This window comes from Elgaria multicarinata, chromosome 5, assembly GCF_023053635.1.
Source record: "Elgaria multicarinata webbii isolate HBS135686 ecotype San Diego chromosome 5, rElgMul1.1.pri, whole genome shotgun sequence".
NCBI classification, from domain to species: Eukaryota; Metazoa; Chordata; class Lepidosauria; order Squamata; family Anguidae; genus Elgaria; species Elgaria multicarinata.
The window spans coordinates 124471029-124578407 of record NC_086175.1 but is presented as its reverse complement, the minus strand read 5'-3'; the positions used below and the strand labels follow the sequence as shown (position 1 = coordinate 124578407).

The window sequence follows — 107379 nt, the reverse complement described above, 5'->3', positions numbered from 1 at the left end:
TTTAAGTCTGTTTCCTTTACTCAGGAGTAAATCCCATTGATTTCAATTGCATTTACATCCAAGTCATAGTAAAATCAAATGCATGCTTACCTTTGAGTAAAACCCATAAACCGAAAGAGACTTACTTCTGAGTAAACACATGTAGAACTGACTTTTAATAGTCTGGTCACTCAGAAGTTGTTTTTAGAAGTCTAAAACAGCAAACTGGAAAGAAGTGCTCTGCAATCCTAGGCTTACTTCTGAAATTTTATGCAAATCGAGTTGTAGAAAAATATGTAAAAATAAAGAAGCACTGGCCTAAAACTCACATTTCCCCCATAGGCTGAAGAATGAAAATGTGCATTTGGGGGAGTGATTTGCACATTTTAAAGTGGATTTGTTCATTTTGGGGGTGATTTGTGAATTTTCACATATGTGAATTTGTGCAAATTTGAAAAACGAGATTCTGTCTGTTAATGAGCAGACGATGGAACAAAAGGCACCTGACAATCCACTAAATGCAGATGGAACGGATTACACAAAATCCATACATCCCTATTTGCGCGCACACACATGTATGTATCTCTGACGTGTCTCTCATCCAAAAACACAATGAACTTCCCAGCTACCAGAAGATCCTCTCCTAACCATTAATAGGGGTGTGTACAGACCCCCCGCTCCACCCCGCGGGCCGATCCGAAAATTTCAGATCGGCCCGCTCCACTCCGCCCATACTCCGCTCCTCTTTGCCGCGGAGCTCCGGCTCCGAATCGGAGCTCCGCAGTGGAGGGGAGTGGCGCCAGGTAAGGCCCTCCTCTCCCTTACCTGCAGAGACCAAGGGGGAGGGGGCCTTACCTGCATCCGTCCGCGGTCCCTCGGCTTCTTCAATTGAGCCCGTGGCTCAACCAGGAAGTCTGGGCCGCAAGTGCAGCCTAGACTTCCTGGTTGAGCCGCGGGCTCAATTGAAGAAGCCGAGGGAGCGCGGACGCAGGTAAGGGAGAGGAGGGGGGGGTTACCAGGCCCTGCCACTGTCGCCGCATGGGCGACAGCGACAGCGGCAGGGCTCGGTAAACCCCACTTACCTTTCTGGCAGAGCTCTGGATCGATGCGAAGGATCCGCCTTCACCTCGATCCTCTTCGCCATGCTCCGCTGGCCCCCCAATCCTCTTCACCTCCGCCTTAAGGGTAGGCAAAGCCCCCCGCTCTGCTCCTGCTTCTCCGGTTCGAGGAGAAGCGGAGCACATCCCTAACCATTAACTCCCATTGATGAAATATTAACTGACAGTCTGAACTATTAGCCAGCAATTTGCCTAATCAGTGATGTGGATTTTCCAGAAACATTTTCTCTCACATACTTGTTGAGGGTAATTACCTGGGAGTGGTGGGAACCATTGCAACTTTACGGCCAAGGTTTCCTGATATTGTATTTGCATTTTGCATACATTCACTTTTGATTTGTAACTCTGCAGGGAGGTGAAGCCTGAAATAAAATGGCAGTGGGTGGGGGTGTTATCTGGCCAGGGTTGGGGGAGAGTGGGGAGGGGAGAAGGGCTTCTACCCCAGAGTTGGGCAATGAAGGGGGAAGAATAATTGGGCAGTTCTTCACAATGGCTAGCTGCCTTGTCCTATCCCCTTTCTGCTGCCTTAAGGTGGGACTCTCAAAGATGGAGCTCCTTTCTTCAAAGAGCACCTATTCATCCTAACTGCCAGCTTCGGCTGAGGGGAAAAGAGGCCCAGAGCCAAAGCTTGGGGATTGGAGACCTGCTTGTCACCTTCTCAGGCAAAGTTCATTACAAACGGAAATGATACGCAGTTACATAAACGGAGGGTAAAGGAAACACTGAGTTAAGCCAGGTCTTATATCAAGTGTTCGTATTTCATCAAGTGAGCCTGAGGGCGTCAGCCACAGCTTGAGGTGAAAATTCCCAGGTAAATTGTGAGAAACGTAGCTTTCCGAGTGCCGTTGCCATTGTCCAACCAGGCAAATATGGGTAGGCTGTTTGTTTGCCCCCATGAACTGGGGGCTTATTGGAGCCACTCTGTAATCATTGGGTGTCAGGTGACAATTGTTTAAATTAGTTTAACTGTGAAAATGTGGAGTAGAAAACAGGCCAGGGGTAGTCATTACAGCCTACGCAGCAATTTCTGTTTTCAGAGTAGATGTGACAAACAGAATGCGTAACATTTATGCACTGCATGTCTACAAAACAAATTCACCCACATTATTTCATTTGCTGTTGCTCTTTGCTTCAGGAGCTGTTCCCCCACCCCCTTGAAATGGAAGACAGGGTTGACTGAAGATTTTTCAGACACAACATTTCAGTTTTCATAAACAGCGACAACATGGACAAATGTTGGCCCTGATTCACCTCTTGTGCTTACGTGGAGCCCTCTTTTACAAGCAGCTAAATCCATGGAGGAGGGGCAGCTAGATCCAACTGAACATTAGGTCACCCCCAATTACAGCTCTTTGGACAGGGAAATGTGCATTCCTGGCACCTAGAATGGAAAGAGGACCCTCACATGCAGCACCTAATTGGTTCCTTAGCCAAGTAGATTTTTTTTTTAGTTATTGCATTTATATTCCACCTTTTTTCCTTTAAGGAACCCAAGGTGGCATACATAATCCTCCTTCTCTCCATTTTATCCACACAACAACCACCCTGTGAGGTAGGTTGGGCTGAGAGTTTGTGACTGGCCCAAAGTCACCCAGTGGGTTTCCATGGCTGAGTGGGGACTAGAACCCGGATCTCCTAACTCCCAGTCCAACACTCTAACCACTACACCACACTGGCTCTTGAAATACACATATCAATGTCTGCTTCTTGGTGTGTGTTGCGCCTAGCTGGATGGGCATTGGGAACACATCAGTCATCCACACCCCCATTGCAGCAGAACCAAAATTTCAGGTTCTTTACTTGACCAGATTCAAACTTGCAATAGATTCACACACAATACATACACCCCACAACACACATACACTTCTTTTGGCGCATTCAGAATATTGGCATCAGGCAAAACACGGGTTTCAGAGTCTAACTGAAGAGCAAGGTGTGACTTGCATTCCAGATTCTAGAAGCATCATAGAATCATAAAATAGCAGAGTTGGAAGGGGCCTATAAGGCCATCGAGTCCATCACCCTGCTCAATGCAGGAATCCACCCTAAAGCATCCCTGACAGATGGTTGTCAATGGCCATTAAGCAAACATCTTTAGCTATCAGGTTATATGATCATTTTTGCACTTTGCTGAACAGCACAGAATGAATCTGAGAGCATGTGAATATCACAGTGCCAAGCGTCTCTGCTCAAACAGATCATAGGGTACCACTTAAGAATAGGATGCTTCAGCATCCTATAAAAATACAGCAGGAGGTTTCACTCCCCAACAATGAGAAATCTTCTCTCTCTCTCTCTCTCTCTCTCTCTCTCTCTCTCTCTCTCACACACACACACACACACACACACACACACAGAGAGAGAGAGAGAGAGAGAGAGAGAGAGAGAGAGAGAGAGAGAGAGTTATACAACATCCACAGCATAATTTAAAGCTCCATTCCCGCAACCACAATCACTGTTTCAGCTAGTGCAAAAAGTAACAAAAGCAAGCAACAGAAGGTAATTGCTTTCCATGGCTAGGGATGTCAGGGATGCTTTAGGGTGGATTTAAAATAAGAGCAGCAGATGGGACATGCCTACACAATTTGTCCTGGGAGGAAAAAGAAGGTGTGTTGATGACATTTCAGATGGGCGTAAATCACTATTTTCTTCACAATATTTTCTGACAAATGGGTGTTAGGAGAGAAATAGCAAGTGTCACTTTACGGGGGTGGGGGGCAGGTGTTGTCGCTCTCCCTTGCATAGCTTAATGTTAGTCAGACTGCCAAATTACACATGGCTCAGGAGTTATGATTTGGTCCTCCAGTGTAGTGACGATATATATTTTTTACAGTCTTAACCGCAGCTTAACCATTTCCTTCTTTTCCCTTATTGGAATCACTCCCCACCATGAAAAGCTTCGCTTAGCCTTAGAGTGGGAAAAGACTTGTGTGATACATCGGAAATGTGGGTGCAACTCAACTAGCTTCAAAAGGAAAACAAAGAGAATACATAGAGGACCTCCAAGCTTCCTAGACTGCCCTCTGACCTTCCTTCTACTGCTAGACTGGTACACTTATGGTTGCTGAGCTCACTTTTTACTTCCTACTTCTTCATGCTCTTGCCTCTCAGAGAGGAGACACCTCTCTGTGTCTCCCTCCATCCTGGGCAGAATCTACACTACTACTTTGAAATGGTTTATAACAGTAGTGACTACTACTGGGGTCCAGGACACACTGCATATACAGTTTTCAAACCGTTTTCAAAGTGTCATATCCTGCTTGGTGTAGATCTGGGTTGGGGGCCCTCCTATCTAACATGTACTTCCTTCAATAAAATGCAAGCTTGCTTATTCAGGGTGATCACATGAAAAGGAGGACAGGGCTCCTGTATCTTTAACAGTTGCAAAGAAAAGGAAATTTCAGCAGGTGTTGTTTGTATATATGGGAAACCTGGTGAAATTTCCGCTTCATCACAATAGTTAAAGCTGCAGGTGCCCTGCCCTCTTTTAACTCTGGTCACTCTAGTATAGCTCCTGCAGCTTTAACTGTTGTGATGAAGAGGGAATTTCACCAGGTTCTCCATACATACAAATGACACCTGCTGAAATTCCCTTTTCTATGCAAGTGTTAAAGATACAGCAGCCCTGTCCTTTTCATAGGGTCACCCTAGCTTATTCCTTTAACGCAGGGGCTGTCTATAAACATGGAAAGCCCTGTGGTGGTTGCAGATCTGCCCTGCATCAGTTATACGATGGAGCTGCAGCTCCATAGCTACTGCGGGGTTTTCCCACAAAGCTGTGCACTGAAAAAGCCAGGGACTTACCCTGACTCTTTAAAATGGTAGCAATGGCAGTACAGTTCTTCCACCATCTGGTGTCACTCTGGGGTGGTCTCTGGTAGAATCATAGAATCATAGAATCATAGAATAGCAGAGTTGGAAGGGGCCTACAAGGCCATCGAGTCCAACCCCCTGCTCAATGCAGGAATCCACCCTAAAGCATCCCTGACAGATGGTTGTCCAGCTGCCTCTTGAATGCCCCCAGTGTGGGAGAGCCCACAACCTCCCTAGGTAGCTGATTCCACCGTCGCACTGCTCTAACAGTCAGGAAGTTTTTCCTGATGTCCAGCCGGAATCTGGCTTCCTTTAACTTGAGCCCGTTATTCCGTGTCCTGCACTCTGGGAGGATCGAGAAGAGATCCTGGCCCTCCTCTGTGTGACAACCTTTTAAGTATTTGAAGAGTGCTATCATGTCTCCCCTCAATCTTCACTTCTCCAGGCTAAACATGCCCAGTTCTTTCAGTCTCTCTTCATAGGGCTTTGTTTCTAGACCTCTGATCATCCTCGTTGCCCTCTTCTGAACACGCTCCAGCTTGTCTGCGTCCTTCTTGAATTGTGGAGCCCAGAACTGGACGCAATACTCTAGATGAGGCCTAACCAGGGCCGAATAGAGAGGAACCAGTACCTCACGTGATTTGGAAGCTATACTTCTATTAATGCAGCCCAAAATAGCATTTGCCTTTCTTGCAGCCATATTGCACTGTTGGCTCATATTCAGCTTGTGATCTACAACAATTCCAAGATCTTTCTCATTTGTAGTATTGCTGAGCCAAGTGTCCCCCATCTTGTAACTGTGCATTTGGTTTCTATTCCCTAAATGTAGAACTTGGCATTTATCCCTATTAAATTTCATTCTGTTGTTTTTGTAAATTTCATTCTGTTGTAAAAGCAATTGGTTGCCTTTTATCTGGAAGTGGGAGGGGCGGCTCCAGTAACTGTATGGCCACTAGAAAACCCGCACTTCCTGCTCGGTGTTGGGATTATCTGACGCAACCCGGGGAAAGGAAAACTGCGGGGTTTTGGAGAGGGGTGGGGCCAACCTGGTGCTGTAAAGACAGTAGGGTGACCATATGAAAAGGAGGACGGGGCTCCTATATCTTTAATGGTTGAATAGAAAAGGGAATTTCAGCAAGTGTCATTTGTATGCATAAAGCACCTGGTGAAATTCCCTCTTCACCACAACAGTTAAAACTGCAGGAGCCCTGCCCTCTGTTGTATTTGGTCAAAAGGGCAGGGCTCCTGCAGCTTTGACTGTTGTGATGAAGACGGAATTTCACCAGATGGTGCAGGCATACAAATGACACCTGCTGAAATTCCGTTTTCCATACAACTATTAAAGATACAGGAGCCCTGTCCTCCATATGGTCACCTTAGAAGACAGCCCACCAAGAGGCTCCAGTGCGATTCATCCAGGGTAAAGCATGCTCCTTCAGCCTGGATTCCACACCACACAGCCTCATCAGATTCCTCCTATTCTGCTGAGATGAAGGCAACCCCCACCCACCCAAGCACTTTCAAAAGGTGGAATGGAAAAGCACTTTGGACATTGTCAAGAGCACCCTTCTCCAACCTGGTGCCCTTTAGATGTGATGGAATGATGAGAGCTGTAGAAAACATCTAGAAAACAACACCAGGTTAGGAAAGCCTGCTCAAGGGTCTCTTTTCCTTAGAGTGCTCCAGCTGCACTGGTTAGTGGTGTATTTCACTTTGAACAGATTCAAAGTGCTGTTCTTGACCTTCTCCCATATCAGCCTGCCTGCACTTTCAGATTAGAGGTCCTTCTCCTTTGCTCACCCATGACAGCAATTAGGCGGTTGATCACATAACAGTATTATTATTATTATTATTATTATTATTATTATTATTATTATTATTTATATAGCACCATCAATGTACATGGTGCTAAAACATGGTTTTAAATGGATAGTTATTGTTATGCTTTTGATTTTTTGATTTTTTTTTGTATATTTGTTTTTAATGTTCATTGTTTTTAAACTTTGTAAACCACCCACAGAGTTTCGGCTATGGGGCGGCATTTAAATGAAAATAAATAAATAATCACATATAAGAGGACCTCTGTGATGGCCCCACACCTTTAGAACAAGCTCCCATCAGAGGTCCACCATGCTCTTATGCATGGTGTAGAGAATGTGAATAAGGAGACATTTTTCTCCTTCTCCCATAATACTAGAATCCGGAATCATCTCATGAAGCTGATTGGTGGGAGACACAAGACAAATGAGAAGGAAGGACTTCTTTACATATTCCATAGTTAAACTACGGAATTCGTTACCACAAGATGTGTTGCCACCAATTTGGATGGCTTTAACAGGAGGTTGGATAAATTTCTGGAGGAGAAGGCTATCAATGGCTACTAGTCCTGATGGCTATGTGCTACCTCCAGCATCATAGGCAGTAAGCCGATATATGCTGGGGAACATGGGTGGGAGGGTGCTGTTGCATCATGCCCTGCATGTGAGTTCCTGGTCAACAGCTGGTTGTGCACTGTGTTAACTGAATGCTGGATTAGATGGGCCCTTAGTCTGATCCAGCTGAGCTCTTCTTAAGTTTTTATTGCGGCTTTTAAGAAGCCCTTGAAAACATTATTTCACCCTGTCCTTCTCTTGACATGACTATTTGTCCTTGCTGTTTTTGCCATTGTTCCTCTTGCTGGTTTCATTGTTGGCTTTATTGTTGTATTTTATTGCTCTTTTATTGTGTTTACATTTTTACTGCTCTTAATATTTTAACTGTTTATGCATGTTCTTGCTGTAAGCCACCTTGGGACAGTGTCTGCCCTCAAAAGGCAGCCAAGAAATGTTTTGAACAAAATTAGGGGTGACCATATGAAGAGGAGGACAGGGCTCCAGTATCTTTAACAGTTGCATAGAAAAGGGAATTTCAGCAGGTGTCCTTTGTATATATGGAGAACCTGGTGAAATCCCCTCTTCATCACCAGAGTTAAAGCTGCAGGAGCTATACTCGAGTGACTGGTTTTAAAAGAGAGCAGGGCACCTGCAGCTTTAACTATTGTGATGAAGAGGAAATTTTCCCAGGTTCTTCATATATACAAACGACACCTGCTGAAATTCCCTTTTCAATACACCTGTTAAAGATACAGGAGCCCTGCCCTCCTGTTCATAGGGTCACCCTAAACAAAATTAATCAATTAAAAAAAACGCACTAGAGATGTTTCACGCTCCGCCACAAGATGATGATAATTTGAAAGAAGCCTTACCTTGCAGGGGTGAAGTCTTAGACACCAAGGCAAATTGCAACTCTCCAATTCAACTCTCCTCCCATCCCCGGGACCTGTTGCTTTCTTTGTAACCTTTTGGCCATTCTCTGCTGCTGCTTGTTTGTGATCAGCTGGGTCCTGGGAGGGGTGGGGGAGGAAACCGAGCCCGGTGCCGTCAGGGGACGTCCAGTGCCCACACATGGGCGAGCGCCTGGCCTGGAGCGCCCCTCCAGTAACCTCAGCTCAACTCTCTCTCCCCTTTCTCTTCATATATGAGAGAGAGAGAGAGAGAGAATCCCAGGAGGAGGAGAGATGGGTGGGTCCCCTGGGCGGGCCAAGAGGGTTGCAGCCCGTTTGGCTGCCGAGCGAACCTGCCTGCACTTGGGAAGACTCGCCATGAGCAGGAGGAAGGTGACCCTCTGCAGCTGGCCGGGCCTGGCTGCTCTCCTGGCGCTTTTCCTGCTGGGGATCTTGGTGGGTGAGTAGTCCGCGAGGCTCTTCTCTCGTTCTTTGGGGAAAGGGGTTCCGGTGGGGCGGGGGAAGCAGTCTCCAGCGGGACCCCTGACCAAGCGAGGGACTGAGCTGGAAAATAAGAAGGGTGGCTTGAATCAGCCTCTAACCCCAACCTCGCCTCAATCAAACAAGCCAGTGAGGGCTGGGGGTGATGGGAATTGTAGTCCAGTACACCGGGATGGGGGGGGCGTCGGGTTAGGGGGCGAGGGGGAAGGCTGGCTTAATTGGTTCCCAATCGGAGCTGGGGGATGATGGAAATGGTAATAAGTCGCATCTGGAGGGCGACGTTTAGGGGGCGAAGGCTGCCTTAATGTGCTACAAATCAGAGCTGAGGTGTGTAGGGATGATAGGAGTTGTAGTCCGACCCACCTCGAGGGCGCTTGGTGCTGGTGATGCGGGGTGGGGCAGGAGGGCGCTGCCTTAATTCGTTGCAAATCCGAACTGGCGTGTGCACGTGTGTGTTTCTTTTGCGGCTCCCCGGAGGCCTGGAATTCAGAACTTTGTCTCTAGTGGTTCAGCCCTCACTCATGAGGGACGTGGGCTTGGAGCCGGGAGGGGGGGGGGGAACCCGCCCTATATTTGCTCAAATTCTTGCCTTCCTCAAGCGGAGCCCTGGTGCAACAGCTCCTCCAGGTGAGCCTCGGCTTCAGCAAAGTCTCACCCACTAATTAATGAACTCAGTTCTGGGAATGCCTGTCCTGATGTAGCCAAAACGGCACCACCCAAACACAAGAAGATGTAGGAGCCGGGGAACAGTGGTGCAGCGAAGGCTGGAACTTGGGGCCAAAATCTGACTCTCTCCCCACCACCCAATAACTTCCATCTGGACTGATGCTGGTTATCGCAAAATCCTTTTCTCTATTTTAATTTCTTAAATATTGTAAGGTAGTCTCCAGCCAGAAGCATGTTTTATTCTTATTTTTCCACTATTCAGATACGTTATCCTTTTCTACAACAGTATGGCGCTTCCTCCCAAGTCAATGCGCTTTAGCATCAATAGGTGCAAACTCCATTTTATTCCTAGGTAGTAATGATGAAGTCCTGATCTAAGTGAGTTTAAAATGTGAAACTACATATGATCAGGGTCTCTCTCTCTCTTTGCTGTAGCATGGACAAGCTGGAGCGTGTTCAGAGGAGGGCAACCAGGATGATCAGGGGTCTGGAAACAAAGCCCTATGAAGAGAGACTGAAAGAACTGGGCATGTTTAGCCTGGAGAAGAGAAGATTGAGGGGAGACATGATAGATCTTCAAATACTTAAAAGGTTGTCACACAGAGGAGGGCCAGGATCTCTTCTCGATCCTCCCAGAGTGCAGGACATGGAATAACGGGCTCAAGTTAAAGGAAGCCAGATTCCAGCTGGACCTCAGGAAAAACTTCCTGACTGTTAGAGCAGTACGACAATGGAATCAGTTACCTAGGGAGGTTGTGGCCTCTCCCACACTAGAGGCCTTCAAGAGGCAGCTGGATAACCATCTGTCAGGGATGCTTTAGGGTGGATTCCTGCATTGAGTTGGACTCGATGGCCTTGTAGGCCCCTTCTAACTCTGCTATTCTATGATTCTTTATCAGGAATTCAGAAGCAGCTGTAAAGCATTGAATCACCCTTGATGGTATGTGGGAAGGCAAGAGAAATGTTAGCTGTGTGTTTCACAAGTGAAGAAATGCTTATTATTATTATTACCCGCCTTTTCCTCATGAAATGGACAGAAAGGAAGACGCTAGACCATGAAGTTCAGGGCCTTAAATGACCAAGCAGCTCTACTTCAGGAGGACCTGAAGATTTCCAGAAGTACAATGGAACTTTGAGGGTAGAAATCCTAGCGGGAGAAAACCCCCCCCCCCATAAAACAACCCAGTGAGGACTGAGTATGCTTGTTGGCCACATAGTGGGGGAGGGGTGAAATGGAGGATCTTGGAAAAAGCAATGGCTGACTGGAATCCTGAACAGGAGTACTCCATACTGCAACATTTTGTTGCAGGCCCTTCATGTCCGATAGAAAATGAATTCGGTCCTAGCCCTCCAGTCCCATTCATTAAGCTGAGTTCCACCCACTGGTCCCTTACTCCCCTTCAGTAAGTAGGGTTTGTGTGATCCCTTTGAAAGGGGAGGGGGTGTCAGGGGCTGAAGCCAGCCTAGGCACCAAATCTTTCTGCTTTGGAGGTACTTTTTATTAGCTTCCGATGTTTTGTTGCAGTTCATTTCCACTTTGAGCATCACAGAGTAGAATACTGTTTAGGGAGTTGGACTAGGACAGGTGAGACCCAGGTTCAAATTACCATTCAGCCAGAAACAACCTACAGGGTTGTTGTGAGGATGAACTAGCAAGTGGGATCGCATGCATGCTGCTCTGAACTTCATGGAAGAAGGGTGGGTAATGATGTCAGGAGAGCGATGACAGCTCAGTTTGGGCTCCGATTCTATCGGCGCTCACGACAGGGGTCGATTAATAGAGGCAGTGATGGGAAAGACCTCGGCCGGAACCCCTGGAGAGCTGCCACCCATCAGAGCAGACAATACTGAACTAGATAATACCCTGTCCTGAAATGAATCCGTTTCATTTGTTCAACACATTTTCTTTTATTGGGGGTGGAGGGAATAGTAGACGCGAGGGTTTTATACATCACAGCTATAAGCAGGCAAACCTCTGCTGAAACCTAACGTTACGTAATGCTTCTGATTCACGAACATGCTTGTTCCCGCCCCCCCCCCTCCTGTTCACAAATACACAAAGGGAGCAATTTGGAAATGTTTTTGCTGTATTGCTTACGGAGAACAAAAGAGGTGATAAAAAGGGAGGTGGTAACCTTTTATTCCCGAGCAGCGGCTCAGAGACAGCATGTTACGCCAGTTCTTCAGCTTCCACAATAACGCTTTTCAGGCACAGTTCAAACTCCTGGTTTTGTTTTATGCTGCTAAAGGGCTTTCTGTCGAAGGCAGGCCAGTATGCATGCCCTGACTCACAAAGCGAGGGCACCACCGGTGTAGCACAGCTGCCCGGGGTGGGTGGGGGGAGTTTGATGAACAACCCTGACTACCTGTATCTGCAAAAAAATCTCACTGTGTGTGTTTGTGTCAAGAACTAGATAAGAGTGCATGGCTGGCTGGCTGTTCTTGGCCCGAGAAGCAATGTGGTATAAGGGTTAGAGCAGGGGAAGGCAATCTGGTGTTTTCCATATATTTGAGACTGCAGCTCTCATCACCCCAACCATTGGTCATGCTGGCTGAGGCAGATGGGATTTATAGTCCATGACATCTGGAGGGTATCAGGATGGGGGAAGGCAGCCCTAGCTCAGGAGTGGGCTGAGAGTAGATCTCCGGATGTTTTGGACTTTTAACGCCCAGCATCCGTGACCATGGTGGCATTGGCATGTGGAAGCTGAAGTCCAAAACATCTGGAGTTCTACCTTCTGACTTCCCTTGCTCTATTTCAGAAGTTTTATACTGAGGTTCTTTTTGTATAGACTGGTGACTTTCAGGCCAGCAGTAGAATGCCTTAGGAGATGTTCTGACACTGAGGGGTGTGTGTAATTCCATTCTTTCCTCCCATTGCTCCCCCCTCAGGTTTTCCTTTTGTCACCCCCAAGAATATATCAGTGTTCTGTGTCTACTCATTGAATTATTTTTGAGCATTATCCTCCATTTGGGGTTTTCCTACATGGGCCCAATCCCAGCTACATTAAAATATTGGATTTCTCCATTGATTTCTATGGGCAACTCTTAGTTCCATCCATCGGGATATTTTAAAATAGATTCCCAAAGTGAATCAGGAAATTACTTATCCAGGCAATAAGGTCATTCTGTCTGTCCTTTTTAGCTCTATGGCTAGGTTTGCACGACACATTAAGCCTTGGTGGGAAGCATCTGGGAGTGACCCACAAAGGGTTAGTGTGTCATGTGGGGGTGTTTTTTTCCACCTATGAGGGGTTAAGTGCTCCCATTAAGCCACCCTTGTAACCCATGCTACGGAGAAGGGTTCACATGCTCCAAGATGGCTTACTATGTTATCTAGTGAGCACACGTGGATTACAGAGATGTTCCACAGAGATGCATCTCTGCTCGACAGATTACCTAGGGAGGTTGTGGGCTCTCCCACTCTAGAGGCATTCAAGAGGCAGCCGGACAACCATTTGTCAGGGATGCTTTAGGGTGGATTCCTGCATTGAGCAGGGGGTTGGACTCGATGGCCTTGTAGGCCCCTTCCAACTATGCTATTCTATGATTCTTTGGCCTGCAGTCAGCCAAATAAAAGCCAGTGTTGCTGCCAGGAATCCTTTTCTGCTGCAGAGACTGCTGGGATGCAAGGCTTCTGGTCCTTGAGGACTCCAGCAGGGGGCGTGCCTCGGGATTGGTGAGTTAACCACACTGCGTGGCGTGGTTGCCCAGTCGTGTATCAGGAGGTCTGTTCTCTCTGTAACCATCTCCACAGAGTGGCGATGTCCTGGAATTTTAGCTGGTTCTTTTACTATGCCCATGGGTATAGGAAAATGGCCTATCATCCTTAGCTATAGTTCATAAAGTTCATAGCTTCCTGTTCCTTTAAACCTTGTTTTTAATGCTGCAATTGCTTTTAGAATTAAGTTGATGCTGAAACTATGTGACAAAATAGGCGTTGTCCACCCCGGCAGTCAGAGGGTGGAGGATGTCTGCAAGGAAAGATAACCAAGAAAATAACAGATAGAGATGTTTTGCTGTAACTGTGGTATCTTCTAGTCAGAGAAGCGCTCATACTCTGTACATGCCTAAATGCTTGGCTTCTTATTGGCTGTTGCATTTTCAGAACTGTATTATGATTGGTGGGAAAGTTCTGCCATGGTATCTAAGGAGAACTGACCCTATGTTGACATTTCCTGAAATTATTGGGCAGTTTCCTCAGACTGCCACCTTGCAGCGCTGCTCATAATAAACTTATCTAAGGAGAGAGAAATTGTGTCTTGAGAGTTTGTGACCACCACTCAGCGAACACAGGAACCTGAGGTTTTGGGTTCCACCACAGCGACCAAACCACTGTGGGGTTCCATGTTGTCCGAATACGCCCCCTGGGCCTCTTCCTCCCTCCTCCTTGCCCAACCACTCCAGTTGTCAGAGGTTTTACTTCCCTCTTTATCTCTCTTAGTCGGTTAACATTGGGCTTGACATGGAGTTATCATTGGGCTGTATGTAAGCATCTCTTGCTTTAGAATTCTTTGTCCCTCAGCAAGCCTAAGTCTGCTGATACTTCGCTCTTGTGCATAGATGGTGCAGTTTTGACTACATTCATGGACGTGTGGGAAAACCTGCATCAGTATTGGAACGAATGCTGCTGTAGCAGTTTTCAACCTCAGCTTGGTGTGTCTTTATTGTTCTGTTTACAGCAGATAGGCGTGGTTGACAGGTGAGGCCATATGCAATGCTGGGTGATGAGTGAGTGAATGAACCCCTGATCGTTTTGCTGATCTCAGTAGACCCCTATAACACTGTTGTGCAAATGGATATGGGGCTCAGAACTGACTGTTGTTGCTGTGACATGCAGGTTGGTGTGTGAAATCAGTCGATAAATCGACCGGCCAAGCTCCTGTCTTTCAAAATGCAAGAAGGCAACTTCTCACAGAAATGAAAGCCGAAAACATCCGGGAATTTCTGCGGTAAGTTTGTCGCTTTTTCCAACAACAAACTGTTTGAGATGGTAAAACCAAAAGCAAACTGAAAGGAGCTCTAGAAGGAGCTCTCCAAACAAGCAATATTATTAGACTACCAGAAGGAGAGAAGAGGCAATCTGGACAGAATTAAGCCCCAGTTTTTGTCTATTTTGAGGGGTTACAATCCAGATGTTGCATTGGATCTAAACTTAGGGTACTTCCAATCCAGATGATACTTTTATTGTGCAATCAAACTGCCTCATTTATGGTATTTTGTGGTTGGATCTAGACAATGTGGTCTTCAACATGTAGCCTTCCCATGTTTACCCACTGCTTCTTCCTTTCTTTGTTTTCCCTACCAGGAAAACAAATCTGTTAATGAAGAAAGAAAAAAAAAAGGCTGCACAATGCCTTTTGCTTATTAGTGATAACAGCACCCATGGTCATATCTAAAGTAGACCCATTGAAATTGACATGACTTCAGTTAGTCGAGACTGTCTAAGTCCCATTGATTTCAATATGTCTGTTTTAAAGAGGCCTAAGTCTGGATTCAACCCATTATATGCATGATTCCTTCAAACACTACATAGACAAGAAAGAGATCTTGGGGTTGTGGTGGACAACTCTATGAAAATGTCCACCCAGTGTGTAGCTGCTGAAAAGAAGGCAAACTCCATGTTAGGCATGATAAAAGGAACTGAGAATAAAACTTCCACTTATCATACTACCTTTATACAAATCTGTGGTGTGACCACACTTAGAATACTGTGTACAGTTCTGGTCACCACACCTAAAAAAGGATATTTTAGAGCTGGGGGTGGGGGGAAGTGCAGAAAAGAGCAACTAAAATGATTAAGGGGCTGGAGCATCTCCCCTATGAAGGAAGGTTACAACAACTAGGATTGTTTAGCTTGGGGAAAAACGAGGCTAAGGGGAGACATGATAGAGGTGTACAAAATTATGCATAGAATGGAGAATGTGGATAGGGAGACATTTTTTCCCCTCTCTCATAATACTAGACCCTGGGGTCATCCCATGAAGCTGATTCATGGACAGATCAAAGGAAGGACTTCTTCACACAACGCAGTGTTAAACTGTGGAATTCGCTACCACGAGATGTGGTGATGGCCACCAATTTGGATGGCTTTAAAAGTGGGTTGGATAAATTCCTGGAGGAGAAGGCTCTCCATGGCTACTAGTCCTGATGGCTACGTGCTACCTCCAGTTTCAGAGGCAGAAAGCCTATGTACATCAGTTGCTGGGGAACATGGGTGGGAGGTTCTGTTGTACTCCTATCCTGCTTGTAGATTTCCCATCAACAGCTGTTTGGCCACTGTATGGACAGAGTGCTGGGCTAGATGGACCTTTGATCTGATCCAGCATGGCTCTTCTTATGTTCGTATAGATGATAGAATTTTGCAGATTAAGAGCACTGTGTAAACAACAACAGGAGACTGCAGGCACTACTGACTGATTAACTATCCGTATTGCTTCGAATGGTATTGACTGAAAGCAGTGATTAATCATTGAGCCTCTGAGTCTTCATGGGGCTGAGCAGCCACGTGCCCCAAGACATTCTGAGCCAACTTTCTATTCTCCCCACCCACAGTCCTTAATGACCCACAATACTGATCAGTTCACATACTTGAGAACCACCAACCATTTCATTTAAAGTTTAACCCAGTTGACAGCCCAGTCTAGATGCACTTCAAAGGACATAGGGGGCGGGGGAGTGGTTGATGTTACAACTTACCATATACCTGGCTGTTCTGTTTAATTAATTCAGGGAGCACTTAATGAATCTTGCTTCATTTCAGATTAGGGCAACTCAATTAATTTGTTCTTGTACAAAGCAGTACTCCCTTACAGAACTGTAGCAATATATTGCCCAATTAAAAATTCTTTCTTTCGTTTTACTGGAACAATTGTATACCTGTCAAATCAGGGATGGGGGAACATGTGGCCCTCCAGATGTTTTTCAACAACAGCTTCCAGGATGCTTCCAACGGCAACCAGGATGATCAGGGGTCTGGAAACAAAGCCCTATGAAGAGGGACTGAAAGAACTTGGCATGTTTAGCCTGGAGAAGAGAAGATTGAGGGGAGACATGATAGCACTCTTCAAATACTTAAAAGGTTGTCACACAGAGGAGGCCAGGATCTCTTCCTGTTCCTCCCAGAGTGCAGGACACGGAATAATGGGCTCAAGTTAAAGGAAGCCAGATTCCAGCTGGACATCAGGGAAAACTTCTGACTGTTAGAGCAGTACGACAATGGAATCAGTTGCCTGGTGAGGTTGTGGCCTCTCCCACACTAGAGGCCTTCAAGAGGCAGGTGGACAACCATCTGTCAGGGATGCTTTAGGGTGGATTCCTGCATTGAGCAGGGGGTTGGACTCGATGGCCTTGTAGGCCCCTTCCAACTCTGCTATTCTATGATTCTATGATCCCCTCACCTTCCCTCCCCAGCTGTGGTCACGCCTGAAATACCCACAAACACACCCCCCATACTCCTGGCAATTAAGCTTGGCACCAATGGGCACTCCACACTCTGAGAAATAGATCCACGGTCACGAGAATAAACTCGGGGTAAGGGGCCCCATTGGCCCATGCCTAGGAACGACACTGTTCCCGATCACAGAGGAGGATGGCTTCAGTGTGCCCCTCCGCAGTGACAGGATAACTATAGGACAGCATAAGAACATCAGAAGAGCCCTGCTGGATCAGACCAAGGGTCCATCTAGTCCAGCACTCCGCTCACACAGTGGCCAACCAGCCGTCGACCAGGGACCAACAAAGCAGGACATGGTGCAACAGCACCCTCCCACCCATGTTCCCCAGCAACTGGTGTATTATAGACTTTCTGCCTCTGATACTGGAGGACTCCAGTCTGGCTCCAAATGGGTTGGACTACAACTCCCGCCATCCCCAGTCAGCATGGCCATCAGCATAAGGCTACTTATTTATAATTTCAAAGTGGGATGGATTTTCTTAAATCCTCCTTTTTAAAACATACCCACCCACCTACCTGAGATGAGCTTAAAACAGTTTAAGAAAAAGGCAGCTGCTTTTGCATCACTTAAAAAGAGGAGCAAGGCGGGGGGTACAGATTTGTACAAAATTTGCACATGCTAATTTATGTGTATAAATGCACGTTTAAGGGGCACAATCCTGTGCATGTTTTGACAAAAAAAAAAGCAGCCCTGCACCTCCCTGAGGCATGCTGGGAGTTGTAGGACTTTTTTTCTGCCTGTACATGCTCAGCTGTACTCTTTCTGTGGTCGTCCCAGCTCTTTCACCAAGCTCCCACACGTGGCAGGAACAGAACAGAATCTCCACCTGGCAAGACAAATACAAGCACAGTGGAAGGAGTTTGGCTTGGATACAGCGAAGCTGGTTCATTATGACGTCCTACTTTCCTACCCGAATCAAAGCGCCCCCAACTATGTCGCTGTCACCGATGAACAGGGGAATGAGGTAAAGAGGGCAGAATGTTCTCTCTGTGGGCCTGAAGAAAAGAGAGGGCACAGGGGAAAGAATTGTGTTCAAAACATCGTTGAGCCTGAGCTATGATAGATCTCGAAATCAAACCTGAAAGCCAATTAGACTTGAATGGCCGCTCTGTTAGACAATGTGGATGCAGGCGACCATCTCGTCAGCCTTTTGTAAGGCTGGAAGCGGAAGCCGCTGGCTTCGTAGGGTGAATTCAGGTGACCAATGAACCAAAGGGCTAAAGTGGTGGATCTGTTCGGGAAATAGATACCACACTTTCGTTAGTGTGGTGTGAAATTGGAGCAAATTGGGGGTGGAAAACTTGGCCTGTTGGTGAACTGGGCCTGTCTGTATTGGGTTTTGATGCTCCTAAGGACCTGGAATGGATGGCACAAAGTCCTGTACAGACATGCGTGTGTGTAAAAATGGGGAGGTGCAAAGCCATTAAAGTTATTTTCCCCTCCGCTTTCCCAACTCCCCACCGCCAAAAAAAAAAAAAAACCCTAGCTGTACATCTTAGGTTGGGGGTGGTGAGCTATAGGCCCATAGGCCAAACTTGGCCCACCTAGACCTCAAATCCAGCCCTCTGCACTTCCTCAGGTGGCCATGCCTCCTTCCACTGGCCCAACCCTTTTCTCCGGACTTCTGAACAATGTGTGTTTCCTAGGTTTTGCACATTTGTTTCCCATTCTAAATCGTGGGAATACCATGCCTAAGGCTTAGTTTCCTGGCCATAAGAACTTTAAGCTAATATACACTGGTATTTGGGACATTTCTGATAGTTTTGGCCTCGCTTCTTTTGCCTTTGGGTCCACTCCCCACTGTAATGTGCCCTCCTTTTGCCCCAAAGCTTCTTTGAATAAAATTGGGCTGTCTTAGTCATAAAATATCAGGAATATAATCCAGCCAGAATTAAATCCATGACAAGACAATTCTATATATGTCTGCTTAGAAGTAAGTCCCATTGCATTCAATTAAACTTGCATCCAGGCAGGATCTACGCTACTGCTTTATAATGGTTTATAATGGTTTTGACAACTGTTTGGGCCCAGGACAAATTATATATACCATTTTATATCCTGCTTGGTGTAGATCTGGCTCCAATCTTGGAAATAAGTCCCAATGAACTCAGTGGGCTTTACTTTTGAATAGACATATATGGGAATGCATTGTAAATCTGTGAGTTTAATGTGCTGAATTACTTCTGGATTGTGGCCTTTTTTTTAAAAAAAAAAAAGACACCCATGTATTTTAAAGTTGAATTTCTAAACCAAAACCTGAACCTGTTTGAAATTGCAGTTTTATTATTATTATTATTATTATTATTATTATTATTATTATTATTATTATTATTATTTATTACATTTATATACTGCCCAATAGCTGAAGCTCTCTGGGCTGTTTACAATGGTTAAAAACAGTGAACATTAAAAACAAAAATACAAAATTTAAAACCATAAAAAGCATAAATACAAACAGGCAATATCCATTCAAAGCCTGCCAACTTTATGAATGTATGTGAAATGTCACTTCAGCTCTCTAACTGTGTTTCGGATTTCTTTTCTTGTGAATAGATTTTCAACACATCAGTCTTTGAGCCCCCTCCTCCGGGATATGAAAATGTCTCAGGGGTGCTGCCACCTTATAATGCTTTTTCAGCACAAGGCGTGCCGATGGTAAGGACTGGAGGAATCCTGCTATTAAAGGGCAATGTGTGGAAAGGAGTATAGTAACTGCTGAGTGTTGGATCAGACCGAAGGTCTGTGTAGGCCAGTGCTCAGTCTCTGACAGTGGAAAGCTGATTCCTGTGGAAAGTTTACCAGTGAGGCAAGGCAGTGATGTCCATCTTGATATTTATCTGGAGTATCTCCACGTTCTGCCTTTGGACAGGGAGGTTCCATATGGGCGAAGGTTGCTTTTTCCCATATATACCCTACCCAAACCTTAAAAATTTCCTCAGAGGGCTTACCCCCTTTGAATGAAGTGGACTACCAGGGAGAGGGCCTTTTCAGTAGTGACCCCCAGTTCTAATACAGCCTTCTCAGAGAATTTTACCAGCTACTTTCCCACTGGTCTTTTGTTACCAGGCAAAGACCCATTTTTTTTTTCTCATCGGACCTTTTAAATAACCTATGTAGTCTGGACCTCTCAGTTTTAAAATCTCTGTGTTTAGTTTATGGGTTGCTTTGAGTCTTGATTTGTTGTCAAATTTTAGGTTGTGTTTCATTTTTCGGTTATGTGTTTTATTTCGTATTTAAATGTTTTATTTGTTTCTTGACTTGATGTTATGAGGCTACATACAAATGCCATCCAGAAAGAAAGCTTCTCATAAATGGGTTAATTCTTTCTTAAAACCATCTAAGCTAGTGTCCGTCACAACATCCATGAATTCCACAGGTTAACACTGTGTGACAAAGGACTTTTTTGTCCATCCCAATTCTACTGCCAGTCCAGCAGAATTACTCTTTTGTTCAGTCTGCCATGAACGTTAGATATACTAGTCTAGAGCCCATACAACAGGGGCGCAGAACCTCAGTTCTTGGGGCCAAATCTGGCCTGCTTTGGGTTCTAATCCAGCCTTTCGGAGTTTTCCAGATGGCCACACCTCCTTATCATGGCCCCACCCCCTTTCCCCTGACTACTGATGGCTTGGTAGTTTCCCAGCTTTGGGGCAGTTCTTTTTCCCCATTCAAAAGGTTGAAATTCTTCTCCTAAGGCTTAGTTATTAGTAGTAAGAGATTTAAGATAAAACCTGCTGGCATTTTTGGTATTTTGGCCCTGAGAGCTCCCCAAAAGGGAATTTGGGCCTTGGGCTGAAAGAGGACCAATACTCCTGCAATACAGACAACCTCAGTACCATTTCTCTTAATTCTATTTCAATGTTCACCTGGCAGTGTTAGTTGTGATTGTAGCAGTATGCACCCAGTCTTTGTATATTTGGGAATGGAATGATCCTTAATGTACTTGAGAAAGCATCTTCTTCCTTATCAACCTGCCCAATCACTGAGGTCATCAGAAGGGATGGTCCTGGAGGTTCCGCATGGCCCAATGGGACTCCGCCAGGAGTCTTCAGTGTGGTGGCCCCCTTCCTGTGGAACTCCCTGCCTCTGGAAGTCAGGCAAGCACCAACATTGTGTTGTTTTCAGGGCCTGGTGAAGCCATCTTTATTTCAACAAGCGTTCCTTGATTGACCAGCTATGTTTTTGATTGGTATTTAGTTTAACAAAAACACAACACCATATAATAGGGTGTTTTATTCCTTTCATCGTTCACCACTATGGAATCTATTTAAATGTGGAACAGTACATACATGTTGTAAAGAAAATAAATAATGTAAATTTGATTTAATTTGCTTTTGTAAGCATTGGCTGCTTGTGATAATGAAATTCTCTTTCTGCCCTAATCAATCATTTATTTTTAAATATTTATTTATTAATAGAGCTAACAAAATTTTATAGTGCCCTTCAGCATCAGTTTCCAGGGTGGTTTACATAGTTACAATTAAAATAATAACCTGTAACAGTAGAAAAATAAACAGCATTACGAAGCTAACAAAACGACAGCCATTAAAAGCAGAATAAAAGTGAAATCAGAAAACTTTTTTTAAAGGCTTGGAGGATAAAAAGGGGTTTCACTCAGCACTAAAAAGAAAATAGAATGGGTGCCAGGTGACTCTTCTTGAGGAGAGAGTTCCAAGCTGAAAATCCCCTCTCCCCAGTCACCGTTAGAGGACAGCATCAGCAGATGACCCCAGCCTGCTGGAAGGCTGATGTGGGGTGAGGAATGTTTCAAGCCATGTAGGGTTGTATCGGTAAGCAGCATCTGGAATTGAGCTTGGCAATAAACTAAGCACCAGTGGATTCCTTTCTATTCTAGTGAGACTTATTCCCATGACTGACCCCAGTCAATACTCCCAATATCACTCCCTCCAATACTGAACTCAAGTGTTGTGTGCCAGCAACTATGTTAACAAAAAGGGGGCAATAATAGACAAGGTGTATGATCAGCGGAAGGTCTAGGTGTGTTTTTTAAAGCCCCACTAACCCCTCCACCCCACCCCAGCCCATGAAAACTGAGCATGCTCAGTAGCCATAGAACATTGGGAATTAGTTGAAGGAAAAAATGGAAAATGAATGGAGTATCTTGAAAGAGGGTATGGCTGGCTAGCTAAAACCCTGAACACAAATACTGCTACGAGGTGAAGACACAATGCAACATTTTATTGCAGGTTCCACTTGCTCTGTACTTATTGCAGTTTCCTGGCCATCTTCAAGGGCAGCCCCATGTGTGATGCACTACAGTAGTCTAAACGGGTGCTTACTGCTGCATTCCGTCTCAAGTTCAAGTGTTTTGATAAAGTGTAGATGTTTTAAACACTGTTGCTCGGCACTAGCATAGCAGCGTTAAGAGATCGTTAGCGTTTATTGTAACACCAAATGCACTGTTTGTTTCTGTAAAAGGCAGATCTGGTGTATGCCAATTATGGCCGCACCGAAGACTTTTTCAAACTGGAGCGGGAGATGAGAATCAACTGTACAGGAAAGATTGTCATCGCCCGTTACGGGAAAATATTTAGAGGAAACAAAGTAAGTTGTTTGCATTCTCTCTCTCTCCCTCCCTCCCTCCAACACCTCTCCATCTTTCCAGGTACTCCATTTCAGGTTTTAGTAAGTGGGTATGGAAATAATATATAGGCCAGGCCTGACATGCAGTAGAATGAAATAAACATGTTGGTAAATGCCTGGATTTTGTAGAATGGATTTGTGCCATTGGAAACTGGTGGCCCTGATTTCAGTAGGGCAGTGAATCCATTCTGGGTTTCAGTCAGAACCTGCCAGAACTCTAAAGGAGCCATTTGAAGTGTGGAACCCTATCCCTGAAATGGGTTCAGCACCTTGTATAGCTCCTTTAGAGTTCTGACTGAAACCCAGGGTGGATGCACAGCCCCACTGAAATCAGAGCCACCAGCCTTGACTGGATTGTACCACTTCAGATTGCAGATGATGATGATGATGATTTATATTCTGCCCTATTGCTGAACGTCTCTGGGCGGTTTACAAAAGTTAAAAACTGAACATTAAAAACAAATATACCAAATTTAAAACAGTCAAAAGCATAAAATATAAACAAAAACAGACAATATCCGTTTAAAGATGGGGAATTTCACTTTTGAATCCTCGTAATGAGTATAAACTAGCATAGTTGGGATTGGGTTGGGCCAGAACCTTTATCCCTGATGTTATAGTATTTTGTAACCTGGAAGGACTTCATTTTTAAAAAAAATGCTGGGGAACATTCAGATTTGTGACATATACAGCCCTAGAGCCTGTGATGGTAGATTCCACTATATCACTGAATAATTTTACCAGCTTATTCTACAGTATGTGTAGAGAAGGGGAGATTCAGATCAAGGTTGAAAGGCTTGTTCTTGGAAGATCTAACTATTAAGAGAGACATCCTAGGATCCATGGGTGAGGGTCCCAGGGTCCATGGCTCGGAAACCCCCTTTTGAGGTCAGAGACAGCACTCCGACCTCAGAAGGGGAGTTGGAGATCCACCCCGCAACCTCTCGCAGATGGCATGGAGAGAACTGCAATGGCTGCCTCTCCAAGGTCATAAGATAGGCCTTGGGGAGGGGAGAAGAGGGCATTCCAGTGGGCGGGGGAAAGAGGAGGCCAGAGGGGCCAGGATACGATTTATCCTGAGTCTCTTCCAGCCTCATTCTCTCCCCTTCCAAAGCACCCTTGCTAGATGAGCTGAAAAGGCTAAGGGACTGACATGCAGGTGGCCCTATTAAATTCGCCACAACAGGAACACCAGATCCTACTACTCATTCTAGGGCTGTGGCGATGCACGTTTTGAAAACCACTTCTTAATGTTTGACTGCTCTGTAGGTTAAAAATGCCATGTTAGCTGGAGCTAAAGGGATTATCCTTTACTCAGACCCTGCGGATTACTGTGCACTGGGAGTCAACCCTTACCCAGATGGGTGGAACCTTCCTGGGGCAGGAGTTCAGCGTGGGAATGTGTTAAACCTCAACGGTGCAGGAGATCCCTTGACTCCAGGGTATCCAGCCAAAGGTGAGCAGCGATAGCCCAGTGCGGTGCCATCTTGTGCCCGTTTACTAGGAAGTAGATCCTCTTGCATTCAGTGGGACTTGCTCCCAAGTCAGTGTGCATAGCATTGCAACCTACAAAGGAGAAGCTACCTTGTTGCATCAGAATCGCTCAGTTTTGGGGCCCATTGTGTTTATTTATTTATTCATTTATTTACAATTTTTATTTACCGCTCCCCATTGAAAATTTCGGAGCGGTGTACAAGATAAAATAAAATAAAAACCAGAATAAAACACTTAAATAGATTTTAAAAGAAGCAAAATTTACAGTGAACTGTGGCTGGTCATTAAGGAAAGGCTTCCTGGAATAATGGCATTTTCAGGAGGCGCCAAAAGGAATACAAAGTTGGCGCCTGCCTGACCTCCAGAGGCAGGGAATTCCATAGGAGGGGGGCCACCACGCTGAAGGCTCTTCCCCTGGTGGACTCCAATTGGAGGATGGGTCTATGTGGAACCACCAGGAGCAGGCCCTCGGATGACCTCAGTGACAGGGCTGGTTGGTAGGGGAGAAGGCGCTCTCTCAGGTATAGGAGATTTGGGGGAAGCCTTGGTGTGGGTACACCACATGTCCCTCCTTGGTACTCTTTAGCTTGCTGCATGCAGAAAGCAGGGATGGTATCAAGGGTTGGGCATGGTTGGGCATGGGCTGAGGGCCTGTACCACAGCAGGGGCCCACTGACGAGACCCCCCTGGAGTTGCTTCTCCTCTTCACCACTGCGACCTGCTTGTTCATCTTCCGCTTGCTGTGGCCCAGACAATGGTTGAGGTGAGAATGAGGAAGAGTAGATGCATTGTCTACTTGCTCATTGACTCTCTGCCAGGCGAGCAAGCAAGCAGTAGCAATGATGGGGAGGAGGAATAATAGCAGCTGGTGACAATTGCGGTGAGATGGTAGGTTCACTGAGGAACAGGGCCTGGTGAGGTGTCTTGCCCAAACGTCCCCCAAAACCTAGAGCCAACACTGCCTGACCGGGAGAGCACACCTTCCAGGTCTGGATTTCAGTGCAGTTTCCTTGGTCCTGACACCCAAAATAATTCAGTGAAATGGTGGGAACAAGCTTTCCAACTGTCCCAATTGTGAATAAAAAAAAGTAATAAAAGGGTCAAAATAGGTTATTAGTTTATTACGGTCACAAGACCAACAAAGTAGAATAGCACTGTGAATACAATGATATAAAAGCAGTTACAGTAAAAATTAAAAAAAGTAAAATTGAATAAGCAGATTAAAAACAAATGCACATGTCCCACTCATAGAAATACAAGATTTAGCAAGTAAATACATATTTAGCCATTTCACAACTTTATCCCCTTGATCTGCCCCGTGCGATGTGATTGAGTTTGCATAGGACCTGTCCAGGGGTCCAAGTGCCCACTGTTCCTCTCATCTCTCAGTGTGCTGTGACGGTCTTGCCTGGCTGTGAAGGTAGCACGCCAAGCTGCCCTTGGTGTCTTGGTCTAGCTGCCCTTTCTAACATCCCACAATGCCCCAGAGTGACACTAGGTCAAGGGTATTGTGGGAAATTAAAAGTATGGGTGGATCTAGACGCCTAGTGCTGTTGGGACTGCCTAGCCAGAAAGAAATAGAGAACGAAAGGGGAGGCAGACTAGGGAAGGCATCAGTGGGCCATGCCAAGACGTTGGAGCACTGGCACCAGCCCAGTAATGCCGGCTGCTGGCGCTGGCCCTGGACTGCATATAAATAACATCCTGGTTCTCTCCTACTCTTCTTGATTTCTCAGAATACACCTTCAGGTATGAGGCTAGTGATGGAGTAGGGATTCCCAAAATCCCAGTTCATCCCATTGGTTACCATGATGCTGAAATACTATTACGGTACGTACCTTGAACTGACTTCCAGCCTAACCAACCTCCCAGGGTTGTTGTGAGGACACAACTCGGAAGGAGGCATGCTTAATGTATGCTACCTTAAGCTCACTGAGCTGTTTTGAGTCCCTTTGGGTCTAACTCTTTAAAAGCAATTTCTTCTTCTGCAAGTCTTGAAGTTCCTTCAAGCCTGCCGAATTCCTTTTTCTTGTGTGCAGGTGGTACCATTTTGGCTACATAAGCAATGGCACTCTCGTGCCTGATCATCAGAAATAATGGGAATGTTATTTAATGACAAGCTGATGATCCACCCTGAATTTACTGATAGTTCAATCTTGGATCCCTCCCAAACTAATGATTTGGGAAGTACTGCGTTGAAGAGACGCTGGCTGTTACTTCAAGTTGGTCTCACAGATGTGGTTTGCCTTTATTTTCCTGCCACAGATTCATGGGCGGTGCTGCGGCTCCGGACGAGACTTGGAAGGGACATCTCAACGTGTCCTATAACGTCGGGCCTGGGTTTTCAGGTGCCCACGCCACGAGGTCAGTCTGAGCACTTCTGCCATGCTGGTGCCACTCCAGGATTCCACCATTTTTGTCTGTCTCTTCTGCCAAGACTCTCGTTCACGCACTGGTTATCTCTCGGTTGGACTACTGCAACCTTCTTCTCTCTGGCCTTCCTTCGTCTCACATCAGTCCGCTGGTCTCTGTCCACCACTCTGCTGCCAAGATCATCTTCTTGGCCCGCCGCTCTGACCATGTCACTCCACTTCTGAAATCCCTTCATTGGCTTCCAATTCACTCCAGAATCCAATATAAACTTCTCCTGTTGACCTTCAAAGCTTTTCACGGTCTAGCTCCTGCCTATCTCTCCTCTCTCATCTCACACTATTGCCCCGCTCGTGCTCTCCGCTCCTCTGATGCCATGCTTCTCGCCTGCCCAAGGGCCTCTACTTCCCTTACTCGGCTTCGTCCTTTTTCTTCTGCTGCCCCTTACGCCTGGAACGCTCTTCCAGAACACTTGAGAACTACCAACTCAATCACAGCTTTTAAAACTCAGCTAAAAACTTTTCTTTTCCCTATAGCTTTTAAATATTGAGTTTGTTCTGACTCTATACTGTTAGCTTCCCCCTACCCAGTGCCTGTTTACCCTACCCCGTGCCTGTTTGCATTCTCTTTCCCTCCTTATTGTTTACTACAACTTTATTAGATTGTAAGCCTATGCGGCAGGGTCTTGCTATTTACTGTGTAATCTGTACAGCACCATGTACATTGATGGTGCTATATAAATAAATAATAATAATAAATTGCCGTCATTTTCTGGAAGGGGTTCCGTGTCCTTCGTGTATCATACTGGCTAAACTACAGATCAAGAAGACCTTCATTAGTTAATATTCTCCTATAGTTGGCCTAACTGCTCTTTCACTGAAGAGCTTTCTTTCTTTTTCCTTCAGGAAAGTCAGAATGCACATCCACACAGTCAATCAAGTTACGCGAATATATAATGTTATTGGAACCATCACAGGAGTTGTGGAACCTGGTGAGTATTGGGTTTCATGATCACTGAGTTTAAGGAGTTCCTAATGTGAAAATGCAATAAGTCTAGATAACATTGTGGACCAGGGGTAGGCAACCTGGAACTCTCCAGATATTTTGGACTTCAACCCATATGAACATAAGTAGAGTCATGCTGGATCAGACAAATGGTCCATCTAGTCCAGCAGTCTGTTCACACAGTGGCCAACCAGCTATCGGCCGGGGATGAACAAGCAGGACATGAGTGCAAAAGCACTCTCCTGCCCATGTTCCCCAGCAACTGGTATATATAGGCTTACAGCCTCGGATACTGGAGGTAGCAATCTACCCAATTCCTTTTTAAAGCCATCCAAATTGGTGGCCGTTGTTGCATCTTGTGATAGCGAATTCCATAGTTTAGCTATGTGCTGTGTGAAGAAGCCCTTCCTTTGATCTGCCCTGAATCTCCCACCTGTCAGCTTCATAGGATGACTCACTTGTGTTCTAGTATTTTGAGAGAGGGAGGAAAATGTCTCCCTATCCACATTCTCCACACCAGGCATAATTTTGTACACCTCTATCAGGTCTCCCCTTAGCCTCCTTTTTTCCCAAGCTAATAAGTGTGAGCTGTTATAAGCTTCCTTCATTGGGGAGATACTCCAGTCCAGCCTTCCTCAACCTGGGGTGCTCCAGATGTGTTGGACTGCATCTCCCAGAATGCCCCAGCCAGAGCTGGCTGGGGCATTCTGGGAGTTGTAGTCCAAAACATCTGGAGTGCCCCAGGTTGAGGAAGGCTGCTCCAGTCCCTTGATCATTTTAGTTGCCCTTTTCTGCACTTTTTCCAGCTCTACAATATCCTTTTTTAGGAGCACTGCCCTGAACTGTACACAGTATTCTAAGCGTGCCCGCACCATAGATTTGTATAAAGGCAGTATGAGACTGGCACTTTTATTCTCAATTCCTTTTCTAATGTTCCTAACATGGAGTTTGCCTTCTTTAAGCGGCCACACACTGGATTGACATTTTCATCAAGCTTTCCATCACAGCCCCAAAATCTGTTTCTTGGTCCCTGGTCATTGGCCATGTTGGGAGTTGTAGTTGAAAACATCTGGAAGAATGGATTTTTGGGTCTTTTTTTCTGTGGAAAAAAAAATTATGTAGTTCTCCCCTTCATCCCTAGCGCCTTGAAACATTTTCAGATCTGAATCAGGGAAGAAATGTCTTCCCAGTATACAGGGCCGGTGCCAGGCTTTTTTGCGCCCTAGGCAAGGTGAGCTGCTTTCACCCCCCCCACACCGTATCCCCCCCCCACACACACACGCTCCACGAAGCCCGCTCATCCCGGGGCCAGGTATGGGGCTTACCGTTGGCAGGCGGGTGGCTGCCAGCGCCCCGATCCGGCCCGAGGCGAGCGAGCTGGGCAGCAGGAGCGCTACGCGTGGCGCCCGACTCCTCTGGCCGCCCGGACGCGGCGGCGGAGTTTCATTGAGGGGCGTCGAGGCGGGCTGCTGCCCTTCGCCTCTGTCCTCTGGGTTGGAGCGGCAAGCGGGAGGCAGGCCACATGGCTGGGTGGAGGGAAGGGAGGGCGGCAGGGGGGAGGGGAGGAGGGGGCAATCACGCCGGGCGAAGGAGCCGCCGGCGCCGAGCAGGTAAGGCGGACTTTCACCCCTCTCCACCAGGCGGCTCCACGTGCTGATGTCCGGCGCACGCTGGAACTCAGAACGTGGAGCCGCCCGCCCCCGCCCCCCAGTGTCCCAGGTTGGCCTCAGCTGCTGGGCGGGCGCCCGGCTGAAGCCAAGCCAGGGACGCTGGGGAGCAGGGCGAACGGCGCACCCGGAAGCTGCCCTCACTTGGCCAGAGCGGCTCTGGGAGTGGGAGGGCGACTTCCGGGGGCGCCGAACTTGGTGCTCTAGGCGGTGGCCTAGGTGGCCTTAATGGAAGCACCGGCCCTGCCAGTATATTCTGAGTTCAATCTGATTCATTCAAACTCTCTCCCCACCCTCTTCCCTGTAGATCGGTATGTCATTTTCGGAGGCCATAGAGACTCCTGGGTGTTTGGTGGTATCGATCCAACCACAGGAGCAGCTGTGCTTCAAACTGTTGCTCAGAGTTTTGGCAGCATGGTGATGAAAGGTAACGGAGCCACGCAAATGAAACAGAAAATGCAAAGCCCATTGGGGGAGAGACAGTGAGAGCTCAGACTTTCTAGCTGGGCTTCACAAGAATGTGCATTACATACAGAAGCCCATATTCAGTATGGTTGTGCACCACCTCAGGCCGAATCCACGAAACCGAGGCGAGGTGGGCTGATTCGGCCTGCCTCGCCTCGGTTCTGAGTTAGTTCCGAGTCCACCCGAGGCCAAAGCAGATTGGTACCAAAGCTTCAGGCCGCTTTGGAGCAGTGCTGGGCCCTCCCTCCTGGGAAAGCCATCACAAGGCCAGCTGTGAGTCCATTGGACTCACCCCTCTCTCCCTGCTTACCTGCCACTGCTGCCATTGCCGCCGCCACCCTGAAACGGGTGTCCTCCTGAGAGCCAGGCAGCAATTTCAAGATGTCACGGGGTCTCTGTATTTTGTATATCTATGGCCGCAAACTATGGCGGCCATGAACTGCCGTACTTTGCAGCCATAGATGTACTAAAACAGAGCCCCTGCGATGCCTTGAAATCGCGCCTTGGCTCTCAGGAGGACGCTGCATTCCCTGGTCATGGTGGCGATGCGGTGGCAGGCGAGCGGGTAAGTCCCGGTGGCAGCTTCTCTGGGTTGGGGCAGCAAAGGGGTGGTGAGATGGGGAGCAGGAAGTCGGGAATCCAATGGACTCCTGGCCAGCCTTGCTCCCAGCTTTCCTGGGTGCCGGCTGTGAGGCTGGCACTCAGGGACCCGCACAGCCTAGTTGCCTCAGCCCCCCTGAATCTCTCCTCAGCTTTGGCAGCAAGGCAAGGCAGGCAACCCCCAAAGCACCCTGAGTTGAACTGGGGCCATTTTGGGGGCTCTGAAATGGCTTCCGAGGTGAATCGGGGACCATGCACAGCCCTAATATTCAGAGGTGTGTGGGTTTAGCAGTGAACTGTCTCTACAATGATATGTACTGGTGTGTAACAGGACTTTGGTGATGAATAGATAACTAACACTACCAGCATTTATGCTTCTCACCTTTTGGGGATAGATGGGGTGGGGGCGGGCGGTCAGCATCCAAATCATCTCCCCCATCAACTTTCCCCAGCAGAGAAAGGGAATCAGATCTGTTGAAGGGTTAGTGATTCCTAATTCAATGTCAGGAACTGCTGTATATTGACTTGATTTGTACAATCATATCAACAAGCCTTTTCCCTGTGCATACAGCCCCTTTGCTCCCCCCCTTCAAGCAAGCCATGATTTAACCAGGAAGGTTTTAATTAACCATGATTAAACCAGGAAGGCTCTAAGTAATGTTAGTTTCCCTGTTTCGTACTGAATCGAAGAACTGTGGCTACCAACTTTGGAACAAACCAGGATTTCACACCAACTTCAAACCATGGTTTAATATCATGGCTTGTTCCAAAACTGGTAACCATAGTTTCCTGGGTTGGATGAAATGGGAAATTATGATTAATTAGGGGCTTCCTAGTTTGATTGCTCACATCCCAAAGAGTGAACGGGACGAAGGGGGCATATGCTTGTTTATTTGAGAGATGATTGTTTGAACATGCCTCAGTCATTAGAACAGGGGTGGGCAATGTCAGAAGCCAATTTCTCCCCACAAAGGAACCCACCAAGGCCTCCTCCGCCTCCGGAATCCCCAGGGCTGCACCCCTCTTTGCTGAATTTTCAGGAAGCTAAAATTGTTGTTGAAATTTGGTAGCAAAAAAGCTGTGTTTTCTCATTAAAACAAGGCCACTAGGCAGACTGGTGTTGCATTGGTTGCACTGGCTATGGATATGTTTTCAGGTCCAGTTATTACAATGAAATCCTATGTACATCTACTCAGAAGCATCCCTTTGAGTTCAATGGGATTTGTTCCTCAAAACCAACCAGAGCCCACTGTATCTGAGAGCATGCAAAGAACTGTGCTGAATCAGACCAAAGGTCTATCTAGTCCAGCATTACTTCTGATAATGGAGGTGGCATATAGCCATCAGGACTAGTAGCCATTGATAGCCTTCTCCTCCAGGAGTTGATGCAACCCCCTTTTAAAAGCCATCCAAAGTGGTGGCCATCACTACATCTTATGGCAGTGAATTCCATAGTTTGTGCACTGTGTGAAGAAGTCCTTCCTTTGATCTGTCCTGAGTTTCCCACCAGTCAGCTTAATGGAATGATCCCGGGTTCTAGCGTTCTGCAAGAGGGAGAAAAATCTCTCCCTATCCACTTTCTCCACACCATGCTTTGTACACCTCTATCATGTCTCCCCTGACCCGCCTTTTACCCCCAAGGTAAACGATCCCAGACATTGTAACTTTTCTTCAGAGATCAGTTGCTCTATCATTTCCGAGGGTAGGCACTGAAATGGTCCTGGTAGCCTTATAAAGGATTGTTTCCCTTTCATGTTTAAATAACTCAAGTTGCAATCCTGGGCCCACTTGCCCGGCAGTAAGGCCCATTGAACTCAGTGGGACTTACTTGTGAATAGACACATAGCGGCTTCCACTGTCAATCATCCAGAGAGAAAATAAAACATTTTCTGCATAACTTTCTGCAGGTTGGAGGCCGAGGAGAACTATCATTTTTGCCAGCTGGGATGCAGAAGAATTTGGCTTATTAGGTTCCACTGAATGGGCAGAGGTAAGCGACTGAGCCTATATAGTAGGCGTGCAGAACCTCAGGCCCAGGGTCCCAATCTGGCCCTATGATGATCCCCAAATGCCCACACCTCCTTAAGCCACGCCCCCTTCTCCCTGATCACCTATTGGTAGTTTTTTGTTCCCCGTTCTAAAGGGCTGACATGCCTCTCCAAAGGCTTAGTGACTGGCAGTAAGAGCCTGAAGCTTTTTTAGCCCCACCCCTTTTTCTTTGGCCCTGCCCCTTTGTCTCTGGGCCTCGCCCACCACTGGAATGCTCAGAGGATGGCAACAAGGGAGAGGGCCTTTTCAGTGGTGGCCCCTCAATTATGGAATGAACTCCCGGATGAGGCTCGCCTGGCACCAACATTGTTATCTTTTTGGCGCCAGGTCAAGCCTTTTCTCTTCTCCCAGGCCTTTAACAGCATATGTTGAGTTTTTAACTGACTCACAGTAGATGGATATTGTATGTAATCTGTTTTTATGCTTTTTATGGTTTAAAATTTTGTATACTTGTTTTTAACGTTCCATGTTTTAATCTTTGTAAACTGCCCAGAGAGCTTTGGCTATGGGGCAGTATATAAATGATAATGATGATGATGATGATGATAATAATAATAGGTCTGGTGGCTTACACTAGCAGACCATATTGGGAGATGCCAGCAGAGAAAAACAAAAGGGAAGCCTGTGGTGTCTTAAAGGTTTCTTTGGTAAAAATAGATGCAGACGCATATCACATAACACGGTCCCAGATATATGAATGCAGTTGGTCTTCTGTTTCATCGGCTGGGCATTTCGTTAATGGAGGCAACCTAGTTATTTATATATTTATTATTTTTCTGTACTGTCCAATTGCCGAAGTTCTATTGTCATCAACTTGGTAATGCTTGTATCTCCTTGCAATTTCAGGAGAATGCCAAAACCCTGCAGGCCAGGGCTGTGGCTTACATCAACACGGATTCTTCTATAGAAGGTGAATGTCCTTTTGCCATGTTCCAAACAGTTGCAAGCTAGACTTCAGGTTTCAATTTGACCTTCGGCGTGCCCCCACCCACCCCCCGCTCCTGATGCTCAGGCAGTTCAAATGAAACATCCATCCCCTCTCTTTGCTCACGTTACAAAACGACTTGTGCAGGCCTGTTGGCATCCCTCACCTACTCACCTGTGGCAATTAAGAGTTGCCCCTAGGTGAGCAGGTAGTGAAGCTTTTGTAAACTGAACGAGAATGGGTTCACCTTTTTTCCCCCCAACATGTTAGTATGACATAGGATGCTTCTTGACTGTGCTTTTATGGTTTGTGGAGGATTATAGGGGTCCGAATGTCTACTACTCATGACCCTCCCATGTTTTCTTATATACAGCTTCGTCCCTCTTTTCCCTTAAGGCAGAAATTCCATTAAGGAGGAAAAGATGGAACCACTATCCAGTGCCTTCAGATTGGTAGCACTAGGAACCTTCTGTCTGGCTGCAGGCTTATGCTGGTATGCATGGATAGGCAGACAACTCAAAACTGGGTGGGGTGAACTGTGGAGTGGATGAAGGGGGGATCCCCTAAATTCAGGTGCAGGAACCTTACGTGAGCAGAGTGCTTCCTCTCATGGAAAGTCACTTTCTCTCACTGAAGGTGGATCCTGGATCCAACCTTATTTATTTATTTATTTATTTATTTATTTATTTATTTATTACATTTCTATACCGCCCAATAGCCGGAGCTCTCTGGGCAGTTCACACCTCTTGATTGTGTGCCTGTATTACCCAGCAGTGCCTGCAATTTCTAAATTTCTTTTCTTTTTTTTGCCCATGGGGTGCATTTACATAGTCTGATAGGAATAGACCGTAAATTTCACTGTCTTTCTGTTCAGAAGAACGCTGTCAACAGTCACATGTATTGACTTGCCTTGAGATTTTCCACAAATTTCCCAGTCATGGAAAAATAGTGAAGGGAATGGGGGGGGGAGGGGGAGGGGAGGAACGACGACTCAAAATTCAACTTCAGTATTCTCCAAAGTCAGGGAGGAGATAATACCTGTTCCTGCAGAGATATTCTGCCTCCAGGCTAAGTTGGCAGGAGAGCAGCCGGTGTGAGGTATGTCATTGCATTTAATAGCTCTGAAAAAGCCAGGTTTTCGCTTGCTGTTGCGTGTCTGTTCCTGACATGCCCTTCAGGGGAGGCTAATCTGGAGTCCTGTTGCTGTAGCATGAGATAATATGGCAACACCTTTGCTTTCAAAGACATCCAGGTGGGAGTGGGCCATTTTCTAGACCAGCATTCCCCAACCTGGATCCCTTCAGCTGTTGTTGCCCACCGTTCCCAAGGCAAGAATCAGAAACATGATTTACCAGGAATAAGTACCAGACATAAGCAGTGTCAGGTGGAGCAGTGTCGGCTCCAGGTTTTGGTAGCCCCCTGGGCCTGACACCCTCAATGGATCCCTCCTTCAGTGAGCCTGCCTTCTCATCGCCATGGTCACCAGCTGCTATTGCTCTTCCTCTTCTTTCTCCGTATTGCTACCACTTGCTTGCCTGGAAACAAAGCCCTGTTAAGAGAGACTGAAAGAACTGGGCCTGTTTAGCCTGGAGAAGAGAAGACTGAGGGGTGACATGACAGCACTCTTTAAATACTTGTACCACACAGAGGAGGGCCAGGATCTCTTCTCGACCCTCCCAGAGTGCAGGACATGGAATAACGGGCTCAAGTTACAGGAAGCCAGATTCCAGCTGGGCACCAGGAAAAACGTCCTGACTGTTAGAGCAGTACGACAATGGAACCAGTGACCTAGGGAGGTTGTGGCCTCTCCCACCCTAGAGGCCTTCAAGAGGCAGCTGGACAAGCATCTGTCAGGGATGCTTTAAGGTGGATTCCTGCACTGAGCAGGGGGTTGGACTCAATGGCTTTATAGCCCCCTTCCAACTCTACTATTCTATGATTCTATGAGCCAGGGAGCAAAGTAGGCTGTAGCATTGTTGTTGTTGTTGTTATTTATCAGAATAGCGTAGGTGGGATTTAGAGCTCCTCCTTCTCACCACATTTGTTCTCTGGGCCAGAGGAGGAGGCAGGTGAACAAGCAGGTTGCTCCAGGAAAGAAGAAGAGCAAATCCAGGGCACTCAGTCCCTACTGGGTGTGGGTGGGCCCTTGGCACGATGAAGGGGTATATATGGAACATGTCACGTACCTCAACTAGGGATGCTGTGAGCATCCGACGGAGTCTGTGATGGCATCCGGCCCTCACCGACCCAGTCGGATCTGCTTGCCCCAAGGGTGGACCTGCTCCCGAGCGCATGTGAGCCCCTTGCAAGTGCTTGGCAAATGCCCGCCCTGGCTTCCGGCATTGCACCCTCCCCCCTCACCCACTTGTGTTAATGGCGGCCATCGTTAGCGCAGCAAGGGGAAATGTGCACATTCCGGAAGGTTCCGGAAATGGCGCTCCCTCCTCTCCCCCCCCCCCGTGACAATGGGTGGCGCTTAAAGGCCCTATTAAAGCAAGGGGAGAGTTTATCCTTGCATTCATGGGGCCTTTAAGGCCCCCGTTGGAGCAGGATGGGGAGGGAGCGCCATTTCCAGAGCCTCTGGACAGTCTGTATTTCCCCCTTACGTGTTAATGGTGGCCGCCCGGGCCCTCCCCAGTGCCCCCTTCCTGGGTGGAGCAGGGCCTTTTCCTGCCTTAGGACCAGCAGAGTCCAGCTCTTCCGTCTTCACTCTTGGCTTCATCTCAGGGAGAAAGGGGTGGAGATGGTGGAAGGGGTGTGGCCAGCTGGGTAACCCCAGAGAGCCGAATTTGGCCCCTGAGCTTGAGGTTTCCAAACCCTGGAATAGACGCTACTGGGTTCAAAGGGCAAATAGCAGTGGAAGCTGGTGGCTCCAATGCCAGTGAGGCGGTGAATCTGCTCCAGGTTCCAATCAGAATCGGTCAGAATGCTAAAGGAGTTGTCCAAGGTGCAGAGCTTGGGTAGCTCCTTTAGAGTTCTGACTGAAACCTGGAGCGGATTCATCACCCCACTGACATTGGAGCCACCAGCCTCCACTGTCAAATCGTCTGACCTGGTAGGAGGCTTCCCGTGACTTCCTTGTAAATTGACGTGTGTTAACACTTAAAAGAGAGGCCCTTTATTACTAAGAGAAAGCAAATCCTTACCTGTGTTTTGATTTTCAGGCAACCACACCTTAAGAGTTGACTGCACGCCGCTCCTCAATCAACTGGTATATAATCTGACAAAAGAGGTACAAGTAGTCAAGTTTAATCTGGCTCCTCTTCTTCTTCTTCTTCCTCCTCCTCCTGCTCTTCCTCTTCTTCCTCCTGGCCTTCCCTTGCCCCCACGGGTTTGGTGATTCCTTTCAAGTGCAGAGAAAAGCTCCTTGAAGATGTCAGCTTTTAATTCCAACTTCTAGACCCTATGATTGCAAAGGTAGGTGCGAGCGTTGGTCTTGCCTCTGTGAGCGACTGCATGTTGAGGATCCTCCTAGAACAGCCTTCCTCAACCTGGGGCGCTCCAGATGTGTTGGACTGCATCTCCCAGAACGCCCCAGCCAGCTGGCTGGGGCATTCTGGGAGATGCAGTCCAACACATCTGGAGCGTCCCAGGTTGAGGAAGGCTGTCCTAGAATCTTATTTATTTACTTATTTATTACATTTCTATACCGCCCAATAGCCGGAGCTCTCTGGGCGGTTCATGAAAATTAAAACCATTCAAGGTATAAAAACAACAGTATAAAACCATAATATAAAATACAATATAAAAGCTCAACCAGATCAAAACAGCAGCAATGCAAAATTACAAATTTAAAACACCGAGTTAAAATTTATTTATAGACTGTTAAAATGTTGGGAGAATAAAACGGTCTTCACCTGGTGTCTAAAGGCATATAATGTAGGTGCCAAGTGAACCTCCTTAGGGAGCTCATTCCACAGCCGGGGTGCCACAGCAGAGAAGGCCCTCTTCCTGGTAGCCACCTGCCTCACTTTCATTAGTTGCTGGTGGCTGCTAAGGTGCGCTACAAGGTCTTGTTGACCATGTATAAAGCCCTGCATTGCTTGGGTCCTGGATACCTGAGCACTCGCCTTTCTCCTGTGTCCCACCATTGGCGAAAGCAAGGAAAACCTCGTAGGGGAGTAAAAAATAGCCAAAGGCGAGGGTGGAACCAAGTAATCTTCTACAATAATATTATTAGTAAAAGTTTTATTAAAGTGCCAGGTGCCTACGCGTTTCGAACGCGGTTGCGTTCTTCCTCAAGGCTTTATAACGTTAGTGCAGTTGTCTGCAGAAGTTGCTAGGCTAGCATGACACAGGAAGAAGTTAGCTATATATCTCTTTTCCCTATATATCTCACTTCTTCCTGTATCATGCTAGCCTAGCAGCTTCTGCAGACAACTGCACTAACATTATAAAGCCCTGAGGAAGAACGCAACCGCGTTCGAAACGCGTAGGCACCTGGCACTTTAATAAAACTTTTACTAATAATATTATTGTAGAAGATTACTCGGTTCCACCCTTGCCTTTGGCTATTTTTTCTCACCATTGGCAGACTCGCTCTCAGGAGCAGGGTGCCCTGATGGTCCCCCGCTACAAATTGGAATGTGTGGGGGGCCAGGGCTTTTTCAGTGGCTGGCCCCCGGTTATGGAACAATGTGCCACTGGAGATTAGACAGGCTCCCACTTTCAACTGCTTCAAACGCCTTTGTAAGGTGTTTTTATTTCCGCAAGAGTTTGGGGAGGGGGTGGTTTAAATTGGGTTGAGGGCTTTTAATCGTTTGAGGGTGAGGGTTTTTAATGGAATTGTCTTAATGTGGGTTGAGGGTTTTAATGGAATTGTTTTAGATGTTATTGTAAAGTGCATCGATGCCAGAAATGGTGAGGTGGCGCTATAAAAATGCTTTAAATAAATAAATAATAAATAATAAAAGCCGTTATTTTCCCTCACTAGATCCCAAGTCCCGATGAAGGGTACGGAAGCAAATCTCTCTATGAGAGCTGGCTTGAGAAGGACCCCTCCCCAGAAAGTAAGCATCTGCCCAGGTAGGATCTCGTTGTGTCTAGTACGTACACGCATGACTCTGACATTTGATCATTTGCATATGTAGGATTGACAGAAGAAAGGGGGAGAAACAGGTTCTCAGGATGCTTAAAATACTTTATTTCAAAGCCCGATGCGTTTCGGCCTGTGTTCTGGGTTTGCTGATATGGATCAACACAGCTGTCTGCATTTTTGGACTCTCCTGGGGGGCGTGGCTATTGTGACCGTCATGATGAGCGCCTGCATTTCAAAATCTACTCCTACACCACTGAATACAGCCCCTCTTGCATTTTATCTGTCTGACAGATCTCGCAAGCGTTATGCACGGAGCCCGTTTCAGCCCTAATCCAAGCAGTCTTCATGCTTGCAAAGGAAAACGCCTTCATCCTTAACCCTGTGCTCCGAAGTTTTTCAGCTATGGCATTGCAGGAGGTCTGACTGTGGCATCTTTTTATTCCCCCTCTGGGCAGGATAAACAAACTTGGATCTGGCAGTGATTTTGAAGCCTATTTCCAGCGGTTGGGGATTGTGTCGGGCAGAGCACGGTACACTAAGAATAGGGTAAGCTGACCAGCTTGTCTGAAAGTTGACACCACCATTTGTGGGCTTATTTTTGGAGCTCTAGGAATACTCCATGGAAATGGGGGTTTGTCAAGGTTCCTTCCATGTCCTGGACCCCCGAGCGACTCCTTAAGGATAGATTGTAAGCCTATGCGGCAGGGTCTTGCTATTTACTGTTTTACTCTGTACAGCACCATGTACACTGATGGTGCTATATAAATAAATAAATTAATAATAATAATAATAATAATAATAATAATAATAATAATAATATCTTACCTCCTTAAGAGTCCCGCCTTCCTTCTTTTTACCTCCCCCTTCCCAATAATGTAGGGTTTAGGCTGTAGACATGGGGTGAGTGAAACTCCGGACACTTGTGTCTTAACACAGCAGTTTACTAGAAAATTAAATCAACCAAATTAAAAATAAAGGTATTTATTCAATAGAGCTGAGTGATACAAAGGGATTAAAAGAAAATAAAAGTTGCAAAAATGCAAATTCTTTTACCCTAGCTGCACTTATTTCGCCAGACTGCTCTTTCCTCCTGCTCTGATCCATTCTAGCTCTCTCTCCTGTCTTTTTATACCCAGTTTTCCCAAAACAGAAAATACTGTTTCAGCCCTGAAGAAATGAAATTTAACTGGAGAAATGAACATTAACCAGGGAAATGAATCTTAACCTGAGAAATGAAACGACTCCTCTCAGGGACACCCCCTCCCAACAGAAAAACTCCAGGCCTCTAAGGACCAAACTAGACATGCCTTTGGTCACATAATTTGCCAGCTTCTTTCTGAAATCACCGGCATGGGACAGCACAAACTAGGTTGGGGGTGTGGCATGGGGTAATGGGAGCTTTAACCCTTTGCCCCTTCCTTGCTTCCTGACTGGAATCACATATACACTAGGGCTGTGCACGGACCCCTGGAACCGCTTCGTGGCCTGATCTGCAACTTTTGGATCGCACCGATCCACCCTTCCCCTGCTCCACTCCACGGAGCGAGATCCAGAGGGGTGGATCGACATTTTGCCCCCCCCCAATTCTTACTTACTTGCCTGCACAGTGGGCGGCAGAGGCAGGTAAGTGGGGAAGGGGGGCAAAATGTAGGCCGAATAAGCCCCCCTCCCCTGGCTCTGCCGTCCACCTCTGCACGGACTGTGCCGGCAGATCCAGGTAAGCCCCCCTCCCCCCCCCACTTACCTGCCTCCATCACCGGCTTCAATTGACGCCGCAGGCTCAAACCGGAAGACCAGTTGAAGCTGGTGACGCCAGGTAAGCCCCCCCTCCCCCCCCCCCCGCTTAACTGCGCCCGGAGCTCTGGATCGAGGCGAACCGCTTTGCCTCGATCTGCAGCTCCCCCGATCCGCCTCCGCCTTTAGCAGAGGCGAATTGGGTCGCTCCGCTCCGGATTCGCCTATCCGAGCGGAGCACAGCCCTAATATAAACCCCGCCACCACCATGGCTTATGTTTTGAGGGGAGGTTCTGCTGAGTAGGAATCTGAACACAGAAGGAGAAGTTGCAGATGAGATGGTAAAGTCTTGAGGGAGAAGAATGGAATGTACCACTTCGGACTGCAGGTAAGGGGATCTCATTTTTCTCATATTGCCCTACATTAATAATGATGATGATGATGATGCAGCCCTCTTTGCAAGTAGAAAACTAGCTCACTGTGGAACAGATTCAGAGCATGTATCTTTCTCCCTCTGTGCTAGATCGTATTTTATTTTAACTTGTAGGATGATTTTTTTTCTTTTCTTTTTTAAATGTGTGGGAATATTAAAAATGGTATCCCACACTTGCCATCTGAAGCAATACAATCTGTTTCATCTCCTCAACTTTCTACCACCTCATTTTGCTGCAGATGTAGACCGAACTTTAGAAGCCCTGGTTCAAGAGGAAGCTGAATAGTACAATTAACACAGTAAAGAAAATTACAAGATATAAAATGCTAACAGAATCCACAATCATACTGAATGGGATAATCCCTCCCAAATAAATTACATAAAGTGATAGGGAATATGCTAGTAGCAGTGCATATATTAGGAGCAAAAAAATTGGAAACAACAATTATTCCATTGACAGAGAACTGGATAAGGGGTCTGTGGCATAGAATACTGATGTACAAAATCTTTGAGTTCGTAGGAGCCTCCAAGGTCATCTAGTCCAACCCACTGCTGACACAGCGAATCCACTACTACAGCAAAATAACTCCTCGTATGAAATGTTGACAAGGATGTGGAACTAAACACAATGGCTGCTTGGAATTCTGGGATAGGAAGAAAGGCGCCAGGGCTTTGTGTAGCAACTGATGGGCCTTCCAGCATCACATGACTTCCTAGGCCAGGAGGATCTTGGGTTGTTGTGGCCAACTCCTGGCTGCAACGGCCTGGGGTTTCCTCCTCCAACCAGCAGCTCAAGTAGCTCAGGAACCTGATCCAAAAGGCTTCTTAACCCATGGCCATAAGGGAGACAACAATTTGCATAGTTGGCAGAACTCACAGCTCTTGGCTTTTCCAGAATTTGGTGAGGATTTTTTTTTAAAAAAACAACAACATTTTAGTACAGAAGAGATGCAACACTGAGTATAGTCATAGTTTCCACCTTTCCTGCCTGATGCAAGTGCTGAAGCCGTTTGACCCCATTTCTTTGATCTCCCCAACAGAAAGCAGACAAATTCAGTAACTATCCCGTTTACCACACCACGTACGAGACCTTTGAATTGGTTGAGCGGTTTTACGACCCTGCTTTCAGGAAACAGCTTGCCGTGGCCCAGCTGCGGGCCGCCTTGGTCTATGAACTGGCTGACGCCCCGGTGCTTCCACTCCATTGTCAAGATTACGCGGAAGCTTTAAAGACCTACGCCGACGGGATCTACGCCTTGGCCAAGGAACACAAAGCACAACTCGAGATGTACGGGGTATCCTTTGGTGAGCGTAACTCGAATGACCTTTTAAATCCATATCATTTTGCTTCATATTGGGGATGCTTAGAAGGTAGATCTTACTTATGGCATTTTTATGGCATTTTTAATCCCACCCTTTGGGCAAAAATGTTCTCCAGGTGGCTTACAAAGGTAAGGAATACGTCTTTGCCCGCAGGCCTTCAATCTAAAAGTCATGATGCAAAAGGAAAGGGGATTGGGAGGGAGGAGGAAAAAAGCAGATTCAGGCACTAGATATTTAGTTGCAGAGGTCCAGCAGGTCATGGGTACAGTGAAAGGGCTGCTGGTTCCTTTTCCAGTGACAGTTGATAGAGGGTCTCCCAGCTGGAGCTGTATCCAGGCATGATGCTTCTGTCTTGATCTACTAATAGATCTGCGGATGATTTGTAGTAGATTGGAAAGGATTTCAGACTCTCAGTTATAATAACAGGAGCAATCAAATGACTCTTCCTCCACCTCTGTCAGCCTCCAGGATGTCTCCCATGCCTTCCCCCAGTAATCTCACTTTTAAATCCCCCCCCCCCCGAGATAATGCAGTATTTAAAACTAGCTTGACTTGGGCAGAGAACATCTGTGCGCTAGTATTTTATCGTTCAGTATCATACCTTTCTGTCTTTTCCATGGGAGCCCAGAAAAGCTGAGCCCGAGGCCAACTGGGAGTCCATTGGACTCCCCCACTTCCCAGCTACTCCTCACTGCTCCCTCCCAGCTGCAGACATGGGCTCTGTCTAAAGAAGCCCATAGTGAATGTGGAAAGACCTGAGGAAAAGAAACCTGGTAAGGGTTCAGGATTTCCCCCCTTTCAAATAGAGACACCCTAGGTCTTAAGCAGAGAGGGTTTTTTTTCTTTCTATCACCAGCCCTGCCCGGTCTTTTTAAAAGCTGGAGATGCCCGTGATTGAGCCGGCAACCTTTTCTATGTAAAGTGTGGCCTGTGACATGCTGTTTCTTGTTCAGCTACTGACAGTGTAACTCTGTATTTACAGATCCTCTCTTTTCTGCTGTGACTAATTTCACAGAAGCAGGGGCTGATTTTCATGACAGACTGCTGCAGCTTGATGAGAATAAGTAAGTTTTACACACACACACCCAAAAAAAAGTGAAATAAAATCAGTTTCGGGCACAGGATGCTTTTTTATTTGTTCAGGATTATTATTATTTTAAAGGGACTCTTTATTTTTAAGAAATGTACATTGTATTGTTCTGTGTCATTGCTATATAAATGTCTCATGATGAACAACAGGGATATTTATTTACAACAGAGGTGTTCAACTTCTTTCAATTCCTCTGCCTGAGACCCAGAGAGTCATGGCAAGTCAGGGTGGGCAAAGGTTGGGGAACCTTTTTCAGTCCAAAAGCTGATTAATACCGTATTTCTTCTATTGTAAGACACCATCGATTGTAAGATGCACACTAATTTCAGTACCACCAACAGAAAAAAAAACCCTAAGACACACCTGCGATTCTAAGAGGCACCCCATTTTTAGAGATGTTTATACGGGAAAAAAGTGTGTCTTAGAATCGAAGAAATAGGGTAAGTAGTAATCAGCTAAGGCTGCAATCAAAGAATCATAGAATAGCAGAGTTGGAAGGGGCCTAACAAGGCCATCGAGTCCAACCCCCAGCTCAATGCAGGAATCCACCCTAAAGCATCCCCGACAGATGGTTGTCCAGCTGCCCCTTGAAGGCCTCTAGGGTGGGAGAGGTCACAACCTCACCAGGCAACTGATTCCATTGTTGTACTGCTCTAACTGTCAGGAAGTTTTTCCTGATGTCCAGCTGGAATCTGGCTTCCTTTAACTTGAGCCCGTTATTCCGTGTCCTGCACTCTGGGAGGATCGAGAAGAGATCCTGGCCCTCCTCTGTGTGACAACCTTTTAAGTATTTGAATAGTATCCTATTCCCACTTCCCTGGGAACTCAATGGGACATGTGTCTGAGTAAACATGCATAGGATGGCAATATGAAAAGCTAAAAACAAATCAGAAAAGGGGAGTTTGGTGATAAAGACCAAGAACAGCCTTCCCCAGCCCTCCAGATCTGTTGGACTACATTTCCTATTGTGCCCCAGCCAGTGTGGTAAACATGCCGTTCTCGTGTCCAGAGGTATTTGATGTCTTTCCCTTGTCTCCACATCTTCCAGCCCCATTGCCGTGCGGAGCATGAATGATCAGCTGATGCTTCTGGAAAGAGCTTTCATTGACCCTCTTGGTTTGCCGGGCAGGCCGTTTTACAGGTAAGCCATCATGGTACAAGGAGGCTTTGTTTGCACAGCACAGGGAAGTGGCTCTTAAACCCTCTCTGAACAGCATAAAGACCCAGTGTGAGGGGACAAACAAATGGTTTAAAGCCACCAGCTCCCCCCTCCGCTGACATCCAGAGGTCACGTCTTTTTTCACTCCCAAGAAAAGTCGTTGGCTTCATCAGGAGAGAGGCCAGTGGTAGGACCAGTGGGCAGTTTCTAAACAATTGCATTCTCCATGAAAAGTACCAGGGAAGATGCAATGTGAAACCATGGTTTTGAGGTGTTTTGCAAACCATGGTTATGACGGAACCTGGTTAGCACTGGGGAAGATGTAATGTAAAACCATGGTTAATGCCAATAAGGGGAAAGAGAAATAATTCATTACAAGAGTGTAGAAAGTGGGAAAGAGTAAATATTCCTGAGCCTCCTACTCCTGATTTGAAAAAAAAACATGGTTTACCATGATCCAGCGTTACATCTGCATCAGAACTTACCATCTCTATGCTCTTACAACCCTGTTCAGACAACACGCTATGCCACGGTTAGGGCACTAATCCTTTTGCAGCAAATGATTAGTGAGTGTGTTTAAACGGTAGCTATGTGACCACCATGGTTAGGAAGGGTTCACACAACATGTGAAGCCATAATGTTTAGCTCAAAATGCTTAACCACCATAGTTTAGTGTGTCATCCGAACAGGGTCAATGTAATCCATTTAAGTAAAGTGATCGTTCCAGTTGCTACCACTTGAACGAAGCACCATCACGCGTTTCAATACACTTTCGGACAGACTTCTCCAAAGTGGCTGCCCTCCAGATATTTTGGATCCCCAGCCAGCATGGCCAATGGTCAGGAATGTTGGGAGTTGTAGTCCAAAAGATCTGGAGGGCACCAGGTTGGGGGTGGCTGCTTTAGGAGCACCCAACCCCAATGGAGTCATCTTTCTCCACCTTGCCTTCAAAATGCCTTCACCAACACTGCAGCCCTGGTGGCCCAAGGCACCCAACTCTCCCCATGCTGCCAGCCTCAATGTCTTTGCAAGCTAAGCTTTGCAAGTCTGCTTCTACCACCCATTCCCCCCCTCCCTCCCCCACCACCTTTGGCTGCAAATGTTGGCAAACAGCCAATCCCACGTTTATTGCCACTCGTGCTACTAATTCTAAATGGTAGGGCTGTGCTCCGCTTCGCTTCAGAGTGTAGAAGCAATAGCAAGGTGGCCTGATTCGCCTCCGACAAAGGCGGAGACGAAGCGGGTCGGGGGGCTGCGGATCGAGGTGAAGAGGATCGAGACCAAGTGGATCCTTCACCTCGATCCGGAGCTCCAAAAAAAAAGGTAAGTGGGGGCTTACCTGGCGCTGCCACAGTCCGTGAGGTGATGGCGGCAGAGCCAGGTAAGGGGGCAGAGGGGAGGGGGGCTTACCTGCCTCTGTCGCGGTCCGGCGGTGGCTTCAACTGCTGAGGCTAAGGCTCAAACCGGAAGACCAGGCCGCAACCATGGCCTGCCCCTTCCGCTTTGAGCCTCGGCCTCAGGTGAAGCTGCTGCCATAACTTCACGGATGCAGGAAAGGGGGGAGGAGGGAGGGGGCCTTACCTTGTGCCGCTGCAGAGCTCCGATTCGGATCTGCTGCGGAGCGGACCATAGGTGGATTGAAGCGGGGCGGAGCCGACCCAATCCGGAATTTGGGGATTGGGTGCGGATCGGATCGCGGGGTGTGTGTGTGTCCATGCACAGCCCTACTAAACGTTGCTGAGGGCCCTCCTCAGTGGTTGAGCACCTGCTTCGCAGCCTGACGCTCCCAGCTCCCATCACAGGTATGCTCTTTCTGCAAGAACTTGCTGCTTTGTTTCTTTTAACCCATGCTCCCCTTGCGCCGTAGGCACGTCATCTTTGCCCCAAGCAGTCGCAACAAGTACGCGGGAGTGTCCTTCCCCGGGATCTACGACGCCTTGTTCGATATCGACAGCAGGACGGACCAACGCAAAGCTTGGGAGGAAGTGAAGAGGCAGGTCTCCATTGCAGCCTTCACGGTGCAGGCCGCTGCGGGGACGCTAAAGGCTGCCATCTAGGACAGCAGGAGCAGGAACGAGCAGAGCGTTTGCATCACATGGCCGTGAAGACAAAAAATAAATAAATTACCCCTGCAGGGAGGTTGATCAACAGCAGCACCATGATGACACTATATCCCAGGGGCCTTCAGAACTGAGGACCCGAAAGGCCCATCGTGGCTGCCTGGAAGGGATGGGAGGTTGCAGCCCTTCTCCACTACTCAAATTCTGCTTTCCTCCTTTCTAGCCTTTAGCTTCAGCTTTCTTGAATACTCATCAATATCTCTCCTTCGACCCTCTGCCAAGTTGGAGTAATGAAGCTGTAGTTCAGCCTTCCTCAACCTGCGGCACTCCAGATGTGTTGGACTACAACTCCCAGAATGCCCCAGCCAGCTCTGCTGGCTGGGGCATTCTGGGAGATGCAGTCCAACACATCTGGAGCGCCCCAGGTTGAGGAAGGCTGCTATAGTTGAACTGGGGTGGGGTGGAGGGTGAGAGGGCAAGTTCCTCAATTCCTCGCTCCGCCATGGAGTATGATGGGTGAAATATAGAGGTAATCCTTAACGCTCAGCCTAACCAAGGGTTAGGCAACTTTTTAGGTTCCATAAGCACATTTGATATATTGGGGGGCGGAGGGGGGGGGGAAGAGTCCTGAGCACCACCACAAATTACTGTGGGAGAAACATGTTGCCAACACCCTCTAATCTGGATTTTCACACGTTTTTATCACCACCCCCCCAAGCCATTTTTGACAGGGCACCTTTCCCTCTGTCTTTATTAAAGTCAGTGGATTGAGATCTCACTCCATAGACTTTAACAGAGGAGGGGAAAGTCCCCTGCCATAGAACAGCTTGGGGGCGGGGGAGAGCCTATGCTCAACAAAGACCCTTGGGGCCAGAGTGTCCTTGGAGGGGTGGGGTGCCCTCCCCAAGCCATTTTTGGTGGAGTAGCCTTTCCCCCATCTCTATTAAAAGTCTATAATAGCGGTAGGGGAAAGCATTACAGGCCTGGCAGGTGCCCACAGGTGCTGCGTTGCTGACTACAGGCCTAACCTACCTCAGGAGGTTGTTTGTGACTAAAATGGTGGCGGTGGGGAGAGAATTACATGTGCCATCCTGAGCCTCTTGAAAGAGGGGCAGGATAAAAACGTAATAAAAGAAATATGTACTTGGAGAACTTCAGGAGCCACTTTTTTTTCTTTTCACACCCAGGTCAAAGGGCAGAGTTTGACCCCTAAGTGGGTATTTGAAAGACTGCTTCTTTCATGTGAAGCGGCCTCTGCATTTACATCCTTTAAACATTCCACCTTGAAAGGAATATAGGAAGCTGCCTATACCGTAACATACTATTTGATCAGCCTCAAGCCCTCCTGTCATTTTACTCTGGCAGATAGCAACTGTTTCTCCTTTTTAACTAGAGGCTGAACCGTGGGGCCTTCTGCATGCATACAATGGGCCTTCCCCCAAAAAATCTTCTTCTAAAGCGTCTCTGCTCACGTAGCAGGTGATCTCTATTCCCAAACAGTTCTGCTACATCTTCAACACGGACAGCTGAAAACAATACTTTTGATCCGTAAGTGCCATAGTTTAAGCACTCACTCACCCCCCGCTTGCTAGGCTGCTACAAATGAGCCTTGAAGTTCTCATTTTTACAGCATGGGCCAAATTTGAACATATTTCTAGCAAAGTGTACAGCAGCTAGCAGTTTAGGTAGCTACAGAAGCAGCAGCAGTTATTATCAGTTATTATACCATCTATAATTCAATCTTGCCCAGAGCAATTTCTAGATCAGAAGCCCATCATGGCTGCATTCCCTTTAGCAGTTATATTTGTTCATCTCTTCTCGTTTGAGTTCTCATTTAATATCCAGTTTCTCCCCTAACTCTTCCAGATTCATAATCTCCCCTTCTGTTCTGCAGCACTAGATGGCAGAGCTATGGATTGTATGAAATACACAAAGCTACAGCTGGCCTCCATAGAATAAAGTCTAAAGAATCACACCCAATAGACTATGGGAAAGGGTTCTCTCCAAAGCAAAGTGGTAACAGATTTAGTTGGCTAAAAGTGGAGCAAAAGGGAGTTTCACTATGGGTGTAACTAGAAATATGCATAGTATTTCTTAAAAGTGGGCAACAGCTCTTTTTAAAAATGTCCAGTGGGTGTGCTCTCTGCCGCTTTTGCCAGTTTCACAATAATTGCGCAAAACCTACGAGAGTTGTTTAGCTTGGAAAAAAGGAGGCTAAGGGGAGACATGATAGAAGTGTACAAAATTATGCAGGGTATGGAGAATGTGGACGGGGAGACATTTTTCTCCCTCTCTCAAAATACTAGAACCCAATGGGGTCATCCCATGAAGCTGATTGCTGGGAAATCCAGGACAAATAAAAGGAAGGACTTCTTCACACAGCGCATAGTTAAATTATGGAACTCACTACCACAAGATGTAGTGATGGCTGCCAATCTGGATGGCTTTAAAAGTAGGTTGGATAAATTCCTGGAGGCGAAGGCTATCAATGGCTACTAGCCCTGATGGTTGTGTGCTATCTCCAGTATTCGAGGCAATAAGCCTGTGTGCACCAGTTGCTGGGGAACATGGGTGGGAGAATGCTGTTGCACCATGTCCCGTTTATTCATCCCTGGCCGACGGCTGGTTCACCACTGTGTGAACAGAGTGCTGGACTGGATGGACCCTTGGTCTGATCCAGCATGGCACTTATGTTCTTAAATGGAGATTTTTGCCTGGGACAGGCAGAGCACAAGGCAAAAACATTGAACAGAAAGAAATCTTTATTTGGTATGTATAATAAAGACTCCCCCTTCCACACACACACAGTCATACTGTACAAACACAGAAAAACCCTGTACCAACATGCAACATTCTCCCAGCACTGTAGAAATATTAGAAACTCAATGAAACCAATTTTATGTTAACTGTTTATTCCATAAATTTATAAAAGGGTCTGAAGTCATGAGACCTCTAACATTCTTCAGGAACAAAAATTAAAGCAGACATCCATGCAGGGGGAAAAAACATACTAAAAAACAATTTTAAAAACTTCTAGTGTTCCAGACACCTATTTTTTTCAGCCAATTTCCATGTACAATAAAGTTCCTGGTTGCGATACGGAAAAATTCAATTAACTGCTGTTGAATTTTTTAAAAATATCTCATGCTATAATTTAAAGCAAATAATTGCATTATTATACAGAATAAATCTTTTTTTCTTTTCAAGACAAAACTTTGAATAGGGCTGACTGCTGAAGTGGTGACTTTGCTGAGTAACATTTTTAATAACGAGGAAGGCTTGACGCAGTTTGGACCCCAATATGAACCTGTACTTGAACCAGGATGCACAGGCATGTCCATAGCAAGTTGACTGGGGGAGCAATTGATGGTCCTGGGGGACCGTAGGATACTTCGGATTTCTGGATCTGAGGTCAGAGATGGTGCTTCAACCTTAGATCTGGAATTCATCCGCTCTCTACCCCACTCCTCCTCCTCCTCCCAGCTGGAGTAGAAAGAATTGTGCTGGCTGCCTCCCAGAGGTTGGGAATACAACCTCGGAGAGGGGGTGTTCCTGTAGATGGGGAGGGGTGGAGACTGGAGAGGCTGGGATACAAGCTATCCTGAGGCCTCTCCAACTTCCTTCCCTCCTCCTCCGGAACACCCCAGCTAGACAGGCAAAAAAGCTCACCTAATGCAGAGCAGAAGAGGCGGCGAAGACAATGATCCAGCCTCCTCTCCTGGATGCTGGTAGAAGCTTATGAGCATCAAGGGCTGAAGTAATAGGGTTGTGCACTAGAAGTTAATTTGCAATAGAAAGGAAAGGTTATGCAATTGTAAACGTGAAAGCTCTAGTTCAAACTGAAGCCTGTGAACTAGCCAATACACAATCAGAGAACACGGACTATAGCACCAGGTCTCAGAACAAATGGCTACAGTACGCCTGCACAGACCCATTAGGGTCTCAGTCAGTGTCAAAAGCCGAGAGGAACGAAAAAGATATAGCAACCCCATAGTCGTTTCTGCTGTTAAAAAGCAGAGACAACCAAGGGCTTTTGATGGCAATGCTGAATTAGGAGGAAACAGATTCATTCTCTTGTTTGTGCCTAGGGACTGCTGCTACTGCCACTGAAAGGGCATTGAACAAAGCCGTGGATGGTTTACAGGCATAAACTGAACCTAAATTTTGTGACAGCCGAATGTGCCAGTTCTAGGCAGTAAAGCTATATTATTAAAAAGGGACAACCATTTAATACGTTGAGCATATGTTGGCCTCCAATCAGAAAGAAACCCATACAGTCAAGTGAAAGAAGTGACCAATTTCGATCAACCTGGCTTTGTTGTACTTTGTAAAGAAGTAACTATTTACATAGTATAAAGTATTTCCAAACAACGGGATTGGTTTTCAATGAGCAAGTGCTCCTTATGAGTTTTCGAATCTCATAGGAAAATAAACGTTAAGTGACAGCTTCATTTCCAGTCTCTATTTGGGTATAAACTTCAGCATCAACATAGTAATGTTTCACCACTGAAAAAAGCCACGAGATGTTGCGACCCGTTTCAAAAAAAATTGGACCACAAAACCATTGGCTTACATAGCTTCCGTTTTTGAAGAACTCGCTCTTATCAAAGAGAAGTGGGCAGTAGCATATGCCATTAGCCTCTATTAACAAGCATTTTTCTGAATAGGATCGTACCAAGGTTACAGCCTCTCTCAACATGTAGTGTGCAAGTTAAAACAATGTTGTTTTTCTACCAACATTGAACACCACTTTATTCAGGTAATCAAAGCCACGGCCTAATCATATTAGTAGCTCTATGTCTACAGGAACTTCATTTTGTCTTCATGTATTGAACAAAAAGCTCCTTTAGAACACACCATTCTGCAGCAGAACTTATAATTCATGTACAACAGTTTACAGAGTTGTGAATTTTACATTAATATTCTTTATTCCAAAAACTTCAGCTCTCCCTGCCCACCCTAAAAACATGCACTTTGGCAAGGGGTAGTACTGGTAAATGGAAATCTGTGGGTAAAAAAGGAATAACGTGACAGGTTTGCTCAAGGGGACACCAGGTTGCAATGCAGGGCATAGTCCTGGTCCTCCAGAAGAGAAGTCAGTCCTGCTTCACAACAATGAGGGTTAGAAATTTGCTATAAAAAGTCCAGGCAGCCTTGGAAGACTGTGCCAGGTGTCCAGTTAAATGGGTATTGAATCGCAGAAGGTAAACAAACATTTATGGGCAATTTTCACTATGGGCCAGGGAAAACCCAAACATAGAAGAAAATGAAGCGTCTCCTTACAAGATGCTATACAGACAACTAGCTTGCTCACATAGATCAATGCCCACTGCCCTGGTAAATTGTTGCCCAAATCCAATCACTCACACCCAATTATAATTCCCCTTACTGCTTTTAAATGGGGGGCGAGGTAAGTCTTTGGTTAGATGCAAACCTGGATTTACAAAATTTAACAATAAAAGCATCCAAGTAAAAACTTCCTTGCATTGAGTACATACAAGAAGGTAGCTACCTAAGCCTTCGCAAAAGAACTTTGAACAAGGCTTAGTTCCTACTGAAGTAGCAAGGTTGAGTCTTAGGTGAGGTCTCAGATTATCTAATGGTCTGCACTCCCCCCCCCCCCAAAAAAAGGGGGGAGGACGAGGAAGAAAAGAAAATCCTCTTCTCGTAGAAAACTAGATGCCGGAGCAAAGACATAATTAGTTTTCTATGTGGAAGGAGTATTCTATATTGTGGTACACTCAATCATGTGTGACCCCACCTGCAGTGGGAAGTGGTACCACCCAAATACAGGTTTTCATTACGAATAAGAACTAGGTCAAAGTGAAGGTTTTGGGAACCCAAGGCACAGGATGTCAACTATTCTCAAGGCAAAGTAGTCAGCCAAGGACACTTACCTAAATGCCACTTTGTACGATAGCTTACAACTGTGGTTAGTCTGGACTACTGGAAGCCACATGCCTCTCTCATAGCCAGATAAGGCAGACTCCAACATTCACAAAGCTTTAATTCTGCTAATAAGGGCCAGTACAACGAAACAAGGGATCTATTGCAATGTTGAAAAGCCTAGTGTAATACCAGAGCTGGAATGCAAAGTTTTTAAAAGTGACTACATATAAAATCAACTCATATTACAACAGCAAGTCACCACTTCAACATCAACAACTACCCCTTTCAGATTTCAAGCTTGCTCTGCAATGTTTTGCTGCTGTTTCTGTTGTATTTTGGACGATGGGAGTTCCAAGCCTGCCCATAACATGGGATCAGCTTTTCTCATAGTGAGCTCAACCTTTGTAGCAGTCATATTTACATAACTTCTTTTCACATCGATCACCTGCAAGAGAACAGAAACATTTCAGTTGAAGAAGTGAACTGCATGTTTAACAGACGCCAAAAATGGAATTATCCAGCATACAATAATCTAGCTATTGATATGGACAATTTACAAATTGTTCTGGTTATATAGCACCAGAAAGAAGATGTGTATGAGTACAAAGTTTCTTGAATACAGAGAAGACAGAAAGCTCTGCCACAGAGAGACATGGTACAAGACATCCCCATATTGTGAAACTAGCAAAGAGAGACTGAATTGTTCAATGGCTGCATTTACCTAAAACATTTCATTCTAAGCAAGTTACTTATTAACTCCCTCAAACAAATAAAGCATAGAAATTTAGGAAGACTGGGAAATAGAATCAACTTTGAATGCTACTGGTCAACAATCCAGAGATCTGAAAAATATTTTATGCAACCATTGGCTATTCAGATTCATTGCACGTTTGAAGCATTTAGAACATACAAACAGATTGAGATTAATGGAAAAGAAAGACAGAGGTGCCCTCTAGTATCTGGACATGAGTAATGAGTAAGCACAAACAATATCCATATACCACATACTTTAAGCTAGCCTTTAACTATATATATTTTTGTAGCTCTTATTCCCACCCCCTCATATGTTACAAATGTCTGCTAAAGAAAGCCAGAAAAAGACTTAAGCCAGAAAGACTCATTACAAAATTATCTGAAAATTTCCCAAATGAAAAGTATGTGTATACTTACACCCCATAAATTCAGATTCTGATTAAATTCCTTATCGCCTTCAAATACAATATGAATATTTAACTGCAAGAGAAGGAAATAGTTATGCAGTAGTAGCTAAACATGCAGTATTTACTAAGTTTTTTTGTATACCCACATTTATCCAACCTTTCTGGATAAAACCTGTACCATGTTCTTTTTCAGACATATAGACCAGCTCTTAGTTTCAGATGAGAAATATTAATTTTAAACCTTTTTAAGAGGCACGGAAATGTCATGGATTTTGAGGACAACAAACCAAAACAGTAACTCACCAGTGTGCTATTTGCTTCTACGTGGCTGAGTTCAGGAACTGAATTCTTCGCATAGATTGAAATGGTCACTTCACCTCCAGTTTGATGCCAGTCATGTCTGCATGAAATCATTTTTTTCTCCTATAAGTGATAAGGGTTGAACACACGAACGTGGTTTAAATCTATTTATAAATACTTCCACAGCTGGACCTGGGAGCATGCTTTAGTAAAGTTACTGGCTTAGTATCTGCTGTAATTTTATTTTGTAGAAAAAAATAGGTTGGCATGGGGAAAAGGACAGAGTCCAGTAGAAAAATCTCAGAATATCCATAGAGCCAACATTTTTGTAAAATGACAACACACAACTGCTAGTTCTGGTGTGCTCAAGCCACCCACCTTTTTCTTCTAGGTAAGCTTACATTGCATTAAAGTCCTTATTTTAAGGTTCAAGTTGGTTGGAAAATAATGAAGAAAGCAAGTTTCACACAAAAAATCAACCTATACATCACAAGTAAGACAGACAGCTACCAACAATAGAGTTCTAGCTACTTACAGAATCCCTCTTAATCCACACGTGAGTTCCTGTTGTACAACCCTCTTGAGACAAGAAAGTATTGAAGTCTGACGTTTTCCTCTTGCAACAACTCCAGTACTTCATCCTATGTATTAAGAAACCATATGAAGTCACATTAACGACAATCAGAAGTTTCATTAACTGAAGACCTGCCATTTTGAGCAAGCCAATGGAAGCAATGTGCTACCTGCACGATACTGACCCTTCATGGAAGATAGGCACACCTGCATGGTATATACATGTTTCGTCCATGCTGTGTGGTCCTTCAAATACCTGGGGAAAATGTTAACACAAAATTAACCTTTTACCAGCCACTGAGTTAGACTAGGGCACATTCCAGTGTTTCCCAAGGTGGTGTAAGGGAAGTCTTGTAATAACCACTAGATTACTTTGCAATTCTCACCATTAACTGGGATAACAGTTTAGTTAACAGAAGCTCACTGTTTCCTCCCATTGTCTGGCCCAGAGGGAAACAGAGTGTGTGGAGCGGGGAGGAAAAGCTACTGTGTGGATCTTTTACAATATACTAATATTGACCAAGCATGCCACTCAATTCCCACGCAAGTTTCTCTTAAAGGTTTACACGATACATTAGGCAGGAAACTAAAAAGCCAAGTAAGTGGGTAAAAGCCTATTTCACTAGCAATAAAAAAAATACACATAGACAGATACAACAATTATTGGTGTTATGTTGAGCGGCATCTTGTAATATTGGATGCTGCAAAGGGGAAATTAAATGGTTTTGGAAGTGTGACAAATTTACATGTAGATAAAATTGAGATATTTACCTTTGTACAGCCTGCATTTTTACATGTAGTCCCAATCTTTATCTCTTCGCTATCATCCTCTGTAAAATAAGAAGGCTATGCTTTATAACAATCTTAAGATTTCATTCTTTGTGTAAGAAATTTAAAAAAGAACTCCCAGGTGTATGTGGTACCCAGAGGAGGGAAGCAGATGTATTGAATATTTGCTACCCAAGATGTTTTTAATTTCAGTTAGACATATAGCCCAATGTGCATTGCTCAGAACTCCTTGGAAGGGTGCAATACCAATAATGATGGATCACTGGATGTATCTAGCACAGGTATGACACATTCATTTATGTAAATCTTGGAATCCTAGTAAGCTACATACCTTTTTTTATTTCATTCCCTGATGACAGTTTTAGCTTCTCTAACGCTTGCTTCAATGAAGCAGATACTTTCAGCTGCAAGAAATTCATTGGCTCATCTGGGCTAAAGGAAGCACAGGGAAGAAATGCATTAACATGACGAAGGCATTAATTGGTTTTAGTATGCTTATGAACTATTATAGAGCATTTGTCTTCAACTGGTGGATTAGGACTCATAATTAGGCTGCAGCTTGACCTAAGGTGATCTGCATCAGTGACACTACCATAAATATGGTATTAAAAGAAATGGATGAATGGGTCCTATAATTCATGTCTGGGCTCAAGGTGCATCTAGGGTCCATAAAGGTTGAATACTACTATTCTAGAAGAGCCAGAACTTTCCTTTAAACCAACTCACATTATTGGTTCATGAAGCCCTGTATATGCTTCAGGAAGAGGTTCTTCCCCAGAGCTCCCAGAGACTCTTTAACTGGAAATGCCACGGGTAGAACTGGAACTTCACTTATGCAACACATGTACTTTGTCAGTATCTTCTTCCCCTTTTTCTACTTCCCTAGGCAAGTAGCAAAACTAGGCAGTACCTGGTTTTGAGAAGAGAGGGCTCTTTTTGTACATTTTAGCTAGTTCTTCACAACACAGTTCCAGCATTGCATTCTGACCATCATCGGTATGACTTAATGGGATGCAAGTTATCCCCAGCAACAATAAGGGTTCTTTCCTTTCTTAACACCTGATCACAAAACAAAACATCCTCTGAACTACTTCTTAAACCAGGAGTAGAGAACTTCTTGCCCTAAAAACTCCGATCACTCCTAGACCAGAAGGGGCCAGGGATGATGGGAGTTCTAGTCCAAATGATAAGGGAAAAACACTATGTAAAACCAATAGAAAGAGAGGTAGACTCTAGTGTTGAAGAGTAGAAAAGTTTTTTAATCTCTTTACATGAATGTATGTACTGTTTAAAAATATTTTTGTAAAACCTGTTTGAAAAGGGAGCTCCATTTTATTTCTTTGCTTTTTCATGTTATTCTGCCTAATCAGCTCCTGGGGAAGGATTGTCAGATCCGAAACGTCAAGCTCCTTTTTCAACAGTTTTTTACAAAAATATTTTTAAACAGTACAGACATTCGTGTAAAGAGATTAAAAACTTTTCTAGTCTTCAACACTAGAGTCTACCTCTCTTTCTATTGGGAGTTCTAGTCCAACATCATCTGGAGGGTGACAGGTTACCCAGACCTGCAAAACTAGTCAGTCCCAAAGTTAACATGTATAGCATGTTTTAAACAGGTTTGAAAAAAACAATGTCAATTTTAACATTAAGTTTACTGAAGTACTACATTGCTACCTCCAAGAAACTGGGGAGAAAAACACAGGCTATAAAATGTAATTAAAAATAATGCTTTCAACTGGAAATAGATTTGACATGAATGTCCAATCTCGGTACAATACCTTGGCCTCCGAATGGCTTCCACTGGCTTTGGTGCCTGAATTATGTGTTCCTGAAATTTAGGTTTCAGGTCGGCTAACTCCTTTCGCTCAGAGGTAGTTTTAACTTCAGGTTTGACAGGTTCAGGGGGCTTCTCACTACTATGGAAACCCTTGGTGCAACCCTGTTGTAGAAATTACATGTCAGTATATAAGTCAACTATAACCAGCTGTGCATTATTCAGCTCCACCAAAGTAATTTCTTAATCCAGTTCTATTGCCTCATCTGTAATATTTAGCAGTAAATACCATGGCTGGCAGTAAATATTTAAATTGGCTCCTTCCCCATTTGTTTCTCACACACAGAGACCCACATTCTTTAAAACTTTAGCTTGAATGCTTGGTTAAGAAGGTATAACATATATTTAGAATTACTTCACACTGCAACCTTTTGTTGCGGGTTCAACTTATATAAAAAAAATGTCAGAAGCACCAGTGGAGAAGAGACACAGTTTCTTCACTTGAAGGGTCCCAAAACTGAAATGCAACATCGAATTATCCATGGTAAAAAGCTGTACACCCTGTATGAACCAAGCTACATGCAAACACAGATACATAGAGCCTGATGGCACCTTATTCTAGCGGGGCCAAACAGTTTCTGGAGGGGGCAATTTTCAGCAAGAAAAGAAAATTATGACAGATAGTGGGTAGTGACAGATATTCTAAAAATGGATAAACACGAGATTGCATTTTCCTTTTTGGATAAGAAATTGTTGTTACCTAGTTCAGTCTTCTCATGATTTGGCCTTTTAAATCAAGATCTCTCTTGTTTGGTTTATATTTAACCACAATTGGAATTAACTGATTAAGAACATGATGAAATACAGATATGAACATGAAGGAAACACGTCATATAAAAGCTTGTCCATAGGAGATGTGACTGCAGATTCACCCTTAGTTGAACTACATTATACACAAAAATGTGTTTTTGTTCATTGTTTCTGTTCTTAGAATGCTGAGTAGTATGCTGGGATGCAAAGACAGCCAGGGCACCTGTATTTTCAAAAGCTAGTGCAGAGGAAATTTCTTCATGCACAGCTTGTGATGCAGGGGTGATAAAAGCGGCATCTGCTGAAATCTGCTCTTCTACAGAACTAAGGAAAGTACAAGAGCCCTTGTGTTTTTTGCAGCAGATTGTCCTACTGTGAAGTGATTTGCTCAATCATGATTTGACACTGAACAACCACATCCATTCTGTATTTTTTAAAAAAATCCTCACAAAGTAACAAGTACATACCACAATACTTAAAAAATCAGAAAAGTCTGTAGTCCTTCTTTTACAGCATGACCAGCCCTGCAAAATATAAGACATATGATGTAGTACAGATGTGAACATGAAGGAAACACATCATATAAAAGCTTGCCCATTCTTTAGCAACTGCTAATAGGCAGCACATGAGAACTAGCAAAGAGAAGTCAGGGGTAAGATTTTTATCTTAATCAAGTTAATATTTTGGCAAGACACCTGACTTTCTGCATCTTAGTTCCCTCACATACACCTTTCTACTACTGCTTATATTTATAACAACTCTGGCTGGTTTAAGGATTGAAAGCATGTAGTAATGTTTAACATCAGGTCAAACACACCTAGAAAATACTCCCCTCAATGGGGGATAGCAAACTATATAGAGGACTAGAAATAGGGATGTGCTTCGCAGGAGCGGAGCGGGGGGCTTCGCCTACCCTTAAGGCGAAGGCGAAGAGGATTGGGGGACCCGCGGAGCGTTGCGGAGCGGCCTAGTCTTCCTGTTTGAGTCCTCGGGCTCAGTTGAAGCAGCCACAGGACCGCGAACGGACGCAGGTAAGGGAGAGGAGGGAGGGGGGCCTTACCTGGCCCTGCCATCGCCCGTGTGGCGACGGCGGCAGAGCCAAGTAAGGGACCAAGGGGGAGGGGGTCTTACTTGTCCCTCCGCGGTCCCGCAGCTGCTTCAATTGAGCCCGAGGATTCAACCAGGAAGTGTAAGCCGCAATCGGGGCCTAGGCTCCGATTCCAGGCTCTAGTGAAGCTGGGATGGGACGCGACGGACACAGGTAAGGGGGAGGAGGGCCCTTACCTGACGCCACTCCACTGCGGAGCTCTGATTCGGAGCTGGAGCTCCGCAGCGGAGCGGAGTGGCCCCCAGGCGGATCGAGGTGGGGTGGAGCGGGCCTGATCCGCAATTTGCGGATCGGCCGCGAAGAGGATCGGGGGGTCCGTGCACACTCCTAACTAGAAATACAAAATAGTTTTAACAGTTGGTGCAACACTACAGAACCTCCATCTTCCAAAACCTTGAGAAAATGAATTATACATAGATATATTCACTGTGCCTCAGTTCAGACAACACTTTTCTCAACGGTGGTTTTAGAACTCCAGGGTGGAGTTCTTACACCACCCTTGAGAAATGTGTTGTCTGGCAGGAAAACTCCACCCCATGGTCATTTTATGGAAAACACTCCACGCTGAATATCTACGCTGTGAACAGGGAAGTTCCCGCACAACCATTGTGTTGTGCGGAGGGCTCTGTGGAGTTTTCCATTGCGTTGAGTTGACTTTTCCTACTGGCTGCAGAGTTCCCTAGCAAGTGCGGCTAAAAGAGTGACTGCCATCTAGGAGAGTCAACAGGATTGCTTTTTTCGCAGCAATGGCTGACGGGAAACCATCGGGAGGACCGGGGGAGGAGAAAGGGCGGCGGAGCTGTCAATCAAACGTTGCAAAGGATTTTACTTAACTTACTTAACAGTAGCCCACAGTCACATGATGGTGGTGCTAGAACATGTTGCATGGGGAGTACCTCCTAAAAACTCAACCAATGAGTAGAGTTTTCACACTGTGTTGACTAACGTGTTGTCTGAACCTGTGACTATCCATTGTATATTTTAAAAAAGGCCATAGAGTTTTACTAAACATTCAAACTCTGGTATCCAGCAGCACTCTAGAACAAATTTCACTAACATACTATGAGATTAAATGTAACATCAGGCTTAATAGTGGTCTGGTAAGTGTTGAGATCATTACTGCTTGCAGCAGCCAACCTTTTTGCAATGATTTAACACGTGCTGTTGTAAACTGTGCTCAGGGTTATTTTTTTTTTCTGATCTTCCAATACAAAGATCATGAGGAGACTTGAAATACTGTCATGAGCATGATTTAACAGAAACATTTTTTTAAAAAAAGACTCTGAAGTAATTATGCTTGCAAACCTACTTTAAGAGCATCATGAAAGACCGGCACTCCTGGGTGATATGTGCAAGATTCTAAAAATAAGAGAAAATAGAGGGATTAGCTGAGGACAGCAGTGAATAACATCCCGAAATGATGGGCTATATTTAGTTTAGCAAGTTAGTCAATCTTAGTTGATTGCAGTCAAATATTTTCGTATATTTCACAAGGTCAATACCATATTGCAGCACATAAAAACCTCTCTAAATAGAAACTGTAAAGGAAGTCCGAGTTAATCAGTCCTTCCCCAGGGTATTTTCCCCAATTGCTCCCGCCCAAAGAACCAGTACTTCCTTGGAATAAAAACACACCAACACCCGAAGTAACCAAGATAAAAAGTTTATTGTAAAAAGACAGCTACTGAATAGGCACTTGGTCGGTAGCAGCTATAGACAAGTACATAAAACAGAACATAAGAGGGAATAGGGGTAGGGAATGGATAATACAGATACAAGTCAGGCAGAACCACCCATAAATCCATTCATACAAGAACAGACAGTCTGTCCACTAAATTTCCCTTCCCTGGTCAAACCGACCAACTTGCCTTTAGAGAAACCAGCTCGCAGCCAAAGTATGGCTTCCTAACGCTCTCCCAGTTCCCTAACCGGGCAACCGTAGACATCCATAGCCTCGGGGCTAAAGACGAACCCCCAGCTTAATCCCATCAGCTTTTATCTGTTTGTCTCTTAATGAGGGAGTCGGTTCTTTCTTCTCACACAAAGCCCAATTAGCCCAGGCAGGAGATAACCTCCAGGTGTGAAGCCTCAGCCTGACCTCGGTAAGTTTAACTCCCACTTTCCCACATACCAAAAGCTGGGTCCTGGCACCGATTTGCACCATAAACAAGCTGGCCAGATTCCTCCCATAAACATATCAAGTTAATCTTTCCTCTATCTATCACCACTATGGTTTACTGCCTAACAGGAAAACAAGGTTTATTACCTGCAAGAAAACACAAATTACTTCGGGAACAACTATATTCTAGGACCTAATACATTTTATAACTTTCCCAGTCCTTCACAGAAATGAAATACTTCAGGAAGCATACACAATAAAAAAAAACAACACCCTTTTAAAGTGACTGTGTGGGCACTGTAATGCTTTCTTGGCTGCTTGTTGATCTGTAATCTCCCAAAAGATTATCATCCTCTTGGCTGATGACATGTTCAATGTGAATTCTGTCCCAACTACACCTAACTACTTCTTGTAGCTTTCCCTGATTCACAAGTTATTCCAATGTGAACACAGTGCAAGAAAGAGTTCAAGGCTGGGATCAAAAAGAAAAAGAAAAAAGAAAAGAAAAAGAAAGCAACTAACTTTGCATACTTAAGGGGGCTTTGGATTTATGTTTCTTTAACAGCACCACTCATGCTCCCTGGTAAATCCTATTTGAATTATAAGGGGATTTCAAAAACCATTAGCTATGTGGCATGGGTGCTTGAAAAAAGCACCCATGTCAGGAGTAAAAAAAGGCATGATCCAACCAGGCATATTTGACATGCCTAAGGTATGGATCTTTGGATCCGAACCTGTTTCCAGGTACCACCTCTTGGGGGTGTTAACAACTTCCACAGCGCTAAACAGCTCTTTTCCAAGATAAATAACCTAGTAAAAATAGCTCAAAGAGATAAATACTGAAATTGGCAATGCATATATCAGGTTTCACCATTCAACACCAGAAACCTTGCCTGAGATGTGCAGGCAAGGCTCACTTCCACTCCACTCTCTGTTGGTCACTACTTCAGATGAATGATCAGCTCAGGTGATGCACTGCGGATACTTGTTTCTCAACAGGTAACATGAGACTGCATGAGCTTCACATGAGCGAGCTCATTAGCTCAGCTTGAACAACAAAACACTTTAAACAATAAGCTTCCATTCTAACAATGCATCGAACATATCCAGACGTTCCCCGCCAAGATTTAGGTAACCACTGAAGTTACACTAGAGGAGATTTTCAATTTTATGTTTCTCTTCCTAACATTCCAGGTCAAACAGAAGGACTGAACAACACCTTTAAACCAGGTACAGTGCCTGCATTCCCACTCACCTCAGCTTAATGCTGGTTCAGAGGATATCCACTTGTTTTAGCATAGACCCGAGTAAATAAGCCCACAAACGTTACTTAGCCTGCAAGCATTTTTATTAGCCTGCTAAGAGGCTAGTAGACTGCAATGCCATGCTGGCTGGGGGGTAGGGGAAGCCCTTCCTCTGCAGCCGGCAAGGAAATACAAACTATTAGCGTCTTAGCAGGCTAGGAAAAGAAAAAAGCTCATATAACAGGATAGCAGAGGAGCAGCAGATCATTCTGCCCTTCTTGGTATGGAGAATGTGGATAGCGAGACATTTATCTCCCTCTCTCTAAATACTAGAACCAGGGGACATCCCATGTAGCTGATTGGTGCGAGATCCAGGACAAATAAAAAGAAGGACTTCTTCACACAGCGCATAGTTAAATTATGGAACTCACTATCACAAGATGTAGTGATGGCCACCAATTTGGATGGCTTTAAAAGGGGCTTAGTTACATTCCTAGAGGCGAAGGCTATCAATGGCTATTAGCCCTGATGGTTGTGTGCTATCTCCAGTATTCAAAGCAGTAAGCCTGTGTGCACCAGTTGCTGGGGAACATGGGTGGGAGAATGCTGTTGCACCATGTCCTGCTTGTTCATCCCTGGCCAATGGCTGGTTGGCCACTGTGTGAACAGAGTGCTGGACTAGATAGACCCTTGGTCTGATCCAGCATCAGGGCATTTCTTATGTTCTTATGTTCTTATGTGCTTGCCATGGAGGAAGGGGTTTCTCCCCAGCCAGCATGAAAAACAAATGGCATAGCAGAGGTGGTACTGAGAAATCATCCCTCTTCCACCAGCCCACTCAATCACCTGCATGGAATTCCAACCACTCATCTGCATTATTTATTTATTTATTTATCAATATTTATAAATAAATAAAAAGGCATTCCATAATTGTGGGGATGGGTTGGGGGGAAGACTTTATTTTATAGCCACCTGTCATATCTCAGTATAGGGGGGCACTTGGGAGTGTGGAATTCCCAGTCACCTATGGCTACCACATGAGTCATTCAAATGCATGGCTGTCTTAGCAGCAAGAACAGATGAGAGCCAGTGTGGTATAGTGGCTAAAGTGTTGGACTGGGAGTCGGGAGAACCAGATTCTAGTCCCCGCTTGGCCATGGAAACCCACTGGGTGACTCTGGGCCAGTCACAGACTCTTAGCCCAACCTACCACACAGGGTGGTGCTTGTGATGATAAAATGGAGACGAGGAGGATTATGTATGCCAACTTGGGTTCCTTTGGAGGAAAAAAGGCAGGATATAAATGCAATAAATAAAAATAAATGAGTTACTAAATGGTAAGTGAACTAGTGAAAAACTAAATAAGCATAATTTGTTTTCAGGAGGCACTAAAATGCTTCTCTATTCGATTTTTGTCTCAAGTGAGAGGAATGCTGTCATCAACTTGCTTAAACATGCACAGTTCTGTTATACATAGTGCAAACTTAATTGCGTCAGAGTTCAATATGTCTTCATTTCTCACCTTATTAAGCACTATGTCCAGTTTAATTATAACTTCAAAGCATTACATGTGATATAAAACAAATTAAGCAGGGTTCTGAAGATAATACTGAATACACTGACATTACTAGTCCTGAATTAGCCTATGTGAAAATTATGTTATCTATAATTCCGCATCTGTTAGGAACATCTGAATTACTACTGGCACATCTACCCAAGAGGAAAAACAACCCATCAACAAATAGCAGGTGCCATACTTGTAATTATTGAAAAGTGCTGAGCATCACAGAAACGACATGTTGATATTTCTTCATAGTTGGACTGCGGTGATTAGTAAATTAAAAGTCTTTGATCTATTTAAGAAGTGCCTGGGATTAACTGGAGAATTAAAAAAAAGTAATGCAACTTACAAAACCTACATATGACAAGCATCTTAGGAGAGGCACTCCCCTTCCGACTTATATAGGAGGAAATTATTTTTCTAAGATGGTGCCTTTGTAACACATGCATATTATCTAAAAACAACAACCAAGACAAGTACAGTATGTTTTCCTTCAGAAATATATATGTTCCTAGGCAAGTTTATGCAAATTTAAGCTATTCACAGGCTGCTAATCATACAATCGATTTACAGCCCTATTTCACAGAAGTGAACAGCTCCCAAACATGCACTAATACACAAAGCCTCAAGTATGCCTAGATCTGAAGACACAGTATACATCTATACAAGGTTATGTTATTGTCCTATAAACAACTTGGGACCAGAATACCTAGCAGACTGCTTTCCCAGACAACATTTATGATCTTCAGAGGAGGTCTTGCTAGTCATTCTGAAGCAAACAGAATGTCGCCATGAAGAACCTCAACAGCTGGCCTTCCATATAGCGGCACCCAGCATCTGGAAAACCCTCCCTCGTGCGGTTCAGGAGATGGAATACGTAACATCCTTTAAACGCCTCCTAAAAACATATCTTTTCACATTGGCTTTCCATGTTCTGTAACTTATTTTGATTTTATATGTTATTTTTAACGTTTAAAGCTTATTATGTTCTTCTTCTTATTATTATTATTTATTTATATAGCACCATCGATGTACATGGTGCTGTACAGACCACACAGTAAATAGCAAGACCCTGCCGAATATATTTAATGGTTTCAATTGTGAACTGCCCAGAGAGCCTTGGCTACTGGGCAGTACAAAAATGTAATAAAATAAAATAAAATAATCTATGCAAATGCATTTGTTGGAACAACAAGAAGAAGATTCAAGTTTGTGTGTCTCAATCCGTATCAGGAGTGGGGAACAAATGACTGCCATCCTCTTTCTGCCTTGACATTAACTATGGTCACAATATAGGACACACATATACTACTCAACTCTGCCTGAAGGTCTTCTGCGCTTTTCAATGGCCTCATTCATTCTCCCTAGTTGCCTCATGTGGCTGGAACTCTCTCTGCTTCAAATCCATCTCTTCCATAATGTCATTAGTTTAAGTTCTTAGGCCACATCCCCAACTAAAACAAACCACAAGTATATTTAACTGCATTTTCTCAGTCTCATCCTGTTACCTTTATTCTCATATCCTTCCTCCACTCTAATTTATTGCCTCTCTCACCCTCCATTATTATCCCTTTTCTAGTGTAAATTTAGAGTAAATTTGTCAAGGCAAAAGCATGTCTTTCAGTTATTACAATAATGCTATATTATAATACCATTAATGACATGTAAGATCACTGAAGGCTTCATTGGTAAATTATAGTTGTTATATCAAAACATCAGTGGAATGAAAATTCTGCATTCTGCCTAACTGTATCACATATGCTGATCAGGCTCATCTCCTAAGATAACTTAAACAACTCTCAATGCCATTATTAGCTTGTGGCAGCAAAACAAAATGTTCCCAAAACAAGCCTGAAAGATTATCTGTGCTACAAAGGGATTAAAAAGGAATCAGGCTCTTCTCCATGATTATTGACTGGAACATGAAGCCCACAGAAATCATTCTGCCTCCTCAGGAATATCTGGACCATGTTGCAGGTAAGAATCTTAGGCACTCTCTATCATACTTCAGCATGAATAAGATAGGAGAGAGACGTGGTACTCTAGCTTCATGATTCATAGCAAGCTAGCAGGACAGACACCAAACCAAAGCAGCATAGGATATATATACAGCAGGATAAATATCACAACCTGATCTATGCAGCTCAAGCTCTGATATCTATCAGATGTCTCCTCAAAGCTTCCTCCAATGTAGGCCAAAGAGATGGGTTCAGGTTGAGAAAAAAGTACCTAATTGCGGGGTAGGGGTGGAGGAGGGAGAGTAAGGAAAGAGGTAGAAAGGTAGAGTTGGGATTTTATGGTGCAGGACATACAGGCCATATTGCACCAAATACTACATAACAAATGGTTCAAGAAGCCACCTTCAAGTTTTTATTCAGGTCATGTGTTAAAACCTTCTTCTTGAAGAAACCAGACCTCATTAGTTCCGAAGAGCTTGGGAGAAGAGGGAAAGAGGTGGGTTTTGGAGGAAGTGGTTTCTCCCTCATCCTAAGGAGAGCTACAATACTGGGAGTGGGTACAAAGGGATGGAAGCAGCCCACCCCTACCACCTCCACAAATGGATGAATGGGCAGAGAAGGTGAGTAAGCTCATAGTAATAGCAACCTAATACAAAGTTAGAATTAAACTGCTACCTTCTCCAAATCAATGGGACTTGTAAGCCTATGCGGCAGGGTCTTGCTATTTACTGTTTTACTCTGTACAGCACCATGTACATTGATGGTGCTATATAAATAATAAATAATAATAATAATGATTCCAATACAACTCAAATTCAATTAATTTACAGTGCATCTACACATGTCCACTCAGAAGTAAGCCTATTTAGTTCAATGGGATTTACTCCCACATAAGTGTGCATAGGATTGGACCCTTAGTCTTGATCCAACTGAATGCAACAATGGAAGTCAACTTTTGAATCTGAAATGTCTTAAGATTTAGAATTTCTTTAAACAGTTCTTTTTAAAATAAAAATAATATTTAAATAAACATGCATGAAATATATAAATAGTGGTGTGTTTTTCTCCATCTCAAGCCGTAGCATACCTTTCCTCTCCCCACCCCACCCCACCCACAAATGTACCTCTACATTACATTTTTTAATGTATCTTCCCATTTTGATACTTATGCTGTAATCCAATGCCTACTAATCTTGGAGCAAGTCTCATTGAAATCTGAGTACGCCTACATAGGATTGCTCTCTTAGGCTGTAAGCCCCATTAAACTCAGTGGGACTTACTTCTGAAAAGACCTAAACAGAATTACACTGTTACTCTTTTGTTAAAAATAATATTGAATAATCACCCACCCATTTATTCACTGGAGCAAGCTGTTCCCAAACCTTCACACCATTTCCAGGCTTGCAGCTCTCCTAAGAGTGAGGGGGAGGAACCAGAACTCCTCTCTATTCTTTGTTCCATATATAATATATATGAATATCAATGACAGAGGATAAAGACCCACTTTCATTTATGTATTTTGTCTTTGTAATTTACCCCCACACTCCAGGGATGTACTAAAGTAAAGGTTTTTTTCCATTTGGAAAAACTATGGGAGCTTACCTGACTCTTCCATGGGAAATTTATGGAAGCTGTGAATGACTCACACACATTTGTTACATATTTATAACCGCCTTCACTTATGTAGAGCATACGAGAGATAGTCAGACACAGAAACACACACGTACTACAAGCAGCTGTATCGATCCATTAGGAAGTAAACCAGTAGTGGGGCAATGTCTTATTTTATCCCAGTATTCCATTTTTATTCCACCCTTCCTCCAAGGAGCTCAGATTCCCAGTTCTCCCCTCTCCCCATTTTATCCCCACAATAATGTTGTGAGATAGGTGAAGTTGAGAGGGAGGGAGAGAGACAGCAGACAGGGAAAGAGAGACATCTTTGTGTCTGGGAAGAGATTTGAACCTGGATCTCACCTACTCTAATGAGACACTAACCACTACACCATACTGCCTGCATTTGATAACAAAGGTTATCGGTGGACCTGGAGCCCTCCAAATGTTTTGGTCTACAACCTCCCATCTTCGCTGACGGTTGCCCAGGCTGGCTGGGGCTGATAGGAACTTAGTCCTGAACATCTGGAGGGCACCAGGCTGGGGGGGAGGGGGAGGCTGCTCTAGCCACTGCACCACACTGCCAGCATTTGATCATAAAGGTTATTTTCCCTCCTGCAGCCTTTCCCAACCTGATGCCCTCCAGATGTTTTGGACTACAACTCCCAGCATTCCTGAAAGTTGCCCATGCTGCATGGGGCTAATGGGGGCTGTAGTTCAAGGTATCTGAAGGGCACAAGGATGGGGAAAGGGCTGCTCTACTGATGCCATCCCTCAATCAACCCTACAGCTCCCATCAGCTGGAGCTCATGGGAGCTGCAGTCCAAGGCACCGAGGCTGGGGGAGGAGCTGCCCTACTATGATGCAGTCCTTCAAAGTCACTCGCCAGTTACCCTTAGAACTTCTGTCAGCAGGGGCTGATGGGAGCAGTAGTAAGGTGACCATATGAAAAGGAGGACAGGGCATCTGTATCTTTAACAGATGTATTGAAAAGGGAATTTCAGCAGGTGTCATTTGTATATATGGAGAACCGGGTGAAATTCCCTCTTCATCACCACAGTTAAAGCTGCAGGTGCCCTGCCCTCTTTTAAATCTGGTCACTCTAGTATAGCTCCTGCTACTGCTACCTATTGAATACACAAGGTCTCCCCCCCCCCCCAGTAATCATAACACAGCTCAAGATGTAGTCCAAGGCACCTGGAGGGCTCCAGGCTGGGGGAGGACCTGCCCTACAGCTACCCAGTCTATACAGCCCCCCCCATCATCCGTACAATCACCCCTACAGCTCCCATCAGCTGGGGCTGATGTGACATGTAGTCCAAGGCACCTGGAGGGCTCCAGGCTGGGGGGGAGCTGCCCTACTGCTCCCCAGTCTATACAGCCCCCCCATCATCCGTACAATCACCCCTACAGCTCCCATCAGCTGGGGCTGATGTGAGATGTAGTCCAAGGCACCTGGAGGGCTCCAGGCTGGGGGGGAGCTGCCCTACTGCTCCCCAGTCTATACAGCCCCCCCATCATCCGTACAATCACCCCTACAGCTCCCATCAGCTGGGGCTGATGTGACATGTAGTCCAAGGCACCTGGAGGGCTCCAGGCTGGGGGGGAGCTGCCCTACTGCTCCCCAGTCTATACAGCCCCCCCATCATCCGTACAATCACCCCTACAGCTCCCATCAGCTGGGGCTGATGTGAGATGTAGTCCAAGGCACCTGGAGGGCTCCAGGCTGGGGGGGAGCTGCCCTACTGCTCCCCAGTCTATACAGCCCCCCCCCATCATCCGTACAATCACCCCTACAGCTCCCATCAGCTGGGGCTGATGTGAGATGTAGTCCAAGGCACCTGGAGGGCTCCAGGCTGGGGGAGGAGCTGTCCTACTGCTCCCCAGTCTATACAGCCCCCCAATCACCCCTACAGCTCCCATCAGCTGTGGCTGATGGGAGATGTAGTCGAAGGCACCTGGAAGGCTCCAGGCTGGGGGAGGAGCTGCCCTACAGCTGAGCGAAGGCACCTACCTCTCCCTGAGGCCAGGCGGCTCCCCTTGGCCTCACAGTGGCCCCCTCGGCCTCTCTCCCTCCCCGCCTCACCTTCCGTGTTGTTCTCGGGATCGAAGCGCTGCCCGCAGCCCCGGTTGTAGCAGAGCTGAGCCATGAGGGCAGAGAGGAAGCGGAGAAGCCCGAACCGGCGCGGAAACGAACCGGCGACGGAGCCGCGTCTCCACACTGACAGGAAAAGCCTTCGCTCGCTTTCCGGAAAAAGCCGAAGCTTCGGGAACCTTCACGAAGCTTCCCGGGGAGGAAGTGAACGGAGTCCTTTAGGGCGCAGGCGCGAGGGCGGTGGGTCAGGACGAAGGCGGGGAAGCGGCACGCAGGCGCATGACGGAGCAGCGAAAGGGAAAGTGCGGCAGTGCGACTCCTGGCGGCGCGAGGGGGAAAGGAATGGGACGTAGCCGAGTCGGTCTGCGGCGTGAGTCCTGCGTAGACACATTCCCCATTGAGCACAGTGGGAATTACTTCTGAGTAAAAGATGCATGAATGTGAATTTGTTGTTTATTCGTTCAGTCGCTTCCGACTCTTCGTGACTTCATGGACCAGCCCACGCCAGAGCTTTCTGTCGGATGTCGCCACCCCTAGCTCCCCCAAGGTCAAGTCTGTCACCTCCAGAATATCATCCCTCCATCTTGCCCTTGGTCGGCCCCTCTTCCTTTTGCCTTCCGCTTTCCCTAGCATCAGCCTCTTCTCCAAGGTATCCTGTCTTCTCATTATGTGGCCAAAGTACTTCAGTTTTGCCTTTAATACCATTCCCTCAAGTGAGCAGTCTGGCTTTATTTCCTGGAGTATGGACTGGTTTGATCTTCTTGCAGTCCAAGGCACTCTCAGCATTTTCCTCCAACATTACAGTTCAAAAGCATCTATCTTCCTTCGCTCAGCTTTTCTTATGGTCCAGCTCTCGCAGCCATAGGTTACTACGGGGAATACTCAGCCCATGCATGTATTTGTTTAGGTCCGCCTCCACTGCTGCGGTTGGACTGCAATTCCCATCATTCCCCGTCACTGGCTATGCGGGCTGGGGCTGATGTAGGGTGACCATATGAAAAGGAGGACGGGTCCTGTATCTTTAACAGCTGCATAGAAAAGGGAATTTCAGCTGGCGTCATTTGTATATATGGAGAACCTGGTGAAATTCTGTCTTCATCACCACAGTTAAAGCTGCAGGAACTATACTAGAGTGACCAGATTTAAAAGAGGGCAGGGCACCTGCAGCTTTAACTGGTGTGATGAAGAGGAAATTTCACCAGGTTCTCCATATATACAAATGACACCTGCAGAAATTCCCTTTTCAATGCAACTGTTAAAGCTACAGGAGCCCTGTCCTCCTTTTCATATGGTCACCCTAGCTGATGGGAACTGCAGTCCAACAAAATCTGGAGAGCCACATGTTCCCCATGCTGATGTGACGAGTACAGTGCAAGCTTTTGCATGTCTGCTCAAAAGCGCTGCTAAAGTTAGCCAGGAGGTAGTGTCTGCACCCATGGAGCTTCATGTCTGATGGGGATTTGAATTATCTCAGTTGTAGTTGAATTTTTTTTCCCTAGGAGCCCCCAACCTCTTTGGATCATGGCCCCATTTGGGTATTTCAGGAACTGTGGTGGGCACCACCACAAAATGGCTCCCATGGAGGATGTGGCTAGTCACATAATGCAGGGTGACCATTTGGAAAGGAGGACAGGGCTCCTGTGTCTTTGACAGTTGTAGAGAAAAGGGCGTTTCAGCAGCTGTCATTTGTACGCATGCAGCACCTGGTGAAATTCCCTCTTCATCACCACAGTGAAATCTGCAGGAGCCCTTCCTAGCGTGACCAAATACAAAAGAGGGCAGGAGCCCTGTCCTCCTTTCCATATGGTCACCCTATATAACAGCTGCCGTGGGGGTCTGACTAGTTAAGGGATGGTGGTTTTGGGGAGAAAAACCACGAGGCTGGGAGGGAGGGGGGAAATGGGAAGAGTTTGTCCCTATTTATTATTACATTTATATCCCCCCTTTTTTCCTCCAAGGAACCCAAGGCGGTGTACATAATCCTCTTCTCCTTTTTATCCTCACAACAACCCTGTGAAGTGGGTTGGGCTGAGAGTCTGTGACTGGCCAAGAGTCACCCAGTGGGTTTCCATGACCGAGTGGGGACTAGAACCCAGATCTCCCGACTCCCAGTCTGACACCTTAGCCACTACACCGCACTGGCTGTCCCACCCAACCTTCTTCCATCCACACAGACTGTTTCCCCTTCGCTCCCTCTCCACTCCCAGCCTCTAGCCTCGCTCTTTCTCTCTCGCCATCCCTTTCCTTGATGTTTCTCCCCCTTCCAGCCTCACTCTTTCTCCTGCCCTTACCCCTTTCAATTGCTCATGGGATCAGATCCTATCTGCACACAAATGGCTTGTCCTGCTTGATTGTGTATACATAGCTACACATTGTATACCCCTTTCATGTGTGTACAGGGGCTGTTCACAGCTCTGGCTTCAGGTATTGAGGCCCATTGGGCCGGACACCGTCTGGGGATCCCCTCCCTCAGTGTGTATGTTTTCTGGACAAGCATCTGTCAGAGATGCTTTAGGGTGGATTCCTGCATTGAGCAGGGAGATGGACTTGATGGCCTTGTAGGCCCCTTCCAACTCTGCTATTCTATGATTCTATGATATGATTCACATTATTGTCACCGGCCAGGCAGGATGCTGGTGAGCAAGTAGGTAGTAGCTTCTACTGTTCCTTCTTTCTCATCAACAAACCAAAGAGGGCAGCAGTTGAACAGAAACAAAACTAAACAATGCTAAAGAGCATAGGATTGCATGAAACGCGTTATAGTTCAAAGTCATAGGATTGCATGAAACACGTTATAGTTCAAAGTCAAATTGTTTTCTACAAATCAAATAGGTTGTTTTTTTATAAGTCAGATAAATCAAAGGGGTTGTTGTTTACAAGTCGGATTACAGGCGTCCGGTTTTTGTCCCGTTTCGTCATATATGTTGACTTCATCAGAAAAACAGTTCCGTTATCGCCATGAACGAGCATCACCATTGTCTGGGCCAGACAGAGAGGCAGGTGAACAAGTAGGTTGCAATGGTGAAGAGAGGAACAGGTCCAGGGGGCTTTTCTCGTCAGCCCTGACCATTTAGGAACCAGCTAAGTAAGCCATGGCTTAGGGCCTCATTATGAGGGGCCTCTATATATGTTGGAGATAACTAAGTAATATCATTGAAATCTCTTTGGCTTAAATATGTTGGAAAGTCTGGTGTGACTTACAGCAGAGTTGCCTTATATAGAGAAAGCGTGGCAGCACAGCATCTAATATTGGAGGTCAAAAGTAGAAACTAGAACTGGTTTAAAATAAATCAGCTTACTTTATTAGTACTTTTATACACATCTTCAGAAAGGTCTACCTGACACTGTTTAACTACAAGCACCACCCAACCCTTTCATTATCCTTTATATTATAATATAGTACTCTTGTTCTCTTTATTTTTATGATATGGGGCTTCTGAATCTTGACATGGCTTAGGGCCTCAGCATGTCTTAATCCGACCCTGGCCCTGACTGTTCGCAGAGCCAGTTGAATGTTTATAGGGCGAAGCTTGCTGACTATTTGGTTGTGTGAACGGTGCTTGTCCTGCTTTTCTCTTTAGGGTGTCAAGGTAGTGATGACTGCAGGGCTCTTGTGCCTTTAAAAGTTTCTCAGTAAAAAGGATTTTTGGCAGGCACAAGTCCTCAATCGTGCAGGGGTGAGAAAACTGTTGAAATTCCTTCTGTTTCAAACAGTTAGACCTCTGTTTCTTTGTGCGCATTTATTCTCTCTATGTTTTTATCTTAAAAAAGGAAAGAAAAAGAAAGAAAAAGGGGAGGGAGCCCTAAACAAACAAAGAAAATGGTGGCGATTGTAGTTGCCACAACCCACCTGAGGTCAAGGTGTTGCAGATCCATCCTGCAAAAGAACAAAGCAGATCCCTGGCACGAATCTTCAAAAAGAAAAACTACACTCATATTGTGCTATTCTGCACCTAGGTTTTCAGAACTTGAGGGGCAAAAAGCCCTTAGATCTCACCAGAAACAGAACTGCACACTGTGTGCTATGGAAAACTTACAGAAAATCTGAAAGGCTTATTTACACACACCCCCAACACACACACACACACACTTTTAACGCAAAAAGCAGGGGAAGAAGATTGAGCTGGAGTCTCCGATAGAGAACCATCTGTGGTGTTAAACTGTCTTTATGTTTCCTTCTTGACGATTTCTTTAATACAGTGCATACAAGTGCACAAAAGGTCATAGATTTATTTTATTTTATTATGGAGGACTTTGTTAAATTGTATTTTTTTTATTTGGCACGCACAATACAACATATTGCCAGCAAGGCACTAGGTTTGGGATATCTAGCTTACGGAAGGTTTTATGGAATCAAATATGCAGGCCGTGGCATGAGTTTTTCGGTGAAGCCAGATTAGGGTGACCATATGAAAAGGAGGGCAGGGCTCCTGTATCTTTAACAGTTGCATAGAAAATTGAATTTCAGCAGGTGTCATTTTTATATATGGAGAACCTGGTGAAATTTCCTCATCATCACAACAGTTAAAGCTGCAGGTGCCCTGCCCTCTTTTAAATCTGGTCACTCTAGTATAGCTCCTGCAGCTTTAACTGTGGTGATGAAGAGGGAATTTCACCAGGTTCTTCATATATACAAATGACATCTGCTGAATTTTCCTTTTCTATGCAACCGTTAAAGATACAGGAGCCCTGTCCTCCTTTTCATATGGTCATCCTAAGCCAGATGTTCTCCGGATTGAAATGTTCACCCCAGGTTTGTGACGTTGAAAGCATGAGGATTAATTTAGATGAGTGGCTTTCAAAGTGTTCCAGGGAACCCCGAAGTTCTTTGAAAGCTTTAAATCAGGAATGGGGAGTCTTTTTTTTTTTTTTTTTTTTAGTTCAAGGACTGAATTCCAATCTAGGAAAGACCTCGTGTGTGTGTGTGTGTGTGTGTGTGTGTGAGAGAGAGAGAGAGAGAGAGAGAGAGAGATTTAATCTGTGGGTAGGGCCAAAGCAAAAGTGAGTGGGACCAAAATGTGATCCTTACAGATTCTAAGCATACTCAGAAGTAAGCAGGATATACCCCTGCATGTCCACTCACAAGTAAGCAGGACTGAATCGCTCAGACGTAAGCAGGACTGAATCACTCAGACGTAACAGACTGTACTGTTAAATTTGTTGATTGTTTTTATGCTCTTCATGGTTTTAATTTTTGTGAACCGCCCAGAGAGCTTCAGCTATTGGGTGGTATAAAAATGTAATAAATAAATAAATAAAAAGAAGAAGAAGAAAAGGGGGGGTTAGAAATCCCACAAGGGAGGGAGCACCCCGTTCCTCCCCCAGTTAGCTGTAAATGTGATCCTTCACATTTACAGTTTAAAAAACAAAAAACAAGACAGTCCCATTTTTTTAAAAAACAAACAAAACAAAACAAACCCTCTACCCTTAGAAGAGGGTGTGTGGATGATCCAGGTGCCCCCGGACCGGCCGCTTGAGTGCTCGGGTGGGCGGGCACAGCAACGGCAACGGGAAAGCCCACAACTGCACTCCTTCTGATGTAGATGGTTGGAAGGAGCGTCAATGTGGCTGCCCCGCGACTTGTGCCACCGTGCGCAGCATTATCGACGTGAAGACGAGGGCCTTGTTTGGGTTCGGATAGGGTGGAGTCAAAGTAAGAAGCTGGCAGGCTGGATATGAAAGCCTCATGGGCCATATCTTGCCCACGGGCCAGAGGTTTCCCATGCCTGCTTTAGAGGTTCCTCAAACCAGAAGATCAGTAATAGATAATGAAGTTTCCCAAGTAACAGCATATCCTGGGCGCACGGAGAGACGGGGTAACAAACTGAGGACCAGTCCAGAGAAAATGGAGGTCTTGTTGGTCACTAGATAGGTCAACTCAGGATTGGGAGTACAACCTGTTCTGGGTTTGGTTGCACTCCCTCTATAGGACCATATAGACAGCTTTGGGATGCTCCTGGATCTAGCACTGCTCCTGGATGGTCAGGTAGCAGTAGTGGCGAGGAGTTCCTTTGCCCAGCATCAACTGGTATTCCAGCTATATCCTTTCCTGGGGAAGGAGGATCTGGCTTCAAGAATCCATGTCAATCTAGGACTGGGGAAAAGATACCGTATTTCTTCAATTGTAAGACGCCATCGATTGTAAGATGCACACTAATTTCAGTACCACCAACAGAGGGGAAAAAAACCTAAGACACACCCGCGATTCTAAGACGCACCCCATTTTTAGAGAAGTTTATATGGGGGGAAAAGTGCGTCTTAGAATCGAAGAATTCTACAGATAGATCTCTGGGTGATTTGCATTAGATCAGCCAGGATTTCTGACTTCTAAGTGTTTAACTAGGGTGACCCTATGAAAAGGAGGACAGGGCTCCTGTATCTTTAACAGCTGTATTGAAAGGGGAATTTCAGCAGGTGTCATTTGTATATATGGAGAACCTGGTGAAATTCCCTCTTCATCACAACAGTTAAAGCTGCAGGTGCCCTGCTCTCTTTTAAATCTGGTCACAGTACAGCTGCAGTATAGTTCCTGCAGCTTTAACTGTTATGATGAAGAGGAAATTTTACCAGTTGCTGCATGCATACAAATGACACCTGCTGAAATTCCCTTTTCTATGCAACTGTTAAAGATACAGGAGCCCTATCCTCCTTTCCATGTGGTCACCCTAGTTTAACCGTAGCGACAGCAAAATGATCCTCCCCACAACTCTCCAAATTATGCTGCTGAAATGAAGAAAGCTTGTGGTGTTTTGGCGTGGAAAGTGTTTTTTAGTCACCAACACCCCCCAAAAGAGATCCAAGTTTGTATTCTTCCAGCGGTTGTCCCCCCCCCCCAACAGTCTAATCTCTTGCAATGTTTTACAATGCTTGAGTTTTATGGTTTGTGTTATTATTATTTTTATTGATGGCAGTTTATAGTGTTAATTTATTGTAATTTATTTCATTTATTGCTCTGGGATCATTTTGATGAAGGATGGTATACAGATCCCCTAAATGAACAAATGGCTAAATAAATAAAACTGCCCGATAGAAGTGTAATCACACACACAGTTCAGAGGGTAGCCGTGCTAGTCTCTGCAGCAAGAATTAATAAAGAGTATTTTGACACCTTAAAGACGAGCACGTTTATTCTGGCATTAGCTGTCCATTTATCCAGGAATTTGTCTAATCCCCCTTTTAAAGCCATCCAAATTATTGTCCTTCACTGCATCCCATAGTGAATTGTATAGTTTAACTCTGAACTATGAAGACATCCTTCCTTTTATTTGTCCTGAATCTCCCACTAAGCAACTTCATGAGATGACCCCCGGTTCTAGTATTATATGAGAGGGAGAAAAATGTCTCTCTAGCCACTTTCTCGACACTGCATAATTTTGTACATGCCTATCATGTCTCCCTTTACTCCCCTCTTTTCTAAGGTAGCAGTCCAAGATGTTGTAACCTTTTCTCATAGGGGATTGATCTCTTGTGGATGACCAGATTGGTGCAATCACTAGGAGCACATTCTTTCAGCTGCTTCTGATTCTCCGAGAAGGATTTTTCACGGAGGAATGAAATCTAGTTGCCATCATCCATGCTTTGGTAACCACACAAATTTTAGTAATGTGCTCCGCCCCACCCCCTTCCCCAGGACTGCTCTTAAAAACCACTGGGAAGCCTCAGCTAATGAAGAATGCTGTTGCCTGGAAGTTAAGCATGAGCCCCACATGTTACCCATTTGGGCCGAAATGTACTGATAAATTTGTATTGTCTTATTGTCCGCTCACGCAAGGTCTGGACCTGGCAGGTAGAGTACCACAGATTCAGAGTATCATCAGTATTGATACTCTGGTGCCTTCCAGATGTGTTTCACTACAGCTCCCATCATCCCCAGCTGGGCTGGGCATGATGGGAGTAGTCCAACACATCTGGAAGATGCCTGGCTGAGGAAGGCTGTCATAGCTACTCCAGCTCAGCTGCCTTAGCCTTTCTGACACAAATACGTAAGTGAATCGCACCTGCTTCCACGCTTGGGGGGGGGGGGGCGCATTTGCAGCACAGATGGGCAGAATAATCTAGGGCTGTGCGCGCGCACACACACACACACACACACACTTCAACTCAGAGGCTGATTCAAAGCTTCCAAATTGGCCCCGATTCGATTTGGGGTGCCTCTGTCATGGTCCACCTTGCTTCAGCTTAATTTCTGAAGCAGGGACGGCAGCTGCAGTTACCTGGGTGCCCATGAACGCCCTGGAAATCCAGGTGGGATGCTGACTGGGAGTCCATTGGACTCTTCCCCTCCTAGCTGCTACCACCTGATCGCTCCCAGCCACTGCCTGCCCACCGCCCCACAAGACCTACCTGAGGCCTCCATGCTTGCCAGCAAGCCGCCCAGCTGCCTCTCTGGACTGCCATAGATTTAGTGCTGTAGACTACGGCAGGCTGGAATGGAGGCCGGGTGGCTCGCCGACATGCGGAGGCCCCAGGTAAGTACTACAGGTGGGTGACAGCTGCAGGGAGGGGAAAGGAGAGGAGGGGGTGAGCAGGACTCCCCTGAGGCCTCCATGCGCGCTGCCGAGCCATCCTGCCTCCTCTCTCGACCACTGTAGATTTAGTGTTGTAAATCCATTTCTTGGCTGCCTTCCAGGGCAGAAGCCCTCACAAGGCAGCTTACAACAACAATAGACATAAAAACAGTTAAAATATAAAAGCAGTAAAAACATAAAAGCAATTTAAAACGATTAAGAAAACCCAGCAAGAATAACAATGGCAACAGCAGCAATAACAGTACTCATCATGAGAAGGCCATGGTAAAATAAAACGTTTTCAAGGCCTTAAAGCCTGCAAGGATGGTGCATGGCGGACCTCCGATGGGAGTTTGTTCCACAGGTGTGGGGCCACTGCTGAGGAGGTCCTCTCCCACGTGATCACCCAACTAATTGCTCTCACGGGTGGGCAAATGAGAAGGGCCTCCCTTTTTTATCTTAAATGTGCGGGCAGGCTGATGTGGGTGAAGGTGGTCCTTCAAGTAACTTGGTTCCAAAACGTTTAGTACTTTAAAGGTCCAAAACAGCACTTTGAATTGGGCTTGGAAAAACATAGAATCATAGAATCATAGAATAGCAGAGTTGGAAGGGGCCTACAAGGCCATCGAGTCCAACCCCCTGCTCAATGCAGGAATCCACCCTAAAGCATCCCTGACAGATGGTTGTCCAGCTGCCTCTTGAATGCCTCTAGTGTGGGAGAGCCCACAACCTCCCTAGGTAGCTGATTCCATTGTCACACTGCTCTAACAGTCAGGAAGTTTTTCCTGATGTCCAGCCGGAATCTGGCTTCCTTTAACTTGAGCCCGTTATTCCGTGTCCTGCACTCTGGGAGGATCGAGAAGAGATCCTGGCCCTCCTCTGTGTGACAACCTTTTAAGTATTTGAAGAGTGCTATCATGTCTCCCCTCAATCTTCTCTTCTCCAGGCTAAACATGCCCAGTTCTTTCAGTCTCTCTTCATAGGGCTTTGTTTCTAGACCTCTGATCATCCTGGTCGCCCTCTTCTGAACACGCTCCAGCTTGTCTGCGTCCTTCTTGAATTGTGGAGCCCAGAACTGGACACAATACTCTAGATGAGGCCTAACCAGGGCCGAATAGAGAGGAACCAGTACCTCACGTGATTTGGAAGCTATACTTCTATTAATGCAGCCCAAAATAGCATTTGCCTTTCTTGCAGCCATATCGCACTGTTGGCTCATATTCAGCTTGTGATCTACAACAATTCCAAGATCTTTCTCTTTTGTAGTATTGCTGAGCCAAGTGTCCCCCATCTTGTAACTGTGCATTTGGTTTCTATTCCCTAAATGTAGAACTTGGCATTTATCCCTATTAAATTTCATTCTGGTTACATCAGTAACCAGTGCAGCAGGCGCCGTATAGGAATTATGTGATCAAATCTGGAATCTGGAAACAAAGCCCTATGATGAGAGACTGAAAGAACTGGGCATGTTTAGCCTGGAGAAGAGAAGATTGAGGGGAGACATGATAGCGCTCTTCAAATACTTAAAAGGTTGTCTCACAGAGGAGGGCCAGGATCTCTTCTCGATCATCCCAGAGCGCAGGACATGGAATAATGGGCTCAAGTTACAGGAAGTCAAATTCCAGCTGGACATCAGGAAAAACCTCCTGACTGTTAGAGCAGTACGACAATGGAACCAGTTACCTAGGGAGGTTGTGGGCTCTCCCACACTAGAGGCATTCAAGAGGCAGCCGGACAAACATCTGTCATGTATGCTTTAGGGTGGATTCCAACATTGAGAAGGGGGTTGGACTCGATGGCCTTATAGGCCCCTTCCAACTCTACTATTCTATGATTCTATGAAATCACCTCGCCCCACCAATAGTCAGGCAGCCGCATTCTGTACCAGCTGAAGTTTCCAAACTGTCTTTAAAGGCAGCCCTCTGTCCTCTCCAGATAGGGCTGCAGCTGGTAGAATGCACACCTGGACACCTAGGCTTTCCCAGTTAGTGCATACGTGGCCTTTTAGGGGAAGGGCAACCCCATCTAAGACCAGTTGTAAACCTCCATCCAAAATAGTTGGTTTCCCACAGCACCTCCATCTTGTCTGGATTAAGTTTCAGCTTGTTCACCCTCATTAATCCCAAACAGCCTCCAGACACTGGTTCAAGCCTTCCTGGGATGTGCAGATAGAAACGAGAGGTAGAGCTGAGTATCATCTGCATGTTGATGACACTTCAGCCCAAACCTGATGACTTCTCCCCAGCGTTTTCATGTAGTATTCTCCCCCCCCCCATATTTTTCTTGCTTATGTGAATAACGGCACCTGGGGGTGCGGGGAGAAAACCCTGTATTCCGGATTAGTTGATTTGGAATAATCCTTACTTGCTAGTTTCATGCCCCACGTTCCACAGGTAATTGTACTATTTAGTGATATTTTGGTAGTCATCCAGTCTGAAGACTTTCAGGGTTGACTGTCAAATGCTTTATACCTCCGCAGGTCATCTAATTGAATCATCTGTCAAACGCTGCACAATGCCATTACATGCCAACGATCCGATATTGTCAAAAAGTGCCTACGACGGCATGCCAAACGATGCCCGATGCCAACTGTCAAATACCAAGCCTTGAAGTTAAACAAGATCAGGTGCCAAACAGAGATCGTAATCTGTCCAATGTTGAAATACGCACCACATCCGTTGAATCGGCAAGCCTTCAAACCAAATGCAATGAGGTTCCAAATATGGATAAGGTTTTGGCAAGCGTGCAGAACGGTTGCAGGGGAGTTTCTGAGATGGTGCGCAATGACAATAGTGACTACAGTGGAGGTTGGTGGCTCTGATTTTGGTGGGGCTTTCAATCCATCCATGGTTTCAGCCAGAACCCTAAAGTCACTATCCAAGGTACTGAACCTCATCTCCAAAATTAGTTCAGTGCCTTGGATAGCTCCTTTATTGGAGCCACCAGCCTCGGCTGAGTGATTAGATAGTTTCGCTTTCCTCTTCAGCTTTTCTTGTCGTTTTAGATAATAACCTGGACAGTTTCCTCCTTACAAGTTCCTCGCAATATGAGTTATTAGTCTCCATCAGAAAAAAAATGTTCCTATCAGTCAGAGCCCATTAGATGTTCCTGTCCTCACAAGGATGTTAAAGACGGCCTACTTAAGAAGCGATGATTGCTCATTAACCCCACTTTTACTGTTCTTTCAGACTACGCTGATGACACCGTTAATGACTGCGACAGTCTGATAAATTGAATGGCCACCATTTACGATGTCAGCGTGACATTGAAGAGCATGTACGTACCTGTCTTCAAAGGACATGACACATGTTATAATCTGTGGCTCCATTCAGGCTGGATATGGCCTATTGAGCATGACAACTTCCAGGTCGGGAACTATTTTCCCCTAGAGTTGTACGCAAATGGCTTCTCGACATTCCCCACGCTGTTTGTGGGCAGAGAAATTGGGGGAGGGGGGAACAATGTTGCAGGATTTCTCCAGAGGGAGGAGAAATTCTCCCGACAGTTTCATCACAGGTAGGGCTCATCACTGGCAGGGCTTGTAGAACAGTTTCTTTCCTTGTTTTGTCCTTTGGCTTTTAGTTGTTTTGTTTTGCAGCTGCTAGTGGCGATAGCATAAACTGTGTTGACAGCCAAGCCCCCATTTTGCATCCTCCACAATGCAGGTGTGAGGGGGGCAGTGTTGTATCCAGGTCCAGGGAAGATATGGAGCTAGTGCTGTTGTCAAAAATACAACCTCAATTTTCCTGAAAGTTTTCCCCCTGTGAAAGAAGCTTTCATTTTCTGTTTCATTCTCAGGGTATTTTCTAGCTTATTCTGAATATGTTTTCACTGTGTGTTTGAGTTTACCTAATCACTAAGAGGAGGCCAAACAGACTGTTTGTGGGTTTTCCCCTCTTTCTATTACACATAGGGATGGGTGAACTCACCCATGCCCATTGCACTCGCCAGCTGCCTGACCCTGTTTGGTGTGTGTGACACCCTGCTCCCCTTCTCCACATCCCACCAGCACAACACATTCGCTATGATGGGACTAGGGAGAGGGCTTTCTCTGTTGTGGCACCCCGACTGTGGAATGCCCTCCCCTTGGAGGCCCGACTGGCGACAACACTGATTTTATTCCGGCACCAAGTGAAAACATTGTCGAACTGCTCTAACAATCAGGAAGTTTTTCCTGATGTCTATCTGGAATCTGGCTTCCTTTAACTTGAGCCCATTATTCCATGCCCTGCACTCTGGGAGGATTGAGAAGAGATCCTGGCCCTCCTCTGTGTGACAACCTTTTAAGTATTTGAAGAGTGCTATCATGCATACTGGGAGAGGAAAGATTAACTCTCTCTTCCCTTATCCATTTATTTCTTGAAATTCCACCCCATGACCCAATGGCTGAGATTAAATGGCTTTAAAATCTCTTCACTGGCTGCCAATTAGTTTCCGGGTAAAGTATAAAGTGTTGGTTATTACATTTAAAGCTCTTCTACATGGTTTGGGTCCAGGCTACCCGTGGGATCACTTTCTCCCGTATAATCTACCCCGTACACTCAAGTCCTCTGGAGAGGGTTTACTCCAGTCAGCTACAACTAGGCTGACAACTGTTACCCAGAGGACCTTTACTTCTGCCGCCCCCAGACTGTGGAATGGCCTGCCAGAGGAGATTCATCAGCCTAATACTGTCTTTGACTTTAAGACAGCGATAAAGACTAATTTCTTCCAGCAGGCCTACCCAGATGAATTTTAAACCTAAGATTTTTAAGATGTTGTGATTATTTTAATATTGTATTGGTTTTATATGCTCTTTTAACCAGTTTTATGTATTATATTGTATTTAATGTTGTTCCCCATCTCGATCCAGAGGGAGAGGTGGGTAATAAATTTATTATTATTATTATTATTATTATTATTATTATTATTATTATTGTTATTATTTTAAAAAGTTTATTTGTTTTTCCATTGGAGACAATGAAGGCTTATTTTCTTTTTGTAATCCCCATGCAGGGGACCAGAATTTTGGGAACCAAACAGATGTGGGGGAAGATGAGTTAATGCTCCTCTCCTAGCATGTGCTGGTCCTGGTCCAAATCGGGTCCACACAAACCTACTCTAAAGTAATGATATTCCCCTCTTCTGCCACCAGATCTTTCAAACTGGCTCTGCCAGGAATCAAAAACTTCAGCACCTGAAGCAAAAGTTTTTCAGACAACAAACCCAAAAGATGTGCTCAGCACTAAATAATCCAGTGAGTAGAACGGGATTTACACCCTTATCCATAGGCCCAGATTAACGTATTTGCACATCTTCCTAAGGCCAAGTACATACATCAAATTTCATAAACGGACCACTAGATGGCACTCAATGGCTACATTCCGAAAACACTGGCAAATTTAAATTTCAACGGTGTAATTATGACATATTATTGCAACTCCGTTTACTGGCTTATCTCCCTGAGTTGCCAGTGCTCAGAATTATGGTATGCTATTCCCTCTCCTCTCCCTGCACCTCCTCCCCACCATCGCCCTTTACTCATTGTAATTGTTAAAATAGTAAAGGTCTGGGATGCCCAAGGTGCTGTGTTTAATTTCGAGCACTTCCAGTTAGAAAATGCCTTGGGAGGTGGCTAGGGTGGGTGCCCTGCCTCAGGCAGCCAATCAGCAGCATTTATAGGCAGGCGGGAAGGTTTAGACCAATGGCTTTCTCCCAGCGGAGTGGGCGACTCCACAGAGAACCATCCCTCAAGAGTTTGGGTAGAGTAGTGGTCTAGGGATTGAGCTATGAATGGCAAGCTATACTAGAGTGACCAGATTTAAAAGAGGGCAGGGCACCTGCAGCTTTAACTGGTGTGATGAAGAGGGAATTCTACCAAGTTCTCCATATATACAAATGACACCTGCTGAAATTCACTTTTCTATGCAACTGTTAAAGATACAGGAGCCCTGTCCTCCTTTTCATATGGTCACCCTAAGTTATATTCAGTTAGCTTTGCACTGGGTATGGGGCAGAGAAACTGATTGTCCTTTTCCTTGGCGCTTTTGCTCAAAATAGCCCCCCCCCCGCAACCGCTGTTTCTGCCAGTGGGGGGGGGGATCTATAGCTTTTCCCTCGTTGTGAGAAAACTGGGGAAAGCAATTGAGATTTCTATTATTATTATTATTATTATTATTATTATTATTATTATTATTTACGTTTATATACCATCCCATAGCTGAAGCTTTCTGGGTTGTTTACAAAATTTAAAACAGTGAACATTAAAAAGAAATATACAAAATTTTAAACTATAAAAAGCATAAAATACAAACAAAAACAGACAGTGGAACTCCCTGCCCCCTTCTCCCAACTTCAGCCCTCTGTGTCCTTTGGAAATGTGCTCTGCAGTGTTCCCCAATTCCCTGGAGCAGATTTTGAGGGCACATAGGAGCCTGCAGGATGAAGGGGGAATCCTTGAAGAGGGAAAAAAAAAACATCATGGAATTTCACCCAGAGGAGAAAAATCACCCCAAGGGAGAAGGAGTTAAGGCTATCCGTCCCATTCCCAAGAATGTGGGCCTTGCTAGACATACCTTTAAATCCAGGCGTGTAGAGGGCCCAGCCTGTGCTCCTGTCTACACGCAACACACGATGGGGTGTAGGAAATCCCCATCGGCACACCACCGCTAAAAGTAGGTGTTTTTTTTTAAAAAAAAATGGGGGCCCTGCTCCCCCATTCCCCCGATTTCCTCACCCCACGATATCCCCTGGCCTCCAATCCCCCCAATGTCCCCAGCCTCCGTTTCCCACCACCGCTGATGTCCCCAGCCTCCGTTTCCTACCACCACCAATGTCCCCTGGCCTGTGATGCCTGCCACCGCTGTCCTGCACGGCGGCGCGGCAGGCATTGCAGGCCGAGGGACGTAGCAGCGGCGGGAAATGGAGGCTGGGGACATTAGGGTGACCATATGAAAAGGAGGACAGGGCTCCTGTATCTTTAACAGTTACATAGAAAAGGGAATTTCAGCAGGTGTCATTTGTATATATGGAGAATATATCCATATATATTCTGGTGAAATGCCCTCTTCATCACAGTAGTTAAAGCTGCAGGTGCCCTGCCCTCTTTTGTATATGGTCACTCTAGTATAGCTCCTGCACCTTTAACTGTTGCGATGAAGATGAAATTTCACCAGGTTCTCCATATATACAAATGACACCTGCTGAAATTCCCTTTTCTATGCAACTGTTAAAGATACAGGAGCCCTGTCCTCCTTTTCATATGGTCATCCTAGGGGACATCGGCGATGGCGGGAGCACTACGGCACGTCCACCGCTTTTCCCGGCTACTCAGGTGTAAATGCGGTAGCCGGGAAAAGCAGTGGACCTGGCTACACACCTGCAGTCTCAGGCTCAGCCCGAGACTGCAGGAAAAAATGGGCTAAAAGAGGTGCCGGTTACCCCGGGCCCAGGGAGGGTTCACCCCTGCCTGAGCCCGGGATACCAATGTGCATCATCTGGCCTGGGCCTGTCTTCTTGCATCTGCATTTTCCTTTGTTTTTGTTTCTTTTTAAATCTCTAAAGAAAAAGCCAGGGCAAAGTTTCATGCAACTTCACATCATGTGTGTTTAGGCCACAAAACGTATGCTGCTATAAATATGTTAGTTTTTAGAGCCATGAGAATCTCTGTTAGTTTTGCCGCAGAAGAAGAGGGATTGAACCATAAACTGAAGACAGATGCACTAAAGGATGGCTCTCAGAGTTGAAATAAGCTTTTATTTTTTTTAAAAAAAGAAATCATAAAAGGGAATTATAATGATATGTAAATAAATGGAACAACAGAGGGATGCAAGCTGAGAATGTTAGATGAATACAATTTCCATAACTCTGAACAGGGAATACAAATCCTTTTGCTAAAATTAAGATGCTGACATTTTATGAAATAACTAATTGTAGCTCTGGAATTAGATCATTGCATGTGCTGTAGGTTATATTATCAGCATCTTCCACCATTTGGTTTTTCTTTTCGAAAATAGCTGGCGGGCTGGGTGGAGTCTGTGATGTTTTACTGTTTATTGCTATTTATCTAGGATGTAAGTGCAGTTCAGACTTCGGATGGTAAGTGGTTAATCCTGTTGGGAGGGAGAGTGAGTGCATGGAATGTTAGAGTGAATGCTGATTGGCTGTTGGATTCAAGTGTTTGAATGTAATTTAGCAGTTAGAAGCAGTTGGGAGTTGAGTGTAGAGAGTTGACAGAGTGAGAAAGTCTGGGTTTGTCTGCTGGAGGGTTTAGAACAGAGTAGGATCAATGTTTTAAACAATAAAACATTGATCCTACTCTGTTCTAAACCCTCCAGCAGACAAACCCAGACTTTCTTAAAGATATGGGAGCCCTGCCCTCCTTTTCATATGGTCACCCTAATGGTTGGGATTCTTTTATAGAGAAAAATAAAAAAGGAGACCCAAAGGGAGCGCTCATGATGGGGACTTTGATAACAAACTGATGAATCCAAAGCCAACAATTGGTTTTAAATCTGTAACACTTTATTGCATAGGGCCTGCCAAATACCGTTTTCCATTCCAATTTGTCTGCCTGAGGACACCCCCTCCCTGCTACCCATTGATTTCAGTTGGTCTACTCTAAGCACACCTAAGTCCAGATCCATCCCATCGTCTTTGGCACTAGGAGATTTTTGAATATGTACCTTCTAGAAATATTCCAAAATAGTCTGGAATTTTATTTCTATTTAATTCAATTAATTTTATTTGTGATACTTCTATACTGCTTAATATAATAAAATCCCTAAGCAGTTCACTCATAAAGGACAATGTTAGTAAAGGACAGTGCAAGCAACTAGCTCACTAAGAGGTTACGTAGATTCTGTTCCGATGACATGCTAAGCAATGGTAGTTAAGCATTTTTAGCTAAATGGTAGGCAGGGTGGGTCTGCTCCTCCTCGAAATTCAGAGCAGCATTCCAACATTCCAGCATTCCCCACCTTGATTTTCAGGGCGGCTCTGTCTCCTTGCACTATTGGATTACTCTGTGGAAAACCACTCCGTTTTCGGAGAAACCGCTCTATTATTGTCAATGGGAATTAACAAAATTGTATACATCTCCGTCATTTTTAAAGAAAAAGGGATGAAACTTGGCACCATTGTAGTGCTAAAGAAGGGCTTTAGCCATGCCAAGTTTAAAGCAGATCCCTTGATTTTTAGGATTTTTTAAATTCCCCCCCTCAGTACCCCCCCACCCTACACACACACACACACACACACACACACACACACACACACACACACAAAACCCACCTGTGCAGGACCTTTTATCCTTTACTTTGCTGATGCACAGTTGTGCATCTTCAGTTTATAAAAATAGAGATCTGTTCCCTGACCGTTTGCTCTAATGGGATGAAATGGGTGAGAGGGTGTTCTCAAAGAACAAACATAAAGAGAATATATATATATATATATATATATATATATATATATATATTCAAAGCATATAAACTTGAGTCCTGTCTTCAGAACAGTACTTGCAAACTTTTCTCTCGCTGCCCCATCGTCTCTTGACTTTACGCATCCATACTTGCAGTACTCAGATCAGCCTTTGGCACAAGATTCTTTTCCATATCCTAATATTGGTTTGCATGGATCTACACTGCCTGCCAGTCATCATCACTTCCCGGGAAAACTCATTTACATGGAATGGTTTTCATTATTTTCATAATGTGAGCCATTTTTCCCGAAATCCTTCCTTTCAGCCAACATCAATAGTGCATACGGGGAGTGGAACTTGGACTCTTTCTCACTCCACAAGCTAGCAAACAAAAGAGTTCCAGGGTGGGGAAAAATGGGTTACATCATTTGCAATCCCTCCCTCTAAGCACTATGATTGGAGGGGGGGCAGGGAGGAGACTGTGGCCACAGATGTCAATCTCAAAACTTCCCCCCCTTCGCCGCTCGGTGTCTTCCTATTATGGAAGTATGTTCAGTAGCTGTCCATCAACATGAAACATGCTCTTTTGTTGCTTAAAAAACCTTCAGACCAATGGATCCATTCAGGGCTCCAAATGATTTTCTAACCACACCTTGGGTTTCTGACAGTTTTAAAACTGCCCCCTAACTACACCGCAATTTTGGAGGTTTGTCAGAGATCCAGCAGACCCCTGGATTTTTGGTGCAGAGTGCACACCCCTACTAAACATTGTGTCTTTGTGTGTCATGCAAACCATGACTTAGTGTGTCACATGAACCATTCCTAACCATGGTGACTCCATAATCATGGTTTAAACACACTCATTAATCAATTGCTGCAGTCAGGTTAGAGGCCTAACCATGGGTTAGTGTGTTGCCTGAACAGGCTTTTATACACCTTGGTAAATGAGGGACGACCCATAATCTACACATTCACCCATATTCAGTGCTATACCTAAGCCACAATTCTGCAGGAGTACAGAAAACCCACAAAAGGTGGAATCAAGTGGTAAAGTCCCAGCAGTGAGCAAAAAAAATAAAGTAATGAAAATAGCAATTCAAACCATGGGCCCCTTTGATATTTCAATACTGTCTCTGAGCAAAGACAAATACAGCAACTCTACAGCCTTGTAAATTGGTTTCTTTCTATCTAATAAACAAGTCCATCTCTCACTTTGTCGAGCAATCATAGAACGGGAGGCTCACTGAATTCGAATCCTGGTTGTATTGCACATTATATTCCCTCCAGAGTCTGTTACAATGCACATTCAGATGATGGTGGTGAAAGTAAAGGTATGATGTCTCCCTGGTTGCTAAAACATGCCTTTTTAAAAACAAACAAACAAGTTGTAGCAATGGCCAATTTGGATGTCTTTAAAAGGGAGTTGGATAAATTCTTGAAGGAGAAGGCTATTGAAGGCTATCAGAAGAAGCATGGCTATGTACACCAGTTGCTGGAGCACATGAGTGATAGGTTGGTATTGCACCCATGTCCTGCTTGTGGGTTTCCCGGGGGCAGCTATTTGGTCACTGTGTGAACAGACTCCTGGATTAGAAAGTAGGGCTGTGCTCCGCTTCTCCTTGGACCAGAGAAGCAGAAGCGGATTGGGGTGCTTCGCCTCCCCTTAAGGCGGAGACGAAGAGGATCCGGGGGAGCAGCGGAGCGTCCCGAAGTGGATTGAGGTGAAGGCGGATCCTTCGCCTCGATCCAGAGCTCCGCAAAAAAGGTAAGGGGGGTTTACTTGGCCCTGCTGCCGCCGCCGCCCATGCGGCGACTGCGGCACAGCCAGGTAAGGGGGCAAGGGGGAGGGGGCTCTTACCTGCATCCGTCTGAGGACCCACGGCTGCTTCAACTGAGCCCGAGGACTCAAACAGGAAGACCTGCTGCCTGGTCTTCCTGTTTGACTCCTCGGGCTCAGTTGAAGCAGCCGTGGGGCCACGGACGGACGCAGGTAAGGGGGAGGAAGGAGGGGGTGGTTACCTGGCCCTGCCGCTGCTGCCCGTGCAGTGACGGTGGCAGAGCCAGGTAAGGGGACAAGGGGGAGGGGGGGTCTTTCCTGCGTCCATCGCGGCCCGTCGCCGGCTTCACTAGAGCCCGTGGCTCAAATCAGAAGTGTAGGCCGCAAGCGTGGCCTACAGTTCCTGGTTGAGCCGCGGGCTCTAGTAAAGCTGGCGGCGGGCCGGGACAGAAGCAGGTAAGGGGGAGGAGGGAGGGGGGCCTTACCTGGTGCTGCCCCCCCGCCGCTGCAGAGCTCCGATTCAGATCCGGAGCTCCGCAGCGGAGCGGAGCGGAACCTAGGCAGATTAAGGCGGGGCAAAGCGGGCCCGATCCGCAATTTGCAGATCAGGAGTGGGGTGGATCGGGGGATCCGTGCACAGCCCTACTAGAAAGGCCCCTTGGTCTGATCCAGCATGGCTCTTTTTATGTCCTTATAGTCTTGGTAGAACATTAGTAGAACATTCAACGTTAGTAGAATATTGACTGGATTGAGGGGTGTGGTATCAAATCAAAGAGATATACATTTAAAACTCAAGAAATGTAAACTTTGCATTATTATTATTATTATTATTTCGAGGCTCAACTTCTGCAATGCACTGTACATAGGGCTACTTTTGTGCCTAGTCCGGAAACATCAACTAGATCAAAATATGGCAGCCAGGTTGGTCACCGGTACATCTAGGGGTTACCATCATATCACACCAATTTTCACTTCACTTCACTTGCTGCCAATTAGTTTCCGGGTGAAGTATATAGTGTTGGTTATTACCTTTAAAGCCCTACATGGTTTGGGTCCAGGTTGCCTGAGGAATTGCCTTCTCCCATACAATCCGCCCCACACATTCAGGTCCTCTGGGAAGAATTTACTTCAGTAAGCAAAAGCTAGGCTGACAACCATTACCCAGAGGACCTTCTCTTCTGCTGCTCCCAGACTGTGGAATGGCCTGCCGGGAGAGATCCGCCAGCTTAATAGTCTTTCTGAATTTAAAAAAGCTATAAAGATGGATCTCTTCCGGCAGACCTATCCAGTCAAATTTTAAAATGTCTTAAAAGATTTTGAGAGTTTAATAATGTATTGGTTTTATGTTTTTAATCAGTTTTATGCATTTTATATTTTTGTATTCAGTGTTGTTCCCCACCTTGATCCAGAGGGAGAGGTGGGTAAGAAATGAATATTATTATTGTTGTTATTATTATCGATATGAAATGCCCACGTAGGCCTTGCAAAATTGTATCCACCGACAGAATTGTGCTGATCTGTCAAGAGGTGGCACTGCAGTAGTGCCTTACTTTTGTTCTCTGGGAGGAAAATGTAGCAAGAAGACGAAGGAGCATAGGATACCGAACACATTTCCCCTTGTTTGAGGTCTCTGCATTTGAAAGCTAAATGGTGGGAAAGGGAATTTATCTAAGAGAAACGAGAGTGCCGCATCTGAAGCTCGCACAAATTGCTTCATGCTGACCTGTCAGATTTAATCTGGTCCGGACATCTTTGTCAGAGATGATAGGGGATTTCGCCATCTCGCTAGCTTGGAAATGGAGATTAGCAAACCGATAGCCAGGTACGGCAGTTTTGAAAGCGCTGAATTAGATCAGCGACCACCGTTTTTACGAACAGCGTGGTTTCTCTGGGAGGTAAAAGCTGTAGTGCAAAAAATAATAAAGCAATCAGATTGTGAAAGTACAAGAGGCTAGATTTGATTTGATCCGGCTCTGACCTGGATGCAATGATCAATCGTTTTCATCCCTACCCCATGTGCATTAACTCAGAAGAAAGCCCTGCTTAATTCACAATAGGATTTTCTTTGCATAAAACAAAACAAAACAATGATAGCTGTGCTGGTCCATGATACTTTAAAAAAAAAAAATCCAAAATCCACAACTGGGCAATACCGTTTAATTAGGACCAACCAAAATTCAACAAAAGAATATGCAAGTTTTGAGTTCTCCGGAACAATTCATTTGGCTGGCTCATACAAAAAATGGGATGGAGAAACAGCAGCAAAATTTGTAAAAAAAACCCCACAACTTTTAATTTTTTTAATTGTATTTTATTGTCTTGTATTTTGTTATCTTAGTTGTTGTGAACTGCCCAGAGAGCTTTGACTATTGGGTGGTACGGAAATGTAATAAATAGGTAAATAAATAAATAAATAAATAAATAAATAAATGATTTAGAAGCTCTCTGGATTCCAAGCCCTCCCACCGAAATGTGAGGCGACAGATTCACTGTGCAATCCCCAAAGCCTTTATTCAGTGAAAAACACCTCTTCACACCTACAACATCTGTGAAGGCTTTCCTCTAAGCTGAATTAGCCAAACAAAGCAAGGCAGTTGTCTAACACTGTGCCCAAATGGCTTTTACTGGACTCCTCCTTCAGGGAGGTCCTCTTGATCCAACTTCTGACATGCAGCTAGACTGGCAGACCACCTTCTACCTCCTCTCAACTCCATCCACTTGACCTGAACATACCTGGAAACCGCAATGGGACCTTCCTCCAGATGCCATCTCCAACGGGAAGCTCAGAAGGTGGCAACAAGGCAGAGGGCCCTTTCAGATGACATCTCCAACAGGAAGCTCAGAAGGTGGCAACAAGGCAGAGGGCCCTTTCAGATGCCATCTCCAACGGGAAGCTCAGAAGGTGGCAACAAGGCAGAGGGCCCTTTCAGATGCCATCTCCAACAGGAAGCTCAGAAGGTGGCAACAAGGCAGAGGGCCCTTTCAGTGGTGGTCCCGACTATGGAATGAGCTCCCCAATGAGGCCCACCTGGTGCCAACACTGTCATCTTTTCAGCGTCAGGTAACAACCACCCTCTACTCCCAGGCATTTAATGCTGTATGATGAGGCATCTGTGTCTGCTGTTTTAGAACAGATCTATTAGGGGGAGGACACATTTTTTTATTTTAATTTTTTTTTTTTGGCTTTTTACTTTGTTTTAATTTTTCTGTGTTAAATTTCTTATTATATTGTATTTTGTATGTTTATAAATTGAGAGTTTCAGCCATGAGGTGGTACAGAAATGAAAATAATAATTCTAACAGTTCGCTTTCAGACTTTACAGTCTTAATAACGATCAGCAGAGAACAGATTATATCATAATTATACTAAGCTAAAACTAGTTTAAGGGTTTCTCAACAAAAGACCCAAAGAAACTTAAGACTAGCGTACAGAATAAGTTCAACTAATTTTGTAGTTCTATCAGAGACACAAGGCACGGATGTTTTCCAAGCTAGAAAGATGTTATTTCCAGCAAATTTTGCTCCTGTTGAAATACAATGGAGTGATGTTAAGGATCACTATTGGACATTTGATCCTGCAAGGAAATGTAGCTCGCAAATGCACCAGCCCCCTCTGTTCTGCCCTCTTTAGCTGATATCACATTTTAGGACACATTCCCCTGCCTTGCAAAGCCCTCCCCTTGCTGCCCTGTTTTCATAGAAGACTGCCCTGGATGAGAAGCAGAAAGCTCTGTCAAGGTCAGGACACCCAGCTGTAGAAGACAAGGTTGTATCAGCATCCTGAGTTTCACCATCTCCTGGCTCTTGACCAGATAGAAAGCATCGTAGCGCTGGATTTTATTTCTTTCATTTATTGAAGGGATTTCTTAGCTGCTTTTCAGGGCAGAAGCCCTCACAAGGCAGTGTACAGCAATGAAATATATAAAACAGTTAAAATACTAAAAGCAATAAAACATAAGCACAACAAAATAGCAATAAAAACTTACAATGAAACACCAGTGACGACAACAATTGCAATAGCAGAAGCAACTGCCGTTATATCACGAGAAGGCCTCCTTAAAAGCCTGCAGTGACGGAGCATGGCGGACCTCTGATGGCAGCTTGTTCCAAAGATGTGGGGCCACTGCAGAGAAGTCCCTCTTATGTGTGAGCACCCGCCCAATAGCTCTCACAGGTGGGCAAATGAAAAGGGCCTCTCTCTGAGATATCTGGCTTCCCACAGCTGGGCCTGGTTCTACAGCATCTCCTTCTGACTCAGAGTCGGTGCCCCACGTTATAGCTCCCTCTTCCACCCCTGGACTGAAGGTCTGACAATTAGTCCTATGAAAGAAGAAATTGAAGAAAGGCATTTGTAATGCAATTGAACATTTTGGCCAGTGGATTTTTGACAGGCACGTTGCCACTGATGATATCAAGAGCCGCTTTAAGCTTCACATGTGAAAATCATAGAATCATAGGATCATAGAATAGCAGAGTTGGAAGGGGCCTACAAGGCCATTGAGTCCAACCCCCTGCTCAATGCAGGAATCCACCCTAAAGCATCCCTGACAGATGGTTGTCCTGCTGCCTCTTGAATGCCTCTAGTGTGGGAGAGCCCACAACCTCCCTAGGTAACTGATTCCATTGTCGTACTGCTCTAACAGTCAGGAAGTTTTTCCTGATGTCCAGCTGGAATCTGGCTAACTTGAGCCCGTTATTCTGTGTCCCGCACTCTGGGATGATTGAGAAGAGTGCAGGACACGGAATAACGGGCTCAAGTTAAAGGAAGCCAGATTCCAGCTGGACATCAGGAAAAACTTCCTGACTGTTAGATGTCCCAGCAGCGGTTCCTCTGGGAGACCCCCCACCCCGACTGTGTTTCCGTACTGGGTAAACCTTTACCCACTGAATCTCTGCCTGTTGAACAGGTTTAGAGGCACAGGGACCCTGCCAGGGGAATTAAAGAAGAGATGGCAACCCTCTTTGTCAGCCTCATAAATCTCACAGAGGTGCCCTGATATTTAGCTCTTTGCTTTCACAGCTCTTGTCCCCAAGGCTATTCAGAAAGAAATGAGGATCTTAAACACGGGGAAGCGAGTTTCCACGCAATGCGCCGTAGCCTATAATTTATTCTGTCCTCCTTTCTGTCAGGCTCTGCAATATATACCAAGCCCTGTAAATAGGCTTTAATCTACAGCCATTGTTAACTAAAGAATGCAGGTAGCGTAAGAAATAAATTGCCTCCGTCTGCTCCGAACATCATGAAAGTAAAGATTTCTCATGTGATCTTTTTCCCCCCTTCTAAAAATAAGGCATAATATATACGGCACACTTATCTTTTTTTCAGCCCCAATCAGTTTTGTATTTTTTCCCTCCCCCCACCCCCGTGCCTTATGCTGCATGTAAGTTGTCTGATGAATAAAACAAAGGTGGGAGATGATCAGGCCGATATGGAGGATGGAAATAAGGCCAGCGCGCATCTGTGACTCGATATCCCAGAGTTTTCCTGGTTCAGATGCACTGTGCAACCTCAGTTTAAGTCATGCAGCAGCCCCAAGGTACAGAGTCATGGACTTACGTTGTTCTTTGCCTTGGTCAGTCGCTACCTTAGGGTGATCATATGGAAAGGAGGACAGGGCTCCTGCATATCTTTAACAGTTGTGTAGAAAAGGATATTTCACAGGTATCCTTTGTATGCATGCAGCACCTGGTGAAATTCCCTCTTCATCAGAACAGGAGCCCTGCCCTTTTGAACAGATACCTCTTTTCCATATCGTCACTCTACCATAATGCACAAACGGTGTGCCAGAATTGCAGAAGTGCGCTAAGAGAAAACGTCTTGTGCCATGGGTAATAAATGAATTGAATCTGCTTTCCCCAACCTGCTACCCTACAGAGCATTCCTGACCATTGACCATGCTGGCTGTGGATGATGAGAATTGAAATCTAAAGCATCTGGAGGGCCCCAAGCAGGAGAAGGCTGAACTAAACAATGAATAGCTCCTGCAGGCTCAAAACTGGCCATGGAGTAGGCTGCCAAGCCATACCACCCTGAACATACAGGATCTCTGATCTTGGAAGCTAAGAAGGGCTAAGGAGGGTTGGGCCTGGTTAGTATCTGGATGGGAGACCACCTGGGAATACCAGGTTCTGTAAGGGAGGGCCCATAGCTCACTGTTAGAGCACCTGCTTTCTAAGCAGACAGTCCCATTGATTCCCAGCTTCTCCAGGTAGAGCTAGGAAAGAAGCCTACCTGAACCCCTGGTGATCAGCTGCCAGTCAGTGTCAGCAATACTGTAGGATGACCACATGGGAAAGAGGACAGGGCTCCTGTATCTTTAATAGTTGTGTAGAAAAGGGCATTTCATCAGGGATCACTTGTATGCAGGCAGCACCTGGTGAAATTCCCTCTTCATCACAACAGTGAAAGTTGCAGGAGCCCTGCCCTCTTTTGTATCTGGTCACTCTCCAAAAGAGAGCAGGGCTCCTGCAGCTTTCACTGTTGTGATGAAGAGGGAATTCCACCAGATGCTGCCTGCATACAAATGACACCTGCTGAAATTCCCTTTTCTATGCAACTGTTAAAGATATAGGAGCTGTGTCCTCCTTTCCATATGGTCAACCTACAATACTGGGCTAGATGGATTAAGGGTCTGACTTAGTATAAGGTAGCTTCTTATGTTCCAGTATGACTTTGTACTACTCTGACCTCTTCTTTCTTCACTCAGGACTCATCTACACCTGCAGCCCTTTGGGGAGTGGGGAGGGACCATCACTGAGTTTTCCACTTCCAGAATCATCTCTCAGGGGTCACACACCGGCAAGTTGGACTCTTGGACTGATCCAGCATGGATCAGTCCAAGAGTCTTATGTTCTTATGTTCTCCTGGTGCCTTAAAGGATGCAAGTTTTAAAAAATAATAATTGGGCAGCTGACTTGCTGCAAAGTGAAGTGCTGCCCTCCAGGGTGTGATCTGTATTTGGATTCAAAACAAGTGGTGTAGGTGGGTGTGTTTTAGATGCAGATGCCACTCTGCCTTGTTTCTTAAGTTGTTGGACAAGTTACTTTTCTTTTGTCTCACCAGTTTCACTTCTGGAGAATGAGTGTTCTGTATTATGCCCACCATGGCAGCCATGCTATGAATGGGTGAGTCGTCCCCATGGCAGCCATTTTGTGAGAGAACCCTTGACATGCTCTCAAAATTCCAGACATGCCCACTGACCCCCCAAAAGAGCCAATGTGGTGTAGTGGCTAGAGTGTTAGACTGGGAGTCAGGGGATTTGGGTTCTAGGCCCCACTTGGCCATGGAAATCCACTGGGTGACTTTAGGCCAGTCACAGGCTCTGAGCTCAACCTACCTCACAGAGTTGTTCTTGTGAGGATAAAATGGAGAGGAGGAGGAGGATTATGTATGCTGCCTTGGGTTCCTCGGAGGAAAAAAGGTGGGATATAAATGTAATAAACAAAAAAGTTCGGGGATCCCTGACCTATCTAAATTCCTCAGTTCAATGCAAGCTAAATATCCAGCTTTCATAAGTAGCACAGAAGTATCAATCGGTGATTTAACTGAGGATGAGAAATAAACAAATAAAGAGCCCTGCTTCCCATGGCAAAGCCCTTCCAGGAAAACAGAACAGTTTGCGGCTGCAGTTTAGCACAGCAAAGATGCTCAGCAAATTTAGTAATGCTCTGGAAACAGGTAATCAATCCTTCAGGTCAAAGATGAAAGGGACTAGTAGCAGGGCTTAAAACGAAAATCCCGAGGAGGTCACTTGCTATTGGCTTTGGATTATGTGGCTTCAGCTCCCCGAGATGAAAGTTCTGAGTTTCTGATGTCTGTTTTTTAATCTTTGCCCTCAACTCCACTTAACAGGGGGGGGAAAGGCTTTGTAAACTGAGAAATGGAGGATCTCCCCTCCCCTTTAGCTGTCATAATGGATGTGATTTCTTGCAAAACAGCATCTTGCTTTCTATTCACGCCTGTTGAAGGCCTTGAACTGGAATGGGTGAGATGTGGGTCACTGCCATCCAAATCTGGGCAAAGGAAGGAACTACATAGAGAGCGCTTACGGAAAGCACTTTGCCCTCATAGGCCAGAGCAGTTCAGGAGGTATTATTATTATTATTTATTTATTTATATAGCACCATCAATGTACATGGTGCTGAGGTGTGCCCTGACCCTGCTACAAAGGCTTTCAGATTAAGCTTCCTTGCTAGCAGTGGTGTAGTGTCCTCAGGGCTCCCATGGTCAAAGCATCGGGGACTGTTTGATTAGCAGGCATGGTAATCACATATAGTTCCATCTCAACAGACATAAGAACATAGGAAGTGCCCTGCTGGATCAGACCAAGGGTCCAGTACTCTGTTCACACAGTGGCTAACCAGCCATCAGCCAGGGATGAACAAGCAGGATATGGTGCAACAGCACCCTCCCACCCTTCCACAAATGCAGAAGTAGAAGAATGGACCAGTACAAAAATGTACACCATTGACTTTTCTTCCTAAACTGGACATCTTGCTCTTCTGGTTGGTCTTTGATGAGTTCTGGTGGTGAAGAACACTTAATTCATATTAATCATCATCAGGTTTTCATTTTCCGTAATGAACAGATCCCTCTTAATGTTTTAGATGTTAAATGTAGGGGTGTGCACGGACCCCCCGCTCCGCTTCACTTGCAGATCCGCCATTTTTCGGAGCGGGTCGCTCCGCCCCGCCCCCGCTCCGCCCACTTCCGCTCCGCTCCGCTCGGAGCTCCGGATCCGGATCCGGAGCTCCGTTTTTGCCCCCCCATAGGGTTGCATTGAAAGCTAAAAAAGTAAACAACTTTTTTTCCGTTGAAGTTAGAAACCTCACGTTTGGCACCATGACACCTCATGGGCGTATACACACACACGCCAAGTTTCAAGGCAATCCCATCATCCCCTGATTTTTGGCGAATTTTTGAAAATCGGGCACCCCACACACAACATCCCTGCGAGGTGGGCAGGGGAGGAGGGAGGGAAGGCAGGCAGGCATGCAGCTGGCATTTCTGGGGGCATAAGGAAGGGAGCCAAGGATAAGCCAGTAATGCATATAAAATGGAATAAATCAATCAATAAACAAAGGAGGGGTGGAATTAAAAGCAGCAGTGTTGCTCAATAAACAGCAAGAAGAATTAAAAAAAAAAGGCTATATCTGTCTTTTACCAGCAATAGGGGGACGTGCCCGGGGGAGGGGGAAGTAGCTGCCAGTTCAAGACAGCCACCAACAGCTCTGAGAAGAAGTAAAACGCTCACTTCAACTCATAACAGGCATTGCTCCACCACTGAAAAGTGACCATTCACTTCAACTCATGATAGGCATTGCTCCACCGTTTTACTCTCTTTGGAAGGCTCTATGGCCTTCCAGTGCAGGAGAGAGTGGGGGCACGTCCACGATGAGATGCCCTAGGGGAGCTCATCCCCTTGCACCACATCGATTCAGTTGTTCACCAAGGTTAGGGTGGGGAGCAGTGCTGTGTTTTCTATCTCTTATTCTTGGCTTAGTATATGATTTCAGGTTGTGTTTGTGCATTTGGTGGGGCTACTGTGTTAAAAAACACGGGGAAAAGCCCGTTCAGATGAAGAAAGAGAAGTTTCCCAGAATCCCAAGTTACCTGTTTTGCCTATGCCCTCCTCCAACTTTGGGATCATCATGACCGGGAGCTGACTCTGCCCCTCAGCCCTTTGAAAAAGGTATTTTTCCCGCCGATTTTTTAAAAACTTCTAGCCCGCGACCCGTACGATGCAGAAAGTTGAGAGTGGTCTCAAAATGACCCCCATCCACGACTCTCTGTGCACAAGAATTTTCAGAACGATAGCTTAAACCCCCCCCCAGTTATCCCCGATTCTTTCCCTCAATGCAATCCTATGGGCGAAAAGCCGAAACGCCGTTTGAGCCCCGCGGTTGACCCGATTTTTAAAAAAATATTGCACGTGAACCACAGCACGCAGAAAGTTGAGAGTGGTCTCAAAATGACCCCCATCCACGACTCTCTGTGCACAAGAATTTTCAGAACGATAGCTTAAACCCCCCCCCCCAGTTATCCCCGATTCTTTCCCTCAATGCAATCCTATGGGCGAAAAGCCGAAACGCCGTTTGAGCCCCGCGGTTGACCCGATTTTTAAAAAATTATTGCACGTGAACCACAGCACGCAGAGAGGTGAGAGTGGTCTCAAAATGACCCCCATCCACGACTCTCTGTGCACAAGAATTTCCAGAACGATAGCTTCAAAAACAATGTAGTTATGCGCGATTATTTGCCGCAATGCAATCCTATGGCGAAATGTTTTCAAGATGGCGACCGGAGCGCTCCGACTGAACTCGGAGCTCCGAAAAATGGTCGCTTCTCTTCGCCTTGCTTCTAGGGGGTCCGCGGTCCGCTCCTACTCCGCCTCTGGGTAAGGCGGAGCAGGCCAATCCGCTACTGCTTCTACGCTCCTAATCGGAGCGGAGCACATCCCTAGTTAAATGTACCAGCACTCCACTGAACAACCAAGGCATGCTATGCAGCGGAGTTCATGATAACTGGAGAATTTTCAGCCCTTCCTATAATAAACTTAATGTTGTATGAACAATTACTCTCACTTATTTGGGTGGGTGGGGAGTGTATTTGTTTTGACATAGGAGTTTCTGGGCCAGTTTGACAAGGCATTTCTGCTTTGGATGTAGAATCAGGAGTGAAAATGGAGGGTTGTCATTTGTGGCCAGTGACAGTGTAAAATTTTGTATCCATTGTGTCACTCACAACATCGTTCTCTCTCTCTCCCTCTCTCTCCCTCCCTCTCTCTATCCAGCTATCTCTTGTATCTAAGCACTAATATGGTAGCAAGAGGCAACAAGGAATTGCATGCAAACAAATGAGTGGAGGAGGGATGAAATAAACTCCTTTCTTTTTTCTTTTTCTTTTGTTTATGTAAGCTGTTAACATTTGTGAGCATATCTGCAAAGCTGATCAATCGAATTTATTTAGGTGATTTAATATATATTTAAAGTACTTTTAGCCTGTTTCGATGCCAAAAAGCCTCTCAAACTCACTAACATACAATCAGTAAAACAAGACGTTCCCTATCTGCAGGCTTACAATCTAGAAATACACAAAATACAAGGAATTAGGGATGAAAAGGGAACTAGCCTTTCTGCAGGGCTAGTTGAATGGCCGACTTCCTTTCTCATTTCCCTTTGTATCCTTCACTTTAGCCCATGGGCGCCCTTAGAGTGGCTTACCTAAGATAGATAGATAGATAGATAGATAGATAGATAGATAGATAGAAGTAAGCATGAATAGTAAAGCAATAAAAAACACACACCAATAAAACTATATGATGAAAATAGCAGAGTAAAAGTATGACAGACTTGACCTTGGGGGAGCTAGGGGTGGCAACGGCCGACAGAAAGCTGGTCCATGAAGTCACGAAGAGTCGGAAGCGACTGAACGAATAAACAACAAAAAAAGTATGATCAGCCTTAAAGCAGAGATTCAGGTTGCAATCCAATAAAGCAGGGGTAAGAACATAAGAGCCTTGCTGGTTCAGACCGAGGGTCCACCTAGTCCTGGGCAGGATCTACACTACTGCTTTATAATGCTTCATAACAGTAGTGACAACTGTTTAGGCCCAGGACACACTACATATACAGTTTTCAAAACGTTTTTGAACTGTTCTATCCTGCTTGGTGTAGTTCCGGCCCAGCATTCTGTTCACACAGTGGCCAACCAGCCGTCGGCCAGGGACCAACAAAGCAGGACATGGCGCAGCAGCACCATCTCACCCATGTTCCCCAGCAATTGGTGTATACAGGCTTACTGCCTCTGATACTGGAGGTAGCACACAACCATCAGGGCTAGTAGCCATGGATAGCCTTCTCCTCCAGGAATTTATCCAACCCCCTTTTAAAGCCAGCCAAATTGGTGGCCCTCACTACATCTTGTGGTAGTGAATTCCATACTTTAACTACGTACTCTGTAAAGAAGTACTGCCTCTTATTTGTCCTGAATCTCCCAACAATCAGCTTCATGGGATGACCCCGGGTTCTAGTATTATGAGAGATGAAGAAAAATGTCTCCCTATCCACATTCTCCACACCATGCATCATTTTGTACACCTCTACCAGGTCTCCCTTTAGCCTCCCTTTTTTCCAAGCTGAACAATCCCAGCTGTTGTAACCTTCTCTCATGGGGAAGATGCTCCAGCCCCTTAATAACCTTAGTTGCCTTTTTCTGCAACTTGATGTGGCTCTTCAAGTGTTTTGGCCTACTACTCCCATCAGTTCTAGCAAGCATAGCCAATAGTAAGGAATGATGGGAGTTGTAGGCCAAAACGTGTGGGGCCACAAGCTGCCCACTACCACGATACATGCTTATCTAATGGTAAGTTCCATTGATCTCAATGGGGCCTACTTTGTACTCAGTAGGGCTTACTTTTGAGTCAGCATGCATCAGGTTGCACTGTAAAACAAGTCAAAGGATGTCCAAAGCCTAGGAGAGTTTTGAAAAAGGCAGTTACTGATGCAGTGTTAAGCTTGCCTACTCAGCCTGCTGAAATCAACAAATGTATACATTCTAGAGGCAGGGATCTTCAACTGGTCCAGATCTGAGATCTACCTCGGTCTAACAACGTGCAACGTGGGACCCACTTGCACAATTTCACAATTGTCCAACATGATGGCAACAGCTTTACCGCGACCCATCTTGACTGATCTTGCGACCCACTTTTTGGTCATGACCCATCAGTTGGAGATCATTGCTCTAGAGGTAGTGCAGGGTAGTGGTTAAAGCATCAGCCTATAACTAAGGTGGTTCAAAAACCCCACTCGACCATGAAGCTCACTGGTGATTTTGAGCCACTCACTGACTCTCAGCCTCACCAACCTCACAGGGCTGTTGTGAGGGTGAAATGGAGAGAAGGAGGAGCATGTAAGCCCCGAGGGGTTCCTTGCAAGAGGAAAAGTGGCAGAATATAAATGTAGGAATGAATGAATGAATGAATGAATGAGGAGGAGGTTCAGAGAAGGGCAACAAGGATGATCAGGGATCTGGAAACAAAACCCTATGAGGAGAGACTGAAAGAACTGGGCATGTTTAGCCTGGAGAAGAGAAGACTGAGGGGAGACGTGATAGCACTCTTCAAGGACTTGAAAGGTTGTCATGCAGAAGAGGGCCAGGAACTTTTCTCAATCATCCCAGAGTGCAGGACATGGACTAATGGGCTCAAGTTATGGGAAGCCAGATTCCAGCTGGACATCAGGAAAAATGACTGTTAGAGCAATACAACAATGGAACAAATGACCTAGTGAGGCTGTGGGCTCTTCCACACTAGAGGCCTTCAAGAGGCAGCTGGACAGCAATCTATCAGGTATGCTATATGGTGGATTCCTTCATTGAGCAGGGGGTTGGGTGGATGGCCTTATAGGACTCTTCTAACTCTGCTATTCTATGATTCTATGTATGAATAATTTACAAGAATAAAACCAATAAACTGATAAATTTTAGAAAGCAATCCTATGCCCCATCGGCAGAGTCAGTGGGGGGGGGGATGGAATACTTCAGTTTCCAGGATCCGTCAGAGATACTGCTCCAACCTTGGACCCAGGAGTCCAAGCTCCCCCTCTCCCTTGCAGTTGGCATAGAGAGAATTGTGCTGGCTGCCTCTCTGAGGTTGCGAACGACAGAAAGTGGGCGTCCTCATGAGTGGGGAGGGGAACGGACTGGGGAAGTGGGCTATGAGCTTTTGCCAGCCTTCCCTAGCCTCCCTCCCCATCCCCCCTGTACCTGCCACCCACCCCCCACTCTGTATTGGATGGCTGTAAGCCTCCTAATTTGGAGGCTAATGGCCATTTCTACAGGATTGCACCCTTAGTTTAATTTACTTCTGTAACCCCACCTTCCACTCTTTCTTCACATTGTTTAATTGGGGTGAAAAGCTTTCATTGGGGTGATTAGAAAGGGGAGGAGGCAGAGGGCTGTGCCCCCTGTTTACTCTATAAAAAGAAAGGAGGGGTTCTCTGTGCATCTTTGTTTGTTAAAATTCTACTTCTGCCCACCTGTCTGATACCCTAACCGATCTAGCAATCTCCTGTGTTTATCATTGCAGCACAGAGACTGTCCAGATCTACCCTGACTCTTCTGCTTGTGCTGGCATTTATTAAATTGTCACAGCGAAAGCCCTTGTGCCTGAGATGCATTGTTGGGGATGCAGAAGAGTTCTCCTGGCCGCACGCGGAAACAGCAAAGGGAGGCACAGAGCCAAACACTGTGATCTTTGCTTAATGCCCGCCATCGTCGCCTTATGGAATCTATCCCAGCTCGATATCTCCCTAAGTGGTTCTTCATATGAACCACTCCAGGTGTTCTTATATAATTGGCTTACGCATGCAAAACAGCCTGTGCGGTACACATCTAAATAAAGCACAATGCTCATCTTTTTCGAGCTATTCCTCTGCTGACAGGCCCTCTGAAAGAAAAGAAAAGGAACAGAATGCAGACGTCAAGCTGTAAATTACTTTTTCCACCTTAAGCAATCTCACCTTTCTTGTTGCTGGGATGCCATTCCATATTGGTTTCTTATCACTGAGCCAAAAGAGAAAAAAATATCCCTATGAGTCCATCCTTCAGTTTGTTTGGTATTTCTCCTCCTTCTCCTTCTCCTTCTCCTTCTCCTTCTCCTTCTCCTTCTCCTTCCCCTTCCCTCCTCCTCCTCCATCTTAGATCAATGGCTCTATCTATGGTCACCTTAATTTGCAAGTGATAGCACTCTTCAAATACTTAAAAGGTTGTCACACAGAGGAGGGCCAGGATCTCTTCGCGATCCTCCCAGAGTGCAGGACACGGAATAATGGCTCAAGTTAAAGGAAGCCAGATTCCAGCTGGACATCAGGAAAAACTTCCTGACTGTTAGAGCAGTACGACAATGGAACCAGTTATCTAGGGAGGTTGTGGGCTCTCCCACACTAGAGGCCTTCAAGAGGCAGCTGGATAACCATCTGTCAGGGATGCTTTAGGGTGGATTCCTGCATTGAGCAGGGGGTTGGACTCGATGGCCTTGTAGGCCCCTTCCAACTCTGCTATTCTATGATTCTATGATACTAGACTATATCTTCCTTTAAACCCTGCAAAAGGGACCTAAAGACAGGGCTGATGATCTCCTTTCAAACTGAGTGATGAATTCAGTTTTGGAGAAACCCTCAGGGGTCACATTCTAATCGTGGGCAAGGCCAAAGACGAGCTACCAAAAATACCAGCATGTTCCCACTGTTAACTAAGCCTTATGAGATGTATCCCAACCTTTTAGAAAGAGTGTTCAAAAGAACATAAGAAGAGCCATGTTTGCTGGAGAATGAGGGAAATAATGAAATAGGCTGGATTCTTCTTTCTTAGGAACATAAGAAGAGCTATGTTCCCCAGCAACTGGTGGACATACATAGGCATACTGCCATTGATAGTGGAGGTAGCATAGAACCATCAGGACTATTAGCCATTGATAGCCTTATGCTCCATGAATTAATTTATTCCCTTTTTAAAGCCATTCCAAATTATTGTTTATTATTTCATTTCTATACTGTCCCATAGCTGAAGCTCTCTGCACGGTTTACAACAATTCATTTCAAAAAAACTGTTTTGCACCTGATTTTGGCTGGTGGACCTCATGATTCTAGTAAAACAACAACAGTGAAGCCTACTCTTGTTGTGTTCTGTCATGTGTGAGCGAGATAATAGAAGATGTAGTGGTCATTTAGCAGCAAACATATTTGGACGAAATGCATTTCTTCGGCAGTTAGAAGCTTGCCTTCAGGATAAGTCGGAAGATAAAAATTACCTTGGCTGGACAGGCGGACTATCATTGCAATGGGATAGACAAGGGGAATGCAATCTTGTTGAGTCTTTTAAATAACTTGGTGGCATTCATAATTATCACACAACACATAGTTAAACTATGGAATTCACTACCAGAAGATGCAGTGATGGTCACCAATTTGGATGGTTTTAAAAGGGTATTGGACAAATTCCTGAAGGAGAAGGCTTTGTGTACTAGACCTGATGGCAATATGCTACCTGCTTTATCAGAGGCAGTATGCTTATGATATTATTATTATTATTATTATTATTATTATTATTATTATTATTATTATTATTATTATTCCACCTCTCCCTCTGGATCGAGGTGGGGAACAACACCAAACACAATATAATACATAAAATTAGTTAAAAGACCATATAAACCCAATATAATATTAAAATAACAATCACAGCATCTTAAAATTCTTAGGTTTAAAATTCATCTGGGTAGGCCTGCCAGAAGAGACTAGTCTTTACGCTTTAAGCTGACAAATCTCCTCTGGCAGGCCATTCCATAGTCCACAGCAACATGTACACCAGTTGCTGTGGAACATGGGTAGGAGGGTGCTGTTGGACTCATGTCCTGCTTGTGGGTTTCCTGTGGGAAGCTGGTTGGCCACTGTGTGAACAGAATACTGGACTAGATGGAGCCTTGGTCTGATCCAGCATGGCTCTACTTACGTTCTTATCAACCATACTGTACTTCTTGAAAGGGTTCTCTGGAATGGAAAGGGAGGTGAATGGTGCAATCCTATGCACGTCTACTCAGAAGTAGGACCCACTGAAGCGAACGGGGCTTACTCCCAGGAAAGTGTGCCTAGGTCTGCTGCTGCTGCTCTTCATGCCGGCTGGCTAATTGCTTCTGCTGCTGCGTGTCGTTCCACTAAGACTTTGCCTAGAGAGGCTCTGGGAGGGCGGCTCCAGGGCACGGAAGTCCGAGAACGTGTGCGCCGTGGAGCCACCCCCCAGCGTCCCTGTAGGCTTTACTTCGGCTGGGCGGGCACCATCTCGCCCGCCCAGCTGACTCCTAGAATTGGATGGCTCGCAGCCCCATGCTGCCTGCCATCAGCCCAGCTCCTCTGTCGTGAAGAGGAGGCCGCCCGGCCTGTCATTCATGTAGCCAACGCGCACGTGCTCTTGGACTTTGGCTGAGTGCTGTGTGCTCTGTGCCCTGGCACCCCTCTTAGCTTGGCGCTCTAGGCCGCCGCCTGACTGGCCTCAATGGTAGCGCTGGCCCTGAAGCTACGTTGGGAGGGCTCCTGCCTTGAAAGGCAGCCAAGAAATATTGTAAATAGAATCATAGAATAGTAGAGTTGAAAAGAACCTATTTATCGAGTCCACCCCCTGCTCAATGCAGGAATCCACCTTAAAGCATGCCTGACAAGATGGCTGTCCAGCTGCCTCTTGAAGTTCTCTAATGCGGGACAGCCCACAACCTCCCTAGATATTGGTTCCATTGTCATACTGCTCTAACAGTCAGGAAGTTTTTCCTGATGTCCAGCTGGAATCTGGCTTCCTTCAAATAAAAACACTCCTCCTTCTCATCGCCACTATTGCCTGGGCCGGGGCGAGAGGCAGATGAACAAGTGGGTTACAATGGTGAAGGGAAGGAACAACTCCTGGGGATTCTTGTTGGTGGCCCCCTGGCAGAGGATAGGCCCTTGGTACGTGCCCAACCATTCCTACCCTTTACTCAAGCCTTGTACTGGGCTAACTTCAGCCATGTTGTGGAGTGATAAAATGAATACCTGGTCACCTGTTTGACTCACTAATGCAAACATATGGGAACTTTTCCCTAAACAAACAGCATACTGTGAGGCTGTTTGTTTTCATATTTCCTTCTCCCCTGGTCCCTGCCTCCGCCACCAAATCAATTACTTTCCTGCCATTAGTCCGCATTGCCACCTACACCTGTGAATTCCCTTGGATGTCTCCAGAAGCATAAACCGGCATATTAGTGAAACGGAAAGAACACCTCCTATGAAATTTCATTAGACAAGGAATTCTCACCAACGCCTCAGATGAGCCAAAGTCTGTCTGCCGTGTGAATTGTGAATTCACTCCAGGAGCCCTTTTTTGTTCTGAGTGTGTCTAATTTGCAAAGGGATTTTGAAGGCGCAGCTCCAGTTAATTGAAATCATGAACATATCTCTTATAGTAGGCAATGACTTTTTTTTTTTTAAATCTTGATAGCTTGGATTTCCACTGGTGTAGACTTTCATCAAACAGATGTCTGAATATTCTGCCCCGATGAAAATGATTAGTCTAGTCAGGGAAGGGGAGGAGGCGGGCATTTTGATGTCACTGAGCCAAGTTCAAGCCAGGCCTAGATTATTTGGGAATACGGGCCTAGCTTGTCATAGACTCTTTTTTTTTTTTTTTGGTCTCCTGCCATGAACCCTTGAAACCATCACCCCCTCCCTTTTCCTTGATCCAAACTTGCATGAAGGGCCTCCATGATACACCAGCCATTTGTATCATAGTCATCACTAACACGAAGCATGAGTCTAGAACCTGGTTCTCCAGCATCCAAGGCCTAATCTACACCAAGCAGGATATTCCACTATGAAAGTGGTATATAAAAGGCAGGAGCCACACTACTGCTTTATAGCGGTATTGAAGTGCACTGACAACTGTTGGGGCCCATTGACACATACCATATACCGCTTTCATAGTGGTATATCCTGCTTGGTGTGGGTCCTGCCTCTTATATACAGCTTTCATACCACTCTCATAGTGCAATATCCTGCTTGGTGTAGATTAGGCCTCAGCCCCACACCCTATCCCTACACCACACTGGCTACCTGCGAGATCCTTGTTTAGGAGATGTGTTTCTCTCTGGTCTCTCCCCTGGTATGACAGATACTTCTGCCTTTCATTTCTCTCTGGCTGACTGTTTAAAGTGAGGCTCCGTAAATTCTGAAGGGCAGTTCTTCTTCCTCGGGTCCTCCGCAGCCTCATTAAAATGTACAGGTAACATTAACTCAACAGTAGACTGGAAGTCTAACAGACAGACCTTGCCCTTTGCAATTACCAGAGGATTCCAAATCAAAGAGATTTATTCTT

General features: G+C 45.5%; 2 protein-coding genes across 4 annotated transcripts; one reads left to right on the top strand and one right to left on the bottom strand.

Annotated features, from left to right (window-relative positions):
* The first annotated feature begins 8498 nt into the window (after nt 1-8498).
* Nucleotides 8499-46964, top strand: NAALAD2 (N-acetylated alpha-linked acidic dipeptidase 2). 3 transcript variants are annotated; one of them, XM_063127173.1, is made up of 19 exons: nt 8499-8632; nt 14180-14291; nt 17574-17760; nt 19350-19451; nt 22236-22361; nt 23670-23856; nt 25631-25724; nt 26160-26258; nt 27170-27255; nt 29244-29363; nt 31909-31991; nt 32897-32960; nt 36140-36207; nt 37909-38000; nt 38469-38559; nt 41221-41485; nt 42486-42567; nt 43642-43734; nt 45620-46964. In XM_063127173.1, exons 1-19 carry the CDS (start codon nt 8551-8553, stop codon nt 45807-45809), a joined length of 2223 nt encoding a protein of 740 aa, XP_062983243.1. In that variant the 5' UTR covers nt 8499-8550; the 3' UTR covers nt 45810-46964. The 3 variants fall into 3 exon arrangements, with proteins under 3 accessions (XP_062983243.1, XP_062983244.1, XP_062983245.1); XM_063127175.1 differs by lacking the exon at nt 8499-8632 and adding an exon at nt 12895-13018; XM_063127174.1 differs by lacking the exon at nt 19350-19451 and having other exon boundaries at nt 8500-8632.
* A 1743-nt stretch (nt 46965-48707) lies between these two features.
* Nucleotides 48708-68943, bottom strand: CHORDC1 (cysteine and histidine rich domain containing 1). Its single transcript, XM_063127176.1, has 11 exons — nt 68795-68943; nt 59525-59574; nt 57575-57631; nt 56302-56462; nt 54855-54955; nt 54506-54564; nt 53920-53990; nt 53697-53802; nt 53165-53284; nt 52872-52934; nt 48708-52146 (listed from the first exon to the last, which is right to left on the bottom strand). Exons 1-11 carry the CDS (start codon nt 68856-68858, stop codon nt 51994-51996), a joined length of 1005 nt encoding a protein of 334 aa, XP_062983246.1. The 5' UTR covers nt 68859-68943; the 3' UTR covers nt 48708-51993.
* Between the last annotated feature and the right edge of the window lie 38436 nt (nt 68944-107379).

Excerpts from the sequence above, each read along its gene's own strand:
- NAALAD2 (XM_063127173.1), top strand. The coding sequence starts at position 8,551 with ATGAGCAGGAGGAAGGTGACCCTCTGCAGCTGGCCGGGCCTGGCTGCT. Across the intron at positions 29,364-31,908 it reads TGGCAGCATGGTGATGAAAG|GTTGGAGGCCGAGGAGAACT; the intron begins GTAACGGAGCCA and ends AACTTTCTGCAG. Across the intron at positions 31,992-32,896 it reads GTTCCACTGAATGGGCAGAG|GAGAATGCCAAAACCCTGCA; the intron begins GTAAGCGACTGA and ends TTGCAATTTCAG.
- CHORDC1 (XM_063127176.1), bottom strand. The coding sequence starts at position 68,858 with ATGGCTCAGCTCTGCTACAACCGGGGCTGCGGGCAGCGCTTCGATCCC. Across the intron at positions 54,956-56,301 it reads GAAGCCATTCGGAGGCCAAG|CCCAGATGAGCCAATGAATT; the intron begins GTATTGTACCGA and ends TGCTTCCTTTAG. Across the intron at positions 54,565-54,854 it reads AGGGAATGAAATAAAAAAAG|AGGATGATAGCGAAGAGATA; the intron begins GTATGTAGCTTA and ends CTTATTTTACAG.